Below are 115,695 nucleotides of genomic sequence, written 5' to 3' on the forward strand. Positions count from 1 at the left end.
TATAGAAAAACGTCACCCACATTTGGGTGATGCGGGCGCTTGGAATTAAATCGCGTCACCCACGACTTGGGTGACGCGCTACGAAACGTGTGAAGGTAAAGGTATTTCTTTACCCCTTGTTTAACAATATAATTCCACCAATTACCCACACAAATCCTTCTATTTAATTCTTCTTTCTTTTAATGTCTATCAACTAAATGTTTTCTATTCTCCGTGGTTTGGCTACAAAACCCCCAACAAAACAATTGGCAAACTCAGTGCAAAAATAATGCTTCTCCGTTTGCAAAAACACACCCGATGAATCACTAAAGGACAGTTTGCAACAGAGGCACCGTAAACAATGGTGGGCGACACAATTTGCGTGTAATTTCTAATTTGATGACCTGTCACTTACCACCTCGCATGCGAATAAGTTTCTTAGATAACGAAGCACAACAGAGTGAGTCAAGTGGTGCAAACTAAAAATAGGCTTTTGAAGATGTATTTTTTTTCCTTTTTCAATTCCAACCTCAAAACAAAATTGAAAAAAATATATATACACTTCAAACATAAAAAAATGATAAATAAGTTTATCGGCAAGCCATCGTCCAAAGGGGAAAAGTCATTTCCGGTTTTGCAGTAAATTGTGCATTTCTTTTTGTTTGAAAATACAGATCACGTTCGCCACGGTGCTGCAGGAGACAAGGATACGACGTGCTGGTGCCTATTTCCCCCTCAATGATTCATTCACAAAACTGCTGTGACGTTAAGGGTGTACACACGCATACACCTATGGAAAGTTGATGATAGACGTTTTCTCAGTGAATCGCTTCGTTTTTTTTTTTTGGTTTATAATTTGATAGCGCTATACGCATACACACAGACAAAAAAAAAACAAGACATAATGCAGATGAGTGCAATGAAACACTGAGTTGCGCTGAATTTTGATAGAACGGATATCTTGATAACACTGATAGAATTGATATTCTTATTATGCGTCATTTGAAACACACTTACCGGGTGAAATTATCGGCTTTTCGATATGAATTCATTGTCAAACACAATTCCGTAATTGACTGTATTTTTGCACTGCGTAATACGCACAGCAAAAATGTGCTGTGACAAGTAAAACTATTCGTTTTTTTGATCCTGCCCACATTCATAGCTATTTCACCGCACCAAAAGCATCTTGGAAGGCCATGATTTTCACGCCAAACCAGTGCGATTTTCCTCACACCCAACTGCACCGACACTGCGCATGTGTTTTCCCTGCCCTAAACGACCCATCCGCATACCAGTGTGTGAAGCGGAAACGATGAGTAAAATCTTCACCTCCAAACAAACGAGCAGAACCGGCACAAGAAATCAAACCACACGACTACTCCATCCTATGCACTTTTTGTACCATAAAACAACAAAGCACAAACGGCTTACTACGTTTTCGGTTTTGATGACCACCGGGGCGAAGAAAGTGTCGTTCGGAAACTATTATCTAACACACACACAAAGGGGCTAACAAACCCACGGGTCGTTTACACACCGGGGTCCTGCCTACTACTCTTGGGGTTACACTGGGAAGCCTTTGCTTCGCTACACTACTCGCTCACTTGCAATGGTGATTAGCGGCGGTAACGAAGCAGTGACACTTTCGTTCTGTACAAGACAGTGCGCGTCGTCGTCGAACGGCGCGGGATCGACACGCGAGCAGCCAAACGTCAAACTCGTAGCGCGGTTCGGTCGCGATAGAGATGTGCGATGGAACCGCCGTTCACGCACGCCAGGCCAGTGCACAAGAAAAATAACACTATCTCACATTCTCTTCGTTTCGGTTTCATCTCTCTCTCTCTCTCTCTTGCGCTCTCAAATTCCTCTCTGTCTTTCGCTGCGTTTGCGAAGCGAATGCGTATTTGTGCGAGCAAACTGCAAGCAGCAATGTTGAATTGAAGGGTGTGTTCTACAAGCAGCTGGATATTGTCTGCTATCACATAATACAGTTTGCATAATTTGAGCAATGTATATGCAATTTATTTTCTCCTGATCGTGGCTGTAGAAATAAGCATAATATTCAGTAATTAAGTACTGTAGTACTCAGCGACCCTTAGCGATTCGTGACTTATATCCAGTTTATCGTTTACTTCGATCATAAACGTGATCACTGAGATTTATAATGGACCTGTCCGGTGGTGTATTTGGTAGCAGCGCGGTAATGGGCAAAATACTCTCAAGATATACCGCATAATATTGAAATTTAAGTATCAAATTTAATCAATTGGCTTTTTGAAACTCATTCGATGAGTATTTTTTGTGATATTTGATACTTTGCTCCAGGAAGTTTCTGCGATGAATACCGCGTCTGAAGCCTTTAGATTTAACTATCTTTAAAAATAATTCCTACCGTAAACGGTTTAAAACAAGTTGATGACACAGCTAAACATACAGAAAAGCATTTTCCCCATCTCTAGATCGTCCTCGACGAATAAAAATATAATTAATACCACCGAGGTAGAACACACCCTCGGAAAAACGACACAGCTGACGTACACTTTCTCAGCAACCCATCATTTTTCTCTCCCTCTCGCTCTCTTTCTCTCCACAATTGTACCGGTAAGTATGAAATAATGTTGGTTAAGGGGGCTTAGCATAAAACATTAGAGAACACACACCGTCATCACCGGCGGCGCGCGGCTTAATGCTGATACGGATACGGCCACATACACTCATCACATCCCTTTTTTCCACCGTAAAGTACCACAATAAAATCACCCTTCACATATTCCTCAACATATGCTCACTAAAATCTGTTGACCATCGTTCTGTTCGAAATCTCTTTTTCAAGTAGTTTTAATTTTGAGAAGAAGAATGAAAACATTCTTTTCCGAAATGTGACAAATTATTGACTGTTTTGATTCAATTCAAAAGAAGCCCATTGGGCATACCCAAGAACCCAAGAAGACGCAGAACGCAGATGAAATAATAGTTCAAAAATTTAGCAACACAAAAGTGTCTTTCTACCTCGGCGGTATCGGTACATAAAAAATTCAAATGCAAATGAAAGACAAAACCCCCGACAGAAGGGGCTGATTATTTCATCACCCATTCCCCCCACAATCCCACAACCCGCGTTGGAAAGGAAGGAAGCCCAACGGACCGAACCAGAAAGGAAGAGCAATGAACAATAAAACCGAGCGTTACCACCGGCACACAAAAGACAGCGGAAGGAATCCATGATGAATCATGCTCATTTGCTTCCTGGCTTCTCTTCATTCTGGGCTGGAAGTCTTCTTGCGTTACTCTCCTCGCGCCGGTACAACACTTTTTTACACATTCATTCATCGGATCGGATCGGTAATGTCTCGCCTGTTTCCCCTACCTTTACGATCCCTCTCTGCAGCACAAGCTGCTCCCTTGCAAGAAACCGCACGGCCGCTTTTCCTGTTTTTCGGCCATCCATCCATCATCATCGTCGGCCTCACACTGTAGGTCAGTCACACACAGTTGCACGGGGGGATGTGTAGTTTGTTGTTTGTATTTGCACCATCAACCCTATGCGCCCACATCCCCCCTTTTTACCCTTAAAATCCTGCTCTGATTACAAACAAAACACACGCACACACCAACCACGACGCACCGAGAGTGGTACAGTTCTCTCCGCTTTTAGCTCCGCACGTTTTACGTTGCGTATACCACATATATATATACACCGCCGGGCCGGGTTACGCGAGAGCAAACAGTTTGTTAGTAGGCGAGAGAATATTCTACGTTCCGTTGTTCGTGCTCATCGTTCTACACCCCCCACGCACACACGACTAAAGGGCACTGGCACGGTTACGTTAAAATGTGTGCCTTCCTGCTACGCGTACCGCAGCGAAAAGGGCGAGTAAAACAAAGGGGGGCCAAGGTACGCGTTTGATTCAATTATCAATGATTACCCATCGCCTATGGATGTAATACATTTGCATTGACAGTTGTCAAAAATGTATTCACGATGGGATCGCTGTCGCAGTATGCCATTTGTAGCCATGTTGTGTCTAATGAATCTTTTGCAAAGAGTCGTTCATATGAATCTTCAATGTAATGAAGTCCTCAAAGAACCATAAATCCTCACAGATGAAAGAATCCTCGCAGATACATGATTCCTTGAAAATTCGTGAGTCCTCAAATAATCACTGTTAGTCCATGATTTTTCGCATTTCTTTATGATTCTAGCTTATGGAATAACATATTTTGTAGTTGAGGCAGACGACGGATATAGGGACTGAAGATACAAACATCTTTAACAATTCCTGACAATTTGAATGAATTCCTCTAGGACTCCCCATAAGGATCTCTCAATATTTGAGGATTTATGAATCTTACAGAAGGCATGAATCTTCAGCATAGAGATTCAGGGTCATGCATTAAATGTAAATTCACTTCAATAAATGAATCTGAATCTGATTCTGCTAAACACTAATTTGAGGAATACTATCTATTGGAAAAACGATACGTGTCTTCAAAATTTCCCCTCAAACGCTTACTCTACTTCATACGCTCTAAAAGCATCCAAGTTGCCTATGGTTTACTTTAAATAAATCTCCTACATCTTGCAGCTGGAACGAAGGCTGGTTATGGCTTATTATTCATAAATAAATTTTCTGCTAACAATACTAAATAATAACTTTATAAAATTTGCAATTGATACCTCTTTTAGTGTAAGATTTGTAACATAGCGTTTAATTGCCGTTCAAGATTTGTTCGCTTAAATACCCAGAAATACTTTGCCACTTACCGTGATCCGATTGGCAGGAACAAGTTTTGCAGTACGATCAGCAGCAATTGTTTGCAGCAGCGGTCGTTGCTACTAGCAACGAACCATTTTGAACGCACCTTAAGTGCCCCTCAGAACAATCGGCAACGTGTAACGTTCGACACACGCATTACACACACTCCCTTCCTGTCTAATCACTTATCACAATTGCCCTCTATCCCCGCTAGCACGCTGTTTTATCTGATAGTCGCCTAGTTTGACCTCAACAATACGCGGTAGAAACAACACGCGTACGCCACACAACACAATTCTCCTGGAGCGCATCTTCCTCTTACCACTGGTGCTCTGGAGCTGGGGAACAGCATTGCGCCAATTGCATCGAGACCGGGACCCGGTACATCCGTCCCCGTCGTTCTAAATCTTCTCTTTCATATCGGTAACCTGCCCCCGCACTCGCACACAACCACCCACACTGGTGAAAAAAAACGGCCCAACAGCCACACACCGCGAGAGCGAGAAAATTCACAGAAAATCAATAATCAGATCCATTTCGGAGGGTTTTATTCTAGCCGCTGATTCGTCGCATTTTACACACTTATTACAAGCGGATTTTCGCCGGTTGCTATGATTAAACAATGGACATTGAATCCACATTTCCTTTTTCTAACTTTCAGATAAGCATTGGACGATTTTATTCAATAAATTTGTACTTTCGCGTTACACTGCGCGTAGCTCTCATTGCAGATACCGAGGAAGAATCGTCTTCCATGCAGTAAAAACGCTCTAAAACACACGCACGCACCAGATTTCCAGATAGATAAGCGCTTTCACTGGACTTTTTCACACCTATCTACACTTTTTTTCGCTATGCGCACACGTACCATACGGTACCATAGAACAGCCGACCTTATCAAACGATTGAACTATATCGTTTTCCGAGTAACTTACTGTACGACTCCCAGGCTTATTTCCACACGCGCACAGCACAAGATGTTGACCGAATGATGATATTTTGCACTACTTTTTACTCCATGGGCTCACCTTCACGAGCACGCCCGGTTCTATTCTTCAAACTTTTTTCGGTTTATCAATTTTGGATCAAAGTCGCACGGAGGCAAGATTCTGGCCCCTTGGCCTGTGTAGACGATACAGTTGCTCGTATCAAAACCCGTGGCATACTGGCAAACGTGGAGAGCGCGGCCTGTACCGCCGGTTTAAGAGTGTGCGTGTGCTTCCGCTCTTGTTTGGAGAGTGCGATAGTGTTGGTTTCGTTCTAGGAAAAAACAACCCCACACTCTACCCAAGTAGCATGCGTAGTGAAAACTTTTGAAATATTTCAACATTAGGGATTTTTGCCAGGGATCCAAAACAAAACCTCAAATTCCCCCAAATGTCGGTTTCTTATAAAATCATCATTGTTAAATCTAAATATAAAATACATAATTCGTAAATAACTTAAAAATAATTTTACCATGCGCTGAAATCGTAGAAACAGAATGTCACATGCCGATCGAGCAGTTTTTTTTCATTTCAAAACAACACTGAAATATTTCACGCCGTTTTCACTCGCTCGAGACTGCTCGATCCGTTCGTTGGGTCCGTTTGCTTGCGAACCCCCATCGCAACCGCACACGGTGTTTGTTTGTTTATTTGCTCCTGGCATTTGTAACTAACCGAATTTTACGCGACGAATTTCCACACTTTCTTCAATGAAACACGCGCCAACGCTGGGCGCAGTTAATTTTCTGCTGGTTCGTCAAGGTATTTCCCATCGATTTCCGTTCAGTTTCGGGTGTGCCCGCAGGTTATCGTCTTTCCCGCGTGCAGATAAGTTCCGTATGCAAATGAAGTGATTGTTTTTCTTGGCTGGGTGTTTCCGTGGTGTAAGGGAGGTAAGTTACAGCTGCTTTTCTTGGGCGGACGTGCAATGCAGTTCACTCACACCAAAGCCGACCTACTTTCGGGTTGGGTAACTGATTTCCAAACATGCTAAATTTGGGGGCCAAAAGTAGCTGGATTCCAACTGTCTTCATTTTGTTATTGAATCTCTCGTTGAAACGTGTTGAATTCTAAATTTTTAAGGTTTTATAAGGTGTTTGAAATTGCAGGAAAGCCTAGAATTCCGCCCAACTAGTAATAAACTGTTGTCATCAGTTTACACGACAGTTTGTAGGTCAAGGATAATAACTTTGCATGATTGATTTGTTTAGTTTAGGATTGGACATATACCGAATGCCCTTCTCACAAGGTAACATTCCCTCGTTCTATTTCCTTTTTCTTTTTTTTCAGACGCTAAAATGTACATCCTTAAAATGAATACAAAAGGATCATGTGCTCCCGATTGCCGAAGCGTCACAACGTAGAACCTGTGTTCCGTATAGTTTCCCAGCTCTTTGCTGGCCAATCCGACCTGTCGTCTTCCGTTAGCACTACCGATCAAATGGGTGACTTTTACCGAATGCCTGCCGACACGATCCACGAACAGGATGCGTTCCTTCCTGTGAAAAAGCTCCCCAAGCGCCGAGTCCATCGGAAATCGCGATCAAATGGTGCGGCTCTAATGCATTCCGGGACGATCGTGAGCCGTAGTAAAAGCGTGGATGATTTAACAGCACCGGGCGTTGCTTCCGAATCCGATACCGATGAAAATGCAACAACCAAAATGAACCGTACGATCACATCAGGACACAACACGGAAAAACTAATTCAATTGAAGGATCAACAGATTGCAAAGTTAATCAAAAAGCTAACCGCGGTGTTTGAATGCAACAATCAGTTTGCAGTTGAACATGAAAAACTACAAAAGGAGTACCAGCAAGCAGTTCAAAACCTGCGCACACTGGAAACGATCCAGGCAAAGAGCTGCGACCGTTGCGCATCGTTCGACGCTGAGCGGAACCAGCTGGCGAAAGAGAATGGGGATCTGCGAAACGATGTAAAAATGATGAAGATTCTGGTGTACCGGTTGAACGTACAGATCGAACGGTACCAGGACACGATACGGGACGGGAAGAACAGCATTCCGAAGCTCGATTTTGTCGACAGTACGTACGGTGGGGCGAAGGACAATCTTAACTGGGGACCGGTAAACTCACACACGCTCGGTCCGTTGCTGAATGCGTACGAGGAAGCGATCGCCGAGAAGATGGATCTTGTGCAGCAGTACGAATCAGAGCTGGCCAGCTTTACCGGGAAGTTGAAAAAGGTGCTGGAAGAGAATGAAGCATTGCAAAAGGCCAACGAAGAAGTGCGTGCCGGGCAAGCGGGCTGGTCGTCGGAAAAGGCACGCCTACAGGCGCAGGTTGACGTGTTGCGAAGTAAAGCGGAAGTGCAGGGCAAACGTGCCGATTTAGCCAAAGAAAAGTTGGTGGAGGTGTTAAAATGCTACGAACAAAAAGGTAAACGTCGTACGTTGCTTATTGCAAGTAAACAAATAAATAGAATCCGTTTTGTTTTATAGTACAAGCGCAAAATTTAGACATTGAACGACTTCAAGAGGCATACTCACGCGCAAAAGGTGAGCTAACATCACTGCGAAATCTTCACCAAAACCCAGAAGTGGTAGCGGATAGCCTGAAGGAATGCCAGAAGTATGTAATCGATAAAACCCCATAAAATTCCCAGAGCTATCCGCTCATTACTCACCCGTAATACTTCCTTCACAGACTGCTGGAAGAATTACGAATGCAGCACACCAACGAACGCACGCGATCAGCAAAGGAAACGGAAACAATCAAAGCCGACTTACAGCAGAAGTCAACCGAACTAGAGCAACTGCGCCAAGATTATCAACAGCAGCAGCACATCTTCGAGCGGCAAAAAGAAATCAATGAGTAAGTAAATTAAGCCGAGGATTCCTCCTGCTTTTCCTACATGTACGCCCTCCATTTTAAGAATCCTCATGGGAAAGAATGCCACACTGAAGCAAACGCTCGAACGCGCCAGACAATCGAAGGAAATACTAAAGCAGCGCCTCAAAACGATGATCAGCTGGGGCAAAGGATCGGAACAGCGCAAAGATCAGCTGCAGGAGTGTTGGCGTAACATTCGCGCGTTGCAGGAGCAGCTGCAGCAGCGCGATCTACAGCTGCAAACGCTGCAGCAACGCTTCCAACACGAACAAGATCAGCTGCAGCGTCGACTGCGCCAGCGGGAAGACACACTGCGTAAGATATTGGCCGATAAGGCACAGTTTACTCACCGTCGTAGTTGAGGCACACTGACACAGAAGTGTGTCCATATGTACTAGTCAAAAGGAATCGCTTATTACTGAAATATAACGAAGGATATAACGGTGTAAGAAGCTAAACATAACACAACCCGTTGGTGGCTTGGTTCGTTGTTCGTATTGCATATTGATCGATTAATTTCGGCTCTCTTTTATTACCTTCATTCTCTAGATATTGACTTCATATGTGTTTCGCATTTAATTCGCCCTCCTCTACACTACATGCACAAAAATCGTAACCGTATACGATTTCGTTCGTTATATAAATACAATAATTTGAAACTCTCTGGCTCACCGTTAATCTTCGCCTATATTCGCCCTGTTTTCTTTTGTCGTCCTGTGAAATCGTATTGCTTGATGAAAGGAATCTCAAAATAAACAAATGAAGATGATAGTGAGTTATGTTAGGTTTGTCGAAGAATACGTACCTTTGTTTGTTTGCTAGAATCCTGCTCTATTAGTGACTGGTTTGGTTTGGCTAACCCCTTTTTTTCTATACACAATTTCTTATATTAATAGCTCCGGTGCATTCACCTCCATACACTTGCAACGCACACTTGTCTCAATTTTGTTTAACTTTTTGAGTTCCATTGTACCACCTCTGAAGAAAAACTGAAAAAACAAACGGATGAGAAATTTTGATCGCGAAAGCGACAATCTTTTCATGAGCGAGAATTAACGGAGCTGTTCTGTTGCCGAGTGTACGATAAAGGTTCGTACCTAATTTTAGCAACACCTAGGTGAACGACAAAATCAAAAGTTAAAGAAAAGCATGATATTCTCGTGATATGATGTTGCAACAACTGATAGATTCACAAATCAATTCATTTAGTTTGCGTAGTTGTTTAAACTACATCCTATCCAGTTGTCACAAAACCGAAAGCATTACTTCAAACAAAACGAAGTACAATGCTTGTGTATCAACTCTTTCTCTCTTTATCAACCACACGCGTCTGAGTGGGAGTTATCCCTTAACCGATGATTTCTAGCTCCTGTGGCGCAGCAACCATTTATGCATTGTAAGCAGCTACACTCCACAGTAGCGCTGGTTTTTAGTATCGTCATTCAATTGGCTGTGCGCTCGTGGTCGTTTCGATGACACCACCGGTCACTTCTTTGCTTTCCACCACCGCTAAGCTACCGGCAATGGTCAGCTTATCCGTGTCTTGGATGGACATTTTCTGTAAGCGAAAGAACCATTGTTAACCACTGTGTGACTAGAGTCAAACTGACACCCCACTACACATACCTTGACGGATTCTCCAATGTTATCCATCGATTCTTGTCCATCGAGCCCGGAGGTACCACCATCGCTTGCACCATTCGTCACATCATTACCGGCCGTTTGGGACTGTTGTTGCGGTTGCTGAGCCGTAGCAGATGGGGCCAGTGCCGGTGAGGGACTCTTTCTCGACGGTGGCTGATATTGTGGGCGCTGCACAAACATGTTGTCCAGAATGTGATCAATGTTCTCGCCACTGTCGACCGTTGCCGCGCCGGTGCTTGTCGTTGAAGCGTCCGCACTGCTCGCACCACCAGTGCTAACATCCGTCGCGGTAGATTCATTCGTATCGCCGGCTGCAGTTGGACCAGTGCGCGTGTTGGACGTTTTGTTTCCGGCCGTGCTTGGGGTGGTGCTGCTAGCCGTGACGGTAGGCTTGCGCTCCGGAGGTGCTAGAATCGGTATAGCGGCCGTTGGTCTTCGGCCAGTAGGCAGTGGCCTTGGTGCTTGCGTTTGCGTTTGTGGTGCATAGTACGTAATGCCACCGGACGGCTGGTACAAAGCGGTCGGTGGTGGACCACCAGGACCACCGGTAGGTGGCGGAGGACCACCGGGTACGGCTTGCGGTACAACACCGACCGCCGGTGCGTAACCCGTCTGAAAGCCGGTGGCGTACGCGCCCGGTCCCGGGTACTGTCCAGGGCTGACGCCCGGTGGTGCTGCTGCCGTTGGAGGTGGTCCAAGCGCGGGCACAAAGTTCATGGGAGGTGGTGGCGCTCCACCGGGCATACCGGTCGGTTGCTGCGGTACGGGTGGAACATTGGCAGGTTGGGGCGCGGGCATGTAGGCACTGGGGGCCGACACTGGACCCTGCATGTAGGCGGCCGCCTGTGGCGGTTGCGGCGGAGGTCCTTGCGTGGCATACGGTGGCGGTGCGTACTGCGGTTGGGGTGGGGGCGGTGCCTGAGTGGGTTGTTGCGGTGGTTGCTGCTGGGGCTGACCACCGGATGTCGCGGCCGTTACGTAATCACCCGGCGATGGTCCACCGGCGGCACCGGCAGGTGTGTAATAGAGGGCCGCCGTTTGATGATACTGCACCTGGGCCGGATTTCCCGGTCCTCCCGGTGCACCCTGTGCCGGTGGTGGTGGTTGTTGATGTGGTTTGCTAACACCCCCATGATAATCGGCCGGTTGCAGTGTCATCGGCAGACCACCGGGCGCTGGACCCGGCTGTGGAAGCTGCTGCTGGGTGTAGACCTGTTGCTTCTGTTTGTTCTGCTGCGCCAACTGTTCATGCTGATGTCGCAACAGTTGCTGATGTTGTAACATCTGCTGCTGTTCGTGCATTGCAGCAGCTGCTGCTGCGGCTGCTTGCTGTTGTTGTTGTTGCTGCTGCTGCTGTTGCTGAGCTTGCAATGCGCTAGCGTTGGCGGCACTTTCCAGCGCAGACCGTTGTCGCTGTGTCGAGTAACGTTTGGTGTTGCGAGGAACCTCCGTTTGCAGCATTTGTTGCTGTTGATGTTGCAGCTGATTGGACACTTGTTGCTGTTGCTGTTGCTGTTGCTGCTGCTGCTGCTGCTGCTGGACTGCTAGCGACCGTTGCTGTCCACCATAACCTTGTGGCACAACAGCTGCACCTTGCATCGACTGGTACTCCATTTGTACAGCCATACGCTCTGAAGACACTTGCTCGGATGGTGCCGATGGAGGCGTTTGAGCAACTATTGCCCGAGGTGAAATTTGAGATCGTTGATTCATCGGAAGATTGCCAATATTTGGCGGACCACCACCAGCTGCCACATTTGGCTGCATTCGGTCCATGGTGGATGAACCCGCATACAAAGGAACTCCATACTTTGAATGGTCCTCCTCCAGGTAGCCTTGTTTCAGCTTTTGTGTTGACTGTTGCTGCGGTTGTTGCTGCTGCTGCTGCTGTTGATGCGAATGTTGCTGCATCTGTCCCACTGACGCAGCATGGTGTCCGTAATGTTGCTGCGCTCCGGTTGTAGGTACTGACCCAAGAGAAGCTGATGTGGTCACTACATTCATCATTCTACCCTGCTGCTGGTTCGCGTCCGAGTGATGAATCCGCTCATTACTCACACCTCCAGCGTTAGGGCTGTTGCCGCTAGTATGTTGTTGCACTGTGCCATGGTTGTTCATTTTGTTGCTATTACTGCTGCCGGAAAGTGCACCGGCACTATTGCTATGCATCATTGGAGCACTGCCAGAGGTACCATCGGATAGCCCAGAACCTGCACCAGACCCTGGCAGAGGGCCAGTCACAGGTGCTCCACCATTACCACCGGTACCACCTTCCATGTTTTTGTTTCTCGCTTGATTTTTAAACTGCAAAGAGTTTATCACCTTGTAGTCTTTCTCCTTACTGTTTCTTGCACCGCTCAGCTTGTTCTCCTTATTGTGGTAGTTGTTGCGCGAGCCGCGATCTTCGTTTCGATAACGAAGTGAACCACCGTACTCAGATCTATCCCAATCCGCTCCACGATCCTGTTCCCGTTCGCGATCACCTCCACCGGCGCCACCACTCCAATCACCCGAGCGTACCCGTTCCGATCGACCCATAGACCGATCTTGACCACCCGATCGACGTACATCAGACGATTTGATGCGTCCCCCATCCGTTCCTCCGGACTGCCTCCGCTGGTCCGGACCGCCCGCCCCAGAACTTCCACTCTTTTGTCCATTACGGCCCCTACCAGTCGCACGTCCACTCTTGCCATTCGCACCCGCCAGCTCGGGAAATTCTTCGGGCCGCGGCACCTTCTTATGGCGCTGATGATGTTCCGCGTTCGAAGACTTCTGGTACGCATCCTCATCCTCCCAGTTGCGCGTGTACCGATTCGGTCCGCGTGCGTAACGACGCTTCCTGCGCGCCTTCGGTGGACCGTCCTCGCTGCGTATATCGTACCCGTACGCGAAAACGAGCTCGGCTTGTGATTTGGGCGCTTGCTCACTCTCATCGAAACGGTCATGCGTCCACCGATCGGTTGACGCTTGCCATTTCTTTGTCCCTTTTGCACCCGCACCACTGCCACCCTTTTCCGAACCGCGCCTCTCGCCACCATATAGACCGGGAGCGCCTCCGCCACCGCCTCCGCCACCCCCGCCACTACCGGGACCACCACCACCACCGCCGTGCGGATCACCCAATCCATCTCCCAGCCCGTCGTCATTGCGCTTCGAGCGCTGATCTCCGTCTCCATCCAGCCCAGAATCGTCCAGGTCGTCTTCCGCCGTACGATCGTCATGTTCGTAAAACGTGCCCTTCTTCGGGATATATTGCGGATTACTGCGATCCTCATCGTCGTCCACCTTTCGGCGGCTGTCCGCATCCTGCTCCTGACCGTCACCACTCTGACGCTCCAGCACCTCGATCACATCGTCCTCATCGTCTTCCTCCTCCTCCGTGCCGTCGTCTTCCTCATCCGTTCCCTCATCATCTTCTTCGTCTTCTTCTTCTTCGCCACCACTTTCCTCCTCTTCGTAATCCTCCTCCTCGTCTTCCTCTTCACCACCATCCGAAGGTGAATCGGAGGCTGTATCATACTCGGACTCGACCGTCGCTAGCCCGCTTTGCTGCGAAGTATCCTCCTGATTTGCCTCTTTTGTATTCTACAAAGGAAGAGAATATTCATCGTTTAATACTCCAGCAGTTACGCATGAAACTTATCCCAATAAAGTGTTATTCCAAGATCTCCAAGGCTCCAAAAAAAGGAAAAAAAAACCTTACCCTAAAAAGAAAAGCCTACTCCGTATACTACACATGATCGAAACGGAAAGAAGGTAACCTAATTGGCAGACCCATTTGCCGGTCGACACCGGTTGGTTTCCCGGAATGTGCAATCGTTATTAGCGCCGGCGCAACAGCGACGCGCAAGGTGCAGAAAAGCGAGTGAAAAAAAACCCAAGCAACCATAGCGTGATGATCGCGTTAGATCAACCATGCGAGCGAAGATCAGGCACTCTTGGTTTGCGCTGTATCATATATCGACCATCGGCGCACACACATAAAGCAAGGGAACAATGCGCATCAGTGTTGATACGCGGTGCAGGTATATCTCGCGGTTGGCCAAAACCACATCGTCAGCAAACACACGCCGCTACTACTGTGTGTAGTCCACCATTCAACCGTGTAAACGCATCGGCGCCGGCCACAATCTACTACCTACTCTCTCGATTGCCTTTCACTGCGGCCAGCTGTTGTTACTGCTGCATATCAATTTCCACGAAAGAAAAATCGTTCAGCCAATTGGTCTTCCAATACACGCATCGCATCTCTCGCGCCACTGTTGACGCTTTTTCTTCTTTCTTTGCCGAGCCACATGAAAGGAGAAATTTCGGTATTTTCACCTTCCGTGCGTGCTTTTTGTTGTGTATGTAGTCCGTAGGAGATGTGGAAGCATTTTTTATGTCTCTGATTTTTCTCTCTGCCCAATTTATCCGGCTTGGACAGCAATCACCGGGAATCGGGTGCCGAATCGAATTAATTGCACCGTTAACAACACCCGCTCAATTCAATTCGGTTTCCAGCAGCCTCCGTCCTTTTCCCCACACCACATCCTGCTTTTCCATTCCACCCTACAGGAAGGGTGAATTTTCTAATTTTTCCATAACAGAAGAAACCGAATCGGACCATTTTATTGCAGTCCGGTTTAGTTTGCGTTAAATAAAATATATGATCCTTTTTTATAGTTGTTCGAAATGTGGTATTCAACCCAATCTGGAAGAATGGTCATATTCCACAATCATTTATCAACCGGAACTAACTAAAAACATATTACAAAACATTATTAAACAAATATGTAAAAGAAAACTGTTAAAAAAGCGATCAAAGACCCGTACATCTTTCAATCTTCATTCACCGTACATGGGTTGTACTAGATAGGCGTTGTTGGGACCTGAATAGACCCTTTAAATATTCTTTTTCTAGCTCATAACAATTTCTACTCGTGTCTTGCAACATGCATCTTGGCCCACGGGAAAAGTGCAATGCAAAAAAGGTCAAGTTTGTTTATGCTGTTGTGCAACCTGCTCTTTGGCAGTAGCTTTCACCCGTTCTCCTACTGTTTCGTTGCTTCCCGTTCCGTTTCCTTGGATACCCCGTTCATTTGTAACAATGCCATCAACGCAATCATGGTTGCCTGTACCATTCGACAAACTTACTTCCGCTGAATTATCCGTAAAATCATCCGATTCCGATAGCTTCTGTTGAGCTGGCGGTGTGGTTATTGCTGCTGGTGCTGCTGCTACTGTTCCTGCAGGTGTCACTCCTGTCGTTGGTGATGCAGGGACGACCGCTGATGGTAGTGATACCGGAACGGCTGCTGTGACTGCTGCTTTCTCCGCCATTTCTCGCTCGGCAGTGAGTGCGAGTTGCTGCTGCTGATTATAATGAAGATTCAGCGAGCTTTTTCCTTACTGCGTCGCTTCTAACTGCGTAGGACGGATCGCTGCCCGTACTTCACTGTCCGGTATCTACCGGAAACGTAACCGAGCAACGCAGGACAAGGAAAGGGATCAGCCGGTACTTTCTTCGCACTCGTAACGCACAGACCGAACTGCGATGGTGGATGTTTCACTTCCCAAATAAAAAAAAACCGACACCCCTTCCCCAAACCCGCTGGTACGCACTTCTTCTTTCACCTGGCGTATCGGCGCACCAATCCACACTGTCTCACGCACAAATCCACACGCGATAGAAATGAATGGTCCCGTGGCGGTAAACTTACTGGGACGGAACACACGACAGTATCCGGCTTACGGTGCCCCGTACGTTCGTTGTCGTAGTCCGTCACCGTTTGTGGCCCTGCGAGGTCGTGATGAGTTTGTGAAATCTGCGAAAAAACAGAAGACCAGTGGTGGCTGGCGGACGCAAATTTCGCCTTTGGCTGTCAAACCTATCAGTCAACGGGTGAAAGGAAGTTGCGCACAGCCAGTCATCGTTTGACAGTAAGCGAACTGATGTCAAAAATTTCAAACAGAAGGGAACCTTTTTTATTCGAAACAAACGTTAATAATTATTAATATTTTCATTGTTATTCGAATAATCGTGATTTTCTATTTGGGATCATTTCGGGTTTTCCTTATTAAGGCATAAAATCGCTAAGTTTTTCATTCCAACAACTACTCTTGTTTTGCTCAAGCTTGTTTACATAAGATTAACTAGTGCTTCGCGCGAGGTAACGGTTCGAATGAGATTTGGTACTGGTATCGTATGAAGACCGGCGTTACTACTACTAAACCACCGATAACAATTTGAACATTAAATCAAAAACAAGTTTTTGCTTTATATGTATATTAACGTAAATAAAATAAAATTCAAACTCCCGTTGAATTAAAATAAAATAGTTTAGTTTGTTTATTGACAACATTAAAACACGATTCCCTAATCATCATATAAATTACAAACTGGTGTCCATATGTTAAAAATTTACTTAAAATTGATATTTAATGTACAATTTCTACCGTTTTGTACGCTCATTTCGTTTTCATCAACAAAAATATAGATGGTGTCTCACGTACACACATGCAAACACGTTTGGCAGTCTCTGAATTGTGTGCAAAAGTTTAAAAAAAAATGCCGTTCTAGTAGCTTAACAGCATTATGCACGCTACGACGTGATGGCGCGTTTAAATTATATCACAACGTTATTTTAGCCAGCACGTTACGTTTTCCTAATCAGCAGTACATAAGCATATACGTTCGATGAGTAACAGTGTACGCGGTAAGATTTTGCATTTTCCACTGAACCATAGCCGTTCGCGAATTGTGAAAACACAGCACAATACAGTACTTTGCAGTGGTTAATAAATTAGCTACCTACACGGAGACGTCGCAAAATGTTGCAACCATTAATATCAATCAATCGAACGGTTCCAACGATTCCTACCTAGAGCTTGGTTTCGTGGCGTACCATACCGTTCTTGGTGCCGTACATCCGGAAACGGGTCGGTCGGGCGACCCCTCCATTTCCAGCCGCTCCAGGGTGATACGGTGGCAAACCAGCACCTACCGCTTCTACACCACTAATCAGATCGAAGCTGTGTACCGCTCCCGGTTTGCCGGTCAATCCCACCGAACTACTGCCGTCACTGCCTGAAAGTAATGTCGGAATTGCCGGACTGCTTCGATCACCACCGCCCGATAGGTTGTAACCGTTCGCGAGCGGTACAGATGGATGGGGAAGCTGTGGGTGGATATTTTGAGGTGTCGCATTTAACGTTTGCCGGACAACGTTCACTGGTGGTATCGTTTGTCCATTCGCAAGCAGCAGCGTACCGCTTGGAGATCCACCCGAACCACCTGCATACATCAGTGCCATCGAAGCACCGATTGGTGGCTGGGTTTGAGCAACGCTTTTATTCAGATTGTTCATCCTCTGGCGAGGGAGTGGTTGTTGAAGATGGTGCTGCTGCTGCTGCTGCTGCGGCTGCTGCAACACTGATCCATGATGTCCATTGGTAAGGTTTGTGCAAGGTGTCGCGTTCTTCACCCGCCGCTGCGAGCTTGACGACAGGTTGGATAGCCGCTCCGACTCGTTATCATCTCCACTGTCCACATCACCATCGCTGCTGTTGGTGCTAGCGATAAAGTGCTCATTTTTCACCTTACGACCCTTGTTTCGTCGATAGTACTTAAACTCGCGAGGCAATGTGTACGAGCGGGGTAATGAGACCTGAAACGAATATTTTCCACAAGTGGTTAATTTTTATACATTGATTTTAGTACATAAGAAACACGCTCATGTTGATCATGCTACCAACCTGACTGTCAATGTCCGAAGGTATCCGGTGATGTCCATTATGTCCATCGTCACATCCAGAGTTATCCAAATTCTCATCACCACTGCTTTCCATCGGTTGATCGCGTTCCGTTTCTTGCAATCTGTAAGTGAATGAGTGAGTGATAATTACCTTAACAATTCCCACATTATCTACCACCAAACTGACTCACCTGAAGTTGGCCGCCTCTCGGGCCACCCAATCGAAATAAATCCGCGAGTTCTCTAGGTAGTGTGGAGCGAGCAGTATTTCCGGCGTTTTGGCACGTTGCATATTCTGGCGCTTGGTGTTGTTAAGATTGTTGATCACTCCCGCTGTCCCGCTGCTACCAACACCACCGGTACCGCCTGCAGAACCTCCCGCACCACCCACACTCGCCACTATGGCTGCCATCGTTGCGGTAGTAGCGGTTCGTCCCGATTTGTTGCTACTGTTCGTATTGTTCGCACTTCCGCTTGCGGATCCCGATTGCACCGGTGTGGTCGGCGTGCCCCGGCTGTCCAGCTTGCTCCTCGGCGGCGGTACTACGTTGTACGGGAAGGGAAGATTTTCGGCCCCAGCATTCTCGGTGCTACTGTACGTGCCGGACACTTGCCGCGGATGATTCGCATCGGTGTACAGTCGTCCGTGAGCATCGTACAGGATGGCACGGTTCGATTGAGCAATTTCCGTCGTGCGAGGACTTATCGAGGGGGCCCGCACACCCGACCCACCCCCATTTCCACTCGTAGCACCATTTATCAACCCAGCCGGTGTGCTGGCTGCGGCATCTGCATACAGATTCACGAAATTACCCCGATAGTTCTCCGCGAATGGATTGCGCGGGATGTTGTTGGGCAGAATCTTCGAACGGGGCATCACCTGGCGCGTTAGCGAATTACTTTCGGTGGCCGAGATTTGTGACGATATGGGTGACATGTTTCGATTGCCGGGACCTACCACCGGTCCCACCGGTACCGATGATGATTGCCCACCGGTGTCAACTAAACCACCACCGGTCCCACCACCAGCGGCAGCACCTTTCAAGTTAACCAACGCGGATATATTGATCCCGTTCAGCCCGAAGCTGTTGTAGATCGGATCGTAGTTGCTGTTAAACTTGTTTAAGCTGTTCACATCGTCCAGGTTAGCCGCTAGCAGTAGGTTCAAATCGTTGAACGATTTGTTCGCCACGATTTCCGCCATGTCCGGGCTGGACGTACGCCACTCGATCGGATCGAGATCGATGTGCTTCTTGGCGCGCGGTATCGGTTGCCTCGGTAGCGTTGTTTTGCCATCGTCACCGGAACTGAGCGTACCGGTACCGCCGGGACCACCCAGCTTACCCTGCTTGATCTCCTCCTCGATGATCTTCAGCTCGGCTAGCTGTTTCTGTTTCTTCTCCTGCAACTTCTGCTGGATGTTAACACGCGACCCAACGCTACTACCCTCATTCTCACTCGATCCGCCGGTATGCGAGCGGGGTAACGGCCGTCTCCAGAACGGTATTGCCATGGGGCCCATATACTGTTGCTGTTGTTGTTGCTGTTGCTGCTGCTGTAACTGCAGGAGCTGTTGCTGTTGTGCCTGCTGTTGTTGCTGCTGTGGTTGATGTGATAGCAATGGTTGTTGCTGTAGATACTGTTGTTGCTGATGCTGCTGTTGCAGGTGCTGTTGCACATGTTGCTGCTGTGGTTGTTGATGGGCCTGATGGTGTAGGAATTGGTTCGGCACATTCTGATGATCGGTTACGCCGGTGCCGGTCGAGTTTTGGGAAGCAATTGCCAGGTTCGGTGGTGGCACGAATGTTGTTGGTTTTTTCTTTTTCCTCTTCGTAGCCGCATTTACCGGATTCGAGAAGCGGCAGTTAAACACACCCGGTATGGCATGCGGATACTTTTGTCCACCGCCACCATTCATGCCACCACCGTTCAGTGCCCCGTGAATGCCTCCAACACCCTTGCAACCACCTCCACCAGCAATGCCCATCCCATCGAGCCCATTCTCATGTCCGGCCAGACAGCGGCAACCATCGGTTCCACAGTGACCGGTACATTTCTCCGAAACGCGCCCACCCGCTTCGTAGCCGAGACGCCTGACGTGAAAGTACCGATAGTACACGACCATAAAGAACAGTCCGGCGGCAAAGCTACCCAAAACCGCCAGCGGCACCAGGTACCATCCCTCGGGTCGATTCGGCCACACACCAACCATCCACAGACAGACGAGCAGGCAGTTTTCCGCAAACATGACCACGTAGAATGTAAGCTGAAGCAATGGAAATGGATCAGTATTACCAAGAATGCCTCAGAGATGATCGATCACTTACCATTTTTTGCCGATGTCTCACTTCTTGCAGATTGATGTAGGCAAAGATGTACACGAACGCGATCAATCCTCCGAGCGTTGTCTTCTTTAGCCGCGAGATCCGTTCACCATGGAACACATTCTTCGGTGAAATTAGCCACAGAAACATTGAAAACCAATGCAGTACTGCAAAAGAAAATGTTAAGTTGTGATCAAAACCTAGCTATCGGCATTCATTTATCGACGGCCCACTTACTTATCACCAAAAACACCCAATGGCTGTACACGGATGCATACACCGTGAGTGAGATGACACGCGATATTACCGTCCCCAGTCGCCACAGAAACTGAAAGATCACCCCCAGCCAGGTCAGCACGAGCCGGTGCACGTTCTGCAGCCGAACGTTCTTGCTGAAGCTGGCCAGCGCCCAGCAAACGCTAAACAGTGACAGCGTCGCCGACACCATGTTAAGATCGCGAAACGTTTTCTGCTGCTGTTCGGCCAAATTGGTCTGCTGAACGAGCGCCGTACTGGCCGGCAGATGGTGATGGTGGCCGAGTGTTTTCAGCTTCAGTGTTGCCGCCAGTTGCGCTTCGCTCTGCAGCGTCACGAGCACGTACAGCTGTAGCAGCAACATTGGGGCCGCCTCACAAAACGCGTGCACCAGCCGCAACATGCAGAGATCGCGTACCTCATGCTTGACATGGCGCAGATCAACCGGTACGAACAATTTCGCGTATCGCCAGAGCACACCGAGCTGGGTGACGTGCAGTGCGAGCACTATATAGCGGCTGTACTCGGACGTGCGGGAACCCGCCGTCCCGGGTCTACCATCGGTATCTTCCGTTCTACCGCCAACACCTGATCCATTGGCCGCGTTGAGACTGTTTGGTTTTTTCTTCTTCTTCTCCAGACTGCCACTGGTACTGCCCGGTGCGTTAGCACCCGTTTCTGCATCTTGTGAACCAGGCGGACCGGTGGTGGATGTTGTAGCATTACGGATTTTTCGCTTATTCAAATACCACCGGATGGACACGATCTGTGGGTGGATGTGTGAAGAACATTGGAAGCATTTAAAATACGCCCAAACCCGTATTTCGCGTATTTCGAATCAAAAACGTACCTGAGAAATTACCAGCGAAAACGTCACGATCACAATGACCGCGGCAAAGTAGGCGAACTTTTGACGCTCGTACAGCGCGTAACCTAACACCACATCAAACACGACGTCACAAAAGTAGCCGGCTAGCGAGATCACATTGAACAGCACATCACAGAGGGGTAGAAATTCCGTCATGATTTATTTGATTTTGTTGCTTCTCCCGCCAGGCCCTTGATCGATCGGTCCCGATGGATTAGGAAATATCTTCCAACTTGTGTGTTATGGAATTTGATTCATCGAATCGACAAATTAGGAATCTGCAATAAATAAAAACCAAACAAACAAATAAGCAATGAAGTACATATTTTTAAAAAGATTATCATAAAATTTGTGACAAGAAAGGTTTGCATTGATGATGCCAATATTTTTCCAGAACACACACTCTAACATTTTTAAAACGTCTGAAAACGCGTAAGCCATCTCTTTTCTGCAGTGGGACTCATGTATGTTCTCATACTCCATTTACATAATGGATTTGTACCACATCTAATTTAACATGCACGTCATGTTCAGTTGCGTACCACAAGAGTACAACAATTTACGGATCATGCCAGGTAGAGACCAAACAGAAACAACAAGAGAAATTCCCACGAGTACGCTCAGAACATATTTATTTAAAATTTACTCTATCACACGATTAACTGCTACATACATTCAAACTTGTGCAACAAAAAACACATCAAATACAAAAGAAAGCGGTAAAAACATGTTTTACCGCTGTAATAAATCTTTCGCATTCGATAGACTTCAACGCTGTCAAAAGACTTCAACAAGCGACGAACCCGCTCTAATAGAATATCGTGCAGATTGATCGATAAATAGTGTTTTTTAAGCATTTTTAGTAAAATAGCAATCTTTAAATCACCGAATAACACATTCTAACTTGCTACTGATCGTGCATTCGACTAGCTGCACATAATAGAACTAAACTCAATCAAAAGACTGCAACAAGCGACGAACCCTCACTAATAGAATATCATACAGATTAACCTATATATAGTGATTTTTTAAGCATTTTTAGTATAATAGCAATCTTTAAATCACCGAATATCATATTCCAGGTTGCTGCTGATCGTTCAATCAACTAGTTGCAGTTAATAGATTTCAACGCAATCAAAAGACTTCAACAAGCGACGAACCCTCACTAATATAATATCGCACTGTTTAACGATTTTACAGAAGTTTTACAAGTGTTTATGTTGCATTTCAATACGATAACATATTCTAATTCGCATAATTACATACTCTAGCTTACTATAGTTCGTGCTACGCGCAGACGAGACGCTACGATCCCTATCGAAACATACGGTAATAATTAAACAGTGTGAAGAAAGAAAGTTAGTGAGCATCACTTTTCCCGGCATGTTCCACGGCTCCACGGTGACATGCAAAGGGGGATAGCCAAGGGAAATATAAAACCGCATGCACATTGAAATCGGAATCGGTTGTAGCGGTGGTTCGACCGTTCCCGCACACACATCATTTACATTTCATTGAATGCAAATTAAACGATACCGGTTGGACGACGGCTGCGGATGAAGCTTACGGTGGTGTTGATGACGCATAGGATGGGAAAGACGTAGGGAAATTTTAACAGAAATAAAAACGAACAAACTTTATCGCGTATGGGACGATGTTGTCGCACATCCGCGCTTAACCCATGAATCTGTCGGACCCACCGGATACAACCCGTGAAACGCGAATCGATTTCCGGCAAACGATTGATTTGTTGGGTGTGCTTTCATTTCCCTGAATAGTTCACGAATTAGGTGAGTTTGTGCATGTGTGTATCGTGATTTTTTTAAAATAAAAAAAAAACGCTTACCTTGCTGTTTTCTATCCTGCTGGAAGTGTGTTATATTCTCGTTTTAACTCTCCTTTTTAATACGTTCGAAGGATAATAGGCTAAATGCCCTCGATCGATATTTCTTCACTGGGATTTAATGAAACCTGCAGCTTGTATTGTAGCCACCGTTATCACTGTTCCGCATGAGTTTATTAGCACTTTTGATCCACAACGATGACACTTTCTTGTACTTAAAACCAAATTTTTGTACACTACACTAACCACTAACACTTAGGCGAACTAATATGTTGCCACTGTACCGGAAGGGCAATGGCACGACGACCCGTTGGTTCGGTTGTTTCCGTGTGACAAACTGGCGGCGAAACGATGGTTCATTTGCACAATGAACGACGCTTCATGATCAATCGATTACTTCGACATTTTGTTGCCCTGTTGCAACCTATCATTAGCCGTTCGAGGAACTGCTAAATTCACTTCAATTGCACCTTAATTTGTTTCGCGATAAGTAATTATCGTAACGATCGTCGAGGACAAACCGCACCGTATGATCGATGTTGCATTCTTCGCCATTCGGAAACTATGCCCGATCGATCCATGAAATTGATCCACCGAAGGTTAAGCACAAGCAGCAGAAAAAAGAGAATGATTGCGTCCCCTTTTCAGGACCACACTGTGCAGCAATGTTGCAAAACGTACAGCCAAAAATCCGTTCGCAAAACAATCCGAACGTCCTCACGCACAGGGATTTTAAATAGATTTTTTGTTCACTACTCCGGTTTGTTTGTTCGGTGCCCGTTTCACTACTATTTCACACACGCAAGCACCAGCCAATCCAGCGAACGCGATTCTTCGTCGTTCACTGCGGGGCCATAAGCGGACGGAATTCAGGAATTCCAACAATTTCACATAAACAAACGGTTTTTCTGCACCAATACCATCTTGCGGTACGTCGAAAGCATTTCCTCGTACCCACACACACACACACGCTCGCGCACATACACTCCACAAATGCTACATGCCAAGAAGCGATTCGGTTGCCCTCACACACACAATCCCAAAGCTTATGTGGCTGGATGCTTTGCCACAGGAAGAGGGAAAGTCTTCAGCCGATCATACCCTTGGCAGGGTTTAATTTCGACATATTTTGCCTTGCTTGTGCACAATGTGACACTTCACTTGACTGATCGATCGGATCAACCGATCAAAATTTGCTCGTTTGGCAATGGCAGCAGCTTTCCTTGGGCGCGGAACCCAATTGACGTGTTTCGTGTCGATGGCTGCGATGCTCTGCGGGGCCTGCCCACGACATCCAATCCAATGGACCAATCGAAAGCGGGATGAAGTAACGAGAGTAGCGCTCCCCGGAATGGAAGGAATGTTAAGATGATTGCACATTCGTTCAACAGCACACCCTTTAGCCTTTAAACTTTAGCACCCGATTTTTCTTGCATCACCACAACACTTTGGACTTTACACCATTTCTACTATCAAGCAAGACAATGCAAATGGTTTTGTGTTTCATCACCGTCTAAAATATCACACTTTCTGGCGATGGGGATGAAGTTCCAACATTACTGCCACCTTTTGTGAGTGCCCGCCCGTACACTCTTCTTTACCTACACTTTACGAGCTGAAATGAAGCTTTATGGCCACTGTGCCACCCAGTCCACTCCAGGATGGTCTTTTTTCTCGCTAACCCCCGTCTGGTATGCACTTAATCTGCATCCGTGTTGTACAGGATGATCAGCACGGGCCTCTTTTCAGCATCCGATCGATCTCTCATCTGTTAAGTCACGAGAGGAGCAGTCTGTTCGCGTCGAATTACGGGTAATATTTTCGAACTTCTATTTTCAAAATGATCCCACATGCTTTCGAACAAAACAGTGGGCAGATTTGTGTGGTACAGTAATGCGGGTAAAAATGAAAGTAAGTTCAATTATTAACTACATTTTGGGGCTGAACAAGAATGTGGCTCTTTTCTTCATGCACGAAACACAAATGAGAAAATAGTAATTTAATTTTTGGCACTGCACAACCTCGACAGTTTCGAACATGGTTTGACAGTTCCGTTAGCATTGACATTTGTTTGTTTATAAGTTTCCGAGAAAAGATATTTCGCTTCGCCACTGTGTTGCTACGCGTGAAAATCACAACGAAATTAGGGCTCCCAGGTTTGTTATCATAAAAATGGATTAAACATTATCTTCATACCAGCCGTACTAATGGTAACTGTGAAAGCTCTTAACACCATATCTGTTTTCTGTTCTTAGCTTTCTTTCTCCCCGCCGAATAAGAAAACAAATAAACGAAAGTGTTCTCAGTCTGCTTGGCGGTAGAACAATTAGTTACGGTTTTCACGTGAATGAAACGGCTGCTATCGGTGTTCATCGATCATCGACTACTCAAAAACTTTAGTCGCCATTTTTGCTACCGGTGGCGTGCGTTCGGCGATGTCCCGGCTGGCTGCTGGACGATAGCGAACAAAATGAATCAGTCGGCTCCTCAAAACAATCAATTTTCCCGCTGCCTTAATCAGAATGTCAACTACGATACGTATCGTCGCTGGGAACCGGTCCGAGAGAATGGAAACAGACGGTCCAAGGGTTCCAAACCAAAACCCTGCACGAATGTGTGTGCCAGGGAACGGGTCGAGTTTACGCTGATGACCTACAACATATTGGCGCAGGATTTGCTCAATTCTCATGTCGCACTTTACAACGAGCACGATCCACAGGCGCTGCCGTGGAAGCATCGATCTAAAAGACTGATGGCAGAGATAGACACCGTCAAACCGGATATTCTGTGCGTACAGGAACTGCAGGAGTCTCATGCCGATTCGTTCCGCAGTGGTTTGAAGCAGGATTACGGTATGCTGTACAAAAAGCGAACGGGTGGCGACAAAACGGACGGCTGTGCACTCTTTTATCGGCGCGATCTATTCGATCTCGTCGCTCACCATAAAGTAGAATTTTACCAACCCAAAGTTAATGTAAGTATTTCGTGCGCGGTGCATGGGACGTATCCAACTGATAGGTATAATTTTTTCCTCCTCAGCAATTGAACCGGGAAAATGTGGCTATTATAGCAAAACTGTCGCTGAAAGCGAACCCACGAGCCAGGCTCGTCGTTTCAACTACCCACCTGCTTTACAACCCGAAGCGGCAGGACGTTCGGTTGGCACAGGTGCAGGTTCTGTTGGCCGAAATAGACCGTCTTGCGTTCAGTGGCACGATGCCAAACGGAATACCCCGGTACGATCCCATCATATTGTGCGGTGATTTCAACCTGCAACCGTTCACTGCACCGTACGAGTTGCTGACCAAAGGGTTCTTGCGCTACGACCGGCTGGAATCGCGCTCACTCAAACCAGCAACTTCCCAGCGGAACGGTTACACTGAGAAGCTCGGCAAACATTTCCTGCCGCCGTCACTGGGAATTACCGACCAGTGTCAGCACAATGCTTTACGTGACCGCGAGAAAGCTCACCCCGATCAGGTTCCACCTTCGCATGTGACAAAGGTAATCGGGAGCGTCACAATTAAACGTCCACTAGTGCTAGCTTTATTTTATTTCAGCTTCACCATTCAAACCATCGCCGTGATAAATCGGATGGTTCGGAAACGAGTTCGCCGGATTTATCGCCGTCCAATTCTGGCGCGCGTAGCGAATTTTCTTCCGGCTCGCTTAGCCACCGCTTCGTGCTAAACTCCGCCTATCATCATCATGGACCCGATGCGGAAGGACGACAACAGGCGACGACGTTTCATTACGAATGGGTCACGGTTGACTATCTGTTCTACACGCCGTACCGTTCGGTGGCGGAATGTAGTCGAACACTGCCCAACTGGAATCTGGAGCTGCTGAAGATCTACTCATTACCGACCGTGGAGCAGTGCTGCTGGCAGATTGGCCACATACCGAACAAGCTGTACGGGTCGGATCACTTTTCGTTGGCCGGTCGCTTTTTGCTTACCATTCCCAAAGAGGAACAGTGACCAATGGGGGGGTGTGTGTTGAATATGTTACTATATTAATAGACTTGAATTGACTCAGTTTACGACCATTGCAGTCGTTAAAGGTTAAATAAGGAAATGGTTTCACTGCGCTGTCTGCAATATCCGAAGAGTGATCGTTCATGCAAACGCATAAAATAATTTCACAAACAAGTGAGTAAAATATTTTCCTATTAATACAAAATTCACTTTTCCAATTCATCCATCCATCTGGAAACCATCTGGGATGTTTCTGATTGATGAGATCAGATGAGATGATTGAAGACGTTTTAAGCTCATATACTGATATCGAGTGATGGCGTTGATGTGTCCGCCAGAAAAAAAGGAATACTGGATTGATTGACCGCAGCGTTCGAGCGCGAATAAGAAAAAGAATAAAGAGTAAGAAAAGCATAAAGGTATAGTTTATTTTCAGTCCCTGGTACGTCGTTTTCTTCATAATGCACTGGATTGGTGTGATAGTTGTAATGGCAAAAGCCAAATAGAATACTGCTGTGAGCTTATATGCTCGATTGTAATTCGCTCCAACTGTCCGGAATGTTTGTTTGCTTCCTTCTACCGGTTCTAGAATACCGTTCGACATTCATCCGCTTCGTCAGCGCGATCGATCTGCTCTCCGTTGGCGTTGTATCATAAGTTGTGCGTATCATCACTAGCGGTCGAAGTTACCATCACCTCCCGGTTTTCATACGCCCAGAACTTGTGGAACTCGATCAGTATGGAAACGACCGTCTCACCGTGACCGCAGCTGATCAGATCCTTCAGCGTGATACGGGTCGGATCAGCCGGTTTAACCATGTCGAAAATTTCGTCCTTGACATCATCGAAGTTTATCGGTTCGGCCCGGTGGGCGGAGAGTTCCTCCTGTATGCCCTTGAAAAAATAGTTCAGCGTAAATGCCGTCAGATAGCCCTTATGCTCGACGTCCAGGATGCGAAACAGGTAGTGCAAACTTTGCGGCTCGGAACGATTTTCGAGCGCCAGCACAAAGTCGAGATACGTTTTGTAGTCCATCTCACCGTCGTATGTAAGACATTCGGCAAACACACGCTCGAGAAAGATGGGCGTTAGCGTGCCCGATCCATACCCGATCAGTTCCTTCTTGCTTAGCATCCCGTTGTGATCTTTGTCGAGGTTAAGATAGTGCCCATACACAGACAGTGCCGACGGTGCCGAAAACCAGTTCAACTCTTGTGCATCCTTCGGAATTTCTTCATCGCGCAGTTCGAGCAGATCGTCCAGAAAGCTGCACGTAAGCCCGTCCCGTATCCGAATGCGGCCAGTGCGCAATGGATCGAGAAAGAAGAAAAACTTGCGCACCGTCGTGCAAACGTAGAAACTATGGAATGACTTTTCCAACCCTTCCAACTGTGGAAAGGTCGGTATCAACTCCAGAATGTAAGACTCCATGTCGGACTCGCTCAAGAAGCCCTGGCCAGTGTAGTCGTACAACGAGAGACCGATGCGCGTCTGCTGTAACCAAACCTTGCGCATTGTGTAGTTAAACAGCGAGATAACACTGATTTTGCCCGGATTACTGCTCGAAGCCAACAGCCGCGCAAATGTTGTGGCAGTAAGATATCGGCAAAATTTCTCCCCAGCAGTTAGGCCCACCTTGCAGTAGTTCTCGTAGTTGATGTACTGCTCCTCACCCACCAACGGTGGCGAATGGTGTTTCTCCAGCAGACTCCACAGTAGCTTAAACTCGCCATTATCGAGCAGCTCCTTGCTACGCTTCTGCAGAAACAGTGTCCGTGCTTCTTCGCGCAACTTTTGCGCTAGCGAGTCCGCGCTCTTCGGTAGCTCGAAGTGAAACCGCGGAATGTAACGATACGTGTCGACGGTGGAAGCATCAGTTTTCGTTTGCGTCTGTCGCTGATCCGGTGGTTTATTGGACCCACTGTCTGCTGCCTGTTCGGTACGAAACTTTTGAAAAAGTATATCCTCAATTTCATCGTCCGCCTTTGCAGGATACTGCTGGTGTAGATCTTGAATGGAAAAGTTACTTTTTAATCATTACGTACGCTAATGATTACAAAAATATACAAAATCTTACCGGTTGGTTTGCTTTTGTCCAGATTAGCCAACAGTTTTTCACGGAAATTACTCATTTTGTACGAAAACTTTTCTGCTGGAATGTTGCCTCTGTGTGCGGTTGCATCTTGAATTGTTTGCAAACAAAAATCGCATAGCAACGGACGCAAAAACGCTTCGGTTCGCTGCGTGCGTGCACTGTGGGCAAGCCGAGGATCATGGCAGTATGACAGCAATGGGTTTAGAAATATGTTTCCACTTCCTTTTTCATTTTTTCAAGTTTAGAATCGTTATTACAATTGTTTTTTACATAGTTTACTATTAGTTTCACCATAAATATAATGAAAAGAAATACATTTCAACAAAAACACGAACTGTCAACATTCAGCATTCCTTTTCTTTTTCATCAATAAGTTTGCGCTATTAGCCGAAGTGGTTGTATCATGATTTTTTTTAAGTGATTACAAAGCATCCATCACGATAAGATCATCATGCTTCTGCGCATGTTTGGGACGTTTAATTAGTGCTTTATTGTCCCGACTTGTTCGCGAAGTGATATCGACCAGCTGTTCGGACGTAAGTAATGCACAATATAATACGTTTTACGCACGTTACACTACCGTCATGCATCCGGTAGTGTTCGCAATAGTATTCATACCGTATTAGTACAAACGATCACACATCATCACGATTGCAGGCGTTTTCTTCTATCACCTTCATTATCTATCACCAGGTTTTATCTGCTGTCGAATTTTTATTACAAAACTTGTCTCTTTTGGAAACGTATTACGTACCCCGATTGCAGACGCAAGGGTTACGCGATACGGGCTTATCTTTTCTTCTGCTCTACATCAGGTTGCCATGAGTCATTGATTAGGCCAATCGATTTGGTGGCTGTCGTTTTCGGTTTGTCCAGGCTTTTGCGCTTGATTCTAGCATATGGCCCAACCGCCGGATCGGTGACAAAATCGTACAGTACCCGCACCCAGGAGGTGTGCTGCGGCATCGTCTCGTAGTACTCGGGTGCGATCTTCTTTAGGTCCGGCAAGCGGCTGCCCGGGATGGCCGGAAAGTCATGATGTTCGTTGTGGTACCCGACGTTAAACGTGATCCAGTTGAGCGGTCCATAGTACGAGTACGTTTCAAACCCTTTCGCAAACATGTAATGCTCGGCAATAAAGTGTCCGGCGACCGGATGCAACCCCATGGCCAATACCGAACCGATCAGCAAGTAAGCCATCATGCGCCATCCGAACACGAGCACGACCAGAGCGTTAAACGTTAACTGTACCGCTGTGTTGATCATTTCCAGCTTCGTCACCGGTAACGGATTCACGAACAAGGGTCGAATTCCGTAGAAGAACGGCTGCAGGCAAACCCAGATGAACTTGCCGAAGGTGGTACAGAACAGTTTTGCTTCGAGCAGCGTGGGCACATCCGGATCGAGATCATCGTCTGCCAAGTGGCGATGGTGCAGGTTGTGATACTTTTTAAACGAAACTGACATCGGCACACCGATGGGCAGATTGCACCACATCCCAAAGTACCGGTTGGCAAGTGGACGTGCGTACCCGAACGCCATGTTGTGCGATATCTCGTGGTTTGCCAGCATTAGCGAGTGATTGATAACACCACCGAAGCAGTATGCCACCAGCACGATCATGGGCCACGATTGGTTCTGCATCACGTACAGCATCACGATTTGCGTCAGCACCATGGCGGACACGATATACTTAAACTTTGGATCCGGTCCGAATAGTTTCTTGATCTGGGGATACTTTTTCACCATTTCCTGCCTTCGCCAGGTGTGCGGTTGGTCATCGTACACCCACTCGAAATCCGTCCGGGAAACGCGTTGGCCCATCTTGTTTGTGCCTTCTTTGCAACAACCGAATTGCTCTGAGACGGTACCCGTTAGAGGTACGGTCCACACTAATGTTCTAGTTCCCTGGGTGCTAATCCGGGTTACCTTCGCATCACCTGGTGTATTCCGTCCGTTTGTTCAGCTCACACTGCGTTGATAATTGATAGTCGGACCGCGGGAACGTATCCATCGATAATGGGTACCGAGCTTTCCGGTAGGGTGTGTTGATAACATTATTTGCCATCGGCACTTATCTCAAGTGAAGCAGTATAAGCGCGCGCGTATTTGTGTACGGTTCGACCAACGTATCTGTGTGTTCGATAAAAAAAAGGCAGAACCAAACGTTTATCAATCGTATCATGTTTGATATGTTATCGACCAACCGAAGACCCCGAATAAGATATGGGATTAGCTTGCGAGGCAAGTTTGGTGAGATGAAAAGTGTCATACGTATAGAAATACCATACCGGATCGAAGGAAGGTGATTTTAATTATGTTTGTTCACTTTTTCATTATATGTGTACAATATGAACAAGCAGTTACCTGTTGTTTCGTTGCGAGGGAGAAATATTTTATGTAATAAACTATACAAAACTGAAGAATGTTCTTATCATGCAATGCCACCACCATTCCGAAGCGTACATTTATGTTACGTCCCAGATATAACGTACAGTTCAAGAGCATCAAAACCGACCAAATTTAACAAAATTTCATGCTTAATATGTTGCTACTTTAGTAAATCAAACTTACGGACTGTTTTGTAGACTTGTTGTTCCCAGCTCCTTTTATCGTTTGACCGATTGCAGGTTACAATCAACTGCTGAGAGTAACATTTGGCTGTGCGCAGGAACTCATTCATTGCTTATGCTGTGCTCCAGAGATTCGACCTCACCTGGAAACTCCGCCGACTCTGGGTGCATCTTTCGAAGGTGCATGTTGAGCAGTGATTTGTAGCGGTACGTTTTTCCACAAAGTGCACATTCAAACACTATTCCACTGTGGGTAAGTTCATGAATTTTCCTTGCATAACTGCTTTTAAACCGTTTCGGACATTTGCCGCACTGGTACGGTTGGTCTGGTGAATGGACATGCATGTGAATTTTCAACGCTCGCCTGCAAATGAAGGAAACCAGTTGTGTCATAAAAATTACGGCAAAGTTGTAAGTTTTTTAATAACATACCGGACTTTGAACGATTTGCCGCATATGTCACACGCCAAATTTCTAACGTTCGAATGAGTTCGTCGCATGTGATCGCACAAGCTTGATTTGTGATTAAATATTTTCGAACACATCGTACACGTATACCGATCGCCAATGCCGTGACCAGCAACCTGAAACAGGGCAATATGAAGATAGTTCAGTAAGACTCCATATTCCTTCTCAAATTCAGGGGAGATATTATTATTATTATTAAGTTTATGCATCGCCATGTTCAATATTGAAACGCGTGTTACGTTTGCTAATTAAAACAATATTTTGCACATCAGTTTGATTTGTATTAGTGACACAATTGTTGTCAAAAATTGCTTTTTCAACTTCAATTATATCTCATCTAATACATGAGAAAGTTTATATTAAAATAATCCCTTCTAAAGGCTGCTGGGTATATACCCTCGTATAAAATGACACTACACTTACCATATGCGATGCGTAAGAATTTTTGTTTGTGAAACCCCTGCCGCAGATGCCGCACTTTTCGGAGATAAGTTTCAGGTGCACACCATGTATGTGCTTAACCAGGTTGCCTTTACTGGTCATCTTGACCGGGCAGTGTGGACAAGCATGTCTCCTTTCATTTGCATGTGATTCTAAGTGGCCTTTGAGTTGTGTAACTAGCTTACCGCATAAATTGCATAATTGCTGGGGATGGTACGATTTTCTAGTTCGATGCGTTATAATTTCTCGTACCTGCGGTTCTTCTTCTGGGGTGTTTGCTGTATTGATTTGATTTAAACCTTCAGTTTTGTTGTTTATGCGATTGTTTGAAAATGCTGAGTACTCAGAACCAGGCTCATATTCATCACTTTCCGAACATTCACCAATATCGATGTAATTAGCAGAGTAGTTCTCTAATCGATCGTTCCATGCTTTCTGGCGTAGAGTTTTCAAGTGGTGATCGTTAGCATGATTATCATTCTCTTCTTCTTCGTCCTCGTCATCATCATCGTCATCATTAATTTCAACGACATCCTCTTCTATTTCCTCATCATATACATGCTCTTCATCATCTGTGATAGCAAAATGTAAATCTAGTGGATCCCTTTCTTGATGCTTTGATGGTTGAAAAGTCCTTGTGGGCACACTTTTGGCACTGGCTTTTAATACCCTTAGTAACTGCTCGAAATCTGCATTGTTGTTTAAACAAAACCGAAGAAAATCGGCTGAGTTTTTCAATTTTTGTTTACAGTCAAAGCATATCGCATACGATATGCTTTCCTTCGTGTCTATCTGCAATTATGGAACGTGGGTTACTTTTCCGAGCACGGGTGACTCGAAGGCATTTCTTGGCTTACCTTTATACCGGTAAACCGTTCTACTTCTTGGATCGTAAGCGGCAGTATATCTTCGACTGGGCGAAGCTTACTTTCGTCCTGGCACAGACAAAACCGGCAAATATTAAGTAATTTTCGCGACACTGATGCCATACCGAGTGAAGAGTATCACAGCAAAAGCAGAAACAAATGAGTCCAAACAAACTGCTGTCAAAGACCACAGGGTGATTTTGAAAAATATGACATTTGGTGCCATGAAAATGAAATAAAAGGAGCTCCATTGGTAAGTCCTTCTATTTAGTAATGCTGGTAAACCGCAAAGACTTTCGCAACACTATTTTATGTATAAAAAGCTCGCCCAAAATAATTTAAATGTACAACATACAACGTCGATCGTACAATCGAATCACAACAGCGCCATCTATTGGTCGCGGTCCGTACTTACTGTGAATAGAAGGCGAACATGGAAATTGATGCACCAGGATGTGATAGATGAAAACGAACACAATTCTGCTTTCGTTCAAATGGTTTCACAAGCAACGTAAAGGTTGTTTATTACTCTTCAGTTCTTCCGTGCAATGTTATGCAGTGCAGGAAATGGTCTCTCAAGTAAACCGCATTCACGAACGTTTTGGAATATGCGTTGCATTCGAATCCTTTGCTCACTTTGATGCGTAAACTGAAAGCAAAATGAAGTATGAATACGCTGGCTCCTCGCCGACCCCACATACTATCAAGCTTACCGTATGACATTTGTGCGTTTTGTGATGAATAAAGACTTTCCCACAGTTAGTACATGTTTTCCCTATCATTTTCAAATGCACAGTTTTGATGTGCGATGCTAGGTTAGACTAGACTGGTAACATGTTTTGGGATTTTTTTTACCAAATCTATTTCACAGGTTTCAACCATTGGGGAGAAGAATCAATTGGCTGAGTTGAGGAACTCAATCATTACTCATACTGTGCTCCGGAGATTTGTCTTCCTCTGAAAGTTCCTCCTTCTCTGGGTGGTTGTGCATCTTTCTGATGTGCATGTTGAGCAGTGATTTGTAACGGTATTTTCTTACACAAAGGGCACAGTCGAACGTTATTTCACTATGTGTTAGTTCGTGAGTTTTCATAGCATATCTACTTTTAAATCGTTTTGGACACTTGCTGCACGGATACGGTTGATCTGTCGAATGGACTCTCATGTGATAGCGCAGCGTTTGGCTGCAAAGGAAAAATAAAACAATATGTCACAGAACCAAACAAAAATTTATATAATGTGCTTTTGGTGTCGGCTTACCGAACTTTAAACAACTTGCCACATATATTACATGCCAAATTCCTAATGTTTGAATGAGCTCTCTGCATGTGCAACTTTAAGCCTGATTTGTGTTTAAACACGCTCGAGCACACCGTGCACGTAAACCGTATACCATTTTCGTCGTGAATAGCATTCTGAAGCAGAACAAAGCGCACAAACATCAGTCAGATTATGCCTTTCAATTTTCATTAAACGACACTGCACTTACCATATGCGATGTGTAAGAAGTATTGTTGCTGAAACTTTTATCGCAGATGGAGCACGTTTTTACTTTGACTTTGAGATGTACGCACCTTATATGCTTGTCCATGTTACTTTTGCTGGTCATCCTTAACGGGCAGTGTGGACAAACATGCTTCCTGTCATTTGCATGCGACTCTAGGTGGGCTTTAAGGTTTGTAATTAGCTTACCGCACAAGTTGCATAATTGCTGGGCAAGATACGTTTTACTGGTTCGATGCGTTACAATTTCCCTCACCTGCGGTTCTTTACCCCGGATGTTTACTGTATTCTGCTGAATCCTAGCTTCAGACTTGTTGAGGCTATTATTTGAAAATGTTGCATGTTTATAGTCAGGCTCATATTCATCGTTATCCGAATATTCGCCAATATCGATGTAATTGGCAGAGTAGTTCTCTACTCGATCGTTCCATGCTTTTTGGTATTCAACGTTAGCATAATATTCTTCCTCAATTTCCTCATCTTCGTTATCATCATCGTCTTCGATAACAAAATGTAATTCTAGCGGATCCCTTTCTTGGGGAGTTGGAGGTTGAATAGTTCTTTTAGTCGCATTTTTAGCACTAGCTTCTACAACCCTTAGTAACTGCTCGAAATCTGCATTATTGTTTAAACAAAACTGAAGAAAATCAGCTGAGATTTTCAATTTTTGTGTACAGTCGAAGCATATCGCATACGATATGTTTTCCTTCGTGTCTATCTGCAATTATGGAACGTGGGTTACTTTTCCGAGCACGGGTGACTCGAAGGCATTTCTTGGCTTACCTTTATACCGGTAAACCGTTCTACTTCTTGGATCGTAAGCGGCAGTATATCTTCGACTGGGCGAAGCTTACTTTCGTCCTGGCACAGACAAAACCGGCAAATATTAAGTAATTTTCGCGACACTGATGCCATACCGAGTGAAGAGTATCACAGCAAGAGCAGAAACAAATGAGTCCAAACAAACTGCTGTCAAAGACCACAGGGTGATTTTGAAAAATATGACATTTGGTGCCATGAAAATGAAATAAAAGGAGCTCCATTGGTAAGTCCTTCTATTTAGTATTGCTGATAAACCGCAAAGACTTTCGCAACACTATTTTATGTATAAAAAGCTCGCCCAAAAAAATTTAAATGTACAACATACAACGTCGATCGTACAATCGAATCACAACAGCGCCATCTATTGGTCGCGGTCCGTACTTACAATGAATAGAAGGCGAACATGGAAATTGATGCACCAGGATGTGATAGATGAAAACGAACACAATTCTGCTTTCGTTCAAATGGTTTCACAAGCAACGTAAAGGTTGTTTATTACTCTTCAGTTCTTCCGTGCAATGTTATGCAGTCTATTGAAGTGATCTCTCAAGTAAACAGCGTTCACGAATGTCTTGGAACATGCCTTGCATTCGAATCTTTTCCCCTCACTTTGATGCGTGAGCTGAAAGCAAAATGAAATATGAATACGCTGGATCCTCGCCGACCCCACATACTATCTAGCTTACCATATGATATTTGTATGTTTTATGGTGTATAAAGCCTTTCCCACATATAGTACATGTTTTCCCTATCATCTTCAAATGCACAGTTTTGATGTGCGATACTAGGTTGGTTTTATGTTTGAATTTTTTCGAACATTGGGGACATGTTTCGCCGAAATCCTTCAGATGGTTGACCGTGTGACTTTTCAGATGATTCGTCATTAAACCACACGTGCCACAAAGATGTTGTTTGCGTTTGCCACTCAGACGATCTTTTTCAAACCAGTCATAATCTGTGGTGGCCGGATTGGGAGCATCACCGTGCATTACACCAGGCAGCGGAATATCTCCCTTGCGTTTAACAAAGTGTGACCTCTTGGCTACATCAGCATAAAATGGCCAACCAAAAGTATCTGCTTCAGATTCGTCATCACCGGTCAATGATTCGCCGGGTTCGATATAGTTAGCGGAGTAGGAAAAGTCATCCTCGTTCACGAGCTCTTCAACAAGGTTTGTGTTTACGTCTTGCAGATTTTCCTGTATGTACTCTTCCTCGTACAAGGCCTCCTGGTTACTCTTTGGACTCCATTTACCGGAATAGTATTCCATAGATTCATCATCGACCAAACAATCCGTGTCCTCAACAATGTCTTCACTATCCAAATATTCAACAGTCTCATCCCGCCTGGAATCGGCACTGACTGCCAGCACGGCGCGTAGCTCGTGGAAAAGTGCGTCATTGCTTAGGCAGGTATTCCGGAATGTGACAGAAATTTTTAATTTGTTTGTACATTCCAGACACATTGCGTATGTAACTGCTTGGTCCGCATTTATCTACGAAAGCAAATGCAGCTCATTAAACTTGTTTGTGTTTGGCTTGGTCGTTTCTCGATATGCGCATCTTACCTGTACTCCAGTAAATAGCACTAAATCTTGCATGGTGATTGCAAATTCTGATAAACTGGTTATAGGAATTAAATATGCTTCGTCCTGGCACAAACAGAATCGACAAATACTGAACATTTTCTGCGAAGTGTTTGCCTTCGCGAAACGCAGAAAGATTGTTGATAAACAATGCCGCTCGACCAAGTGTCAAATTTCCTTCATCGATCATTTTAAACACACGCACACACTCTCTTGCAACTTGATTACAGATCTTACCTTCCACAGAGCCCCGAGAACACCAAAAACCTGCTACTCGGTCACCTCGGTCAGGAATGTTTGGATCTGTTTGCGGCCCTATTGTTTCTCTTGAACAAGACCCAGTACTTGATACTGGACGATCTGCACAAGGATGCACTTAGCATGGAGGAGTATTTCGGCGACCCTTATGGCCAGTTCGAATTTTTCAAAAACGTGAGCTGCCATCTCATTGGCATCCGATATTCATCATAAAGGATAGCGGTACATCTTATACTAAAAGAAAATCATTTCATCCGAAATCCTAAATACGGCTAAGGAGAGACATGGTCAACCGAGAGTTTGCATACACCCTGTAATTTGTATCCATTGCAGAGTTCATATGTGGGTTCTACCGGACCTTAATCGAATTCTACTGTTGAACCACTGTCGGAATTTGGAGCCGCGCGAACACATTTAAACCTTTCTCAATATGTAGCAAGGACAGTGGCGGATTAAACGATTGGCAGCATAGAGCATGAAAATTGAAATAATTAAGTGCTCGAAAGGCTATAAATAAACGAACCCCTTTCCGTGTTAGAAAAGGTACCAGCCTCGTACAACTGTTTCAAATTTTGTCATAGTTATTTTATTTTATTGAATACCGTTTGGCTTTTACAATGTAGTGTATAACTTAGGACTAATCCAATCTGATCAATGTGCTCGTGACACATTAGATAGCCAAGCTTTTGGAAATACTCCGTGAAATTAAAACCCGAATTCAACCAAGTAATGGGTCATTTTAACCGTAAAGGGGGACGAGAAAACGGAAAATAGTCTGTACATAAAAACAAACTACGGAAAGGAGTGCAGGTAAGTCAGTCAGATAGGAAGTTACTAGGCAACAATCTGGGCAAGCTCAACGAGGAGCCAAGGTTTTCAAAGCTAAAATAACGGGCAGCAGATAGGGTCCCAGAATACCTAGAGAGTTGAGCAAAATAGTCAAATAGAATTATTGCAATCAATCTTTTACTTGTTCGATCACAGTATTGGATCTGCTTCGTTTCCTGAAATAAAGTTCAATATGTTTCGTATTAATTTCTGTTTCTAAGATATTGCAAATCCGTTTTTTTTCTGGAGTTGAAATACACTTACCTTCCGCTACTTTCTCCTGAGTATTTCTTTCTAATTGGTTGGGCCGCATTATGAACCCTTTTCATGTGATCTCTCAAGTAAATAGAGTTCTTGAAGGTTTTCGAACAATCCTTGCATTCGAAGGTTTTTCCTTCATCTTGATGAGTAAACTGAAAGAGAAACAGGTTTTAAACATCTCTTTTCATATGCCAACCTCTGCCACAAATGTTCATACATACCATGTGATATCTGTACGTTTTGTGGTGAACGAATCCTTTGCCGCATATCTTGCACGTTTTCGTAACTGTTTTCAAATGCACAGTTTGTATATGTGGTGCTAAATTGTTTTTTTGCTTGAATTTTGCTGGACAGTGCGGACAACTGAATGTGCCTTCTTCTGCATGATTTTTCATGTGTGATCCAAAGCTTGTGGTCAATAGGGCACATATATCACAAAGATGCACTCTGGTCCTTCTGTATGGCTCTTTAAACCTAGGCCTGGGCGCAACCGGCGGGTTTAACCTGATGTCCCAATCATACCGTTCATCATACTCTTCTTCGGAAAATACGGTTTCTCCCGGCGGGATGTAATTGGCAGAGTACGAAAATATTTCTTCTTTAGCATTGATAGATTGTGACGTTTCCTCAGGCTCCTCAATAACATTTTCATTGTGAGAGGGCTCTCCATTGCTTTGTGGACTTCCAGGAGAATCTTCGATATTCGTGTCTAAGAAGTCCAGATCCAAATCCATTGATTCATCCGAGCTATCAACCAATTCGATTTTGTTACTAATTTTAGTACGCGTTTCTTTAACACTGGCAGACAGAACAGCGCAAAGCTCTTGAAAGTGAGACTCATTGCTTAGGCAGCAATTCCGGAAGGCGACAGAGCTTTTCAATTTGGTTGTACATTCCAAGCACATGGCGTATGATGCTATGTTGTCCTCATTTATCTACAAAGCCGACAAGAATGGTTAGAAACTTTGGCGGAGTGTCCTGTTTCGAAATATGCCCATCTTACCTCTATTCCCGTAACTGCGATTACATCTGGGAAGGCAAGACCGAAATCCAATATATCCTCTAGTGGAATCAGTAATGCTTCATCTTGGCACAAGCAAAACCGACAAATTTGGAACATTCCCTGCGATGCCATCGCCATCCCGAAAAGTAGAGGATTATTGGATGTTGGTAAACACAGTAGCGGTTGTCAAAAGCACGAAATGTCATCAGGCTGGTAGGCCTCACGCACACAGTGAAGATTCAATTCAAAAGCGATTCAACGGACACTTCTTGCGTTGCTAGGATACATAGTTGCCGAAGAAATTATCACATTTTCATATGAACTTATATTTATATTCAGGATTCCGGGTCATGGCCACTTCATGGTTACGTAATGATTAATTTTATCCATTTCTAGCTAACCACAAGAACCCGAAAGAAACTCCAGCAATACTCTAGCAACTATGGAAAACTATGCTAACAACCCATAAAAGCGGAGTTTTCCTGGTAAAAACCATCGTTTGCTGAATATCACGACTGACTTTATTCTATACTTCAACCAAGAGGTACTATCACTGAGGTACTTTGAGTTAGCAGACTGGACCAGTGCAACAACTATCAAGAATGTGAACAAAAAAAACTGTGGATAACACCAAAGTATAGGTCTTAAATACCAATGGAAAACTATTAGACACCCTGAGAAAATCTCCAGGAACTGTGAAGAATGTATTCGAAAACCTCTAACGATATCAACGACATGCAACCGGTTTCGTCAGCTCGGGCAGATCGGATCACGGATCACGGCCAGACACTAGCTACAAGTGAAATGCTAATGAAGGCTTGATTCCATTGTAGATGAATAAACGCCAGTAAAGCACACCTAAATATGTCTGGTTTGTATCCAATTTGTACGAATTCTCGTCACTTGAACAAAGAACGGGATACTTTATTATTTGTGTAAAACGGTCGGGTCTCAGTACAGTCCAAGCACAAAAACGAATATGAAGCCACATTTCCATCCAAATTATGCCACTTGATCGTTGATTTGTTCGATCAAAGTGTGGGATCTGCTTCGTTTCCTAAAATAAATGTTGATGTTTATTACTCTTCTAATCTTGTTTAGTGTTCATTTTTTAGTTTATCTTCGGTTATTCAAGAAGAATGTCACGGCCGTATTGCTATTTAAACAAAAATTACTTACCTTCGAATTCGGTCTCCTAAATCGCTTTTCTTCATTTGTTTATCTGCATTATGCAGCCTGTTAATGTGATCCCTCAAGTAAACAGAATTCGAAAACGTTCTCGAACAATCCAAGCATTCGAAGGTTTTCCCCTCACCTTGATGAGTAAGCTACAAAAAAAAAATCTTATCACATCTTTTCATATTCAAACTTGTAACACAAAAGCTCATACGTACCATGTGATATCTGTACGTTTTGTGGTGAACGAATCCTTTGCCGCATATCTCGCAAGTTTTCATAACTTTTTTCAAGTGCACAGTTTGTATATGTTGTATCAAATTGTTTTTCTGCTTGAATTTTGCTGGACAGTGCGGACAACTATATTTGTATTCATCTTTATGAACTTCAACATGCTTTGGAATATGTATAACCTTCCTGCCGCATATGTCACAAAGGTGATATTTGCGCTTTCCTTTTTCACGTAAGTGTACTACTGGTTGTGGAGCTGGAGGATTCAAGCTGCTATCCCAACCAATGTTGGCCTTGATATCCTCATCCTCGGAAAATACGATTTCACCCGGAAGGATGTAATTGGCACAATACGAGAATTGAAAAGTTATTTGCACAGTTTCTTCACGCTCCTCAGTTGACTTTGTAATTTGCAGGGGGTCGTCATTGCTTTGTGAACTTTCAACAGAATCGTAGTGTGTTTTTAGGTCAAAATCTATCGATTCATCCGAGCTGTCCGATAACTGGATTGTGTCGATAATTTTCATACGTGACTCTTTAAAACTGGCAGTCAACACAACGCAAAGCTCTTGAAAGTGATACTCATTGGTTAGGCAGCAATTCCGGAAGGCGACAGAGCTTTTCAATTTGGTTGTACATTCCAAGCACATGGCGTATGATGCTATGTTGTCCTCATTTATCTACAAAACCGACAAGAATGGTTAGAAACTTTGGCGAGAGTGTCCTGTTCCGAAATATGCTCATATTACCTCTAATCCTGTGACTGTGCTTACATCTGGGAAGGCAAGACCGAAATCCAATATATCCTCTAGTGGAATCAGTAATGCTTCATCTTGGCACAAGCAAAACCGACAAATTTGGAACATTCCCTGCGATGCCATCGCCATCCCGAAAAGTAGAGGATTATTGGATGTTGGTAAACACAGTAGCGGTTGTCAAAAGCACGAAATGTCATCAGGCTGGTAGGCCTCACGCACACAGTGAAGATTCAATTCAAAAGCGATTCGACGGACACTTCTTGCGTTGCTAGGATACATAGTTGCAGAAGGAAATTATCACATTTTCATATGAACTTATATTTATATTCAGGATTCCGGGTCCTGGCCACTTCATGGTTACGTAATGATTAATTCTATCCATTTCTTGCTAACCACAAGAACCTGAAAGAAACTCCAGCAATACTCTAGCAACTATGGAAAACTATGCTAACAACCCATAAAAGCGGAGAAAAAACAAGGTTTTCCTGGTAAAAACCATCGTTGGCTGAATATCACGACTGACTTTATTCTATACTTCACCCAAGAGGTACTATCACTGAGGTACTTTGAGTTAGCAGACTGGACCAGTGCAACAACTATCAAGAATGTGAACAAAAAAAAACTGTGAATAACACCAAAGTATAGGTCTTAAATACCAATGGAAAACTATTAGAAACCCTGAGGAAATCTCCCAGAACTGTGAAGAATGTATTCGAAAACCTCTAACGATATCAACGACATGCAACCGGTTTCGTCAGCTCGGGCAGATCGGATCACGGATCACGGCCAGACTCTAGCTACAAGTGAAATGCTAATCAAGGCTTGATTACATTGTAGATGAATAAACGCCAGTAAAGCAGACCTAAATATGTCTGGTTTGTATCCAATTTGTACGAATTCTCATCCCTTGAACAAAGAACGGGATACTTTATTATTTGTGTAAAACGGTCGGGTCTCAATCCTGTTTGATTAGCTTTCAAAAAGGGCAGTCCAAGTACGAAAACGAATATGAAGCCACATATCCATCCAAATTATGCCACTTGATCGTTGATTTGTTCGATCACAGTGTGGGATCTGCTTCGTTTCCTAAAATGAATGTTGATGTTTATTGCTCTTTTAATCTTGTTCCGTATCCATATTTTCCTTCAACAAAGTTTTACTTACCTTCGAATTCGGTCTTCTGAATCCTTTTTCTTCATTTGTTTATCTGCATTATGCAGCCTGTTAATGTGATCTCTCAAGTAAACAGAATTCGAAAACGTTCTCGAACAATCCAAGCATTCGAAGGTTTTCCCCTCACCTTGATGAGTAAGCTACAAAAAAAAAATTCTTATCACATCTTTTCATATTCAAACTTGTAACACAAAAGCTCATACGTACCATGTGATATCTGTACGTTTTGTGGTGAACGAATCCTTTGCCGCATATCTCGCAAGTTTTCATAACTTTTTTCAAGTGCACAGTTTTTATGTGTGGTATCAAATTGCTTTTTTGCTTGAATTTTGCTGGACAGTGCGGACAACTATATTTGTATTCATCTTTATGAACTTCAACATGCTTTGGAATATGTATAACCTTCCTGCCGCATATGTCACAAAGGTGATATTTGCGCTTTCCTTTTTCACGTAAGTGTACTACTGGTTGTGGAGCTGGAGGATTCAAGCTGCTATCCCAACCAATGTTGGCCTTGATATCCTCATCCTCGGAAAATACGATTTCACCCGGAAGGATGTAATTGGCACAATACGAGAATTGAAAAGTTATTTGCACAGTTTCTTCACGCTCCTCAGTTGACTTTGTAATTTGCAGGGGGTCGTCATTGCTTTGTGAACTTTCAACAGAATCGTAGTGTGTTTTTAGGTCAAAATCTATCGATTCATCCGAGCTGTCCGATAACTGGATTGTGTCGATAATTTTCATACGAGACTCTTTAAAACTGGCAGACAGAACAGCGCAAAGCTCTTGAAAGTGAGACTCATTGCTTAGGCAGCAGTTCCGGAAGGCGACAGAGCTTTTCAATTTGGTTGTACATTCCAAGCACATGGCGTATGATGCTATGTTGTCCTCATTTATCTACAAAACCGACAAGAATGGTTAGAAACTTTGGCGAGAGTGTCCTGTTCCGAAATATGCTCATATTACCTCTAATCCTGTGACTGTGCTTACATCTGGGAAGGCAAGACCGAAATCCAATATATCCTCTAGTGGAATCAGTAATGCTTCATCTTGGCACAAGCAAAACCGACAAATTTGGAACATTCCCTGCGATGCCATCGCCATCCCGAAAAGCAGAGGATTATTGGATGTTGGTAAACACAGTAGCGGTTGTCAAAAGCACGAAATGTCATAAGGCTGGTAGGCCTCACGCACACAGTGAAGATTTAAAGTGATTTAACGGACATTTCTAGCGTTGCCAGGATCCAGAGTTGCAGAAGGAAATTATCACATCTTTATATGAACACAAAAATGTATTGTTCCTTTGTATTTCGGGGCATTGTATGTAATATTTACACAAGTTTTAAGTATAATCCAATGCATACTGCACTTTTACCGAGTGTTTATAAAAGGATTTCTATTCTATTATATGTTTTAATGTAAAGATTTGCTCTGCTATGTGCTATGTCGCACGACTCCGGTATATTCCGTACCAACTCCAAGACATTTAGCGAGCGGGAAAGAAGGGAGACTGCTTGCGTTTAACATTCAGATTAGAACTAATGATCGAACTCGTCAAAATTGCAGGCAACTGCTATAACCACTGCCAGGTTTCTGCATGGAAAACTATGCCAGACACAAGAAAAATGTGACAAGAAACCCTTCATTTCTGTATCCTACTGCTCTTCATTGCTGGTACTACCAGATGAGGTTTAGGTCTGCTATTTCCGGTATTGTTTGACTTTGTTTGAACTTAGCTGAACAGTCAGTACTGCGTACGGCAGGTTGATTCGGGTAGGATTCCGGGTCCTGGCTACTTCATGCTTACGTAATGATTAAATTTATCCATTTCTTGCTAACCACAAGAACCTGAAAGAAACTCGAGCAATACTCTAGCAACTATGGAAAACCATGCTAACAACCCATAAAAGCGGAGAAAAAATAAGGTTTTCCTGGTAAAAATCATCGTTGGCTGAATATCACGACTGACTTTATTCTATACTTCACCCAAGAGGTACTATCACTGAGGTACTTTGAGTTAGCAGACTGGACCAGTGCAACAACTATCAAGAATGTGAACAAAAACTGTGAATAACACCAAAGTATAGGTCTGAAATACCAATGGAAAACTATTAGAAACCCTGAGGAAATATCCAGGAACTGTAACGAATGTATTCGAAAACCTCTAACGATATCAACGACATGCAACCGGTTTCGTCAGCTCGGGCAGATCGGATCACGGATCACGGCCAGACACTAGCTACAAGTGAAATGCTAATGAAGGCTTGATTCCATTGTAGATGAATAAACGCCAGTAAAGCACACCTAACTATGTCTGGTTTGTATCCAATTTGTACGAATTCTCATCCCTTGAACAACTTACCCTTGATATTTTATTATTTGTGTAAAACGGTCGGGTCTCACTCCTGTTTGATTAGCTTTCAAAAAGGGCAGTCCAAGTACGAAAACGAATATGAAGCCACATATCCATCCAAATTATGCCACTTGATCGTTGATTTGTTCGATCACAGTGTGGGATCTGCTTCGTTTCCTAAAATGAATGTTGATGTTTATTGCTCTTTTAATCTTGTTCCGTATCCATATTTTCCTTTAACAAAATTTTACTTACCTTCGAATTCGGTCTCCTGAATCCTTTTTCTTCATTTGTTTATCTGCATTATGCAGCCTGTTAATGTGATCCCTCAAGTAAACAGAATTCGAAAACGTTCTCGAACAATCCAAGCATTCGAAGGTTTTCCCCTCACCTTGATGAGTAAGCTACAAAAAACAAATTCTTAACACATCTTTTCATATTCAAACTTGTACCACAAAAGCTCATACGTACCATGTGATATCTGTACGTTTTGTGGTGAACGAATCCTTTGCCGCATATCTCGCAAGTTTTCGTAACTGTTTTCAAGTGCACAGTTTTTATGTGTTGTATCAAATTGTTTTTTTGCTTGAATTTTGCTGTACATTGTTCACAACTGTATGTGCATTCTTCTTTATGAACTTCAACATGGCTTGGAATGTATTTGACCATCCTGCCGCATATGTCGCAAAGTTTGTTTTTACGCTGTCTTTTGTCAAGTATGTATGGGTCGGGCGGTGGAACTGAAGGATTCAAGCTGCTATCCCAATCAATCCAGTATTCGATATCCTCACCGTCGGAATATAAAATCTCTCCCGGCAGTATATAATTGGCAGAGTACGAGAATTCCTCTTCATCCGAATCGCTGCTTTGCGCAGTTTCATCACACTCGTCAATAACATTTTCATTTTGGGAGAGCTCCTCATTGATTTCAAGAGAATCGTCGATATTCGTGTCTAGAAAGTCTAGATCCAAGTCCATCGATTCATCGGAGTTGTCCGATAACTGGATTGTGTCGATAATTTTGATACGAGTCTCTTTAAAACTGGCAGACAGAACAGCGCAAAGCTCTTGAAAGTGAGACTCATTGCTTAGGCAGCAATTCCGGAAGGCGACAGAGCTTTTCAATTTGGTTGTACATTCCAAGCACATGGCGTATGATGCTATGTTGTCCTCATTTATCTACAAAACCGGTAGGAATGATTAAAAACATTGGTGAGAGTGACCTGTTCCGAAATGTGTTCATCTTACCTCTATTCCCGTAACTGCGATTACATTTGGGAAGGCAAGACCGAAATCCAATATATCCTCTAGTGGAATGAGTAACGTTTCGTCCTGGCACAAGCAAAACCGACAAATTTGGAACATTTTCAGCGATGCGATCGCCGTCCCGAAGAGCAGAGGATTATTGGATGTTGGTAAACACAGAAGTGGTTGTCAAAAGCACCAAATGTCATCGAACCAGAAAACCCTCACGCACACAATAAAATCCGTTTCAAATCGAATACATCCCACGTTGCTAGGATACGTGATCTTGCTTTTATCGCACAACCTCAGTTTTCACCAAACCAAGAGCCAATGCTTTCGGACGAGGGTAAATATCTCCACGCACTGAGACTAATATTTGGCAGTAAAACACGACTTTACTCAGATCTGCGTTTACATAAGATTATCCGGTCTCAAATGCGAAGGACAAACTATTGTATTATTTGCAATCAATCTGAAATATCGACTACACAGCGGGATCTGTTCCGTTTCCTAAAATTTAGTTTGATGTATTTGTAAGGTTGTTTATTTCATTTTCAGGGATGAACTAAGCCATTTTCTCTACAATTGAAATTTACTTACCTTCGAATCCGGTCTCCTGTAACTTTCTTCTGAATTATTTTGCCCGCATTGTGTAGTCTGTTGAAGTGATCCCTCAAGCATATAGAATTCGTAAACGTTTTCGCACAATCCAAGCATTCGAAAGTTTTTCCTTCATCTTGATGAGTAAGCTGAAAGAGAAATTTATATTTGAATACTTATTATTGTACCACCTAGAACACACATAGAACAGTTTGAACACAAACTTGTACCACATAGAGTCATACATACCATGTGATATCTGTACGTTTTGTGATGAACGAATCCTTTACCGCATACGTCGCACCTCTTCTTAATTTTTTTCAAGTGCACAGTTTTGATGTGTTCATTTAAGGAGCTTCTTATTTTTGCTTTTACTGGACAATGCGGGCAACCATATATGTATTCATCTTTATGAACACGAACATGACTTGGAATGTGTTTGACCGTTTGGCCACATATGTCACAAAGGTGGTATTTGCGCTTTCCTTTTTCACGTAAATGTATAATTGACGGTGGCGCTGGAGGATTCAAGCTGCTATCCCAATCAATGTTGGCCTTGATATCCTCATCCTCGGAAAATACGATTTCACCCGGAAGGATGTAATTGGCACAATACGAAAATTCAAAAGTTCTTTGCGCAGTTTCTTCACGCTCCTCCATCAAATTAGCATTTTGCAAGGGATCCTCATTGCTTTGTGGATTTCCAACCGAATCGGCGAAATCTCGAATCCAGCTGAGGTCTAAATCCTGTGATTCATCCGAGCTGTCCGATAACTGGATTGTGTCGATAATTTTCATACGTGACTCTTTAAAACTGGCAGACAGAACAACGCAAAGCTCTTGAAAGTGAGACTCATTGCTTAGGCAGCAATTCCGGAAGGCGACAGAGCTTTTCAATTTGGTTGTACATTCCAAGCACATGGCGTATGATGCTATATTGTCCTTATTTATCTACAAAACCGACAAGAATGGTTAGAAACTTTGGCGAGAGTGTCCTGTTTCGAAATATGCTCATCTCACCTCTATTCCCGTAACTGCGATTACATCTGGGAAGGCAAGACCGAAATCCAATATATCCTCTAGTGGAATCAGTAATGCTTCTTCTTGGCACAAGCAAAACCGACAAATTTGGAACATTCCCTGCGATGCTATCGCCATCCCGAAGAGCAGTGGATTATTGGATGTTGGTAAACACAGTAGCGGTTGTCAAAAGCACGAAATGTCATCAGGCTGGTAGGCCTCACGCACACAGTGAAGATTCAATTCAAAAGCGATTCAACGGACACTTCTTGCGTTGCTAGGATACAGAGATGCAGAAGGAAATTATCACATTTTCATATGAACATATATTTATATTCAGGATTCCGGGTCCTGGCCACTTCATGGTTACGTAATGATTAATTTTATCCATTTCTTGCTAACCACAAGGACCTGAAAGAAACTCCAGCAATACTCTAGCAACTATGGAAAACTATGCTAACAACCCATAAAAGCGGAGTTTTCCTGGTAAAAACCATCGTTGGCTGAATATCACGACTGACTTTATTCTATACTTCACCCAAGAGGTACTATCACTGAGGTACTTTGAGTTAGCAGATTGGACCACTGCAACAACTATCCAGAATGTGAAAAAAACTGTGAATAACACCAAAGTATATGTCTTAAATACCAATGGAAAACTATTAGAAACTCTGAGGAAATCTCCAGGAACTGTGAAGAATGTATTCGAAAACCTCTAACGATATCAACGACATGCAACCGGTTTCGTCAGCTCGGGCAGATCGGATCACGGATCACGGCCAGACACTAGCTACAAGTGAAATGCTAATGAAGGCTTGATTCCATTGCACATGAATAAACGCCAGTAAAGCACACCTAACTATGTCTGGTTTGTATCCAATTTGTACGAATTCTTGTCCCTTGAACAAAAAACGGGATAATTTATTATTTGTGTAAAATGGTCGGGTCTCAGTACAGTCCAAGCACAAAAACGAATATGAAGCCACATTTCCATCCAAATTATGCCACTTGATCGTTGATTTGTTCGATCAAAGTGTGGGATCTGCTTCGTTTCCTAAAATAAATGTTGATGTTTATTACTCTTCTAATCTTGTTTAGTGTTCATTTTTTAGTTTATTTTCGGTTATTCAAGAAGAATGTCAAGGCCGTATTGCTATTTAAACAAAAATTACTTACCTTCGAATTCGGTCTCCTAAATCGCTTTTCTTCATTTGTTTATCTGCATTATGCAGCCTGTTAATGTGATCCCTCAAGTAAACAGAATTCGCAAACGTTCTCGAACAATCCAAGCATTCGAAGGTTTTCCCCTCACCTTGATGAGTAAGCTACAACAAACAAATTCTTAACACATCTTTTCATATTCAAACTTGTACCACAAAAGCACATACGTACCATGTGATATCTGTACGTTTTGTGGTGAACGAATCCTTTGCCGCATATCTCGCAAGTTTTCATAACTTTTTTCAAGTGCACAGTTTGTATATGTGGTGCTAAATTTCTTTTTTGCTTGAATTTTGCTGGACAGTGCGGACAACTATATTTGTATTCATCTTTATGAACATGAACATGACTTGGAATGTGTTTGACCGTTTGGCCACATATGTCACAAAGGTGATATTTGCGCTTTCCTTTTTCACGTAAATGTATAATTGACGGTGGCGCTGGAGGATTCAAGCTGCTATCCCAATCAATGTTGGCCTTGATATCCTCATCCTCGGAAAATACGATTTCACCCGGAAGGATGTAATTGGCACAATACGAAAATTCAAAAGTTCTTTGCGCAGTTTCTTCACGCTCCTCCATCAAATTAGCATTTTGCAAGAGATTCTCATTGCTTTGTGGATTTCCAACCGAATCGGCGAAATCTCGAATCCAGCTGAGGTCTAAATCCTGTGATTCATCCGAGCTGTCTGATAACTGGATTGTGTCTGTAATTTTCATACGTGACTCTTTAACACTGGCAGTCAACACAGCGCAAAGCTCTTGAAAGTGAGACTCAATGCTTAGGCAGCAGTTCCGGAAGGCGACAGAGCTTTTCAATTTGGTTGTACATTCCAAGCACATGGCGTATGATGCTATATTGTCCTCATTTATCTACAAAACCGACAAGAATGGTTACAAAATTTGGCAAGAGTGTCCTGTTCCGAAATATGCTCATCTTACCTCTAATCCTGTGACTGCGCTTACATCTGGGAAGGCAAGACCGAAATCCAATATATCCTCTAGTGGAATCAGTAATGCTTCGTCCTGGAACAGGCAAAACCGACAAATTTGGATCATTTTCATCGATACGACCGCCGTCCCGAAGAGCAGTGGATTGTTGGATGTTGGTAAACACAGAAACGGCTGTCAAAAGCAACAGCTGTCATCTAGATCCGATTGATACCAGGATTCCCTTCACGAATGCTGTGATGATCATTTCGTATATCTTTTTCAAACCGCAATTTCCGGCAGATAACAGGCACACAACTTACAGCTTCAAAACAATCCCTAGGTAGACGCCCAACACCGATTTTACACGCCTAATAATGTAATACGAATTTGGATAACATTGCAGCAAATAGCACACACTTCAGAAACTATCAACGATGTGGATGATTTGTCTCACAAATTAGCGTGACACTGCTCCTCGTTTATTAAATATGTTTCAAAGTGAATTCTGAGTATCCAAAACTAATTTGACAATAGAAATTATGCCGCGTGAATGTAATATAATGTTAATGCAAGCTGTATATTTCCAGCGATAAATATCGAAAGTATCCTTTTACATATAGAAGACTTCAATGCTGTCCTCAAAAGCGCCCAGCCGCCTAGTTGTAATGAAGATAGCTATAGTAATTCTACCTTTTGGAACAGTTACCTATGGATATCGGGGTACATTAAGTAATAGATAGCTCTGAATAACTGTGTACATTAAGTTCTCTGGTTAGTATAGACTGCCAAAATTTTTTTCTACTCACAAAAGAAAATCCAAAACAGGAATGAAATAGTAATATTTAGAAACACTTTCGAGAGCTATCGTATGCGTTCGATAATCACTTAATCGCAACGATCGCTATTCTAATGGCGAACGACACTTGGTAATGGTTTCCTTTCCACATGGTATGTAATGTTCCCTCTACTCGCTACGGTGTAGGAAAGGAAAGGTTTACCGAAAATTCTAAAACTCGAAGCTATCTTGCACCACCGCATTATGAGACCCTATAGTGCCATGAACGAATGTAGTGCACAGTAAAATCGTCGTAGGTCGTAGGTCGTTTTCATCCAATTCCGTCACATCATATTCAGTCTCAGTTTGCGATCCAAAGTAAGCAAGCACTAGGTGATGTTTTTCTCAATGTTCTGCTTCAAAATGTAGTTCATTTTTGTTTTCTCGCAATATTATGAAGCCTGTTAAAGTGATCCTTTAAGGCATTCGAGTGACTGAAAGTTTTTGAGCATGCCTTGCATTCGAATATTTCTCCTTCGTCCTGATGAGATGTCTGTAAGAAAACGAACTTAACAGATTTTTGCTTATGCTTGCTTAAAGACACTAAACCATTACCATATGATAGCGGTACGTTTTATGATGCACAAAACCTTTGCCGCATATTTCACACGTTTTGCCAATCGTTTTTAGGTGTACCGTTCTGATGTGTGCCACTAAGTTAGCTTTTTGTTTCATTTTCACGGGACAATGAGGACATGCTTCCGCGATATCATCGTCATGATTGATAATGTGTTTCGGGATGTGCTTTACGAAAATACCACATATGTTACACAGATGCAATTTTCGCTTTCCACGCACTGGTACAAGTGGATCCACTAGCGGATAAGTTGGATTTAATGGGGTAAATATCGAATCCTTTGGGTCGATATCCTCCTCATCCGACACTAATGCTACGCCTGGTTCAATGTAGTTCGCGGAATAGTCCTTCGATGAGTTTATTTCGTCACAGGCTGTGTTGAAGCTTTTTTGACTGCGCGCCGTGTGCTTTTCTGCATACGAGTTTTCTTGGTCGATGGTTTTGGTAAAAAAGGATCCGTCATAGCTGCATTCTGTGTCATTTTCTTCGGAGCATTCGAATTTCAACATATCTATATCATCATCTAACAATTCTAAACATTCAATAGCTTCATTTTTTGGACTTTCAGTACATTCCATAAGCATACTGCGTAACATTTGAAAACGGGAGTCGTTGCTTAGGCAAAGAATTCGAAATTCGGCCGACATTTTCAGCTTGTTTATACATTCTAGACATATTGCGTACGAAGTGGTGGATAACTGGAAAAATAACAACCATTGGCATTACACATCCTTGAGCTATTAAAATCTGCGTTGAAATGTATGTATCTAACCTGAATTCCTGAAAACCGCTCAATATCTTCGATTGTCAACAGTTTATCCAATGTTTTCGCAATCGGTAGGAGCAATCTTTCGTTTTGGCACAAACAAAATCTACAAATTTCCGATAATTCCCGCAGAGCGTTAGCCATTTCGATCGGAGCGAGTTTGTTGTTTACAGCGTTGCGACTAGAAATGTCAAAAATCCTCATATCAACAAAAGCCGTCATTACACACACACATTTACTTACAGGATGCTCGCGGTAAAAATGTTAAGCTCAACCGCTAGTTTGTTGTTTTCAAACGCTGTATTTTTATTACCACTTCTGTAGCCGGATTTCTTAAGTAAAAAGGAATCTATCTACGGCCGTCCCAGATGAATAATAAAAAAGTTGAATATATTGAATAGACCGCTGACAATGTAGCCATTACTTTACACACAAGACTCATGTGCCAACCGAGATTCTCAGGATTCAACTGAAGTGACCAGCACGCTGCTGCTGCAAAAGACTGTATAAGACCAATGATTAAAAACATTATCATTGGCTGAGTCTGATTTCTGCCCAATAACCGCGACGATCATAGTTACCATTGTAGAAATTAACACGCGCATGAGTTCGGAGCTTCGTTTACCTTTAACGTCTATGCTTTCAGCTTTCTTTATGATTTTGTACTGACGTACTACAGACAATAAAACAAATGAGGAAACAATATTTTACTTGTTTTAGCAAACCATTGTTGTCCAAGCGCGAAAGCATTCTTACACTACTATGAAAATAACATGTCCAACCAATCATTTTCAATATTTGCTGATACTATGAAACCTTTTTATATGTTGTTGGTATCCGATTAGATGAGAGAATGTTCTAGAACAAGGTTTACATTCGTAAGTTTTTCCTTCGCTTTTATGTACATTCTGAAAACGAAAAAAAGAATTGAGTTCAAAGAGTCTGTTCTTAATTGGTATGTTTTCTTTTCAATTACCATATGATATCGATATGTTTTGTGGTGAACAAAGCCTTTACCGCATATTTCACAAGTTTTCATTATAGTTTTCAAATGCACAGTTTTAATGTGCGCTGCTAAACTGCTTTTTGTTTTAATCTTGGCAGGACAATGTGGACAGGCGAAATTAGCTTCAGTTGCGTGAGTAAAAAAATGGTATACAATGTCGATGACCATCTTGCCACAAGCATCACACAAGTGCAGTCTACGTTTCCCTTTCACACGCTGACACGAGCCAACACGCGGATATGATGGATTTAACGGGGTGTATATCAAATCCTTTGGGTCGATATCCTCCTCATCCGACACTAATGTTACGCCTGGTTCAATGAAATTTGCGGAATAGTCCTCCATTGAGGTTCTTTCGTCGTAGGCTGTGTTGAAGCTTTTTTGACTGCGCCCCGTGTGCTTTTCTGCATACGAGTTTTCTTGGTCGATGGTTTTGGTAAGCAAGGTTTCGTTACCTTTGTTTTCCGAGTCACTTTCTTCCATGTAGTCGAAATTCAGCATATCTATATCATCATCTGATACATCCAAACATTCAATAGCTTCATTTTTTTTACTTTCAACACATTCCATAAGCATACTGCGTAACATTTGAAAACGGGAATCGTTGCTTAGGCAAAGAATTCGAAATTCGACCGACATTTTCAGCTTGTTTATACATTCTAGACATATTGCGTACGAAGTGGTGGATAACTGGAAAAATAACAACCATTGGCATTACACATCATTGTGATCTACGTTGAAACGTGTGGATCTAACCTTAACTCCTGAAAACCGCTCAATATCTTCGATTGTCAACAGTGTATCCAATGTTTTCGCAATCGGTATGAGCAATCTTTCGTTTTGGCACAAACAAAATCTACAAATTTCCGATAATTCCCGCAGAGCGTTAGCCATTTCGATCGGAGCGAGTTTGTTGTTTACAGCGTTGCGACTAGAAATGTCAAAAATCCTCGTATCAATAAAACCCCCCACACATTTACTTGCAGGGTGTTCCAGCAAAAAATCAAAATCCACTTTTCCCAGTGTGAAAAATTAATCAAAATGTTGATTACCTGTGAATGTTCGGCTGCTTACACATGCGTCTCATTCTCCGCGATATAACTTGTGTCCAAAAGGGCGAATAAAATACCGAGGATAACGATACGATAAATCCGTATTATACGATGCATGTAATGATTTCATTACACATTTGTAATGTTTAATTCGTCGACCAATCTTTGTAAATTGACATTTTCAATTCATAATTGCGATTGTACTCTCTGATCTGATCAAACGGAATTTGTTCCAAAACTACAAAAGATAAAGTATTTCAGAATTTAGCATATTATGATAATTGTTCCTTTATTTCCTTCGAAACCGTTTACACATGTACTTATATGACCAAAAATAACGATACGTGTGTGATCAACAACATGTAGTCGAAATATCGCACAACATCGGTTGCCGACAATAGCATTGGACCAGGTCCCAAGCGTATTTAGAGCGCTTCAAATATTCATTTAGCGGTCAACGGATGAATGGGGCTCTATTTTTCCTTTTTACTTCATACCCCCTGAACAAAGGTTGAGGTGATCCTATGGTGACTGTTTAGCTGGCTGTCAAAACGGAACGAAATTTGCTGGTTGGGTAATTTCTCATTTGACAGCTTTCCATAGACCAAATAGTGTTATTGAAAAACGACTGAATACAAGAATAAGATCGCGCCTAATCTCGAATCAGTGATTGTTGATGATTCATTAATCCCTGTATATTCGCAACTATCCGCAGACGAAACGGTCCTGCTTTCCTGGCAAAAATTTAGCAACGGGTTGTGGCACACTTTTGTTTGGTGCAACTAGCAAGGTGTCTCTGTTGCATGCAGTGCAAGGATTCTTGCGTTATCGTAGGTGCGCTGAACACACTCCGAACAACAACACTAGGTGCGGGAAGCTGAAACTGTGGGAATCTCGCCAGTTCTATGAACACTGCACACGAACAAAACCAATCTGACGACGATTCCAGGTAGGACAACAAAATTGCTACTAAAATTAGCAGTGCACCGATGCATCGCAAGTCTTTTGTTGCTGGTGACCAGTAAAATTTATTAACGGAACAAAAACTGAAAATGCTCACTCATCTAGTGTCTGTCACTGACCGTGTAGAAGGGTATCATGATTATCTGTCGCGTAGAGGATGTTCTTTGTTTTTACAAGAATTTAATTTGATTTGGTATTACGCACGGTACAATTTGCTTCATTTGCCACAGTCTCGGCAGAATTGTCATACGCTCTTTAAGCGCATTGGTCCAATAGTTCTTTGAAGTAGAGTTTTTAAGGTGAGCAACTAGTATTTGCTTCTTTGGCATTATGCATCAACTGCTTGCGTTTCTGTACAACTGGTACCATTAGCGGATAGATTGCTTATCGGTTAAACAGGACTGCAAAACGGGCTGTAGTGCGCCTTACCATAGCAGCAGAACGTTCGGTAAATATGCCAACCTCCGTTACAGAATCGATGAAGAATCGTCACAGTCAGGAAGCCGATCGTGCGGAAACGATGAAAGCCAGACCACAAAATGCAACAAACAAACCAACCATACGGCGCCGTCTTCCTCGTCAGCGACATCTTCTTCCGGACGCCCACGGGAGACAAATAAGACGAGTTCGGGAATGACAGGCGAAGAGCAGGAATCGAAACGTGTATCAGCGAAAGACCTTATCGAGCGCTATTTCCACCAGCTGATGCAAGGCTGTGGTAATCCGAAATGTTGCAACAAAAACTGTGCCTCAAGCGGAAAGGTCGGACGTTTGACACCGAATGCGGCCGCTGCCCGGGCCATTCATCTGTTCTCCCAGGAAGCCGACTTGTGCTACGAGACGCAACCTTCGAAGGTAGCTAAAACAGATAATCACCATAATGCGCCCTGCAGTAGCGCTTCCACCCTTTCCTCGTCCATTGCTCAACGGACAAACGAGTCCCGGTCCTCGTCTGGGCGAGATTCTAGTCCAACGGTAAATCGTTCCAATATGCGCTGGGAAGATAGAAGTAAGGAAAGCAGAAGTGTCGAAGAAATGGATGTGGCGTACGACAAGTAAGTTTGCTTTTTTGCTGAATATTGCTTTATAATAGCTGCATTAAAGCTGCCGAATCTACACGAAAGCACGCTAATCATACGCATTCACAAAACCGAGATTTCTAAATTCACGTTTCTATCCTTTCCAAACAGCTCGGCTTTTGATTTAGGTTCGATGGAAGAGGACGATAGCAAGACGTACCCAGCAGAAACTATGGACTCTAGGAACAATCTCTTTGACAGCAGCAGCCACAGTACTGTACATAACCAAACGGAACCTCATTCGGCGGCCGGTGTAGCAGTGTCGAGCAGTAAACACAATAGCGCTAGCAGTAGTAGTAGCAGCAACACAAAATTAAAAACAGAGGAGGTACAATATCTTGATGAGCGCATGCTGCAAGAGCTGACTGAACGATGCATTCAAGAAGGATCGGACGCACCGTTGATCCGCACGGTGGGTGCAGTGTTTTCCTCCTATCGCGGTCTGGCCGCGAGTTTCCAGTTTTGTCCGGCATCGTCCAGCATTGAGAAGATGCTGGCCCGGGCACCGGCAGGAGATTTGCGCAACATAAAAAAGGAAGATTTACGATCGCTCGAAGGTGATCTTGATAAGGATGAAGACAGTAAAGCTCCTATAAAGTTAGTACCGGATGTACCGGATCCCGCTCACACTACGGTCGATGTGGAGTCGCTTCGACGGTCACTGAAGGCGCTGTACGACACCCGTCCAATCATATTCGGTCCGATCAATAATGCTCTCGAGCTGCTTGGCGAATCGCTGTTGATGGATCTGCGTGTGGGGTTTCCCACCACCGAGGAGCTGGAATTGTTTGTGACGGTGTTTGTGATTGCGTTCGAAACACTGCTGGTTGGGGCGGTTGATTGCCTGGAGGGTTCGTTCCCGCGCATTTGCACCGCTGTGACTTGGTTACCCGTATGGGCACAGTGTCGATTGGTGCGCATTTGGGCGGAACACTGCAAGGATAGCATCCATCCATTGGTGCAACAGCTGCAGCAACTGATAACCGTCTCAACGCTTTCGATGAACACCTCGTACCAGGTGGTACGAATAAATGAAAACGGAGTTGTCTGCAATGCCACCAAGGTTATGAAGGTGAGTTGAAAGGCGATGAGAATTTGTTCGATCTCTAATGTGCTTTTTTCCTCTAACCGAACAGCTGGTTTATTATGCCAACATTCTGGCCGGTGAGCTAGAACCAAAGCATTATCGTGAGTTGGACCTGCGAGACACATCGCTACCAACCTACACTTACCTTTCGCTCATTCCCGAGGACGACGATATGCAGATGCTCGATACGGAGGGACAGCCACGCCAGAAGAAGCTGGAGGATCCTTTGATTGCAGAGCTGGACGTGAATCCGCTCGACTGCCGAAAACCACTGGTGCCATACGAGGAGTTCTACAACGAGATGCTTTGCGATGTGATGGAAGTAGATTATGATTATATGGCGTACAAGAGCATCGCATCGGCCGAGAGCGGTGGAACGTCAACGCTCGGAACTGATTCATCCAAACCGTTTAGCTTCATACACTACTCGTTTGTCATGACGCCCACAACGAAAACACTGGCCCTCTACTTCGATTCGCGCATTCGCATGTTCTCGGAACGGAGGCTTAGCTTTCTGCAGCGTCAGCGGCAACGCCAGCTGCATCAAATTAGCAATAGTAGTGACCTACAACCGGTAAATCCGTATCTCAGTTTGAAGATTCGCCGTGACCATATCATCGAGGACGCACTGGTCGAACTGGAGATCATTGCCATGTCGAACCCGAAGGACCTAAAGAAGCAGCTAGTGGTGGAGTTTACGGGCGAACAGGGCATCGATGAAGGCGGTGTATCGAAGGAATTTTTCCAGCTCATTATCGAGGAGATCTTCAACCCCGACTACGGCATGTTCATGACGAACGAAGACTCCAATACGGTGTGGTTCAATCCGGTCTCGTTCGAAAACGAAGCACAATTTACGCTGATAGGTATCGTGCTCGGATTAGCCATTTACAACAACATCATCCTTGCCGTTAACTTCCCCATGGTGGTCTACCGGAAGTTGATGGGGATGAAGGGATCATTTCTCGATTTAAAAGATCTTAATCCGGTAAGCTGAGCGCTGAGTGCAACAAACCTTAATGGTGTTTGTTAAGGAATGTTCTTATGTTGGTCTTCTTTTCTTTAGGTGCTATTTAATAGCTTGAAGTCGCTTCTGGATTATGCGGAAAACGACATGGAGGAAGTGTTCATGCAAACGTTCAATATCGGCTATCGAGACGTGTTTGGATCCGTGCTCGAGTACGAACTGAAACCGGACGGTGACACAATATTTGTCACGCAGGATAACAAGCAAGAGTTCGTTGAGCTGTACAGCGACTTCATGCTGAATAAAAGCATCGAGAAACAATTTAACGCGTTCAGGCGAGGATTTCAAATGGTGACGGACGAAAGCCTGTTACATCTGCTGTTTCGCCCGGAAGAGGTGGAGCTGATCGTGTGTGGCAGCAAGGAGTTTGATTTCGATGAGCTCGAACAGTCCACCGAGTATCAGGGCGGGTTTACTGCCGAGTCCCAAACTATCAAGGACTTTTGGTCCATCGTGCATGGGCTGTCAATGGAGGTGAAAAGAAAGTTGCTACAATTCACCACAGGTAAGTGATCGAGGAAAATGAAATCGTCCGTATCATTGTTAACCATTATGTGTTGGCTTTCCTTTCATGACAGGATCCGATCGAGTTCCTGTGGGCGGGCTCAGTCGGTTGAAACTGGTAATAGCTCGTAACGGGCCGGACAGTGATCGGCTGCCAACCAGTCACACCTGCTTTAATGTGCTGCTGCTTCCTGAGTACGAATCGAAGGAAAAGCTTGAGGAACGATTGCTGAAAGCAATTAATTATTCGAAAGGCTTCGGGATGCTGTAAGCAAGCGGTTAAATTTCAGTTTTTGCATCTTTGGCGTACCGCTCAATACGACCACTTGATGTCAGCAATCAAGTCATGTTTCGATCAATCTTGTAATTATAACGAACAAACACGACAGAACCGGCAGTAACAATTGGTGTAATATCGAGCATGTTCATCGGTAACCCCATTTTCACTGGAACTGGAATGTGTTGTTACTTGAGAAGCTTTTTTCAATATATTGGTTATTTTTTGCCACTTGTAATTAAATTCACCTGCTGTTTTACTTCGCTGACTCGAAAATGGATCCGAAACGTCCAGATACGTTCGTAGCAGGTGGTCTTCAGTGAGCACACGATTCTTGGATGATACGACCAGAGGACGTCATTGAGTTCTGAGCAGAAGAGCGTGGAGAAGAATATCGTCAAATAGCCTGCACCACTGAGTAATTTAGACGCTTAATAAACACGTAAGCAAATTCAAGCATTTATTCCTTCATTTAAAGTAAAAACTCAAGTGTTCCCGTGCCGTAAAATACACACCTCAGAAAGGAGTTAAGTAAATTAAACGAAGCTCAACAGTTCCACGATGCGGGGAAAGTGATGAATAAATTGGAGTGTCGCTTTTTTTTCGGTAGTATCTACACCACCCGCTTCACAAGCGAAATCGTTCCGATCATTATCACCATAAAACAAGCCCAGTTTACCGGTAGTAGCGAACGATTCACACAATGGTTGCACAGTGTGTACGGGAGGAGAGTTGTTGAAACTTTGTTCGTTCCTTGCCCAACCGGAGCGGTGCTGGCGGTGAGGCAGAATTTCCCCACCTAAAGCCTCAGAAAGGTGCCGCGTCAGTGGGGCCAAGTTTTGTCTTTGCGTGCCGCAGCAGTTTGAGCAGCGAAGTGGCAAACATAATTTATGCACCTCTAAGGCAAAGGGCGCGCCATTTCGTGGGTCCGCCTTGTGGTGTGGACCTGGTGCCAAAGCGATAGTTCGCACACGGACGCGAAGTGAAGCGACGCGGTGGAGAGATGGAGAGGGAGAAGTTATGGCACTAAACTCCGGTATGTTGTTTGTTTTATTGGTTTGGTTAAGAATTTTTGCATATATTTACGTGGCCATGGCATACTGTAAGTGTTCCTGTGTAGTAAATACCCAAGTAAACGCTGCGCTAGTCTCGGCGACATTTCTCCACGTGTCACACAATCAAATAGTTTTGTTTTGGTACACCGTGCCTGTGGGCAGACGAAATGTAGGCCAACCGTTCCATGCAAAGGACGCGCCGTGTAACAAGTTCACCACGGGGCGGTCCTCTGCCCGTTGGCGTCTAGCCGAGCGGAATGCGGAACCGACGAAGAATGCTATTTGCTGGGGCGCTCTCACAGTTCGCGTGTCGCGTTACTGACGCGAGATCCTTTCCAGGCGCAAGGCAATCTAAGCGAGGTTCCGCGAGTCGTCAGTCGTTAGTCGTCGTCGTCAGCGGACGGTTTGCTGGACCCCACGCCTGGCGGTCCGCTCAAATGCTTACCGATCCGGTGTCGGTATCAACGATGGTATCCAATCATCTGTTCTACGTCAGCCGGGCCGACATATTTTCCGTGTATCCGGAGATACTGCGCGAGCTACTCGTCCTCGAGGAGCTTCTGTTTCGCACGAAAGCGATTACCGCGTTCGGACATACGATCGCCGCAAGCGATCGAGTGCCGTTACAGCTACCGAGTGAGTTCGAGTGGCAACTAAAGCAGTACTTCCGGTTACTGGAGCAACAGAAGAAGATTAACGCCGCCACCGAGCAAGGAATGTGAGTTTTTTGTGTGGGTGAAGTGCAATAACACAATCAGTGAAGCTCCCTCTCTTTAACGGCACAAGAACCGTCAGGAGGTCTAAAAAACCTACCATTTCTGGAGTTTCTTTGATTTTATAATAACACACCGTGGCTGGGGGTAGTCTCACAAGACCTGTGTACGGGAGGAGGATTGGCCCGAATGGGATTTTGGATCGGTCCTGTCGTGTCGAAGACCGGCGCCGCTACCATCATGCCACCGGGCCGCCCCAACCAGTGAAGCTCTAGGGAAGGATATAGTAGCTGAGCTATATTTGCTACACATAGAAAATAGTGCACTAGCTCAAGGCCAATCCGTTACGAGTGGCACAATCGAAATGCGGTAAAAGTTAAGACAATGTGTAGTGAACAGGAAATATAGATCCCGCTTCAAAATTCTATATGCACGCGACACAACTGCACAATGCGCGCCCACACATGCCCCGTGAGTTTGGTGGAACTGGCGAGTTCAGGCTTTTGCGGTTTCGTCAAATAAATAATCATCGTTTTGCATGTGCTCCACCGAAGGAGGTTTGATTGATTCTTCAGGCAAAAAAGGCGGTTTCCCGCCAGAGGTGGAATACCGAACCCATCCCATGGTACTCGTTCCCTCGGGAGGGAAACAGTCGCATTGCGGGTGCGGTACTAGTATTCAGGTCAAACGCGGCAGGGAGTTCGTTCGCATCAACTGTCACGATTCACACTCACACCTTTCCCGGCACGCACGGTAATTGCCTTTCAGAAACTATAAGTACTTCATTTCATTTCAACCGCACCTGCACCTGGATATGGCATTCGGTAGCGAGCTGAAAAGCTCCCTGGAGAAGGTCGACCACACCTACTGGGAGGTGAAGGCCAAATCCATCGATGAGGTCGTATCGCCGATGACTTCGCCCGCTAGTGGCGATTCGTCCACCGCTTCCTTCCGCCGACGACGGCGCCTCTGCATACTGGACAATCCGATCGACTTCTGTGACATCGCGGCCTACAACCAGTGGCGGCTGGAGGACATCGTACGGGCCGGGAAGTTGCTGCACAAACCACCGCTGCCGGTGCAGTTCGACGATGAGTACGAGATGCGTAAAGTGTACTCCATGATTTACGACGTTTACCGGTGTAGGTATCATAATGTAGCTGTAGTACGCAAATCGGATGCCCCATCGGATATTGATTACTGAGTTGCGTGTCCTAACGTTCCGTCGTGCTTCCAGCACTCAAACTATCGATTGCTGGTGCTTACACTTGTTGCAGGTGTTTAAAGATCTTGTTGCGATAAGACGCAATGAAACGGGCATGGCCCGTTCTCATGTGGTGGAATGTGGTCCACGCTGATTTGCACATTCATAAAACCGGCTGATAAACACCCGTGACCCGGGGTAGAACGAAAACTCATCAACAATTCTTTACATCAGCACCTCGTAGTAGCGTCTATAAAGATGTCACGTAAATGGAACTTGTGCTCCATCCGTGTTCGGTGTTTCGGGCTTGGAGGTTTGCATGTTCGGAGTTTGTTTGGGAAAAGTAATTTTGCCTGCCACTGCCGTCGACCGTTGGCCCATGAGCTGGCGGAACGACGGCGGTCCCATCTCGTGTCTGCGACCAATTCCGTTATCATATTTGCACCGTTTTCGCGTTTTTTACGGCCAGTTTGGCCGAATGCCCTGCTGCCCTGAGGGCGAACTATATATATCTGCATTACCATGACCTAAGGCGAACGGAAACCCCCTCCGGCACGGCAAATCAATCGAAAGAGCGCATGATTAGGGACAGTTATTGGAAGCCAATAAGAAATTGTTGACATAAAATTTATGTCCTTAACCATCCGGTGGGGCAAGCTTGTGGGCGGGGTGGTAGTGAAATGCGAGAGTTCAATTTAAGCACGGCATGGCAAACCCGGGAGAAGTTAAATTTTAGTGTACCTTTTTTTTTATTCGCAGTCAAGCTCGTTCTTCAACAGGCATTGAAAAACATTGGCTTCTACGAAAGCTACCCGATGGTAAGTGGCCATAAAATGCTAGCTAAGCATCGTGTCTATGTCCCAAGGTTATTGCAATGGTTATTCCACTTTCTTCACAGTTAGCCACCGAAACTACGCGCGTTTGGTTGCTGCTTTACGATATGTATTTGCGGAAGTTTGTGAAGCGCGAACCGGACACGGCACCGCAGAAAGATCAACTGTTCCACGAGGCACATCTGCTGGGTAATTAGCTATCACAAGTCACAGAGGGTGATCATGAGGTTGATCGGTTTACAATATTGAAGGCCATGTCTTGCATCTCATTTGGGAACTCAAGAACCCACTGTATCTGGCTTCTAGAGGAGTTCTAGATCGTACAGATCCTACAGGACACTCGACACTGCTCGACACTGGAGTCAATACTAGTGTTGGGTGAACGAGATTCAGATTCATGAATCTGAATGAAAGAATGTGAATCTCTATTTCCTCAAAAATGAGGTCTCCACCCTTTCTAATTTAAAAGACTCCTCGCTAAACATCCATATTAGTAATCATGAAACTTTTGAGAGTCGATTCCTGAATGAGAGAATGATTCCTCACTAAAGATTCATATGACTCTACTCCCAAAAAATTCACTAATCACTAATACTAGTCAACACCATTACGGAATCGATTCCAAATCAGACCAGATTCTAGATTCGACGACGAGTCAATTCAGGAATCGACTCCGAATTTGATTCCGGAATTCAGGTTTCTTCGTGGAGTCGAGACTCAGGTTTTTCACCAGAGTCGAAGTTGGTTCGTGAATCCTCTCCGGATTTACCATCACTAACACCATGAGATTCGGCATTAGTCCTAGCGTGTGGGAAGTTGACACCGCTACTACCAAACTATCTGATCGCCCGTATCAAATCAGTATACTAGGATCTCCATTTCGTACTACTAACATTACTGGTTTTTCTGTTCTTCCTAATCACAGAGATTGAACGATGTCTGGAGCTGAATAGCGTCAAAATTGCCGCAGCACTCACGCGCATCCGGATCCAGAACAGCGCCTACAATATGCAGTGTCTGCTCCCGCTGCATCTGCAGGACAACAAGGTAGCGATCGTCGTGTCGAACCCCATCATAACCGGTTGGATCAATACGTTTCGCATCCGGACGAAGCAGGAAGCGAACGAAATTCTGAAGCAGCTTGGGTTTGAACTCATCGAACCGCCCGCCCCGGCCAGCTTTCAAAGTTTGCTAAACCTCTTCAGCCCACGAGAAAAGACCGGGTACGTGCCGATCTCGATGAATCGCTACAAGTGGGACCGGCTGTGCCCGCAGGTGGTTTTCATCTATCCCGAGGATCGTTCCAAATTTGTGCAATCGTCCATTTTCGTAGACCATCAGTTCATCATACAGGATCGTTCGTTTACCGTCGGTCCCACGGTTTTCTCCCACCTGCTCGACTACTTCGAAGTGCAGGGTGACGTTCTGCAGACGCATATCGCTTCACCGCGTTCGACCGCGTATCTGGCCTCGCTGCTAGCAAACTGTAACCGTGTGCGCAACTTTGTCGCCTACGGTTGTGGCAACAAGCTGGGCGAGTATCGGCAATATATGGCCGAACTGGGCGTAACCAACGTGAAGCTGTTCGCGGAACCGTTCTCCGACGTTCCGCACGGTTCGCCGATCGTCGACAAGGTGGTGGGCATCCTGGCGAACCCGCCCAGCTCGTACAGCGCGGTCAGCGATCCGATCGATCTGATCTGCAGCCGGGGCGGTGATCTTTCGATGCTGGAAATGTTGTCCGAGTCGGAAATGACGGACGACAGCCGTCGGAGGGTTTCGCAGCTGCTTGAAAAGCAGCGAGAAACGCTGAAGCTGGCCATGTCCCGGCCGCAGGTGCAGTTCATACTCTACCAAACGCACTCGATCGTGGAGACGGAGAACGACACGATGGTGCAGCGGGCGGTCGAATACACCAACCAAAAAGCGTTCGAGGTGCATTACAAAGCGATGAAGGAACGAGAGCAGGCAGCGCTTGCCGAAGCGGCTGGCAATACGCTGGTGAACCGATTGCTCGGCAGACAGGAGGCTGCCGCTCGGGCGAAAAATGTGGACGTGTCCGACGGTGAGCGTGATGGTGCTGACGGGGGCGCAGATGGGACGAGTACGCGCAAAAATTCCGAAGAAGAGGTAAATGTGCCACCGACCGACCAGTTCGAGGTGGTAGAGCTGCCCGACTTCTGTCCCCAGCAGGATGGCTGTCTGGACTTCAAGGAATGTGGTGTGTACCTTTCGCTCGTAAAGCGCAAGGAAGTGATACGGTTGGATTCGAAGTATCTCATCAAGATTGCGGAACTGCGAGGCATTTTCGGGGACGCCAACAATGAGCCCCGGTTCAACGTGAAGGTTGCGAAGCGTGCGGATCGAAAGTCGGAAGAACAGGACGCGCACGATCTGCTGAATCGCAAGAAGCGACTGAAACGGCGCGGTAGCAATATGGATTCGTTAATCACACGCCTCAACACACCGACCCAGGCGTCCCTGAAGCGTGCACACCATCACCGGATGTCGTCGGTAGAGCATAAGTTTATGTTTTTCGATGCCTACCGGGAATGGTGTCCAAAGTATGCGAACCGTAGCGAAAACAATCTCAGTGTGATGTCGGATGATCGGTCGTCTAGCGGCTCGATTGTTCGGGCACGTGTCTGGTGGAAGACGACCATCCACTACGTGATGCAAAAGCTTCGCCTGGCGCGATTGGAAGGCCCAGAGGATGGGGCCGCCGATTTTCCACCGTTACTGTTGCGGCGCTATCCAATCGGATGTCGGCACGGTGAGGAAGGAACGAAACGGTTTCGTTGGAGTCATCAGAACCGCATACCTTACCCACTGCCTGTAAGGATACTGGAGTTCCGGCAGTATAACTCCGAAAACAGGTACCGGAGTGTTTGATATATTGTTTTTGCTGAGTATTCTAACCAATACCAATCCCCACTTTTTCAGCTTGTTGCACAAAACTACAGAACCGGAAAAGGAATGTCCAAATAGGCAGGCGAGATTAAGTCGACAGAATGCCCTCACCACTAACTGTGCCGGTTCACGTGTTCGTTTGAGATCGTCCCAGTCTTGCTAACGACAATCATCATTCGAACTAAATGCTGCAATCCGTAAAAAGTACTACAAAAGCATCAACGCAATCAGCAGCAACAGAATAAAGCAATCAATACGTTTACTATAATTAGTAGTTGATGAGATGTTCTGTTTTTAAGTGGCATAGTGATCACTATATGCTCGAAGATCTCCTTCTTGGCTGTACTCACCTTCACAGTTGAGCACATCGTGTTGACATGGTCGGGTCACCAATTCCAGGTTCCGTCACCAGGTCATTAGGTCACCAGATTCCGCAGAAAGTTTGAAAGGAATGAATAGATTTGTCAGCGTACTAAGCTACACGCGCGTATAGTGTAGAAATTTAAAATAACTGGGCATAACGTTATTTTCAAATTTCATAAAACTGAGTTTTCGCCCGCTTTTCGCCGCACTCGTGTGTCTGGTGCTTTAGCAGAAACGAAAGCGCATTTATTGTTGTATGTTTTCAACCGTACCCTTGGTACGAACAGGGAATGGTGCATACGGGAGAGGGTAGAGCAGGAAGGCGCCTATTTATGTTTATCCGAGACTTTGGCCGTTATCAGACTTTAGCTGAAAATCGCTCACTGATCCCAAACCTCATTATCGTAAGTGCTATCGAACAGTGCGTTTAGTTTTTACTGAACTTACGCAACGTACAGAAGCAACATCGGTGCCTTATTTTGTTGCCTGCCGCGCATTGGAATTCGTTGCCAAACAGCTGTTTCTGCTATTGTTGTTGCCCAGTGGGTTCAAAGTGTCAAACAGCATTGCTATCGCGGAGCATGATTGTACGCAACGGTGGCATCGTCATTATTCAACGGTACGGCCGATTACTAATCAACGCGCTACGTATCACAAAAGAGGTTGTGATCGGACGCAGCAATCCGACGTTCTTAAGGCGCAGACTGCAAGCTGCTGGTGGCAAACAAAAGGTATTCTTTCACTACATCTTCAGCCGGGATTTCTATTTAACAAAAACTGCGTAAAGCGTATGTTGGCTTTTGTTTTCATAAACGGTTTATAAAGTGCAACGCAGCCTGTTGGTTGCTGCATTTAGTTTCGAGCTTCTCTATAAGCCAACGAACCAATCAACCGATAGTTCCGAGCTGTCCTATCCGTCTCTCGCTTTTTGCAGTTAACAGTTCCGGTGCGCCCGCTCCTATTCGTGACTTCATATTCGTTGTTTTCCTCCAAGGAGAAGAAGATAGATTCACCAGCGATCGCTAAAATGGCGGAAGACGGTGTAAAATCGCTTAGCGAGACCATCCAGCACGCAGACCAGCTTTTTGACGAGAACAACTTCCAAGACGCATACGATCTGTTGCAGAAGTACCCGGTAAGAGCGGTGTTACGGTCAATTAGATAATTGGATATAACCTCGGTAACACATTCGCGTTGCACTGATTGCAGGCACAGGAAACGTACGACATCAAGTGGCGACTGGCGAGAGTGACGTTCTCACTTTCGAAACCCCAACCAAGCCCTCGGAAAGAAGAATTGGTGCGGGAAGCGTTCCGTTACGCGGAGGAAGCCCTTAAGCTGAACGATGCGGATTTTGCGTCCCACAAGTGGTACTCGATCTTGCTGGACGCTAAAAGCAGCTTGGATGGTATTAAGGAGCGTGTAACGCAACTGGAAACGGTCAAACAGCACATGCAGCGAGCGGTTGAGTTGAACCCGAACGATCCGACCAGCTGGTACATTCTGGGCCATTTCTACTTCGGGCTGGCTGAATTGCCCTGGTATCAGCGGAAGATTGTGTCAACAATTTTCGCGACACCACCCACCGGTACGTACGAGCAAGCGCTGGAATGTTTCGAGAAGGCCGAATCAACGCAGGCCAACTTTTACTCCATGAATCACCTGATGCTGGCCAAAACGTACCAGGTCTTGAAGCAGGCGGAAAAGGCAAAAGAGTTCATGACACTGGCGGCCAACGTGGCTGTGCTGAACGAGGATGACAAACAGTGCAAGGAGGAGGCAACGAAACTTCTGAAGAAAATGTAATTGAGTGAGGATTATCAAGGATTTTGGTGGATGGCGGATAAGGGGATTTTACAAGGTTTTTTCCTTTGCTTTCTGAAATATTTACATTGTGAGAAAAAAACTAAAGAAACATGCAATAAAAGGTTCATTCCAACCAGGTTTGCAAGTGTTATTGTTTTCGATTTACGGCGTTGATTTGATTATTTAGCAATTCTTCACAATTAGGTATGGTGATAAATGATGTACTGATGTCGACTGATTACAATTCGACTAGTTAAGCAGTCTAAATGCTGAAACTAAAGCATATCAAGCTGGAAAAACGGATACGGGGTATTGCGGTAATAAATAAAACTTGTTCCATTCACAAAAGTGATGGTTGGAAACGATACCGAAACGGAAAATCAACCAATAATCTGATCTTCACCATGCGGCATGCGTTCAAAATTTCAACCATCTTGGGTCAAAGGTCAGCATCGAAAATAATATTGTTGTTGAGGTACGCGCTAGTGTACTGGCCGGTCTTTCTACGGTCCGGTACTATCTTCTGCTATCGGTACTATCTACTCAAACCACTTGTCGCGACTAAAGAAGTTGGGATAATATAGTATGTAGATTAGTGCTCGCATATGTCTCTGAGGGATGATTTTTTTTTCAGATTGAAAGGCAGAAATTCAGAATTTTAACCCCCTTATGCGTGGAGGAACGATGTAGCAGTCGCTACAAACTCTACGAGCTGCACGATAAACGGACTACATCGAATTAAATTCGCCAGACTCCAGTGGGCTGTTCACGTCATTAAAATGACATCGGACGATCTAGCGGAGCGGTTTAAAAAACTCTTGTACAATTAAACTAAATTAAATTGAAACACGGGTAAGTAACTAAGTATACGCACTATTTTCCAGTCTGCCATCAACTTCGTTAAAAATAGAAGATGTTTAAATAAAACTATTTTATCACAATTGCACCTGGTCCGCTCCCACTGTGCATAAAAAAATAACCCTCCCTGCTGTCAAATGTAGAGGGTTGAAAATAAAATTTCCCCGCGATTCCAAATGTCCCGTTTCGTGCGCTGCGTAAGAGTGTGCGCTCGTGCGTGTGTGTGTGCGACCGTGTGCGAGAATTATGGCTTCGGGCTGGTGAGCATCTTTGGTGGCAACTTTTCACCCCGAAAACCGTTCGAAAACGGTACGAAAACATTAACAACGTGCAGTGGAAGGTAAATGCGTCCGACTGTGTATGTTTTCCACCTGGTGCGGGAGTGCTGAAGGTGGTAAAATGTGATCCAAAATTTTGGTACCGTGAATAGTTGGCCTGCCTGCCTGTAGTGCGCTGAATGCCGCCTATCGCTGCATCCGAAGTAGGATGCCATGATACGATTGCTTTGGCTCCTGTCTAGACAAATATCTTTCCGTGGGCCTAATTGTTTTCGAGATATTGCACACAGTTCAGGAAATTAGAATTGTCCAAGAAATGGTTTAGAATGCTTCGATGCGTTTGCTAGAGCCGCCTGCCCTTCCATTCATTGCGACGTGTGCTTGTGTGTTGGTGTGCGTGCGCGCGCTTATTTGTTTGTGTGTGTGAGTGAGTGTGCGCGCGTGTAGCAGCGTTTAGTGTGTGTAGCACGGTATATGTGTGTATATGCGCACGCAAGAGGATCAAGTGTGTCCCAATGCCTAAATATGCTTTCATACACCTTTTATTTTCCACTCTTCTTAAGGCGTCGATGACAAAACTTGAAGGAATCCGTGAGCATAAAAAGCACTTCCTTGGGTTGGCAAAAAGCATAAGCACTTCGGGCGGGAAGTGAAAATGGCCGAAATGCATGGTACAGACGAGTCGAATTTAGGCGTTGTTACGTGTACGAGTAGTTCCGAGTTTTACCATCGCAAATGGTAATATAAAAAAATGGGAAAATCAGGAACGAATGGAAGGAAAACTCTTTCCCCAAGCAGCATGCTATAAGGCGTCGTCACTAGACGATCATGGTGTAGTATGTACGCGTCGAAAGGAGTTGAACAGGAAGTGCAGTGGGTAGGTGGAAAAGTACCCGACCGATGTAGGGCACCGCTGGTGTGTGTGTGTGCGCCGAGGAGGTGGGTCGGCCGTCGTGACGGGGGAGGGCAACCCGCGGGAAAGTAAAGCAAAAGCGAATAAAAATATGCGCCCTGGCGAAAGCGAGTGGGCAAATTAAGAAACGAGTGAGCAAGAACGATCCAACCACAAGGAGCAGCATAATGTTGAGAAGAAGTAGAAAAAAAATCGCGTACGATAAAGCAACAAGAGAGAAAAAACACCATCCCAGCAAGCGAACGCCGAATGGAAGTTGAAATCGTTTCCTCCGCATACTCACGCACACACCTGTGCATTTTGGTAACTGGTGGAGCACACACCGCGAAAGGGAGAAAGGCAGCAGCAAAAGAAGAGCAGACAGGGGATAAAACATAAAGAAAACGAGAAGAAGCAATGCAAAAATGTAGTTTTTTTTTTGGCTTGATTGGTTGTTTGTCAACTGTGTGTTGCGGCGAAGTGTTGCAAATACGCGCGTATAGCATAGAATTATGTTTACAACAACAATGTTAGCTCATAGCTCATCATACACACGCACACTCATAGACAAAGCATTGAAGTTGAAGAATGTGCCGGGAAGGGAATGTGAAGAAAGCGTTCTGAAAACGCAGAGGAAGCTGATGCCGATGACAATCTAATGATGAAGAATGTTGAAGGACATTCTGTAGCATTGGCCGAAGCGAACGTTTCGATAAAAACGAAAACGAACTGTGTGAATAAAGGAATAAATGTGACTTAACTGAAGTATGTTGGATGTATCGTAAGACCTAGGTTCTGGTCATAATTAAAATGATAACTAAGAGAACAGTGTTATAAATTTGCGCTCGAAAGGTTTCCTCTTAAAACTTATTATTGGCATCGGAACATTGTTTTATATTTCTCTTCTACACCTTTTTTTTACTTTCAGATCGTAAACCGTACAGTTCACAAACTAAACGAGAAGTTTTCATATATAAAGACAGTGCAAGAACGGTGTGTAGTGCCGCAGTTTGTTTGAATCTTGCAAATCCGTGGCATAGTTAACTGTTCGACGTGGAGGAAGTATCAATGCAGTGTGTTGATGGTGGTGGAAAGCATAATCGGAAACATAATCGCGGTGGCTTACCACAATTCGGGTGGCTGCGGAGTGTGTGTTTCTCTGGAACGTAAAATCTGGAAAACAAAGTAATCTGGAAAGCTTATAAGTACACTTAGCGAGCTTTATTTCCGTGGCGACGGAGGACGGAGTATCCTTCGAAAAAGGATTGTTCGAATACCTTAAGAAGCGCAGTGACTTCTTCATCAGTTACGCTCAGTTAATCGGAATTTTAAAGTTGAAAAGAATTAGTTGCTGTTAACGTACCTTAATCGCTGGCAGTATACAGTGTTGACAGAGTTGCAGTAGTGTTTTTTTTGCGTTAGAAGTTGCGTTCGTACGTATCACTTCAAAGCTCCTATACAGTTGGCGGCACAACACGGCGTCGTTTGTGTTTCGCATATGTTCTTATCCAAACTAATATCAACAACAACAACACACACAAAACGAAAACCAAGAAACAACAAAGTGCTTGAGCAATGAGTGCCCCTGAAGACACCACTGCGACCGCACAACTTGCTCCCGATCATCATCAGCAAAATGTTGTGTCACCGTCAGCAAATTCCGCGTCCTCTACGTCTGTACCGGCAGCAGTAGCAGCATCGGCAGCAGCAGCAGCAGCAGCACCAGCATCATCATTGCTATCTTCCCCACCACCAACGACTGTTGGATCGCCTACAGTTACCACGCTGAGTGCAGCGATAACAGGTACAGCAGACACAAGCACCGGAAGTGGTGCTGGTGCGTCTGTAACACTTCCCGCCAATAACGGAAGCAATAACAACAGCCACGCCGGTGACAGTAAAGACGGTGTTGGTGCCGCTGCCAGCAACAGTAGTGCGCCGGATGGAAATAACCGGAACGTAAGCAGTAGTCCTCTCGATGCTGCTACAGATGCGGCGAGTGTTTGCGATGCGGAAAAGGTACCAGCGGCTACCACTTCCAGCCCACCACGGACTGACCAAGAAGGAATTTCTGCTGCAGGAATTGTTGTTGCCACGGCAGAGAGTCTGGGTGCGATAGAACCCGGCTCATCCGGTGGCACTGCAACGCCAGTGGCAGGTGGAGTATCCCCTGCATCGGTGACAGTCGGTGATGTCGCTGGTACGAAAGCGTTATCCTCCGCGACAGATGGTGGTAGTTCGTCGCCGGTTACCAGCGGCACTGTTGTCCCAACGGTTACAAATGGAGGTGGTGGCAATAATACAAGCGTAATACCTGCAATAGCAGGTACCACGATTCCGCTACGTGGGCGCGATGTAACCGACAAACAATCGCTGGAATACCACTGCCGGGTGCTGGAAGGTAAGAGGAATTAATAAAATTGTGTTTTAGTGACCGTTTTAGCACCAATTCTGCATCGCTCTAACTTATGAGCCGTAAAAAACCTCGTTGGGGGCTTGGCTTGCTGTAGGAGTTGTTTTTAGCTGTTAATAGTTCAACAGCCTCAAGAGTCTGTTTTATTTGAGACTAAATTAGTTCTGCATCTTTGTCTGCTCATGGGAGCAATCGAAACTTCATTGCACGATCAAGGTTGTACGGTGCCATTCTGATAACATTACCGGTACATCGGTGGTTAGCTAGTTTAATTTGCGTTTAAGCTTTTTTGGTTACTTTATAAGCCATTCCAAAGAGTATTTTAATATTTTTTGGAACTAACATTACAGATTGATTCAACTATAGAAATAATTCCTTTATAATTGATTAATTTGGCAGTTGCTTTAACACACAAAAATAACGATTCGTACACCTTATAAAATAATTTTAAGACTAATCTGGTCGTTTCCACACATTGTCAACATCCTTTTACTCAAGCAGAACTGTGAGATCAGACCTTACCGTAATGACTTGGTTAGCCGCTTCAGCAGATCATTTATATCATAGATACTGTTACAAAGAATCCTAATTTAAAAGATATATGAAGATGCGCAACAGTAAGAGACTTCACATAAGCTTGAGGTTAAGACATAAGACACATAAGACAGGATATGCCATTATGGTCAATTAAAAATGTAAAAAAATATGAGAACAAAAAAAAACAATTTTTTCTAAGTAATTCTACCCAGGAGGATCTACTGATCTGATCTGATCTTCCTGTTTCCTTCAAGTAAGGCCCAAATTAAACCATAATTATTAATTTTGGAACTCCCACGGTTATTTTTTTATTTTCCCACGGTGCTTTGTTTTCGGTTTTTTTTTACTAAAACATTCTTAATATATACAGCAGACAACATCTGTAAAAATATTATTATTAAAAATTCGGGGCGTTATATTCATCTCAGATAGAAAAACTTTGAATGAAGTTATAATTTCAATACGGATTCGTATGCGGTCAGTCAATTAAGGTGAGGGAAAGAGGGGAACTGACGACTTACTGACGGGTTCTAAAGGTTTCCTCTCATTTATATCAGCTACCCGTTCTAATGATATAACAATTTCATTACTTTTCCATATTTATCCATATCTTTTCGTTCTATAGCACTAATTCAACGTGTACTCGTGCCTGTAGAGTTTGCAGTAGAAACAAATTCCTGTACTTGATTCTAGACTGTAGAATAGTTGGATCATATCTTAACGAGCATTCCCATCAAGAATATAATAGCTATTTTACAAGAAGAGATACCTAATTCATCTCAAAGGTAACACACGGTTATGTAGAGCCAAAGGAAAGTAAATCATGTAAAATCACTTAATAAAACCGCCGATTTTGGGGCATCGGGGGCGGCTTGTTATGCTGTGTCCGTCCGTCCGAGAGAGGTTAAAAATCCCAACGGACAGAGAACAGAAGGTAAATTTGCGCTGGCGCACAAATATTGTAGAAGGTGAATGCCGTTGGATGGGAATGCGTTGTGTTTGTGTGCGTATTCTGCCGGTGGATGATGGTCTACACACCTCCAGCAATGCTTGTTTCCTTGGGGTTTGGTCCGATAGATATTACCTTCACAAAAAGCATAGCAAAACCAGAGAGAACGAAAGGCGCGCGAGCGAGCAAACCGACATAAAAGATCAAAATACAAATAACGATAAAAAAGTATCGTTTAATGCACCGCGTAGTGTATTGGAAGTATTTGGCAGTAGAATTTTTTTTTTATAGTAGAACGGTTCCATAAACCGGAAACCGGAATGAGTGACCAAACAGAGTGATGAGGCGAGTCAGGTTCGGGAGATGAAATGACACATGTATAATTTCGTTTGTTTGTTTTTTTTTTTAAATGGTGAAAGGTTCATTGAACCTGTTGTATGGACCAGCAGTTCCTTCCGCACGTAGTAATAAATTACGTAATACAAACATGGAAGCAAATGTGCATGCCGTTCCATTTGTTCCGTTGAGATCAGTATCCGCCTTAGTTCACTTATGCCACATCCTTTGCAAATGACGTATTTTTATTGATCATTTTTATAATTTATGCAAATGTAACGAATTGTTGTTTAATTTATAAACAGTAAACTATCGTAACTAAAACTGTTTTGTTTCCGTTTCGTTCAATGTTACAGATGAGGTACAGTTAATAAAGGAATCCGAAGCAAAGATCAAACAACAGTATAGCGAGTCTCAGCGCCGGGAACGTATCCTTGCACGTCGGGTTGCCGTGCAGGAGCAGGAAATGCGCGACTATTCGGTAATAAAGTTAAAGTTGCCTAAGCAAGGAACCTTCTTCACGGAGATAATAAATGTTTTATTCGTTCTATTCCAAACACAGAAACAAATTGCGGCTCTTAAATCTGCCCAAGCACCCGGTCCGGCTGCACTGCGGTCGGCTTTGCTTGATCCCGCAGTGAACATACTCTTTCAGAAGCTTAAAGCGGAACTGCAAGCGACCAAGGCAAAGCTGGAGGAAACACAAAACGAGCTATCGGCGTGGAAGTTTACGCCCGACTCGAACACCGGCAAGCGGCTGATGGCCAAATGTCGCTTGCTGTATCAAGAAAATGAGGAGCTTGGTAAGATGACCTCGAACGGTCGGTTGGCAAAGCTGGAGAGTGAGCTGGCGCTGCAGAAGAGCTACAATGAGGAGGTGAAAAAATCACAGCTAGGTACGTGTTCGTATGCGTTCGTATAGACTAATAACGGGAATGTCGGATATTGTTAGAGATCTTCAATCTTATTACGACAATTTATGTCAATCGTCATGTCAACATTTTCATTTTGGGATGAACGGAATTCGATTTGTTGTTTCGATCCAACGATCATTGAAACATTCGTCACTTGGCAAATCGGGATGGCATGTTCTAGCTTGGGTCAAACCAGGAGGAATGGCTTGAAAACAATAACTTGAATTCACTGGCTAATTTATTTTGTCCGTTGTCCGTTTGTCATTGGTGAAATTCTTGAAATATAATTAATTAATACAGTCCCCTGTTTAATTCCTTCTCTTCGCCCCATTACAGAGTTGGATGATTTTCTGCAAGAGCTGGATGAAGATGTCGAGGGCATGCAGGGTACGATCGTGTTTCTCCAGCAGGAACTCAAACAAACGAAGGATTCGCGGGACGAAATGGAAAAGGAGCTCATACAGTTGCGCGCCTACGTTGCGGCCAATCTGGGTCCCTTCTCCGGTAGCGCCGAAAACCCCACTAGCGGCAGCACACCCACGGACGAGCGTAGCTCATCGATGATGCTGATGATGGATGCGCAGGATAGCAATAGTAACAGCAACAGCCACGGTCACGATGCCTACCACCATCCGGACGGTGGCGGTCCGGACAGCATCGGCGGTGTTGGTAGATTGGGTGATATGGGCGGTGGTGTTACCCCGATCTATCTAGTGAACGGTGGTGGTGTTGGTAGCGGCAACACCGACACCGGAAGCAGACTGGTGAATAAAAGTTCAAGTAGTGGTGATGATCACGATATGATGGTGTACAGCAATCGGACGCACTGTGGTGGCGCAGTTACGAATAGCAATGAGTTACGAACTACACCGACACCTGGTGGATTGTCACTGACAGCCGCGCCGTCTGTCTCTGCCACCGGCAACCCTGACAACAGTGGCGGCGGCGGCAGCAGCAACAGCAGCAGCAGCAGGGGCAGCAGCAGCATCAACAGTAATGCTGCCGCAGTGAACGGTGGTGCCACTGCAGCAATCGCGTCAGTGAGCAGCAGCGGTGTTGATGGTGACCCGTTAGTTAATGAACTGAATGATCCGCTGTTGCCTAGTAGTGTCGCTGGTAGTGATGGCAGCGGTAGAACTAGTAACAGTAATACCGATAGCAATAGTGGCAGTAACGTTGCCGATGTCGACCACAGTGTGAATAGTACTAACAGCAGCAGCAGTGGCAACAGTGCGGCGCTGAAACAGCAACACCACCAACAGCAGCAGCGAACAAGTAATAATGTCGGTCGAAACGGTGGACGAACAACAGTGGCCGCTAGGAAGCGCAATTACAATGAAACCGAGATTGATTCGGCAGAGCTGGACGGTGGTGTTGGTAGCAGTGCCGGTGGTAGTGATGTTGTCAGTGGTGGCGCTTACGGAAGCGAAAGTGTTGTTGTTGACGGTGTGCTAGTGAAGGACGTTGTTGTTGGTGTTGCGGATAGTAGTGCTAGTAGTGGTGGTGCCGGTGTTGCGAACGGTAAGCTGACGAACGCCGCCAACAGCTCACTGTTGACCGAGCAGCAGCAACAGCAGCAGGACGTCGAATCGTCCAACAGCAACAAACGCATGACACGATCGGGTAAAGGTAAAGCGAACGCAACTGCTGCACCAGCGGCTGCCTCCGTTTTGTCCACTTCCACCATCTCCTCCTCCGCCTCCTCCTCCTCCTCATCATCATCCGTCTCCGCGTCGAACGTGTTAATGACGAGTGCAGCGAAAAAGCTCCGAAGAGGTTCAATCGCACCGGACGACGAAGTTGATCCATTGTGTGATGCGCCTCCTTCGTCACAGCAGCAGCAGCAGCAGCAGCAGCAACAACAGCAGCCACAGCAACAAACGATATCGTCCGCCAACGGTTCGAATTAGGCTCGAAACCGTGTCTGTGTGTATGTCTGTTCTATTTTTATCTTACTTTCGTGTTACACACGAGTTGTCCATTTGTGCTCTGGGTTACGGTCCTGGAGAAGCGCAGCCTGGTCTTGGTCCTGGTGTGATGATGCAGCTCCTTGACATTCAGGCAGCGAGATTGAGAGAGACGAGAGAGGTAACCTAGAGGCTCGTACAACTTATATCAGCTGTTTTATAGGGCAGGTAATGCAAAACTACCATCTTGATTGAACTCATTGAAGCATCTCGGGATTGATAACTACTCGCCACTCATTACAAACTCCTTCCCCGCGCCATCCCTGAGGTACGTTATTCTTGCTTGGGTATGAGTATATCAATCGGCGATCAATTACAAACCCGCCTCCAGGACGACAGTAGGGGATTTTGTGCTTTTAGGGTACAAACATCGTAGCAACTAAAGTACATTTAAAACGTAAACAGACAAACGAAACGGGGAAAAAATATTAAAAAAGAGAGAAAGAAGGAGAGAGAGAAAGAGAAGAAAAATACATACAAAAATATTGTAGGTCAAAGTGAAACATACAAAACGAGAAAACAAGACAAAAATGCTGCTGAATAAAGAAATTAACTAAGTATCTATAAGCTGTAATTAATTGACTCTCTCTCACCTACCCACACTGGTACACACTCGTTTATGCTGCGTGGTGTTGTGTTGTACATTTTTCGTGCTACGTAATTTCGCTATGTGGATTATTGTTACACATTTTTACAATTATCGAGACACGAGATGGCCACATTTTATTGTTTTTTTTTGGTGCAAAAGAAAGAAGATATAAATCATTTCTTTACCGAAGCAAAACCATACGAGAGGGTACAGAGGCAATGGTTGAGAAAGGTCGATCTTATAGCAACGCGGAACAGTGAGGAAATATGCTAACAAAGTAGGCGGCAGATGGATTAAGCAAGTATCGCTTTATTTTTGTGGTTGTTCATTGGAAATCAAAATGAAATGACTTCCCACATTTTGTAGCACCTCGTATGGGAATCAGTCGAATCATAATGAAACTGGTGATTTGTTGTATTGCATAATAGAAAGAGGTGCGGTTTTATATTGGATTGCTGTTCCGTCCGATACTTTTCTTTCTTTTGTGTATTGTTTTGTGTAACAATGAGCGACGCACTTTTTTTTGTGCGTTGTGACACGAAAAAGTTGTGTGACTTCTTTAAACCGGCTTACTAGATTTGTCCCACTCAGTCTGCGCCGTTTGCGTACGTTTAGCATGGCACGTGGTGTGAATTTTGAAGATCTCGTGGAATTAATGTTTATTTAAACAACCCGTCAAAATTACGTTTTATGTTGAAATAGGTTTTGCTCCTAAATGATTCTCGCTGGGAGAATTGATTGTGAAATGAATGATGTACGCAACGTACAATTAATACAAAGGTAACGAAATCATAGAGATGAAAGACTCGCGCGGTATAGGAAGTTTAGATACGCAGAAGTTTTTTTTTATTTAAGTTTAGCTTCGATTAGTTAATGCAATCTTCTAACTGTAATCTTCTCGTTCCAGGGGGTGCGTGAAGATGAGAAAAAAAAACACACAGAAAATGTAATCATGAGAGATAGTTGCAGTTCATTATTGTTATTCACGAAAGAGTAAAAAAAAGCTCCTCGGAGTGATGTATAAAAAAATGGTATAAAGTTCGTACAGCGTTTGATTTAAAGGCTCTGGTGTGCTTTTTATTTTCTAAAAATTCTTGCACCACCCCAAGAGTTAAACGCAAGCCATTTTGGGCACATGTGCATGCAGAGTATCCGATGAACGTTGTCGATTCGAGGACAATACTTAATTTGCAGCAATAGTAAAACAGAAAACTACACAACTCTTAATAATGTAACAGGCGTACACCAACATTACAATTAGCTAAAACTGACAGCAACAAAAAACACACAAAAACCAAGGGAATATAAAGAAATGCTAGCAAAGATAACAACGCAGTGGAAGGAAAGCAGTAGATGAACACAAAACGAGATTATGTAAGACATAGGGCATGTTAGATATGTAACAAACAAAAAAACAAAAACCCCACCCGGGGAAAGAAAACGACGTAACGCTCACAAAACCTGTAATTTAAATTATTTCAAACAACAGAAAAACAAGAAATTTGGAAAGCAAAACAAAAATAGATTTAAATTATTCATAAAAAAGTTGCTTATTACTTAGAAATTATTGTACAGCAAACGAAAGAAACGAGAAAAAGAAAACAATAATTTAATACTTCTGGTTACTTCATATTAACTTTTCTTCCCATCCTGAACCTCTGTATTAGTTGTGGTTGGGGTTTAAAGCGAGTTTGATTCTACAAGAATTCTTTCGTCTTTTAAACTCTATACTAGTCTTTCCGTAATAGATAAAGGAGCCTTATAAAGTTGTACATTTTATTGTGGTATGGTTACACAAGCACAAAACCAAAAATTATGAACAGTGAACACGGCTACGGAACACATACTATGCGCTGATTGTGTTTTCGATAATGAGAGCGCGGGAAAGATTACGGGCACACGCCAAGCGTAGTATTTTGATCAAATCTTCCGTGCAGTTGTTGAGCAAATTGGAGGAAAATTTCGGTATCAGCGCTGTTTGGTCGTGATCATCCGCCTCCGTTTGATCTTGCTCCATTTTAGTATCAGTCGGTATTGTGGTCTTTTTCTTCTCCCGCCGTAATTCCAGCATTGGAACCAGATCCATCTGCAAGTGCTCGAGAATGGTGTACGTTTCCTTCGAGGGAATGATCGGTTCATTGAACTCCAGCAGTGGAATGGCGTCAGCCATCAGGCATGGCCAAAAGCTACAAAAATGAATAGTAAGGATAGGATTAAGGTAGAGTGCATGATCGTTCGATCGCAGGATCGAATGTATGAAACTTACTACGATGGCATGATTTTCGAGTCCATCAGACGTATAAGCTGATCGGCTGCTTTGGCGTATGATTGCTCTCGGTAAAACCTACGAAAATCATAATAAGCCCCCAAGAACACCAGCCTGGGCGAGATGAATAACTTTGAACCCAGGTGAGACACTTGCTGTTCGCACAGCAGCTCACCGTGGTTGCAGTAGTGTTCGAGGAATATATTCGCCACATCACGCACGTACGAGCTGTCCCGTGAGCGTGTTGCCCAATCGAGCGCCCCGCTGTAGTTTTTGTGCGCGAGGTTACGCTTCGTTACGACCCTGCACACTTCCGCAACAACGTCGGGATAATTGTTCTGTCGGGCAACTGCAATGATCCGATCAGCTTGACGTTCGGTTTGAAACGGAACGCGCGCTAGCAACGTTTCACGGGCCCCTAATCCTTCGGTGGAGGAAAATTCCAGATAATCCATGCCCACCTGCCAGAATGTGCTGCGAGACATTAGCAGCGAGCCGAAATCAAACAGTAACGATTCGCGGACAAGTTTTCCATCCGAAACATCGTCACCTCGGGACGGCTTCGAGGGTGATGCGTTCTCGCCCGCATCATCGCCGGCACTCATGTCTAGCAGTCCCGCATGGTACAGCAGATCGACTATGTGGACGGCAAACCAACGATTGTCCGGAAACAGTTGTACCTGTTGGAGCACGCTCACAAGGTTGTTTTCCATCACCGAAAGAACGAGCTTGTCCAGAAACTTGAACTGTCGTTCGCCTGACGAAACATCGTCCGGTGCAGCTCTCCAGTTTGTTAGAAACTGTGCTATCCAATCGTTGGCGTACTGGCCCAACTGATAGTACTTGCAGCTGGAATCGGTGTACAGTAGATAGCCGGGAAAATATTCGTACCAGCAGGTCGACGATCGAAGCTGCTCGGACCAAGCTTTTCGTTCGCCGCTTACGAGCCGCAGCAGTTCCTCCAGCTTCGGTTCTGCCGCAAAATTACCGGCCGTAATGAGGGTGCGTACGTTGTCACACCAACACTGCCATTGGGTTTTGTACCGGTGCACCGACAGGCCACTGTACACGCTGTAGATCGGCATGGATTGGAGCACCTGTTCGGCCATTTGGAAACAGTGTGTTTCGGAGCTTGTGTGCACACGCAACAGTGCCCGAGCGATAGTCGTTTGTCCCTGCAGTATCAATCCCTTAACGACAGGCCAGTAGTCTTCCTGCTTGTCTAGCTCGCGTCCGCTCTGCAACATATCGGTTGCAGCCCGTTCCGGTTCGGGAAAATGAAAGCGAATCCACTCGAGCAGCGACGAAACGATCGCACCGGAAGAGTTACTATCGATAACGAGAAATTCCAGCAGATGCCACGTACATTCGATCGAATAAAACAAGCTTATTAGGTTGCGGTACATCTCCTGGGACGGATCATCGTCCGACAGTTCGCTGATTTGGCGATTCATTGTCTGCAGTGCATTTCGCAAAATGGTACGATATTTCTGGGATATTTTCACATAATCGATCGGTTTAGCAGGAGATTCCACAACACCGTACCGCAACCGTTGCAATCGGTAAAACACTCTACTACCTTCCGTAATCATCGATCGTATAGCAGGTTCATCAAAGATGAAATTCGCCCCCACCAAATTGATGTCAACCGATGAAAAATCTTTAACCGGTGCGCTGCAAAATAGGATGAGTTGTAAAGCACAAACGATAGGACGCCAACTATTACGGCACTTACCGCTTGCGTTTCTCATTGCCGAATGCATAGCATGCAAACTGCTGATCCGTTATCCAGCCAATGTTCAGTCCCAGCTGCTGTCCCAACGTGTTGGGCACTTTCTGTAGATAGCAATTAACATTTATGGATAATGTTCTTCAGCGGAAAGGTTACAATATCGGATTTACTTACAATATCGGACGCGTGCTCCTTTGATGCCATTATTGAGAATTGTGCGATATAAAAAATAGCGGCAAGCAATCGGAGCAAAATGACGCTAATGACAGTTTGCGCAGTATGCCAAGGTTTCTTGAAAACATTAGGACAAATTCGCTCAAATTGTATCGTAAATTTTTAAAATACAGCAAATAACCATTATAAAATCTTTGCAAAACTTAAGCAACTAGTTTGCGCTAAACACTTTTAAGCGTCCTTCTGATAAAAGTGCATTTTCTTCTCGTGTTTGATCTGGAAAATCAGTATCGTGTAGACGCCGCTTGGTATTTGACAGCCAAACGGTTCACATCAAGCAAGCGGTGGTCCATATTTTGTGTTTATGCCACAGTAGTGGTAACAATTTCACCAATGTTGTCGGTTTTGCGAGAGAAACAAGAAATGGAACATCCAGAGTGGACAGCAGAAGAGGAGGTGCAACTTTTTCTTGCCATGGAAGGTGTTCGGCCGGTTGGAATCAACAGACATTTCTTCATGGCTTGCATCGTCGAACGCTTGTCGAAAGCGCTGCAGCGAGAGATCAGTAGCGACGCAGTCTGGTCGCATCTTGGCACGCTGTACAATCTAAAAGCACTGGACGAAGCGGAACCGGTACCATTCCCTAATGATGAGTGTGACTTCTGTCTGCCGGAATCAGATTTCAGTGCTGCTTTTGCGAAACGGCGACAAGAAGACTCGGAACGAAGCGTTACTGCTACGATTGGTGGGGAGCACGAATCCAAAAAGTTGGAAACGAAATTGGATACTTCGGTTGCGAAAACATGTGGTAAGTTGACATACTCGCTCGTTGTGGATGATAGATTTGAAGTAACACCGTTCTTCAGCTTCCAGAACACCGATACCGTCTTCTCGGCAGGAGGCTAAAGATGGGGAAAAAGAAGAAAAAGACGTTAAGGAACGTGGTGAAGTAGGGACGACGAAAATAAAGCTTAAAAGCTATGATAATATCGGAACACACGATAGCGGGCCGAAACGATCACAGAAACGGACCCGCGGTTCGATGTCGACCGAGCCAGGCATTTCGAATGCATCCAGTCCAGCAAACACACCGCCAAATGGACCAAATACAAAACGTCGACGAATTTAATTGCAATGCAGTGCAAAACAGCTATTTCGAACTAAGCTGCTAGCCGTTTCATGTAAATATCTGCATCTTCAGTTACTCGGTAGTTTGCAACGCGCGTTGAAAACTAAGTATCGGAATACAAAAAGATACCGTCTTTTTATGCAATAACTTTCCTGGCAGTCGAGACAGACAGATAATCTTTATGGACTACTTCAAAAGCCAGTGAAAAGAGATGACCTGACCTTCATCTGCGATTAATTATAAAAGACATAACCCAATGGATATGCAACGAAAAGGTTGAATACCTTTTTTCCTTATGGCCGAAGAGATGCTCGCTGTATAGCAGAGTACACATTTTAACCGTAAGCAGCAACTCGAGTTCCAGCACTATCAACATTCCGCCTATCTGAGGGGAACGATGAGAGTTTATGTTGATGGCGAAGTCCAGTAATATCCTATAGACCCTTCTGTTGAATAGCGCGTGGTCATATTGCAATTGAGGAAGAAGTATCGTTCAGACATGGAACGATGCAACACCAGTGGAGAAAACGTCTATTGCGCAAAAGGCTTAGAAAATCCATAAATAGCTAGACGAATCTTACCATTCCCCGGAATTAGCTGGTCTAGAATGAGTATCCCAAAAACGATGGATATTAAAATACTTGACCAATTCACATGGGGTTAGATGCGATTCCCGGAATTTACGCAGCTTTTAGTTTGAAAATTTAACCGTACACTGCGCATGGCCCAAGTAGTCCAAATAGATATCCCCTTTTGGAGAATGATGGAAACGTCTAACGGAAGAGCAGACGTAACTAGCGTAATTACGCAACAGAAGTATAAAGCGAAGAATGAGGATAAGGTGCCCTCAACGTTACGATGGAATTTTGGAGCATATATTCAAAGCATGAAGAAGATCTTACCCACGCAAGATTGAAATGGTCATTCGGAAACTCTAGCTGATTGAAGACAAGATTGCAATAGTCTTTCGGAAGCATTAGCTGATGCCGACGGTATCTGATCAGCTGATGAACGCCTGGAAGGAGCGACTGAAAGTGTCTGTAAAAACAACTTGTAAAGGAAGCCCGACATCTTGATCTTAATGGTAGTGGAATCGGCTACTGTACATTACCACCAAGGAATAATACTTTGACGTCTCCAACATCAAGCGTCCGAAGAAATTACCACTGTCGTACCATCTGCGAAAAGAAATTAATCTTTCCTCCAGAAGCTCTCAACTCACCTAAAAAAATGTCACACAAATGAGGATATAGGTTCAAGGCCACCAATCGTTTAAAAAGGCTGTCACTCGAGGAGATGGACTGGCTGAAATTAAACGCTTTACCAAAAGCGTCTATTTGAAAGATGTGCAACAGATGTGACTGTTAAAAATTCTTGGAAGAAACTTTAAATAAGAATGTACTCCGACAAGATCGAGGTTTAAACGAAAGGTTAGCCGATCAGCCGATTTTTTATGATTCAGATGCAATAAAAATAAAGAAATCAGGTTTTTATTTCCCCTTCAAAGCAAGGGGAATAGCTTTGTGTATAGAGAGTCAGAAAGTCCAGAGGTCATGCTCTGGCATGATGGCTTTTTTTTCGGTAAGTGCGTATGCCAGAATAAGTTAGGTCTATGTGGGTTAGATTAGTTAGGTTATTTAAAATGTAGTTTCCTGTGAAAACTGCAGAAGGACTTCAATATTTTTTTCCAGATTTGTCAATTCATTTTGATAAAATTGACATGCTTAAAATTGTCTCGGATTACATGTATAAAAAGAATGATAAAGCAAAGTAGACTAATAATTTTATTTGTAAAAATGCAGTAAAAGTAGAAAAAAAGAATCTTTCACATTTTCTTGACGACTGTTGAAACTTAGCAAATCCATGAAATGAAATATTACGCACAACTGTCAAACAGATTGCATGGGTCAGCCTTTCATGAACGAACTGTCAAAAGACCCACGCGCATTCGAGACTGCATCGTGGTAGAAAAAGCGCCTATTTTCCTGAGGTGTAAAATCTCTCTCTTGTGTGGAAAAGATTGATTCGATTTTCTTTGTAAGTATAAAGTAATACTTCCCAGTCCGTTTACACGTTGGGAAACAAAGGGCAGTGTGGATTGAAGTGTTGGGTTGAGTGAAAAATCGTGTGATTTTTGTATGTGCTACCTGACCTTGTTGCATCGTAATGACACACCAGCTGTCCCGGATAGGACCGTATGATCACTTTCTACGCCTTTGATTTTCCATAGAAAAACGGACCACGAACAAGTGCATAAATTTGCCGTGTTGTGATTAAATTTACGATTGCGCTGGTTTCTGAGAGAACATCCGTTCTGGCTACAACTAGTACCGAAATAGTGCATATTGCACGCAGCCTATTTTTTATATAAAATTGCTGTATAGCTAAAACCATATAATATTTTCTAATTGAGTTTGAATGAAAGCTATAAAGGATGGGATCATTTGTTTTCAGGAAACATTTAAGTGCAGGTTGAGTACTTTAAAAAATGTACGAATTATTACAAGAAGTCATATGTTGATGCGCACCTTCTTCATTTCGTGTCAACAAAATGGCCGTCTCTATAGATATTCGTTGACAATGTGTGTCAGTGTGTGTGCCTGCTGTCAAAGAATGTGTGTAGTTTGGCTGTGAGGAGCCAAATGGGTACAGAGGTTAGGAACGCTTACGTCAAGATACAGTCGTATGGCATAAGATCGGCATATCGGCATAGAAATATAAAAAAATGATACATTCAAGAGTGGGTTCCTTACTCTACGCCATCAGTTGTTTTCTGTCCCTTAGCCATCAACTTTTGTCCATGAAATACGAACTGTCACCATAGGCTCCGGCTGTCCTACGTGGCGGATCAGGAGATTTACTTATCAGGCGCTACAATTGCCTCGCGGTTTTGGCCTGATGTAGCAGTTTTCTATATCGCTCACGGACAATCGTCGTCCAGGTAGGTAGTATAATGAGTGATTGTGAGTTCATCCTGTATGCGAAACAAAGAGTGTGATGCATGGCAACCGTGATGGTAAGATAATTGATAAAAGTGTAAATGCGTGTATATTGTGTAGAAAAGTGAAATGAGTGAAATATTAGTGATGCAGTCCATTTTTAGTGAAAACGAGCAGTGAATCATAACAATAGTATACGCTAAAGCTTTTTTATTTTAAAATAGTATGCTTCAGACGTTCAGTGTCTAAGTTCGAAGTTTGACAAGCCAACACGTGGAAGTGGCATGTACGTTAAGTGCAGTGACAGTGAAAATGTGAAGTACAAGAGTTCAAATATCAGTACCAGGTGTTCTTGAATTTGCCACATTGTTTGACACGAAGCGTCATAAATAGTGTTGTGAATATTTGCTTACTGGTGCGCTGTGCTGGACGATATTTTCAATTGAGTGATAGTAGAAAGGTGATCGTTCGTTGCTCTTTCCTTGTGGTGGAATCACTTAAGCTTCGTGTGCTGTTCAAAATTGTTCGAAGTTTGATAAGACAAGGCATGCATGCGGGGCATGTACATTAAGTATGAGTGCAGTGATTGCGAAACTGTTAAATGAGTACAGTTGGATTAGTTACAATGTTTGACACGAACAATGAGCGGGCCAAAGGATTGTGTTTCTCTGTATATCCCCCCTGCTCCTCTGAATATTTGAAGATACATGTTTATGCCATGGAGCTATGAAGTGAGAATAAGGAATGGAAAGTCTGTAATAACCTGTAGTCTAGATTGTTTGGGACCATTTCTGTATCGCCGAGATATTGCTACAATACAATACAACAATCAACTAATTCAGTTGTTGAGGGCCACAATGGATGGAGTACAGTGTACAGTGGAGTACAGTGAATGGATGGAAACTGGGTGTCATACACCCAGTCTACAAAAAGGGCGACAGATTAGACTGTGCTAACTTCCGAGCCATCACAGTCCTTAATGCCGCCTATAAGATCCTGTCCCGCATACTCTTCTGCAGACCTGCGCCCATTGCTACAGATTTCATCGGAAACTATCAGGCTGGGTTTGTTAGAGGCAAATCGACCACCGACCAAATCTTTACTCTTCGGCAGATCCTCCAGAAGTGCCGAGAGCACCAGATCCCTACGCACCACCTGTTCATAGACTTCAAGGCGGCCTACGATATCATAGATCGGACAGAGCTATGGAACACCATGCAGCAGTACGGATTCCCTGGGAAGCAGGTACGGCTGTTGAGGGCCACTATGGATGGGGTGCAGTGCAAGGTGAGGATGTCGAACATGCTGTCGGAATCGTTCGAATCTCACCGGGGTCTGAGGCAAGTTGACGGACTCTCCTGTTTGCTGTTCAACATCGCTCTGGAAGGTGTCATGCGAAGCGCGGGCTTCGACATCAGGGGCACGATTTTTACCCGATCTCTCCAATTCCTAGGCTTCGCGGATGATATTGACATCATCGGACGGACATCTGCGGTGGTGTGCGAGGCGTACACCCGACTGAAACGCGAGGCCGCTAGGATTAGATTGAGGATCAATGCGACGAAGACAAAGTACCTGCTTGCCGGGGGCTCCGATCGTGATAGAACCCGACTCGGAAGCAGAGTATCAGTTGACGGTGACGATCTCGAGGTGGTAGAGGAGTTCTGCTACCTTGGCACGATCGTAACTTCGGACAACAACGTAAGCAGTGAAATCCGAAGGCGCATTGTTCAGGGAAATCGTGCATACTACGGGCTCCACAAACTCCTGCGATCCAGAAGGCTCCAGCAACACACGAAATGCACGATATACCGCACACTGATACGTCCGGTAGTCCTCTGGACGAGTCTGGATGAGTCATGGACAATACGGGCGGAGGACGCCAACGCTCTCGCCATTTTCGAACGGTGGGTGCTACGGACTATCTTTGGCGGTGTCTTTGAGCAGAGAGTGTGGAGAAGGAGAATGAACCACGGGCTAGCTGAGCTGTTTGGCGGAGCAGACATCCTAACGGTGGCTAAGGCCGGAAGGATACGATGGCTGGGGCACGAGATGAGGATGTCGGACTCATGCCCCACCAGGAAGGTGCTCGCCAGTGACCCGTTCGGCACGAGGCGCAGAGGAGCGCAGCGAGTTCGTTGGCTGGATCAAGTGGAGCAAAAGCTATCGGAGATCGGGTGCAGCCAAGGGTGGAGGAATGCAGCCTTGGACCGAGTTTCCTGGAAACGGATTGGTGACCTGGCCATGTCAGCACGACGTGCTCAACTGTGAGCGGGCCAAGAAGAAGAAGACAGTGTAGGGTGAGAGTGAAAAACTACACTCGTACGAATCTCGCAAACATCATAGGACGTATATCTGTGTCCGTATGCGAAGCGTACCGACTGAAACGGGAAGTCTTATGGATTGGATTGGATTGGATTAATGCTACGATGAAATTGTCCTTATTTGCCGGAGGCTATAATTCCCCTGAAGAGCTGACTATCAGTTCGGGGATCATCTCTAAGCAATGGATAAGTTCTGCGATCGTAACTTCGAACAGTAACTTAAGCATCGACATGTATTAAATCCTATGATCCATAAGACTCCGCTAAGACACAAAATAACGCACCGTATACGTCTGGTACTCCTCTATCGCTATGAGTCTTGCACAATATGAATAGAAGATGTCAATGCGGTATTGGAGAGCAAAACGTGTGGAGAAGGATAGTGCCGGACATTCTGACAGTGTTCAAGGCAAAAAAAAGATATGATGGCTAAGGTACATGATGAGAATGTCCTCGAGGTGCTCGACAGTGACACGCTCGCCCTGAGTGTAGAGGAACACAACAAGCTCGTAGATTGGATGAATTGGAGCTAAATCAATCGGCAAAGTGAAGGAGAGAAGCCCTGGAGCGAATTTTCTAGAAAAAGTGTTTTAGTCCTAGTGTTCAACAGTGGATCAAGAAGAAGTTCAACTTCATCATTTTGATAAACTTAGTTGAGTAAAATCCTCAATTATGAGGGGGTGTGATACAGTAAACAGTAAATGACGCTTACTACCTAGAAATCACAAGAAAGATCTAAAGCAAGAATAGTGCGATCAAAGAAGACTGATAATTGCACCACAACAACGAGAATGGTGCTCGACAACTGGCCCAGTATACACCTCGTCTTGCATCCATAGCATGCTCACAACTTGGAGTTGATTTTCTCCGGCTCAAGTATTCTGACAATTGATCGCTGCTTTGGAAGAACACTGTATATGAATATCACTATAAAAAAAATAAAACTACCGAATTCCAGGTGTTGTGTTCGATCCATAATTCCATAGATTGTTGGCCGTGTTTGAGTTCTACTATTGCAACAAATTCAATAGGTTGACTGATTTTTAAGCTATCAACTTGTCACCGATTTCGAATCGAGCTCTCGCAGATACGAATTGGGTAAGGTTTTGTAGAATCCACCGTCATGAAAAATAATAAATAATACTTCAAATAAAATGTTGGAATCTGGAATGATATTGGTTATTGCAGAAATTTAGGTAATAGATGATATTGAGAAAAGATTTTATACATCGTTTCCCTGTATTAGTTTTACTCAAAATACGTAAATCTGATACCACAACTCGAGGGTCAGTTTGCAATGCAACATTTCGATATAAATTCCTCAAATAAGATTCCAATGCAGTGGTGATGTTAGATCCATTAATGTAAGTTCCAATCTAACTCGGGGAATGATGTATAAAAAATTTCGTGATTTAACTAGTTCATATGTTTCAGTTTTCTGACTGCGTGGCTAGCGCGTATCAAAATTTAGTTTGACGTAACATCATTCGATTCATTCGCTTTTAAGGAGCGTCCAGACTATAGACCATAACAGTTATACATAACAAAATGTTGTTATTTTATACTTGTTACGCTTAACAAAAACAGAATAGCGAAATGTTGAATCCGCACCATAACATATGCTCGAATTTAGCAAATTTGAGTTGTTTTGCACCGGAAACAATTTTTAAACATTGGCGGTTGATCTAAGCACGGAATTAAACTTTTTCCCAGGGTCTTTGTGCGAAAATAATGTATTTCAGCAATAAAATAGATTCTTGTTATGCTACGCGGGGGATTTTGTGTCCACACTTGTTACGGTCCGTTCAGTGTTGCCAAATCATCCTAAAACGCAATATTATGTGAATTTGTTTGCCAGAAACGCCGATTTTCTGCTCGAAAACCATTCGAGCGTATGTTACGCTTACAGTCTGGACGCTCCTTTAAGAAAGACTACTGCTCGAAATGCAGTGTCATATTTTTTACAATCATTTGACTATGCGACCATTTGACCTAAGCTAACGCTGCCGGCGCCTAGCGAAGAAGTAACCATCGTGCAAGATGTGACCGTCATAGCATTGTCAGCAAAGCGTTGAGTGGATCCAACTAAATCATACCTAAACAAGCGCTGCTATAGCGTATCGGCTCTGACAAATACATTCAGATGCTTTGCCTAATTCTGAAATGTTGTTCGATTTTGTTGATTCTGGTGCACTAACTGTGTTCAAAATAGCATTTCAGCAATAAATATACAAACATTAAAAGAGAGGCCCGGCGGTGTATTTGGTTACAGTGCCGGTCTTCACACGACTGGACCGGTCCCAAATTTCATCCGGACCAAACCCCGTCAGGACGCAGTACTGACTATTCAGCTGCGGGTTAATAAAGTCAAAGAAAGCCAGAAATGGTAGGCCTAGAGCGCTTGATACCTATAAAAAAGTTAATATATTATTTGCTCATTGTTAACTGCTTGTGTGTGTACGTTCCAAATTGATGTTAATCTTGTTTATTTGCAGATGAAATGGACGATGTAGCTGATGTACACTTGCGGCAAGATGTGGAAATATGGCTTCAAAGAGCAATGGCTCAATTAAAGCTAGTTAAAGATGAAAATTTTAGTAAACCCCTGGAAGAAAAACTGAAACAGCTCAACGATTTTATGCGTATGAACCAGAGGTGTGAAAATGAAAAGTGACGAAATAATCAAACATTTTCAAATAACAATTTTAATTCATTTTATTAAACAGGAAAAGTACGTTAGAAGAATGCAGAAAGTTGATACACATGGCATGTCGAAAGACTTTTTCAAAATTGGTGTTGGAAAATCACACTAATATGAATACCAGTGCCATCCCGACCACACTTTACAGTTCGTCGAATTCGGAACCAGCAGGAAACGTTAGTGAGAGTTGCATTCCACCTACAGCTCAGCTTGCTGTGGAAACCGAGCAAAGACTTGCATTAAAATATCCCAGGAGAAAAATTTGCGCATCAGAGAGTTCTGCTACAAATATTGCAAACAGTACTGGAGAAACATCTAAAAGCTTATTTAAACGCAGGCATGAATTGTTCGCTCCAGCATCACAGGCAGCCACGTATGGTGAACATAAGAGGATGTTGCAACTTCAGGATGAAGCGAAAATACAAAACAAGCAGAAAATCGCCACAGTTATCCAAGTCAGTGCGAAGAATAATGACAAATCGTATGATAAAGACTTACCCAAAACTGAACCGCAATCAGTACATGCCGCTATTTACAATGAAGCAACTTCATTGAATAGTACCCCAAATTTGTGCAAAAACAGTCACAACGCTGGTGGACAACTTCCAACAGATAGCAGAAATGATATGCGTGAATTATTGGAAACAGCTAACAAAACCACTCAACAATCGAGTGGTAACGATGGCTCTACGGAAGATATTACAACAAACGATAATACTATTGGTCAAGTTATTGAAACTGTTGAAATGTCCAAACCTGTCAAACCAAGCCATAAAACAAAAAATAAAATAAATCATCGCGAGCTGCATGATTTACTTTCATACACTACAGAAATTTTCCCCAAATTGAGCAGGAGAAAGAGTATTTCGATTAATGAAGATCGCACTACAGCAATTTTCCCAAAATTAAGCAGAAGGAAAAGTGTCTCGATTGAAGAAGATCGCAATATGCAATTGTTGAAACAATATGGAATAACCAAAAAAGTACAAATAGTTTTGAAACGTATTGAAGTTGTGCCCGTTCAGATTGTCCATCGCACTCGAAGCAAATCAATCGACTCAATGAAATATTTGAAAATCCAAGAAGCAGCTCAGCAAATTGACCCAGTGCATAATAAAATCAGTGACCGCAGAGAATCAATATCAATGGAAACGAAAAAACAAACAACAGCAACGTCGACTATTCCCAAAAAAACCATACCAACGGCACGTAAATCGGTCTCCAAACCACAAAAGAATGTACAATCAATGAATAGTAGCCAACATCATATTGGAATAAAAAATGTGATAAATAATGTAACAACCGAAAAGGAACAAAAGGTGGCAACACCTAAAACTGCCTCAGTAAAAAGAACACGATGCTCCCCAAGTCCACCACCTGCGAAAAGAACTCGTTCGAGTATAAATGATTCAAACAACATCCGTGCAATCGAGAAAGGAGTGCAGAATTCTGATGAAGATTCTGACCAAGATGAGCGAACAATTCTATCACCAAATGTGGCAATGAACCAAAATCCTCCGCCTAACAACGATCCAAAAGTACATTGCCGCAGCGATTACATGGAGAAATGTTGCCTGTGTTCCTACAATGGAGAACAAATGGTGCAACACTATGTGTACAATCATCCAAAGAAGACTGTGTACGTTAGTCGCATAGAACCCGAGCAGGCAAAGCTTATAAGAGCGGATCCATACGGAATTAGTGGCCGAAAAGCAGTATCGAGGTATGGAGACCATGAGATAATCGTATTTCGATGCCATTTTTGTGACCTTCAGTTGAGCGAATCGCAAGAGTTATGGTTGGATCACATATCGAAACATACTGGTGAATATCGTTACAAATGTATGTTATGTCCAACATTTGCACGAATTCCATTCGACAAAGTGACGCATCATTCAGTTTGTACGAAACCTTCCATGCAGTTGTGGCACACTTACACCTTTGAGGAGAATCACTTGTACGCGTACATGTGCAACAAGTGTAATTTTGTGCAAGTTCTTTTCGTAAATATGACGCGACACCTCCGAGAGGATCATCCAGAGGTTGGTTCAATTAAGGTAGGATACATCAAATTTAGCTTGGTCAACTTCAACCTGCAGAACGAAGACATTGAACTGCCATACGGGATGGTGAAATTAGAACCAATCCTAGACGATACAAATATAAGTACGCAGGTTGAACAAGAAGTGGAACTTACGCTATCGAATGAGTGCCAGACACCTTTGCGAACTATAGTACAGGAGCAGGATTTGTTACGACCAGAGCCTATTTTAATAAAACAAGAAATTCTAACTGACCGCATCGATCAATACGAAACAAACCACTTGTCCAGCATCGTTAAAAAAGCGCGTGATGTTAGTGCGACCTTTCTAAAACTAAAGCCTCAAGAAAGAAGTCAATATTCTTGCAACGTTCGTATTGAAAGACTGCCTGCTGATATTGTCTCTTTAACGGACAACAATACATCGGATAAAGCATCAAGAAACGACAACCCAGTTAAACCTCAAGAAGGAAGTCAATGTTCTCGCATCGTTCGTGTTAAAAAGCTTCCCGGTGATATCCTCTCAGCTGTGGATAACAATATATCGGATAAAGCATCAAGAAACAACATTCCAGTGTATAATGCATCCTCGTACAGTAATCAACTCAAGCATAGTACAAACAATGCTGGTTCCAAAAAACCAGCGAACTCTACAGTTGTATGTCTACAAAATGATCAGCGCACCGTATCGTCATCAATGGTAGCTCTGCAGCCCTGGAATGAAAGTGATGTCAGTAAAAGGATGATAGAAAGGAGTAAATTAACAGTTCTCTTTTTGACAGCGTCATACAAATGCACTGCGTATAACTGTGGGTTTTACACAGAAACATCACAAACAATAGGCTCACATTTTCAAAATCACCAAAAACTGGCTTCGTCGCATCAACCAATAGCACGTGACAGCTCATGGTTGGAATGTTGCTTCTGTAAATATGTTTCATTAAGTGTGCACAATTTGCTGAAACACGTTGAAACGATACACAAGTACTCTGCCTATCAATGTGATCGCTGTTGTTACCGGAGCCGGGATCCCAACAGTGTCAGAGTACATCAACGGAATTACCACATCGAACACGATGCCGATGCCAAAATCTTATGCATTCCGGGTCGACAGAAGGAATACAACTCTGTGGATAGAGATATCATTATGAATGAATTGAAAAGCAACGTAAAGATGTTGAAATGTACAAGTAAGTTGGGAGGTGCTATTTCCATCACACGGAATTTAATGCTTTTGCTCGTATTCAATTGCAGATTGTCCGTCAAGAAAATTCAATGATCTGGAACAGTATCGGAATCATATTAAATCGCATGGCGATACGTACATTGCATGCCATGTTTGTGATCAGCTAATGTCAGCAAAGAAGATAATAAGCCACATCAATTCGCATAACATGTTTATGATTCAATGCATATATTGTGATTATGGCATTAATGATTTGAAAATTATAAAGAAGCATGTCGCGGATAAACATTCTGACAAATTGTTGTGCTACCATATTAGATGCTGTAAGGTAAGTTTAGGGTAGCAACTGTGGGACGCAGAATTATAAAGAATTGCTATGAAACTAATTTATTCTTTCTTATATTACTGCCCTTTTTGTTTCTACAGCCGAATGTTCCACCATTCATCAGAGTGCAAGACAGAATATCGCCGGAACGTTTTTTAAATTGTTAACTAGGGTTCATATAATCTCAGGTTTAATTTAAAATAATTAATGTAAAAATAAAATTATTCGACTAGGTGTAATATTGTATTCGTCTCGATTCGTTGTTTTCTTCTCCTTTGGTCCAGTGCCGCTTCATCGTTTAATCGTTCGTTTTGCACGATTTTGGCACGGTGTTGAATGTGCTAATCAAATAGCAAGGACCCGTTGATAATATGAGATTACCAACGATTTCTTAAGCTGCTTTAGATTAACACAACTTCAACTTAACTGTACCTGTCAAACAGTTGTTCGCAAGTCTAAACGCGATGTAAGGGTGGAGTCAGCTCACAGCTCTGCCCAAAGTGGGTAAAGAGACTAGGTGGGTTCATCCCTAACGATTTGACAACCGCGCTATGAAAAAAAAGTAGAAATGGTTTGACAGTTCGCGGTACGGTCACTTGAGAGTGTGTGTGTGTTATCGTTCTGAATGATATTGCGTGCAGAGAGTATATTTTCAGTGTTGTTCAAATTCAAGAATTGTACCAAATCCAAGCTCTCAATACGGCTGATTAGGACCTATGCCAATCAGTTGTCGGTCTTAAATTACTTCGAAGTTGGCTGCCCGTTGATCACACACGGCTCAGGAAGCTGGACACCTTTATTGAACTGATAAATAAACTCGCAAAGAGTAGGGAAGGAGCAGAATACTGAATACAGAAACTGAAATTATCGATTCAAATTTGCTGGAAGAGCTTCAGGCAACACAATCAAAACAAAAACAACTCTGCACGGATACCGTAACGCGAAACGTCAAATGGGTATTTAAAAATGGCCTGCTGAAAAGAGCTATGAGCCCACCTAGTCTCTTTACCCACTTTGGCTCTGCCGCACGCGTTTTTGGCGCATGCGTATATGGAATTTGACGTTAATGGCGTCAACTCGCTTTTTGCCGGGCAGTAATACCAACAACAGTTTGACATTGCCGACATCACTATCTGTCACATTTGTATCAGTTGGCGCATGGTCTGGAAATTTAAATCATCTGGCAATTGAATCTCCAAAATCATCATCTCCATTTGTGGCGACCCGAACGGCCTGGGTAAAACTTAGCTAGGACACGAATTGCGCCATCTAGGGGAATTAGTGCGTATTAACGAGATGTTCATTGGAAATCAAACCTGGTCAAAACGAGAACAATATGAGGTCGTTGCTTTTCGGTAGGCCCGAAGAGGAGACTTTACAACAATACGAAACATGTACTAATGGTCAGGAATTCAGGGAAAATCGTGTTCAGGGAAAAAATGGGACATACATACCAATACACACAAAATCGACCGATAGCGCCACGTCCAAAAAATGATATAAAAAGGGTAGCATGTCCGTTCCAAAAATCAATTATCCTTTGACCTCCGACGAGGAAGTTTTCTTCGGCGTACGAACATTGATCAGTATACTTTTAACTTGGAAAGTTGTCACGTAATAGGGAAGTTTAAAAAGTGGTCTATGGCCGAACATCCAGCAAGTAGGAAGGAATAATAAAATTAGAAACCAACCCCGGATGGTACCCCTAAACATCAAACATACTGTAACTGTAACTACGTATGTACATCGCATGCGGGTAATTCACATCTAAACAAGAAACAAAGCGCAATTTAAATCTACAAAAGAAAATAAAAATTAAGGTAATTAACGCGCAGAGTGCGAGAGTAAATTAGCTAATTTGTTTATTTGTATATCACTTCTCCGTCTCATTGGGTCCCGTAAATCAGCGTGAAGACTTACACACTAATATAACGCAAAGGTTCGCCGAGATTGGATGACAGTGTGCTAAAATGTATAATGTGGTAAAAAGTGTTAAAACTATGGATCATGACTGATAGGTTCGTAAGCTGCATAAGATGTATTTGACCACAGAAACCAAGTTTGTTAAGCTCGAGTTTTGTTGATAGTACAAGATCGAGATATGCAAAAGTTAGTTGTTTGCTTGAGAAAGTTACGTCGTTCTGATGATAGTGGGGTTTTCTGCCAACCAATTTTTCCACGAATCTTTCAATCGCGTTTCATAGCCCGCCCGATTACGATTTTCTCAAGCCACGCTAGTTGTCACACGACTGTCACGGGACTGGATATACGTGAATTGGTGTTACAACGTAAACTCTGGCGCATCCGTTCGCATGTTCGTTCACGGCATGAACCCACACTCTAAAGTTAAAAGCAATCAAATGACAAACGGCACCGTCCAGCACGGTACAATACGCTACACTCCGTGCCAAGCCATGCACTCGTTGCCGCAAGCCAAAATTCCGTGCTCGATACGGATTTAAAACAAGTCGCCGCATCCACTATCGCCCGCGCTAGGCAAATTATTTCGGCTTCCGGCGCAACCTATACAGACGGCTACGTACACGGACGAACTGATTGCCTACTCGGATTATCGTTCTATATATTTGCACATGATCGACATGATATCGAGGGAGCTTTTTATTTTTTCAATCGCAGTAGTAGAATTAACTTGGGGAGAATTTTGAACCAAACCATTTATTATCTCCCTAGCACAACTACTAGAACATTGCGAAACTATCTAAGCAGATTCTGTTTAAAGAATTATCAATCTTTTTTTAAATCGTTCAAGAATGTATTCTTCATTTGTTTCTATAAAATATGCAACACGGATGGCGTTAAAATATGCATCTCATAAAGTGCAGTTGCTTCTTTGCAACTTCTTTGCATTGTTTCATGACATAGAACCCCATCCAATTGTGGACAATTTGAGAGTGTCAGCAGAAAATGATTTACTTTTTTTTTATTAATGGTTCAATTTCAATAAAAACCAAGGAATCAGGTTATTGTTTTGTTTTAAAAGCATGGAGAATTGCTTTCTGCCAGGCCGTGCTTGTGGAAACATAAAAAAGAAAAACAAACTGTGCAGTTTTGCTGGCGTCATGATCAGTCCAGTCAATCCTACATTTTGGTGGTACGTTCCAGTTTTAATGTGAACTCATATCTAGCGTGTTGTACGGTCGTGATTTACTGGATCTAATCAAAGTGTGTTAAAATAACCATTCCCGATGCCGTCAGTTTATGTTGGTAATTGAACTTAAGCAAAATATTCATGTTTCAATGCTACGATCAGGATCGTGGATCTTCTGCTTACTTTATTCTTCAACGTGTTTGTGATCTTTATTTGTCGTGCTTTTGGTCATGCGTAACCCATAATTGCATCGTTAGAATAGCATATGTTGGGGATGGTTCGGTTGTTGTTTAATATAATATAATAAGAGTATTTTTTACACGGACAGCATTAAAAATGGGTTAGCATTTATGCCATGGGCTACTTATCGTGTAAACTAACCTAGGTGCAAAATTAGTGAAATTGTTGAATCGTATTTTCTTCTTCACAATTATTGCAAGCAGTGAAAACTTGCAGCAACAAGAAAACAGTAAAATGAATAAATTACGCACAACTGTCAAACAGTATACATGTACCAACCTTTCATGAACGAACTGTCAAAAGGTCCAGCTTCATTCGAGGTTGCATCGTTCAAGAAGAAGTTTCTAATTTCATAAGCTGCGTGAAAAAGCTTGATTTGTAAGTATAAAGTAATATTTTCCAGTCCGCTTACCCGTTGGAAAACGAGAGGTGGTGTTGTGTTCAACGATAAAAATGTGGGTTTTGTAGGTGCTACCTGATGTTGGTGCAGGAATTGGTGTTGGCTTGATCACTTTCAAGACATTTAGTTAAATTTTGTCATAGAAAATCGGACAATGAACAAGTGTCTAATTTAGCGCGGTGATCTCATGTTACCATGGGGAAAAGTTATGGGAACATCCGTTCTAGTCATCATTGCTATTGGAAACCGTGCGCAGTCTACTTGTGTATACAATTGTTTCTTCTTCTTTATCGGCACAACAACCTCAAGTGGTCTACGCCTGCCATTTCCTTAGCATGGCAATGGCCTTCCCTGACTTTATTTACCCGCAACTGGATAATCAGTCCTGCGCACGGTAGGGGAAATGGTCCGAGTGGGATTTTGGAGCGGCCCAGTCGTGTGAAGACCGGCGCCGCTATCAATACACTTCTGCCCACCCCATACAATACAATACAGTTGCAGTACATGTAGCAATACATGGAACAAAATATTAAACATGTTCCAATTGAGTGCGAAGGACAGCGGAAACGGGTGTGCTCGGAAAACTTTCAAGTGCTGAGTCAGCACCTAGCTAAACCAGCTAATTCCAGCAAGCTTTCTTACTCTGTCATATATGACTTGCTAGTCAGGGGAAACGAGAAAGCATGCTGATTTGACTAGTTGGATTTTCTGACGCGCAGTTTTACCCTGTTGTCCCAACAAAATGGCCGACCAATGCATTATTTTTGATAGTGTGTGTGTGGGTGTGAGATCATGGCATGTTGTGCATGAAGTGGAAACGACGGTTGTGTGGGTTTGATCGGATGTGAGTGAAGAGAAACGTCCTATGCTTTCTCGCTTTGCCTCGCTTTACGCTCTGTCTGACTAACAACCAAACCTGTCGAAACTAACTTATATTTTGTTTCTAAAATAAGAATTTTTATACAGTTGAGACAACAATGCGTACATTCGACTCCATAACCCGATCCAGTTCGTTTCAAAACACATCTGACTGCATAAATGATTGCAAAACTTCTACTTCTACTTATCGGGACTCGGCAGTTGTCAGATGAGCAGATAACAGGGTACCTTGCACATCTGTTTTGTATGATTAAAATTAGCTTATAAACATAATTTCCTGAGGATCTTATTGTTGTAAAAGAAATTATAGTTGTTTGTAACTCATTTTATCGTGTAAAATATGTTTCATTTCTTCCGTTAACAGTGTTGGAGGGAATACCCAGTCCGACTGTGCGTTCTTAAATTACCCATTCGGGCAATGTTTTTCATGCTTTAATGCTATTTAAAATTGCTTTAAAACACTTAACAATATTTACTTTACTTGTGGTGTATACTCAGTAAAAGAAGTAGTTTTCCGTTTAATGACGCGGTAAAGTAAGGGAAAATCAGCATGCATCAAAGTCCAAAGATAAGTAAACCTGTCAAAACTGTTCGAAAGCGTAAATTAGGGACTGCTAATTTTCCCCTAATTTACGAAATGAATTTAACGAAATTTGGCTCACTGGATATGTCAGACTTGAACAATTGAACACTAAGTATTAACACTAAGTCTATTTACGATATCAGTCGATGCATATCGAGTTCGTCATTTACAAACGAATACACAGTCACATACAAATTTACAACCGAATACAAACACTTTCTACACTCTCCGGTGTCACCCTTGACGACGGGGCTTTAAGGGCGTTTCGTATATATTTCGACAATTTCGTTTATAATTCGAAGTCACAGAGTCGATTTCCTTCTCTGCACTTAGTGTATTTAGCGAATCCGGCGATTTTTAGACAGATTACATTAAAATAAGTTAGAAAGAAATGGTTTATGTGACAAAAAAGGCGACCAATTCTTCTCCTTCTTGCTTAGATTTGTGCTATAAACTAAGTTATTTGTCAAATTTCAAAAACCGCGTAACTTCAAATACGCGAGGGAATTTAATGACCCACATTGTTTGAAATCTATATGTATATCTATATATTGAAACTATATTGTTCGTTGATTCATTCGTTATTCGAATATTGTTCTATTGTGATTCGTCCGTACACTGTTATATCCTTACAAAGGCTTGGAACAACCCCGCCAGCCAAATTTCGCCGACTTACCCTAATTTATCCGTCAATATAAGGGAAAGTTAAGAGAAGATGCGCAGTCGTTAATTTACTCTTTCGCACAGTTTTGACATGTTTACATTGCTTCTACGAGGTTTACTGATTTTCCCCTATTTAACGCTCAATGAAAGGGTAAAATAAATGTAAATCATTCATTGAGCATGCACCACGACTAGAGAAGTATATATTGTGAAACGTTTTAAAACTATTTTCAAGGCATAAATTGGTATCAAATCAATTTTTTACTTGATGTACTCAGGGACGCCATCACACAGCTTCCACAACACACGAGCTCAAAGCTATGTAGGCCAGAACGAGAGATCCGAGTAAAAAATGAGTAGGCGTAGTTCAATTGCTCGTTGGGAATTTCAAAGTTTCATCATCGGTATAATCGATCTCTGACACCTTACACCGTTCTTCGGGTTATTTGGTATAGACCTACGGTGAATTGGGACCACGATCAGCTAATATGTAAATTTTTACAACCAAAAACGAATAGACTACAGGTTTAAGAGATCACCTTCTTTCGGAAAGGGATCTTTCTCATCCATGGCAGCGTTTGGTTGGTGCTTGGAGAACACTTGGTGTGGTCCGGTTACTATATCCGGTGTGGTTTTCCGATACTATATTTCAGGGCTCTTTTCCGCTGGTTGGTCCATTTTGCTGTGGTCTGGACGCCGATTGTCCATATTCAAATATCGAGCGAGTACTTTCACCAGGTTTGGTTCCCGGAAACTATTAGGTGTGCTCTTCTTCCGCATGAGTCTAGATGTCGACTATTAGGTTCGCCCAATTACAGCGAGCCATCGTGGGCGACCCGATGATGTATTGATAACAACACCGGCCTTTCACACGACAGGTCCAAAATCCAATCTGGACCATTGACTATGGGACTGACTATGTTTCTAAGGGTGTGCTACATGCTACTAGAGTATGGTGGTCACACTTCGCGATAGGTGATCCTTTCAATGAACTTAAAACATAGCAGTCCAAATATTGAAACAATAACGGAATAATGACGGAATTGGCAAAATTAAATAATGCAGTTTGGAAAATCGGTAATGATAAAATTTAGGTGATAGATGATATTGAGAAAAAATTATTTGCACTGTTATCCGCGTTTTGCCTTGGTGTTAGTAGCATTTTGGACATTGAGATGTTGAAGCTCTAATCTCATCAGTGTGATTCGAAAGCGACCTATGATTATGAATTATTTTTATTATTTTAAAGAGTTCGACGAGTTTGGGTTGAGCCTGATGAGGATATTACGTTAAAAAACTATGGGAATAAAGAGCAAATTAATACTAGTGAAGCTATAAAAACCACTAATTACAAGAAGCATGTTAAGGTAGCAAGTTGTATTTTTTTTAATAACATAATGTTTTGATGTTTATTTTCAGATGAAATGGACGATGGTTACAATAAGCGCTTACGGCAGGAGGTGGAAGAATTAATTTTATTAGCAATAGATCGTTTAAAGTTAATAAGAAATGCCGAATTTCGTAGTGAACATGAAAAAATACTACACCAGATAAACCAAAAGATAAATGAAAGCAAAAGGTGTGGAAAAGAAACACAGTATGCAATCTTTAACTATTTCAATAATTTATTTTTCTTCCCATTTTTCTAGGGTTAAAACAGCAAACCTAACAATGATCAAAGAAATAATGTTAAAAAGCTTGGTAAAGACGCTTAATACATGGGTGATAGAAAATAATGCTGATACTTCTAATGGGAATGTTGCGGAGACAACACTTCAAGATTTTATGATTTTGAATTCAACAGGATTTGTACCATCAAGTGATTATCGCCATACAGCTACAGATAAGCTCGCTATGGATACCGAGCAAAGACTTGCATTGAAATATCCCAGAAAGAAAACTGTCAAACCAGGCAATTGCAGTTATCGCAATATAGAAAATCATGTTGCCGGAACATCTGAAAAAGAATTATTTAAACGCAGACATGAGGTGTACGCTCCACCGCCACCACAGCCTGCCACGTATGGTGAACATAAGAAGATGTTGCTGAAACTTATAGAAGATGGACGAAAACAAAGCATGCAGAAAGCCGCAACAGATCTCAGAATCGCTGAGACTCACCCGATATCAGTACAAAGTGGTTGCTTAAAACCAACTTCATGGAATAGTCCACCAAAATCGTGCAATAACAATCATATCATTGGCGACAATCACCAAAGAGATAGCAGAATCAATTCGAGTGTATTATCGGAAGCCGTAAGCAAAACTACCCATCAGCAAAGTGTAAGTGATTGCTCTGCGAAAAATTGCGAAACGAATGATATTGATCATCGGGTTATTGAAGAAATAGCGCCATCAATCCAAACAGCCAAACCGAGCCAAAAGAATAAAGAAAATCATCGCGAGCTTCATGATTTAATCTCATACACTAACGAAATTCTGCCAAAGTTAGGTAGACGGAAAAGTGTTTCGATGGAAGAAAATAACAATGTGCAATTATGTCAACAATTTGGAATAACCAAAACAGTACAAATAATGCTGCAACGTACTGACAGCAGACAAATTGCCCAACGCACTCGAAGCAAATCAATCGACTCGGCGCATTATTTAGAAAATCCAAGTACGGCTAAACAAACCGTAGTAGTGCCTAATAAAATCAGTCAACGCCGAGAATCAAAATCAATGGAGATAAAAGAACGAACAAAAACAACGTCCACCATCTCCAAAAAAACAAAATCAACTGCGCGTAAGTCAACTGCTAAACCACAAAACAGTGTACAGTCATTGAATACTACAATACCAACTGCGCGTAAGTCTGTTTCTAAACCACAAAACAATGTACAATCATTGAATACTATCCAACACCGTAACGGTATAAAAAATGTGAGAAACAATGTAACAACCGAAAAGGAACAGAAGGAACAAAAAGTGGCAAAACCAAAACCTGCATCAGCCAAAAGAACACGTCGCTCCCCAAGTCCACCCCTTCCTAAGAAAAAGTGTAATAGCAAAATTAATTCAACCGATCTTCGTGCATTAAAGAATGATGTGCAGATGTGTGGTACAAGTTCTGTTGGAGATGTGAATATGATATTCAACAAAAATACTCCGCCTAACAACGATCCAAAAGTACATTGCCGCAGCGATTACATGGAGAACTGTTGTCTGTGTTCCTACAATGGAGAACAAATGGTGCAACACTATGTGTACAATCATCCAAAGAACACTGTGTACGTTAGTCGCGTAGAGCCCGAGCAGGCAAACCTTATTAGAGCGGATCCATACGGAATTAGTGGCCGAAAAGCAATATCGAGGTATGGGGACCACGAGATAATCGTATTTCGATGCCATTTTTGTGACCTTCAGCTGAGAGAATCGCAAGAGTTATGGTTGGATCACATATCGAAACATACTGGTGAATATCGTTACAAATGTATGTTATGTCCAACATTTGCACGAATTCCATTCGACAAAGTGACGCATCATTCAGTTTGTACGAAACCTTCCATGCAGTTGTGGCACACTTACACCTTTGAGGAGAATCACTTGTACGCGTACATGTGCAACAAGTGTAATTTTGTGCAAGTTCTTTTCGTAAATATAAAGCGGCACTTCAAGGAAGACCATCCAGAAGCTAGTTCCATTGAAGTAGGATACACCAAATTTAGCTTGGTCAACTTTAACTTGCAAGACGAAGATACTGAAATGCCGTACGGGATAGTGAAATTAGAACCAGTCTGGGATGATGGATATGTAGGTTTGAAAGAAAATGTCAAGCTGGAAGTGGAACCTACACTATTCGACGAATGGCAGACAAACATCAGGACGCCGTTCCAAGCCATCGAACAGGAGAAGCGTTTATTGCAACCAGAAGTCAACTTTATAAAGCAGGAAATTCTTACAGACGGCTTAGATCCATGCGAAACAAACTCTTTGGATAGCATCGATATCAAACCATTTGAAGTTGCTGCACTTTGTAGTGCTAGTGAGCCAGAAGAAAGACATACAAATTCGTATTCCAACGGACTTCGTGTTAAGATATTGCCAGGTGATATCCTGTCGAAAACAAAGAACAATATGTCGGATAAAGCTTCAGGAAATAGTCACAAAGCATTTTGCTTAGGGCCACTCAACGAATACAAAAATTAACTCAAGCACAGTACAAGCAATGCTGATTCTGCTGAGCTCAACAAGAGTGTACTTCGGAAATTCAGTAGCTCTCTGTTGCGTCAGCCGTGGCAATTCTGCATCTCCGCAATGTAAATACGGATGCTAAATAAGAGTAAATCTTCAAATTTAATAACGCCTTTGACTGCGCCAGAACTGCAAACGGTGCACAAGTATTCTGCCTATTCAGATTAGCTGATGTTTGCCATGAAAATGATAGACCACATTAGTTCGCATTTCACGTTAATGATACAAATGTTCCACCATTCATCCAAGTGCAAAATATTATCAGAAAATTTTAAGTATTGTTAGACAAACTAAGAATCTTTTAAAATCGTTGAACAGAAGAATATTTATATATACATAAAATAAATCGCAATACCAAGAGTATATATTCTCTAACACAAACATAGGCCCGTATTTGACGAACAGTTTTCCGTTAGCTGATAGTCACCGAAAGGCGCCAAATTCACTCGTCTAACCAAAATGTAAGTATATTAGATCAGAATTTATCTGAAGGGAATAAATAAATGTTTCTGTACGAACTTAAATGTATGTACAAGCCGTCCCCGAGATACTCTAGCGGACCGCTACACATTAGAATAAATTAAAAACATATGTTTTATTTGAGAAAGGAAGGCATTTTCGAAAATATTTCACATTTCTGCTTAGATTTTGTGCTATATACTAACTTAACTATCACATTTCCAAACACCGCGTATCTTGGGGACTGCTTGTACAAATATTGCCGTATTATCCGCTGCTTAAGGACTTATGTATTTTTCTTATGAAATCTTCTGAAAATATCATCACATTACCTTCTAACAGTTAAAAATGAATGATATTGACAATTGTTTACGGTGATGCAAGGGTCATATTTTAAAAATAATGCTTTTGTCAAACTTGCGGAAGCCAAAAACTTAACGACCCAAACATGTTTTCATAATAGCAATTTGTTGCGGTTGTCTTGAGAGAATTGTGTTTGTACGAACGTCGCCCCAGGATCTGAAATGATTTATAGAATATGGAATTCGAAATGTTCACCTCCCAGTCTCGTATGCTCACGTCTAATTTGAACCGAAGCAGGATCAGCAGAATCGATTAAGGCAATAGTTCCTGAGAGTTTTCCATCCACTACTACCTGGCTTGTAACGTTGAAGAATGTCGTTTCAATCAATGTTCTAAGCTCAATCGAAATTGTTCGAAAGAGATCTGCACACCTTCCTTTCCGCACAGTTTTCGCTGAAGAAATTTGATGTTTGACCTCCTGACCTGACTGGACGGTTCCATATGTCAGCAGGGATATGTGTAAGTATTGCAGCTGTCCTTTTAATTTTTCTTCAATGTTTACCAGCCATCTTCGTTCATTTCCGGTTGGAGGTTTTATGTCTGCTGTTCGATTCTGTAGTAATTACGGTTACGGTAAGGCGGTTCTCTATAACGCAACGGGTAATTTTGCAGTCTTCTCTTTGGCTTTACGACCTATTAGGTCATGTGTGCTATTGCTTACTGAACTTCATTTTACCACATAGCGCTTCTATCCCGTCGTGTGTAGATCGCTGTCATCTGCGGGGAGTGTGTCATTGGCGTACTATTTAATCTCCGTATCCGGTTAATGCAGTAACTCAGTCCTTGCCTTTACACTTTAGTGCAGTATCAATGCATTGTTCTTTCTTTCTATTCTGCGATGTAATGTACCCGTAGTTGGTAGGTAAGAAACTTTTTCAAGAGTAGATTCAACTTGTTTTTATTTCTTGCACCCAGCATTCTTTGAACGAGTGGGTTTCTTAACGCCTTCATTAGTTTTAACACTCGAACAGCTTGTTGGTTTGGTTTTGCCTTTACTTTTGGAAACAAAACGCTTCTTGCGCTGTAGCTGCTGAAATTCGAACGTAGGAAGCGTTCGAATGGCAGCTCGCTTTGGTGCTTTGCGCGCTAAATTATCCCGGGCCCGCTTACTGCTGCCGTGTAGTTGAAGCATATAATCAGGCACTTCACCGCCAGCAGATTTTATCAGATGTGCAATGCTACAAATGTATTATGGTTATAAAATAAATTATCAAATGATAGTATAATAAGAAAAAAGGCAATAAAATGATCGTTTTACCGTACCTCTTCAGATTGACTGTGTCGTCTTTAGTGAAAAAGGTAACGGCTTTCCCCGGTCGACCAGCGCGACCCGTCCGCCCGATACGATGCACGTAAGAGATGGTCGAGGGAGGAAAGTCGTAGTTAACCACTAAATTGACACCTTTAAAATCAATACCGCGACTCATGAGCTCCGTGCAGATGAGAATCCAAATTTTTCCCTCACGAAAACCACGCACGACATTGTCCCGTTCGCGCTGCGTACGATCGGAGTGTATCACATCCACGTTAAGCCCATCGTAGATCAGTTCCGTGAATAGCTGCTGAGCGCGGTCCTTGCTCTGTACGAACACTAACACCGGTGGATGGAAACCTTGTGCTACTATCTCACGGAACGCAAGCAATTTGCCAGATTCACTACCCGTGAAGAGAAGCTTTTGCTCGACCAGCTCGACCGCACCGTTCATAAGACCGACGGAAAAGCGGATGCGATTGGGAACATTTTTGGCAACCCACAAATTTACCTCCCGTGTTTGGGTCGCGCTAAAGAGAGCCATCGTTTTGGTTGGGTTGTTGCACGCAGTGAGCACCGTATCGAGCTGATCGCGAAACGAGTTTTTAGAATCCTCGAACAGTTTGTCCGCCTCATCGATCACTACCCATTGAATGCTGGGAGAGGGAAACGTAAAACAACAAATTTGGCGTAACCTTGACAGTTGTGGAGAAGCAGAAAGATTCGCTAGATAACAGATAACTTTTTGCTACTTACTTGCTTAGATCGATTTTCGGTGGATTTTGTGCAAGCAAGTAACAGATCCGATTCGGTGTCGTCACCAGTATATCATAGTTGCGGCCACTATTGAAGCTATAATCACTTTTCTTTGGATTATCTACCGTTTGAATAACGTGGGTGCGTATGTTCATTTCATCACCCAAGCGTAATGCTTCGCGTTGAATTTGCTTGGCCAGTTCGCGCGTGGGACAAATGATGAGAGCGCGGAAGCCACACTTCATCGGTTTTTTCAGATGATGCAGAATCGGAATGAGAAAGGCTGCCGTTTTGCCAGAGCCCGTAGGAGCGAACGCATGCAACGAGTGCGTTTTGAGTAGTATGGGAATGGCTTGCATTTGTACCGGTGTCGGTTTGCTATAGCAGGCCAGTATGTTTGAAACTAGCCGGTTCGACACTCCGCAGTGTGTGGTAAGCTGATCAAACGTTTCTATGATACTGGGCACTTCTGGACTGTGGCGGCTTTTTTTTACGTGGATTTTAAACTCATTGCGTAGCTGGTTCACTCGGTGTACGTTATTTTGCTTTAGCTTTCCCGTGCTTTTCTCTTTCGTTTTCGTTTGCTTCTGCTCTTCGTCTTCGGATTCGCCGGATGATGAAGCTTCGCTTTTAATTTCCGTACGGTTTGCTGGAGATATGCTTCCAGTAGGTTGGTTCACATCTTGCCCATCGTCGTCCGATTCCTCCTTCAAATGTGCCTGTGCTTTTGCAACCGTACCTGTACCGACACTTTCGAGCTAACATGTAATGTAGGTTGGTTTGTAAATAGCTTAGGGCAGGTTTGTGAATATCTTAACTTATTCCGCTCACCTTTCGCTTGACTGGCAGTTTGTTTTTGTTTGTAAACTTGGCGCCACACGTAAGCTTACGAAATAAATCGTTTGCAATCATATTATAAATGGAGTATTTCTATTTTTTCTCAGTATTCACTCTATCTTTACGAGCGCCAGATAAATAACTCACGATTGTTTTGAACGCGAACCGGTTTCGCGGTGGAACCATGCGGCCGAACGTCAGTTTGACAGTTTACGGGGTTGGATGTCACATTACAATGTGGAGTGGTACCTATTTTTCACTGGGTATTTATTTAATTTCAAAATCAAACGGCAACAGGAAGAAACAATTTCTATAACTTTCGTTTTCTCAAAATTCTACAAAAAAATGTTTTTAAGCTTAAATTGTTTCAAAACAATACTCTTTATTGTTGGTTTTCTTCATTTACTATGTACAATTTGTTTTTATCTTACCCTTAAAATTTCAAAACAATGGCTTTGTCACTAATTGGTTGTAGAAATAATTCGTTTTGATACGGTATAGCACATAGAAAAATATATCTTCATTTGCACAAACACCATTTGTAGACATTAAGTAGCTGGGCAAATAAATCCAGCCAATAGTGATTGCATATGAAAACACAGAGGTACAATGAGATGGTCCATAATCGGTGTACTTATTCTAGATATTCACAAGCACCTTCAACGTAGTTAGTTATCACAACAATTTTCTTCTAAAAACAGGTGCCCTTGACATACTTCTCGTACACCACTGCGAACAAGAATGGTAGTGTGAGTTTTTGGTACTTGCTCTACATTTAGTTGGCTTCTCGTAACTGTAAATACACTAATTACTGACGAATGCGATGGCACAGCGTGTTATCATCAAGCGTGATTGTGCTTGGGGTTCGAAGGCTTGGCCGAAAATACTGTACAGGAACTTTGAAGTTGCAAGGAAAAATGGTTCGGTACCCCTTCATGTCGGTATTAAACATACGCCATCTTCTTGAATGTCATCAAGTGCCAGGATGTGAGTAGAGCTCCCAGAAACAGAAGTGCAATTGCTGAGGGTTTTGCACCCGTGGTAGCACCACCATCACCGTCTTGGTCCGGTATTGAAGTGTCGTCGCCGGGCAGTTGAATCGGGTTGTAGAATTCAAACTCTTTGTGGTTGAACGCATAGATACCGAACGTTTGCATGTCGCTGATCGGAGTAGTTAGGTTCATCGTCACAATCTGGCTGTTGGAGGAATAGCTGTGGAAACATAAAGGCGTAGAATTAATCCGAATATTGTAATAATACAGCGACACTACTAGGCTGTTTCGACTACTTACTTGACATCGGCCGTAAAGCTGTAGTGACTAGCATCGTACGAGTACATGCGCATGTCGAGAGTATTAGGCATCGCCAGCGTACCGTTTGCGATAAATTGTCCCGAAATGGAGATAGAGTTAAACTGCAGGTACTCCGAATTGTGTTCCAACATTAGTCCACAGCTCGCAATGCTTTGGTTCGCGCACGCAATTACGCCACATATTGACACGTGTGCGTCGGCAAAGCCCTGGAAGGTACGTACGCCATCGTACACCGCGAACCGATAGTGGTGGGTTAGTTCGCGCCCAGCATCCAACGTTAAGCTCACGGTAAAGTCACAGCAAAACATTCCACTGCACACGATCTGACCGATCGTTTCCTGTTCCCAGTTCGGATTCAGCTGGATTGTGGTGAACTGCTCCAGAAAGTCTCGACCCAAGCGAACGTTTTCATATTCACCACCCGGTATGCGATGTCCACTCGGTTCTGCTATTGGCACCTCCAGCACATCGCTCGTCTGAGAGTGATATCGGGCAGTGGTGCCCGCTCCAGACTTGGGCACAGTCACTGTGTATAGAGCACGTGTAGCTTCACCCGTGTAGTGTGCTAACAGTGCTCCGTTGCGACCATTGAACACACCGGTTCCGGTTGCGCCAGATGGACCATAATTCGTACCGGCAACGATCAGGTTAGCATCGTTTGCATAAGCCCAGCTTTCGAAGATCTGTGTCGAGGCGAGAAATGGGGGCTCCGACGTCCAAAAGGCGGGAAACACAAAGTCTCGCAATCCGTGCTTAACGAGCTCTAGCGTTGGCAGCGCAAACAGAATGTCGAAGCAGGTGAACACCCCAAAATGTACACCAAAATCAGTCTCGAAGCTGACCAACTCCGGTAACGGTGTTACGCTCGTTCCCGGCTCCTTGAACAGGTTGTACTTGCGGTACCGCGCGATAACCGTACCGTTCCGATCAAACACGACATCCGTGTTGTACAGGACGGTTCTGCCCTGCTGCTGTAGGTAGTACTGTTCCGACAGGTTGATCACCAGATATTTGCGTACTTCCCGCGCGAGACAGGACAGGGTGACTAGAATGGTACCGTGATCGTCACACGGTGCAATGCGATGCGCCGGATCGGGCACGAATACTGTATCGGAGAGGGTGTTGAGCGTTAGCTCCGGGAACACTATAATATCGGCGGGCTAAAAATGAACACAATTGTAAGGCAGGAAATTGTTAAAACTGGTAGCAGTGACTGTCAATGAAATTCCACAACTTATTGCTAATAATTGCGATCACGTAAGTCTTTGGTGCAGCAGTCTCCGGAGCGCGTATGCCAACCGAGATTATTGCTTATTACCCTGCACGACCTTAGACGACAGATCACGTCAGCTCAGAGTTAGATCAGTGTACATTTTAAGTGAAAAACAATAACACTACACTAATTTACGTATATTGTACAAGATGTGTATTGATGTCATTGTTCACCAGCTGTACGGAGCCGCTGATTGACAAATTAAGACTTCATGTCATAAAAGAATGCAAATCTAAGTTTATGTACACTCGGTTCATGGCCACACAACTCGTCACGTTCGGACATTTGCTTGCTAAGCGCAGCAGATAAGAACGCAATTAAATCCTAAACCGTACGCGATCATTATGAATGGTTGGTTGAAACTGTGTTGCGCGCCGTATCAGTTCATAATTCAACGTACCTTCGCTTCCGGTGATCGTATTAGACGACCGTACTCTGCTAGATGTAGATCGGTCCGCACTGCGGCGGGCATCGTCATTGGTTCGGGATGGAATTCTACCACCGACACTACGTAACTTTTGCTTTCCGGTGTAGATCGTGCGAACTGGACGACTTCCTCGATGGTTCCCTCCTGGGTATAGTCATCGTATTCGTACGACGCATCTGTTCCGGCCAGCTGAGACACCGCGAGTAGCACCGATGCAAATTGGGCCAGTACCAACCAGCGATGCTTTCTGAACGTCATAGCGTCTAGTTGTTTGTGTGGGAAGAATTGGTGATCCTCTAAGCGATGTTACGCACAGATGCGCCTTCAAAAAAAACGGTGGGTTGTCGACCGATCGGAGGATCACAATCGCGTCCCGCTGCTGTGGTTCTGCCCCGTTCCGGTCCAGAGCTAATGCAAGACTGTGGCACACTTGCACGCTTGATTACTACTAGGGAGTTTCTTCGGGGGCGCACGTTATCGTCACCGAGCGTTCTTCGAGCTTTATTTCTTTGCCTTTTTCAGTTTTGCCAGGCCAATGCTTCTCCGATCCGATAGCGGTGTGGTTCGTGTGCGAGCGGTACTGTGACTCGTCCGGGTGACTGATAGCGAACTTACGATGGTGTGGTGGTGCATGCTGCGTAAATGATTGAGTTGAAGCAATACGTAAGATGCATTTGATCGAACATTCAAAATTAGGTACATGGTGGAAGATAGGTGTGAAGCAACATACTTCACAGACACAATGTTATCGCAAATTCGTGGACAAACAATACTAACAAAAAATCTACGAAGTCTTGCATCAAATCGAATGGAAATGATGCATTGAATGACAAATTACGAAGCGATAATGATAAAAGGGTACAACATACAATGTTGCAATCGTAGATAAGATCTCCAATTCGGAAAGATCTTGTTGTCAACTTGTGGGGAGTTCAGGAAATATATTTTATGCTTGTTTGCTTGATTTGCTAAGACATTTAGCCAGAGGCAAGATAAGTAAACTCGTTGGAGACCTTATTTTGTTTGTTATTTGGAGGTCGCGTTGCGAATGTTACGCTCCCAGTCAACAGCATTGTAAACCCGTTGGGGGTGCTCCGAGGTCTGAAGTCATCGAACTTGTCGGAGCTCTTTGATTACTGATGCTTAATTTCTTCAGGATACTCCTTAATGGTGGCCCTTTTTTGCCTGCCGTTAAGCAACCTTTTACATCCGACCTACGGGGGCTCCTTGAAGCTGAGGATCTCCCGCGGTAACTTAGTACACTGATCTGATCTGCTTCTGAAGTTAGCAATTAGCAGCAGCTTGTATTATGTGTATGGAAATCACTTTCCCGTTCATTCTGACTCTCAAATAACAAGACAGAATTTCATTTAATGTATAATACACACGCTGTCATACACAATTCTTTGTTCATTAACTGATACCCACATTGTGATCGGCGAAGAGAACAAGCTACATTCCAGAATTATTCCCTTGGTTCTATTTTGTAGTCTTTGAAGCCTTTGAACCATTTGCGTGACATGTTTGCACATTTTCACAACAACGATGACTCAAATTAGTACGATACACTTTCTGTTGGAATGTTTACCGTTGATTACTCACCGAACAGTTCAACAAAACGATGACTGAGGATATCCAAAGTAACGTATCTTTGCTTTAGGAAGGAGCTTGATTTACAATCAACGAGCAATAGTTTTTTTTACATTAATATTAAATTTACAATTAAAAAACAGACACTAAAAATGTTTTAGTAAAACATTAATCACTGTACTGAATCGTACTATTCTTGAAGTCCCTAACTAAAGAAGCTACAGCTAAGTGCCGCATCTTGTTCTCTTTCTCCACACCGGTCTGTCCACAGCAAGCTTCGCGTTGTGACGCACGAACACACAACAGCCCGCACCGAAAAAAAAACATTCACAATCACATTCTTCAGGTGTTTTTCTTTTCGTCTATGAAACACACCGTGTTCCGGTCACCTTTTGGGGGGTGCTGATAACGCGTGTCATAGGAATGCAATCATCACAAACGGCACACGCACGCACTCACACAAAAACACAGCTACAGCACCACTGGACCGGATCAGCTGACGGGCCGACCACGTTGCAGGTTTATTTGTTTTGATGCAGTTTTTTCTTCCTATTTCGGCTGCCCTTTGCACGCTGTTTTTCGTGCAGCAAACAAACCCTCTGCGCACGGTGCATCCGGAATAGTGCACGCGGGAATCGGTACTGAGACGCGTAGGCATGGAATGTTACCGATAAAGCGGCATGACTCCCGGCTTGTCAGCTGCGGTCACACGCAAACACACAACACACAGAGTGGCGAGCGCGAGCGCGTACAACACCGTCGGCGGGCACACGATCGCGCGGTTCGCTGATAGTGGAAGCTTCCGAAGGCAAAAGCACACCCGCGGGTGATTCTTGACGCACTGCGGGAGACTGTGATGATCGGTCGCAAGAAATTTTATTATTATTAATCCAAATATAACTATGATAAATTTACAATCACTTAACAAAAGCGGGATAAGTAATGAATAATTTCAAGCTGCGAGCTTGAGATCTCAGAAAATAAAGCTTGTTTGACATCAAACTGTCCCATAGTGGATGGAATTCGCTAGAGTAGTGACTCACCTCAAGGTGAGGGAGATCTAACCCCTTCTTTGATCATATGCGCGTGTTTTTCAAGCTTCAGAGCCGGCAGGCAGAGTGCCATACCGCAGACGTCGATGATGACAAATAATAACGACGACGATTATGATTGGAGCTCTAGTACAAACAACTTGTACCTGGCTAATGCGTTCGCGTGGAACACGCTATTACGTTTTGGTTTGACCTTGACGGAAGTGGTGACAATTTGACTTAGAACTTAAGCAGCTATTTAATGTACGTGTTTTGCCGGTTGCAAGCAGACTGACTGAGACTGAGTAGGCTTCGCTGCGCCTGTTAGCATATTTAGCACCCTGTGCAGTTTTCCATTCCCGATAACTGAGTCCACTCACGTACTGGTTCGATTCCACCCGAATTGGGGTGGGGGGGATGATCAATCGCTCTTGTTTGTTATAGCAACATCTTCAGGCGAGTAAAATAATGTGGTTGTTACAGTGTGGAATTGCTAGACGAATCGCGGGTGTTGATCGTTTGGCTCGGGATTTCGGTTTAGAACATTGAAGGTCGTGGATCGACTCTCGCTTTAACCGTCTACAACTGACTTCACGACTAACGACTTTAGTAAAATAAGATTTCGTTTCGAAAAGGGCAAGAACATATAAATTGAAGAGTGTTATCCATTAACCTACAATTGGTGTTTCAATGAGAACAAGAGCAAGCCATGGACTTGCAAATCTCAGTACAGGAATTGGAGTTGACAAACACGAATTAATTTGATGAATGTATTTTTAAGTTTGCACAGGGTTAAAATGTGTAAAAGTTAGTTTAATGATAGCGGAGTCTATCGTCACACAGGACAGGACATGTATAAAATCCTATCTGGACCAACTCTCCGAATTCTGGACTCTAGTCCCCACTAGGCTAGACCTTTAACTTATCGGCTTCCTATTTCTAGCTTTCTTAGAATGTATTTACTCGCAGCTGGATAGTCAGTACTGCGTAAGGGGATTTTTTTCTGATGACTTAAGTATAAGCAATAAAATATCAAAAATAACACGGCCCTACGAAAAGGCATCTCTGCTGGAAG

General features: G+C 43.7%; 26 protein-coding genes across 29 annotated transcripts; 9 read left to right on the plus strand and 17 right to left on the minus strand.

Moving 5' to 3' along the window:
* Positions 1 to 6,347: 6,347 nt before the first annotated feature.
* Positions 6,348 to 9,111, plus strand: LOC128306293 (protein Cep89 homolog). Its single transcript, XM_053043740.1, has 5 exons — positions 6,348 to 6,618; positions 7,016 to 8,124; positions 8,187 to 8,316; positions 8,392 to 8,559; positions 8,621 to 9,111. The coding sequence occupies exons 2-5, from the start codon at positions 7,056 to 7,058 to the stop codon at positions 8,937 to 8,939; spliced, it is 1,686 nt and encodes a 561-aa protein (XP_052899700.1). The 5' UTR covers positions 6,348 to 6,618; positions 7,016 to 7,055; the 3' UTR covers positions 8,940 to 9,111.
* Positions 9,061 to 15,620, minus strand: LOC128306272 (filaggrin). Of its 2 annotated transcripts, XR_008287586.1 has the most exons (4): positions 15,361 to 15,620; positions 10,204 to 13,809; positions 9,931 to 10,135; positions 9,061 to 9,566 (listed from the first exon to the last, which is right to left on the minus strand). XR_008287586.1 is itself a non-coding variant. In XM_053043738.1 (3 exons), exons 1-3 carry the CDS (start codon positions 15,544 to 15,546, stop codon positions 10,016 to 10,018), a joined length of 3,912 nt encoding a protein of 1,303 aa, XP_052899698.1. In that variant the 5' UTR covers positions 15,547 to 15,620; the 3' UTR covers positions 9,061 to 10,015. The 2 variants fall into 2 exon arrangements, 1 of the variants encoding a protein (XP_052899698.1); XM_053043738.1 differs by having other exon boundaries at positions 9,061 to 10,135.
* A 1,092-nt stretch (positions 15,621 to 16,712) lies between these two features.
* On the minus strand, positions 16,713 to 21,563 carry LOC128306256 (uncharacterized). Its single transcript, XM_053043737.1, has 6 exons — positions 21,390 to 21,563; positions 20,522 to 21,305; positions 20,288 to 20,451; positions 18,152 to 20,226; positions 17,962 to 18,082; positions 16,713 to 17,873 (listed from the first exon to the last, which is right to left on the minus strand). Exons 1-6 carry the CDS (start codon positions 21,561 to 21,563, stop codon positions 17,088 to 17,090), a joined length of 4,104 nt encoding a protein of 1,367 aa, XP_052899697.1. The 3' UTR covers positions 16,713 to 17,087.
* Positions 21,564 to 25,532: 3,969 nt separating this feature from the next.
* LOC128297675 (protein angel) lies at positions 25,533 to 27,558 on the plus strand. Its single transcript, XM_053033361.1, has 3 exons — positions 25,533 to 26,224; positions 26,290 to 26,754; positions 26,811 to 27,558. The coding sequence occupies exons 1-3, from the start codon at positions 25,598 to 25,600 to the stop codon at positions 27,228 to 27,230; spliced, it is 1,512 nt and encodes a 503-aa protein (XP_052889321.1). The 5' UTR covers positions 25,533 to 25,597; the 3' UTR covers positions 27,231 to 27,558.
* Positions 27,559 to 27,878: 320 nt separating this feature from the next.
* On the minus strand, positions 27,879 to 28,742 carry LOC128299387 (serine/threonine-protein phosphatase 2A regulatory subunit B'' subunit gamma-like). The gene has a single exon (XM_053035344.1). It carries the CDS (start codon positions 28,740 to 28,742, stop codon positions 27,879 to 27,881), a length of 864 nt encoding a protein of 287 aa, XP_052891304.1.
* Positions 28,743 to 28,827: 85 nt separating this feature from the next.
* Positions 28,828 to 31,433, minus strand: LOC128309706 (sphingolipid delta(4)-desaturase DES1-like). 2 transcript variants are annotated; one of them, XM_053046157.1, is made up of 2 exons: positions 30,201 to 31,433; positions 28,828 to 29,042 (listed from the first exon to the last, which is right to left on the minus strand). In XM_053046157.1, the coding sequence occupies exons 1-2, from the start codon at positions 31,144 to 31,146 to the stop codon at positions 28,978 to 28,980; spliced, it is 1,011 nt and encodes a 336-aa protein (XP_052902117.1). In that variant the 5' UTR covers positions 31,147 to 31,433; the 3' UTR covers positions 28,828 to 28,977. The 2 variants fall into 2 exon arrangements, with proteins under 2 accessions (XP_052902117.1, XP_052902116.1); XM_053046156.1 differs by lacking the exon at positions 28,828 to 29,042 and having other exon boundaries at positions 29,834 to 31,425.
* Positions 31,322 to 36,095, minus strand: LOC128299394 (zinc finger protein 569-like). The gene is made up of 9 exons (XM_053035357.1): positions 35,957 to 36,095; positions 35,160 to 35,891; positions 34,931 to 35,085; positions 34,598 to 34,854; positions 33,662 to 33,804; positions 32,787 to 33,596; positions 32,328 to 32,479; positions 31,897 to 32,259; positions 31,322 to 31,455 (listed from the first exon to the last, which is right to left on the minus strand). Exons 1-8 carry the CDS (start codon positions 36,086 to 36,088, stop codon positions 31,998 to 32,000), a joined length of 2,643 nt encoding a protein of 880 aa, XP_052891317.1. The 5' UTR covers positions 36,089 to 36,095; the 3' UTR covers positions 31,322 to 31,455; positions 31,897 to 31,997.
* A 356-nt stretch (positions 36,096 to 36,451) lies between these two features.
* On the minus strand, positions 36,452 to 37,692 carry LOC128297969 (zinc finger protein 1-like). Its single transcript, XM_053033689.1, has 3 exons — positions 37,564 to 37,692; positions 36,682 to 37,491; positions 36,452 to 36,617 (listed from the first exon to the last, which is right to left on the minus strand). Exons 1-3 carry the CDS (start codon positions 37,678 to 37,680, stop codon positions 36,498 to 36,500), a joined length of 1,047 nt encoding a protein of 348 aa, XP_052889649.1. The 5' UTR covers positions 37,681 to 37,692; the 3' UTR covers positions 36,452 to 36,497.
* A 730-nt stretch (positions 37,693 to 38,422) lies between these two features.
* LOC128297669 (zinc finger protein 354A-like) lies at positions 38,423 to 40,159 on the minus strand. The gene is made up of 4 exons (XM_053033349.1): positions 39,932 to 40,159; positions 39,150 to 39,863; positions 38,932 to 39,080; positions 38,423 to 38,843 (listed from the first exon to the last, which is right to left on the minus strand). Exons 1-4 carry the CDS (start codon positions 40,067 to 40,069, stop codon positions 38,798 to 38,800), a joined length of 1,047 nt encoding a protein of 348 aa, XP_052889309.1. The 5' UTR covers positions 40,070 to 40,159; the 3' UTR covers positions 38,423 to 38,797.
* Positions 40,160 to 40,866: 707 nt separating this feature from the next.
* LOC128299403 (zinc finger protein 483-like) lies at positions 40,867 to 42,225 on the minus strand. The gene is made up of 4 exons (XM_053035368.1): positions 42,088 to 42,225; positions 41,326 to 42,018; positions 41,111 to 41,259; positions 40,867 to 40,988 (listed from the first exon to the last, which is right to left on the minus strand). Exons 1-4 carry the CDS (start codon positions 42,223 to 42,225, stop codon positions 40,934 to 40,936), a joined length of 1,035 nt encoding a protein of 344 aa, XP_052891328.1. The 3' UTR covers positions 40,867 to 40,933.
* A 742-nt stretch (positions 42,226 to 42,967) lies between these two features.
* LOC128297858 (zinc finger protein 69 homolog B-like) lies at positions 42,968 to 44,388 on the minus strand. The gene is made up of 4 exons (XM_053033569.1): positions 44,239 to 44,388; positions 43,477 to 44,169; positions 43,261 to 43,409; positions 42,968 to 43,182 (listed from the first exon to the last, which is right to left on the minus strand). The coding sequence occupies exons 1-4, from the start codon at positions 44,374 to 44,376 to the stop codon at positions 43,128 to 43,130; spliced, it is 1,035 nt and encodes a 344-aa protein (XP_052889529.1). The 5' UTR covers positions 44,377 to 44,388; the 3' UTR covers positions 42,968 to 43,127.
* A 974-nt stretch (positions 44,389 to 45,362) lies between these two features.
* LOC128298027 (zinc finger protein 184-like) lies at positions 45,363 to 47,023 on the minus strand. The gene is made up of 4 exons (XM_053033755.1): positions 46,874 to 47,023; positions 46,097 to 46,804; positions 45,881 to 46,029; positions 45,363 to 45,802 (listed from the first exon to the last, which is right to left on the minus strand). Exons 1-4 carry the CDS (start codon positions 46,988 to 46,990, stop codon positions 45,748 to 45,750), a joined length of 1,029 nt encoding a protein of 342 aa, XP_052889715.1. The 5' UTR covers positions 46,991 to 47,023; the 3' UTR covers positions 45,363 to 45,747.
* A 225-nt stretch (positions 47,024 to 47,248) lies between these two features.
* Positions 47,249 to 48,628, minus strand: LOC128298319 (zinc finger protein 37 homolog). Its single transcript, XM_053034068.1, has 4 exons — positions 48,491 to 48,628; positions 47,720 to 48,421; positions 47,471 to 47,619; positions 47,249 to 47,380 (listed from the first exon to the last, which is right to left on the minus strand). Exons 1-4 carry the CDS (start codon positions 48,626 to 48,628, stop codon positions 47,338 to 47,340), a joined length of 1,032 nt encoding a protein of 343 aa, XP_052890028.1. The 3' UTR covers positions 47,249 to 47,337.
* Positions 48,629 to 49,390: 762 nt separating this feature from the next.
* Positions 49,391 to 50,803, minus strand: LOC128298237 (zinc finger protein 510-like). The gene is made up of 4 exons (XM_053033983.1): positions 50,654 to 50,803; positions 49,883 to 50,584; positions 49,667 to 49,815; positions 49,391 to 49,544 (listed from the first exon to the last, which is right to left on the minus strand). The coding sequence occupies exons 1-4, from the start codon at positions 50,774 to 50,776 to the stop codon at positions 49,490 to 49,492; spliced, it is 1,029 nt and encodes a 342-aa protein (XP_052889943.1). The 5' UTR covers positions 50,777 to 50,803; the 3' UTR covers positions 49,391 to 49,489.
* A 307-nt stretch (positions 50,804 to 51,110) lies between these two features.
* Positions 51,111 to 52,982, minus strand: LOC128297537 (zinc finger protein 37 homolog). Its single transcript, XM_053033205.1, has 3 exons — positions 52,829 to 52,982; positions 52,035 to 52,754; positions 51,111 to 51,972 (listed from the first exon to the last, which is right to left on the minus strand). Exons 1-3 carry the CDS (start codon positions 52,964 to 52,966, stop codon positions 51,850 to 51,852), a joined length of 981 nt encoding a protein of 326 aa, XP_052889165.1. The 5' UTR covers positions 52,967 to 52,982; the 3' UTR covers positions 51,111 to 51,849.
* Positions 52,983 to 53,558: 576 nt separating this feature from the next.
* On the minus strand, positions 53,559 to 54,741 carry LOC128298206 (zinc finger protein 283-like). The gene is made up of 3 exons (XM_053033951.1): positions 54,585 to 54,741; positions 53,799 to 54,518; positions 53,559 to 53,730 (listed from the first exon to the last, which is right to left on the minus strand). The coding sequence occupies exons 1-3, from the start codon at positions 54,720 to 54,722 to the stop codon at positions 53,614 to 53,616; spliced, it is 975 nt and encodes a 324-aa protein (XP_052889911.1). The 5' UTR covers positions 54,723 to 54,741; the 3' UTR covers positions 53,559 to 53,613.
* Positions 54,742 to 55,651: 910 nt separating this feature from the next.
* On the plus strand, positions 55,652 to 60,041 carry LOC128309856 (ubiquitin-protein ligase E3A). Its single transcript, XM_053046338.1, has 6 exons — positions 55,652 to 55,829; positions 56,317 to 56,898; positions 57,034 to 57,994; positions 58,059 to 58,997; positions 59,076 to 59,541; positions 59,615 to 60,041. The coding sequence occupies exons 1-6, from the start codon at positions 55,786 to 55,788 to the stop codon at positions 59,809 to 59,811; spliced, it is 3,189 nt and encodes a 1,062-aa protein (XP_052902298.1). The 5' UTR covers positions 55,652 to 55,785; the 3' UTR covers positions 59,812 to 60,041.
* A 1,268-nt stretch (positions 60,042 to 61,309) lies between these two features.
* Positions 61,310 to 66,695, plus strand: LOC128298424 (uncharacterized). The gene is made up of 6 exons (XM_053034174.1): positions 61,310 to 61,590; positions 62,414 to 62,727; positions 63,549 to 63,607; positions 63,688 to 63,811; positions 64,548 to 66,498; positions 66,566 to 66,695. The coding sequence occupies exons 1-6, from the start codon at positions 61,310 to 61,312 to the stop codon at positions 66,693 to 66,695; spliced, it is 2,859 nt and encodes a 952-aa protein (XP_052890134.1).
* A 479-nt stretch (positions 66,696 to 67,174) lies between these two features.
* On the plus strand, positions 67,175 to 68,833 carry LOC128297282 (regulator of microtubule dynamics protein 1-like). The gene is made up of 3 exons (XM_053032901.1): positions 67,175 to 67,626; positions 67,830 to 68,030; positions 68,105 to 68,833. The coding sequence occupies exons 1-3, from the start codon at positions 67,477 to 67,479 to the stop codon at positions 68,699 to 68,701; spliced, it is 948 nt and encodes a 315-aa protein (XP_052888861.1). The 5' UTR covers positions 67,175 to 67,476; the 3' UTR covers positions 68,702 to 68,833.
* Positions 68,834 to 69,780: 947 nt separating this feature from the next.
* On the plus strand, positions 69,781 to 79,940 carry LOC128309964 (epidermal growth factor receptor substrate 15 homolog). The gene is made up of 5 exons (XM_053046481.1): positions 69,781 to 69,899; positions 71,658 to 73,130; positions 75,321 to 75,445; positions 75,527 to 75,860; positions 76,215 to 79,940. The coding sequence occupies exons 2-5, from the start codon at positions 72,305 to 72,307 to the stop codon at positions 77,786 to 77,788; spliced, it is 2,859 nt and encodes a 952-aa protein (XP_052902441.1). The 5' UTR covers positions 69,781 to 69,899; positions 71,658 to 72,304; the 3' UTR covers positions 77,789 to 79,940.
* Positions 79,941 to 80,193: 253 nt separating this feature from the next.
* LOC128309381 (nuclear pore complex protein Nup75) lies at positions 80,194 to 82,647 on the minus strand. The gene is made up of 4 exons (XM_053045751.1): positions 82,607 to 82,647; positions 82,436 to 82,536; positions 80,701 to 82,374; positions 80,194 to 80,620 (listed from the first exon to the last, which is right to left on the minus strand). Exons 1-4 carry the CDS (start codon positions 82,634 to 82,636, stop codon positions 80,281 to 80,283), a joined length of 2,145 nt encoding a protein of 714 aa, XP_052901711.1. The 5' UTR covers positions 82,637 to 82,647; the 3' UTR covers positions 80,194 to 80,280.
* A 296-nt stretch (positions 82,648 to 82,943) lies between these two features.
* LOC128309382 (MRG/MORF4L-binding protein) lies at positions 82,944 to 85,580 on the plus strand. The gene is made up of 2 exons (XM_053045752.1): positions 82,944 to 83,414; positions 83,473 to 85,580. Exons 1-2 carry the CDS (start codon positions 83,000 to 83,002, stop codon positions 83,733 to 83,735), a joined length of 678 nt encoding a protein of 225 aa, XP_052901712.1. The 5' UTR covers positions 82,944 to 82,999; the 3' UTR covers positions 83,736 to 85,580.
* A 115-nt stretch (positions 85,581 to 85,695) lies between these two features.
* LOC128309380 (uncharacterized) lies at positions 85,696 to 95,607 on the plus strand. Its single transcript, XM_053045750.1, has 5 exons — positions 85,696 to 85,772; positions 91,494 to 91,653; positions 91,725 to 94,930; positions 94,995 to 95,254; positions 95,353 to 95,607. Exons 2-5 carry the CDS (start codon positions 91,499 to 91,501, stop codon positions 95,416 to 95,418), a joined length of 3,687 nt encoding a protein of 1,228 aa, XP_052901710.1. The 5' UTR covers positions 85,696 to 85,772; positions 91,494 to 91,498; the 3' UTR covers positions 95,419 to 95,607.
* A 3,319-nt stretch (positions 95,608 to 98,926) lies between these two features.
* LOC128310873 (uncharacterized) lies at positions 98,927 to 105,746 on the plus strand. Of its 2 annotated transcripts, XM_053047612.1 has the most exons (3): positions 98,927 to 98,978; positions 102,545 to 102,704; positions 102,775 to 105,746. In XM_053047612.1, the coding sequence occupies exons 2-3, from the start codon at positions 102,550 to 102,552 to the stop codon at positions 105,272 to 105,274; spliced, it is 2,655 nt and encodes an 884-aa protein (XP_052903572.1). In that variant the 5' UTR covers positions 98,927 to 98,978; positions 102,545 to 102,549; the 3' UTR covers positions 105,275 to 105,746. The 2 variants fall into 2 exon arrangements, with proteins under 2 accessions (XP_052903572.1, XP_052903573.1); XM_053047613.1 differs by lacking the exon at positions 98,927 to 98,978 and having other exon boundaries at positions 102,434 to 102,704.
* Positions 105,627 to 109,141, minus strand: LOC128310874 (probable ATP-dependent RNA helicase DDX52). The gene is made up of 5 exons (XM_053047615.1): positions 108,981 to 109,141; positions 108,150 to 108,907; positions 107,405 to 108,049; positions 106,358 to 107,319; positions 105,627 to 106,297 (listed from the first exon to the last, which is right to left on the minus strand). The coding sequence occupies exons 1-4, from the start codon at positions 109,059 to 109,061 to the stop codon at positions 107,040 to 107,042; spliced, it is 1,764 nt and encodes a 587-aa protein (XP_052903575.1). The 5' UTR covers positions 109,062 to 109,141; the 3' UTR covers positions 105,627 to 106,297; positions 106,358 to 107,039.
* Positions 109,142 to 109,422: 281 nt separating this feature from the next.
* Positions 109,423 to 112,604, minus strand: LOC128297390 (vanin-like protein 2). The gene is made up of 3 exons (XM_053033021.1): positions 111,973 to 112,604; positions 110,279 to 111,459; positions 109,423 to 110,198 (listed from the first exon to the last, which is right to left on the minus strand). Exons 1-3 carry the CDS (start codon positions 112,255 to 112,257, stop codon positions 109,931 to 109,933), a joined length of 1,734 nt encoding a protein of 577 aa, XP_052888981.1. The 5' UTR covers positions 112,258 to 112,604; the 3' UTR covers positions 109,423 to 109,930.
* Positions 112,605 to 115,695: the final 3,091 nt, after the last annotated feature.

The sequence above is a fragment of the Anopheles moucheti genome, chromosome 2 (genome assembly GCF_943734755.1).
Source record: "Anopheles moucheti chromosome 2, idAnoMoucSN_F20_07, whole genome shotgun sequence".
NCBI classification, from domain to species: domain Eukaryota; kingdom Metazoa; phylum Arthropoda; class Insecta; order Diptera; family Culicidae; genus Anopheles; species Anopheles moucheti.

Bases quoted from the DNA above. Each gene is read 5' to 3' on its own strand.
- LOC128306293 (XM_053043740.1), top strand. From the start codon at position 7,056: ATGTGCTCCCGATTGCCGAAGCGTCACAACGTAGAACCTGTGTTCCGT. The intron at 8,317-8,391 runs GTATGTAATCGA...CTTCCTTCACAG, and splicing joins AGCCTGAAGGAATGCCAGAA to ACTGCTGGAAGAATTACGAA. The intron at 8,560-8,620 runs GTAAGTAAATTA...CTCCATTTTAAG, and splicing joins CGGCAAAAAGAAATCAATGA to AATCCTCATGGGAAAGAATG.
- LOC128306272 (XM_053043738.1), bottom strand. From the start codon at position 15,546: ATGGCGGAGAAAGCAGCAGTCACAGCAGCCGTTCCGGTATCACTACCA. The intron at 13,810-15,360 runs GTAAGTTTGTCG...CTTCCTTTGTAG, and splicing joins TTACGGATAATTCAGCGGAA to AATACAAAAGAGGCAAATCA. The intron at 10,136-10,203 runs GTATGTGTAGTG...TTTCGCTTACAG, and splicing joins ACATTGGAGAATCCGTCAAG to AAAATGTCCATCCAAGACAC.
- LOC128306256 (XM_053043737.1), bottom strand. From the start codon at position 21,563: ATGACGGAATTTCTACCCCTCTGTGATGTGCTGTTCAATGTGATCTCG. The intron at 20,227-20,287 runs GTAAGTGATCGA...CCATTGCTTCAG, and splicing joins TGAGACATCGGCAAAAAATG to CTTACATTCTACGTGGTCAT. The intron at 18,083-18,151 runs GTGAGTCAGTTT...ATTCACTTACAG, and splicing joins CGAGAGGCGGCCAACTTCAG to ATTGCAAGAAACGGAACGCG.
- LOC128297675 (XM_053033361.1), top strand. From the start codon at position 25,598: ATGAAACGGCTGCTATCGGTGTTCATCGATCATCGACTACTCAAAAAC. The intron at 26,225-26,289 runs GTAAGTATTTCG...TTTCCTCCTCAG, and splicing joins TTTACCAACCCAAAGTTAAT to CAATTGAACCGGGAAAATGT. The intron at 26,755-26,810 runs GTAATCGGGAGC...ATTTTATTTCAG, and splicing joins CACCTTCGCATGTGACAAAG to CTTCACCATTCAAACCATCG.
- LOC128299387 (XM_053035344.1), bottom strand. From the start codon at position 28,742: ATGCGCAAGGTTTGGTTACAGCAGACGCGCATCGGTCTCTCGTTGTAC.
- LOC128309706 (XM_053046156.1), bottom strand. From the start codon at position 31,146: ATGGGCCAACGCGTTTCCCGGACGGATTTCGAGTGGGTGTACGATGAC.
- LOC128299394 (XM_053035357.1), bottom strand. From the start codon at position 36,088: ATGGCATCAGTGTCGCGAAAATTACTTAATATTTGCCGGTTTTGTCTG. The intron at 35,892-35,956 runs GTAAGCCAAGAA...CCATAATTGCAG, and splicing joins AACGGTTTACCGGTATAAAG to ATAGACACGAAGGAAAACAT. The intron at 35,086-35,159 runs GTAAGTGCAGTG...GTTCTGCTTCAG, and splicing joins CTTCTTACACATCGCATATG to AATGCTATTCACGACGAAAA.
- LOC128297969 (XM_053033689.1), bottom strand. From the start codon at position 37,680: ATGTTCAGTATTTGTCGATTCTGTTTGTGCCAGGACGAAGCATATTTA. The intron at 37,492-37,563 runs GTAAGATGCGCA...TTGCTTTCGTAG, and splicing joins TGCTATTTACTGGAGTACAG to ATAAATGCGGACCAAGCAGT. The intron at 36,618-36,681 runs GTAAGCTAGATA...TTTTGCTTTCAG, and splicing joins AAACATACAAATATCATATG to CTCACGCATCAAAGTGAGGG.
- LOC128297669 (XM_053033349.1), bottom strand. From the start codon at position 40,069: ATGGCGATGGCATCGCAGGGAATGTTCCAAATTTGTCGGTTTTGCTTG. The intron at 39,864-39,931 runs GTAAGATGGGCA...TCGGCTTTGTAG, and splicing joins TCGCAGTTACGGGAATAGAG to ATAAATGAGGACAACATAGC. The intron at 38,844-38,931 runs GTAAGTGTATTT...ACTTTATTTCAG, and splicing joins TCAGGAGAAAGTAGCGGAAG to GAAACGAAGCAGATCCAATA.
- LOC128299403 (XM_053035368.1), bottom strand. From the start codon at position 42,225: ATGGCGATGGCATCGCAGGGAATGTTCCAAATTTGTCGGTTTTGCTTG. The intron at 42,019-42,087 runs GTAATATGAGCA...TCGGTTTTGTAG, and splicing joins GCACAGTCACAGGATTAGAG to ATAAATGAGGACAACATAGC. The intron at 40,989-41,110 runs GTAAGTAATTTT...CATTTATTTTAG, and splicing joins TTAGGAGACCGAATTCGAAG to GAAACGAAGCAGATCCCACA.
- LOC128297858 (XM_053033569.1), bottom strand. From the start codon at position 44,376: ATGGCGATGGCATCGCAGGGAATGTTCCAAATTTGTCGGTTTTGCTTG. The intron at 44,170-44,238 runs GTAATATGAGCA...TCGGTTTTGTAG, and splicing joins GCACAGTCACAGGATTAGAG to ATAAATGAGGACAACATAGC. The intron at 43,183-43,260 runs GTAAGTAAAACT...CATTCATTTTAG, and splicing joins TCAGAAGACCGAATTCGAAG to GAAACGAAGCAGATCCCACA.
- LOC128298027 (XM_053033755.1), bottom strand. From the start codon at position 46,990: ATGTTCCAAATTTGTCGGTTTTGCTTGTGCCAGGACGAAACGTTACTC. The intron at 46,030-46,096 runs GTACGTATGAGC...TGTTTTTTGTAG, and splicing joins AAACGTACAGATATCACATG to CTTACTCATCAAGGTGAGGG. The intron at 45,803-45,880 runs GTAAGTAAAATT...CATTCATTTTAG, and splicing joins TCAGGAGACCGAATTCGAAG to GAAACGAAGCAGATCCCACA.
- LOC128298319 (XM_053034068.1), bottom strand. From the start codon at position 48,628: ATGGCGATAGCATCGCAGGGAATGTTCCAAATTTGTCGGTTTTGCTTG. The intron at 47,620-47,719 runs GTATGTATGACT...TTTCTCTTTCAG, and splicing joins AAACGTACAGATATCACATG to CTTACTCATCAAGATGAAGG. The intron at 47,381-47,470 runs GTAAGTAAATTT...ACTAAATTTTAG, and splicing joins ACAGGAGACCGGATTCGAAG to GAAACGGAACAGATCCCGCT.
- LOC128298237 (XM_053033983.1), bottom strand. From the start codon at position 50,776: ATGAAAATGATCCAAATTTGTCGGTTTTGCCTGTTCCAGGACGAAGCA. The intron at 49,816-49,882 runs GTACGTATGTGC...TGTTTGTTGTAG, and splicing joins AAACGTACAGATATCACATG to CTTACTCATCAAGGTGAGGG. The intron at 49,545-49,666 runs GTAAGTAATTTT...CATTTATTTTAG, and splicing joins TTAGGAGACCGAATTCGAAG to GAAACGAAGCAGATCCCACA.
- LOC128297537 (XM_053033205.1), bottom strand. From the start codon at position 52,966: ATGGCTAACGCTCTGCGGGAATTATCGGAAATTTGTAGATTTTGTTTG. The intron at 52,755-52,828 runs GTTAGATACATA...TTATTTTTCCAG, and splicing joins AGCGGTTTTCAGGAATTCAG to TTATCCACCACTTCGTACGC. The intron at 51,973-52,034 runs GTAATGGTTTAG...GTTTTCTTACAG, and splicing joins AAACGTACCGCTATCATATG to ACATCTCATCAGGACGAAGG.
- LOC128298206 (XM_053033951.1), bottom strand. From the start codon at position 54,722: ATGGCTAACGCTCTGCGGGAATTATCGGAAATTTGTAGATTTTGTTTG. The intron at 54,519-54,584 runs GTTAGATCCACA...TTATTTTTCCAG, and splicing joins AGCGGTTTTCAGGAGTTAAG to TTATCCACCACTTCGTACGC. The intron at 53,731-53,798 runs GTAATTGAAAAG...TTTCGTTTTCAG, and splicing joins AAACATATCGATATCATATG to AATGTACATAAAAGCGAAGG.
- LOC128309856 (XM_053046338.1), top strand. From the start codon at position 55,786: ATGAACACTGCACACGAACAAAACCAATCTGACGACGATTCCAG. The intron at 56,899-57,033 runs GTAAGTTTGCTT...CTTTCCAAACAG, and splicing joins ATGGATGTGGCGTACGACAA to CTCGGCTTTTGATTTAGGTT. The intron at 59,542-59,614 runs GTAAGTGATCGA...CTTTCATGACAG, and splicing joins GTTGCTACAATTCACCACAG to GATCCGATCGAGTTCCTGTG.
- LOC128298424 (XM_053034174.1), top strand. From the start codon at position 61,310: ATGCTTACCGATCCGGTGTCGGTATCAACGATGGTATCCAATCATCTG. The intron at 62,728-63,548 runs GTAGGTATCATA...TTTTATTCGCAG, and splicing joins GATTTACGACGTTTACCGGT to TCAAGCTCGTTCTTCAACAG. The intron at 63,608-63,687 runs GTAAGTGGCCAT...CTTTCTTCACAG, and splicing joins TCTACGAAAGCTACCCGATG to TTAGCCACCGAAACTACGCG.
- LOC128297282 (XM_053032901.1), top strand. From the start codon at position 67,477: ATGATTGTACGCAACGGTGGCATCGTCATTATTCAACGGTACGGCCGA. The intron at 67,627-67,829 runs GTATTCTTTCAC...CGCTTTTTGCAG, and splicing joins CTGCTGGTGGCAAACAAAAG to TTAACAGTTCCGGTGCGCCC. The intron at 68,031-68,104 runs GTAAGAGCGGTG...CACTGATTGCAG, and splicing joins ATCTGTTGCAGAAGTACCCG to GCACAGGAAACGTACGACAT.
- LOC128309964 (XM_053046481.1), top strand. From the start codon at position 72,305: ATGAGTGCCCCTGAAGACACCACTGCGACCGCACAACTTGCTCCCGAT. The intron at 75,446-75,526 runs GTAATAAAGTTA...TTCCAAACACAG, and splicing joins AGGAAATGCGCGACTATTCG to AAACAAATTGCGGCTCTTAA. The intron at 75,861-76,214 runs GTACGTGTTCGT...GCCCCATTACAG, and splicing joins GGTGAAAAAATCACAGCTAG to AGTTGGATGATTTTCTGCAA.
- LOC128309381 (XM_053045751.1), bottom strand. From the start codon at position 82,636: ATGGCATCAAAGGAGCACGCGTCCGATATT. The intron at 82,537-82,606 runs GTAAGTAAATCC...TGCTATCTACAG, and splicing joins AGGAGCACGCGTCCGATATT to AAAGTGCCCAACACGTTGGG. The intron at 80,621-80,700 runs GTAAGTTTCATA...TCATTTTTGTAG, and splicing joins TCGAAAATCATGCCATCGTA to CTTTTGGCCATGCCTGATGG.
- LOC128309382 (XM_053045752.1), top strand. From the start codon at position 83,000: ATGTTGTCGGTTTTGCGAGAGAAACAAGAAATGGAACATCCAGAGTGG. The intron at 83,415-83,472 runs GTAAGTTGACAT...ACCGTTCTTCAG, and splicing joins TTCGGTTGCGAAAACATGTG to CTTCCAGAACACCGATACCG.
- LOC128309380 (XM_053045750.1), top strand. From the start codon at position 91,499: ATGGACGATGTAGCTGATGTACACTTGCGGCAAGATGTGGAAATATGG. The intron at 94,931-94,994 runs GTAAGTTGGGAG...ATTCAATTGCAG, and splicing joins AAAGATGTTGAAATGTACAA to ATTGTCCGTCAAGAAAATTC. The intron at 95,255-95,352 runs GTAAGTTTAGGG...TTGTTTCTACAG, and splicing joins ACCATATTAGATGCTGTAAG to CCGAATGTTCCACCATTCAT.
- LOC128310873 (XM_053047612.1), top strand. From the start codon at position 102,550: ATGGACGATGGTTACAATAAGCGCTTACGGCAGGAGGTGGAAGAATTA. The intron at 102,705-102,774 runs GTGTGGAAAAGA...CCATTTTTCTAG, and splicing joins AAGATAAATGAAAGCAAAAG to GGTTAAAACAGCAAACCTAA.
- LOC128310874 (XM_053047615.1), bottom strand. From the start codon at position 109,061: ATGATTGCAAACGATTTATTTCGTAAGCTTACGTGTGGCGCCAAGTTT. The intron at 108,908-108,980 runs GTGAGCGGAATA...ATTACATGTTAG, and splicing joins AACTGCCAGTCAAGCGAAAG to CTCGAAAGTGTCGGTACAGG. The intron at 108,050-108,149 runs GTAAGTAGCAAA...TCCCTCTCCCAG, and splicing joins CCGAAAATCGATCTAAGCAA to CATTCAATGGGTAGTGATCG.
- LOC128297390 (XM_053033021.1), bottom strand. From the start codon at position 112,257: ATGACGTTCAGAAAGCATCGCTGGTTGGTACTGGCCCAATTTGCATCG. The intron at 111,460-111,972 runs GTACGTTGAATT...GTTCATTTTTAG, and splicing joins TACGATCACCGGAAGCGAAG to CCCGCCGATATTATAGTGTT. The intron at 110,199-110,278 runs GTAAGTAGTCGA...ATGTTTCCACAG, and splicing joins AGCTTTACGGCCGATGTCAA to CTATTCCTCCAACAGCCAGA.